Here is a 144179-nt window from a genome sequence, read left to right on the forward strand (position 1 = left end):
CCTTGTCTATTTGAGAAGAAAGTAAATTCTACAAACTTTTTTAATCGAGCAAGACAGTATAAAATGCACACAAATTCATAAATTTATACCTAGGCGAGCGAGTTTGGCCCCAGCTCAGTCCAGTAATGAGTGAGCTGTTAACGAACGAGCCAGCTACGAGTCACGATCGAGCCGCGAGCAACAAGCTTTTTTGCCAGTACTAAATTCAAACATATAGAAGAAAAGAAATGGGTTATTGCTAAGGTGAAGATTGGTTCTTCAATAATATTAGCAATGACAGTGTTTTGTGGGAACCACACTTATTGCCGGTTTGTTCGTCGACAATTCAAAGGAGCGCATTGACCTCAATAAGTGTTACCGAAGCAACCCGAGTCACACATCTTGTTTATAATTTAATTACTTTGCTTGGCACCCAACCCATTATTTTACATCAATTATTAATGGTGGTTATTTAATTTATCGAATCGTAAAAAAGATTCCTATATTAATCGAATCTAATGACGTGCATATCGATCATATACAGCCAAACGAGGATTTAGTTATGAAATTAACCGTTGACGTCGATGTTCAGACTGCTTCTTCTTTGAATTATTTTTTTTAATTATAATAATTTTTATATATAAGTGGTGTCCAGCAAAAATTATAAAAAAAAGCCATTCTTTCTGACGGCATTATTGCATATAATTTATAGTGCTACTCATAAAGAATTTCAACATGAGCTCCCTTGCTTTTGGACCAAACAGATGAGCCCTAAACTATTTTATATACTAGTAATTATTTTTTTATTACTATAGTTGATTCCATGTAATATGATACTAGTTTGTATAAATAATTAACTTCAATGCTTTGATGACAAATGTACAACTTCTTTCTTGATTCATATATAGGAATCTTGCAAGAAGGTGAAGGTTGCATGTCATGATTCATGAGGTACATTAAGTCTCAGGCAGATTTCTAAATCTTCTTTCATTTGTAATTCTTTTCATTTAAAATCATTGTTTGTGGTACTCTAAATCAAGGTTCCAAAAATCAGAATCGGAATCAGAATTGAGTAGTCCACCCTTGATTCAGAATCAGTCGGAATCGGTCAAGTCAACTCGGAAATCAGATTTTCACAAATGCACAAAAGTTTAATTTTATCTCGAGGCATGAGTGTAGACACTTTTAGAGCGGCATAATTTTTTAGGATATAATACATTTTTCTATATCTGATTCGTTTTATTCTTAATTTATTTTGACATTCTTGTTTTCAGGTATACCATTTATTGAATACCCATGGCTTACATGCTAAGTGATCTGCATGTTTGCTTTTTTTTACCATTGTGTACAAATTTGGTTGTAGAAGTAATAACAAAAGTTAGATATTGCTGGTGGCGTGATCACATATTAAAGTTCTCATATATATGTCCCTTTTATTATATGTCATGCAACTTAAATATTTCAATTATGAAGGTAACCGAGCAACTAATATATATAAGCTATAAAATAGTGGAACACTACTAAACCTTCCATGCCAATGTTCGTACACATCAATTCTGACGATGTCAAAAAGCAAGCGAAGGTTTCCACTTCAAGATTTGTTGAAGGTACTTTAACTTATAACATTAATTGCTTATGAAATCGGTAAACATGTGCATTTAAATACCTTGTTTCCAGATTTAGCAACCGGGTTTAATAAAAAATCGTTACTGATTAAGACCATGTTATAGGAAACCAATATTCATATTGCATGGAATTTTCATAGCAATCAAGAATGATGTTGAATGGTATCCTTTTTCAAGCTGAAGTACGTACGTCAGCTTTCTTTAGTACTATCGATCTGTTATTTTCATGCGAGTACAATCAGCAGGTACACCGTTTTTTCTTTCGAATAATATTACAGGTAGTGTCTCATTGTTTAATCAGGTACGAACAATGGATAAGGATGCAGTGGCTCGATTGAGGATAGGAAAAGCTAACATGCATGAGCTCAGACTTGGAATAACTAGAAACAATTAATAAACTTCTGTTCACTTCTTCTGGTATATATCTACTCACTTTTAGGTTTGTTTATTAAATTATTTTACAGCTTGCGTTTTATTTTGAATAGGTGTGGCAACGAGCTGGGTCCAACTCAAACTCGTCATGAGCTAGCTCGTCTGAGTCACAAGCGAATTGACTTTAGAGGTTTGAGCTGAAATTTCAGCTTGAAATTATCACGAGTTAGACTGAGCTAGCTTGTGAGATGGCGAGTCGACTCGCTGGGTCTGGTTGAACCTTGTTTTGAGAAGAAAGTAAATTCTACAAACTTTTTTAATCGAGCTGGACAGTATAAAATGCACACAAATTCATAAATTTATGCCTAGGCGAGCTAGCTCACAAACTAGCGAGCGAGTTTGTCCCCAGCTCAGTCCAGTAATGAGCAAGCTGTTAACGAACGAGCCAGCTACGAGTCACGATCGAGCCGCGAGCAACAAGCTTTTTTGACAGTACTAAATTCAAACATATAGAAGAAAAGATTGTTTTTATTTGAAGAAAAATGGGTTATTGTTAAGGTGAAGATTGGTTCTTCAAATAATATTAGCAATGACAGTGTTTTGTGGGAACCACATTTATTGCCGGTTTGTTCGTGGACAATTCAAAAGAGCGCATTGACCTCAATAAGTGTTACCGAAGCAACCCGAGTCGTACATATCTTGTTTATAATTTAATTACTTTGCTTAGCACCCAACCGTTAACATTTTTTAACGAGGTCAAATGTACGTTAATTGATTATTTTACATCAATTATTGGTGGTTATTTAATTTATCGAATCGTAAAAAAGATTCCTATTAATCGAATCTAATGACGTGCATATCGATCATATACAGCCAAACGAGGATTTAGTTATGGGGTGCATATCGATCGAATCTAATGACGTGCATATCGAATCTAATGACGTGCATATCGATCATACAACTTGAATAGAGTCCTTATCGAATCGTAAAAAAGATTCCTATTAATCGAATCTAATGACGTGCATATCGATCATATACAACCACACTTATTGCCTGTTTTTAGATATAATTGTTTTTGTAAGTGGGGTCTAACAAAAATTATAAAAAAAAATTTCTTTCTCACACAGAGAGAAAGTGGGAAATAATAATTCCAAAATATAAACTAAATTTCCTTGCAAATAATTCTATCGTACAGATGAAAAGTTCTGACGGCATTATTGTTTTTCATAAATTTATAAATTAATTTAATATAAAGTCAAACGCTCAAGAAAAAAAAAGCTCACAAATTAGTTTAAATACTCTCATTTTCTATCATTTTTTACCGCTTCACTTTATAATAAATTAATTCAATAATTCATTTTGAAATGTTAAGATTACAAAATCGAAGTTTCTGATGTCAGCCGAGCTTTGATTAATTTGCGTGCGAAGCACTCAAACAACTGCGCTAGAATCGTTGCTGTTTCAAAACAAAAATATCTTGGTTGCTTTTCGTTTAGGGATTTGTTCTGGGACATAATTATTCGAGGGTTGGAAAGTAATTACGTAAGCAACACAAGGACCAATTTGAAAATGGCACTCGGATCATAATAAATGCTCTTTGAAATTTGCAACTGTAAAAGAAATATGAGCATGTATTTCTTTTTTTTTTTTGTTTTTTTTTTTTGAAGGTCAGGTGGCAAGAAGCCTGCTGACAATATATTAAGATAAGAAAAGTATTTACACACCCCTTAGGGCTCTTTTTACACACTCACTCTTCTACCCCCCTAGAATTATATTAAATGGTAAACAAAATAGATAAAAACATCGCAAAGTGTCGGGCATGATCGCCCGTCTCCCTTGCCCCTCTATCTGATATCTTACTAACAATTGCCTCCCCATGTAATTGCTTGTATTTTGACTTCATTAATTAACATATACACTTGTTTACTCTCCTGTGAGAAGATCCGTCTGTTTCTCTCCTTCCACAGCTCCCAAACTCCTGAGGCCCATACCACATCCCATCTCTTCCTAGTCTCTCCATGTAATACCTTCCTGTGTTCCCACCATGCATCCCCGATGGATGTTGTGTTAGTTGGGACCGTTAGGTTAACTGATGCCAGCAGCCCCCTCCAAAACCTTTTAGCCAAATGGCATTGCCAAAAAAGGTGGTCTCTTGTTTCTAGAGTGTCTGTTGCACACATGACACATTCGATGTGAACCACACAGCCCCGCCTTGTAAGTATTTCTCTTGTTAACAGTTTGTCATTTAAAAGTAACCATACAAAGATTTTTACCTTCATTGGTATTTTTAATTTCCACAACTGTTTTTGGTATTGGCACCGCACTCCCTTCTGGTGTAGCATTTGGTATGTTGATGCCGTTGAGAAAGTTTCTTCCCTGGTCCATCTCCATTTCAGGCGATTCGTGTTCTGGTCCATTTCTGTTGCGCAATTAAAAATGGGTTTTAATTGTACCAGGGCCTTTAGAAAAAAGGAACCCTGCCCCTCTAGTTCTGCCGAGTTTGTGATGTTGTGTAGCTGTTGGAGCACCTGTGCCCACAGTCCTGCCGGGTCGTTGTGTATCTTCCATAACCATTTGGCCATGAGTGCTATGTTCTGATCCTCTATGTCTATTATTCCCAACCCGCCTTCTCTTTTTAGGGCGCATGTCCTTTCCCAGTTCGTGAGGCAGCTGATCGGTCTGCATACCGAATGCCCTTTCCACAAGAAACTCCTTCGTAGACGGTCAATGTATTTGATTACCCATTTGGGTAGTTTGAATGCTTGTGCGAAGTGTAGTGATAGTGCTGATAGTACCGATTTGACAATATGAGCATGTATTTCACAAATGACAGAAATTCATGGAGAAAATGTTTTGGGCTTTGCTGTAGTTTTATTGCTAAAATATTAGGATTAGAATTTACTGAAAATAATTAACTAGAATCATATTTGAAGGAGTATATATATGCAATTTGCCAACAACATCATTAACATATATAATTGCTCTTGTACTTTGTCAAAGCTGTTGATTAACTTATAATTAATAACTCAATTATTGATTCTATTATGTCTTAAAATATAAGTATCCAGTTATAATCGACCATACGGCGTATATGAGTTTAAATGCTTAATGTACAAATTTGATGAATTTTTGTTAATAAGCCCTATTTATAATCCGATTAGGTATACTTAGGTACTATCATAAAATTTACATATTTCCCCAAAGAAAATTATTTTTGCATTAAAGAATTAATTATCTTATCAACATGCATGTCATGATGCTTTCTTTATCAAAACATTCGTAAGATCGATATACAACTCATACCTAGGGGTGTACAACGAACGGGTCGATGATATTTTATTAAAATTTGAATCCAATCCGATTACACTAGGTTAAAAAAATTCTTTACTTGACCCATCCATAATCCAACCCAACCCATTTATTTTTTTATATAAGGGTTATTACGGGTTATGCGGGTTAGACGGGTTAAACGGATTATAATTTTGATCGAAAATCTATTATATATCTTTTTACTATTTTTATTAAAACTAGGTACAAATAAAAGTGACAAACATAAATAAAATAGAAATGTACTAGCACTAAACGGTTCATAATTTTTGGCCATGATATTCCTAATTTTTTATGCATAAAAATCTGAAATAAATGAGAAGGAATAAATGGCAGAACGGTTCTACTGTTTATGCCAGATAAATGTATTAGCACTAAACTATTTACAAAACCATGCCCAAAGATATAATTAGGGCTGTTATTTTCAATTGCAATTATCTGCTTTTCCAGGTAACCACCAAAACTGATCCCAGACCAATATCAGAAAAAAAAAAAATTTAGGTTTCCTATTTTACAATAATAACTGAGTCTGTGTAATAGAAACCCAAGTTTTTGGGGTCAACATTAGGAGAAATAATCAATATTTGTTAAACTAAGCAGGGTCAAAAATCTATGTAAAGACGGCTATTCACACAAGGATCAAGGTGCTTCTGAAATTTTGACAGATTCAAATAAGCTGGATCAGAGGGTTGAGAAAATCACAAGAATAGAAGGTGACAAAAACAGCGAACTTTACAATGCAACACCCGAGATAGCAGATAATTTGTCAATGAGAGACATTTACAACTGTACACCAACAAATAGGGGTTATGTAAAACATTAATTAATTGTTAGGATCAATGAGAGACATTTACAACTGTACACCAACAAATAGGGGTTATGTAAAACATTAATTAATTGTTAGGATCAATGAGAGACATTTAGAACTGTACACCAACAAATAGGGGTTCTGTAAAACATTAATTAATTGTTAGGATCAATGAGAGACATTTACAACTGTACACCAACAAATAGGCCGGGTCCGGGTATAAACGGGTTATTAAGAGCAAACTCATGACCCGACCCAGAGTAACGGGTTTGTCAAAATCCAACCCGTATCCGACCCAGTAAAATACGGGTCGGGTCGGACGGGTCAGATGGGTCGGGTGGGTCGACAGTATTTTTGTACACCCCGAGTCATACCTGGAACAGTAACTTTGATTCAAAGAAATTAATAGAATTAGAACTCAGATTAAAATAAAATTTGAAATTTAGCCTTAAATAATGCTGTTTCAACTTCAGTACATATAAATTAAAGCCAGAAAGTGGCATTTAATTCCTTTGTGACCATGGCAAAACTATGACACGTATATCATTTGAACCATCTGATTCGAATCATGCATTCCGTATCATTTGGTGATTTTTAAGGAAGTTTCGGAATTGTGCGATTTGGATCAAATGGCTTAGCAAAAAAATTGTTTGTTGTTGAGAAGAATTACTTTGAAGTGTACTTTTGTATCTTGATTTACAAGCTGATAAAATGTACAAAGGAATTCATATCCTCTCAGGTTACCTGACTGGGGACAATTGAAACGGATGGTCCCGGATCGTTCTTTTAACCTGGCACGAATCTCAAAGCACAAATAATACTATCCCGGATTGTTCTTTTTTCACATGTGATTAGGTTGGCCAAGCTCAAGCCCGTTTGCAAGTCCCGCTCTCAATGTTAAAAAGGACAGGGAGGTTGTTCATATCGAAACCAGAAGGTGGAAGTTAGCGGTACCTTCCATTTTCTGTTCTCTTGTTCTCTGTTATCTTGCTCTAGCTATACCCCTATTCTATCTTGAAATTTTGCTTATAAACCCAAAATTCTAAAAAAATAGATACATACTTATTTTAAAAAAAGAACTACTAGAACACAAATCATCAGTTTAGTATAAAATGCATAAAAAAGTTGTTCCTATATAGAAGTTTGGTGTAATGTTAATTTCCTGTGCTTGAAAAAAAATATTAATTTCCTGTGATTCGAAAATTCACAACTCTTGGGCTTGCTCATTCATAATTTGAAAATATTATTATTTTTATCAGAAAATAAGCTTCTGCTAAATTTGACAGCAATCCAAGTTCATATTGCAAATTAAATACTATTTCGATAGAAATAGTTAGTAGTTACTGTTATATTTCCTCTTTGTTGAACTAATATATTTATTCTGATATTATATCCGACAAATTCAATAGTGTTTGTGATTTGGATGCTAATATGAAATTTGCAGTTTTGCAAGGCTAACATGTGCCATGTAGAAGGATATATATAAAGGATAGCATTCAACAAATATTTCTAGTTTTAAAGGTTTTTTTTTTTTTTTCTAAAACTGATGTGGCTCCTTCAGTGGTGTTTGGCCGCTTAACAATTAATGTACAAAACATAGATAATTATTTGGTTAAAGAGGAGTAAAGAAAAGAGAGAAACTTGAGGCACTTTAATTTGTTCTTTTCTTTGACAGTAAAGCAGAGGCACCTATAGTTTTTTGCAGATGGTGATATGAACATGTTCAGTATAGAGGTCAAGAAAATACAAGGTATAAAAATCAATAATGTTTCATTGACATAGAATGTAAAGAATTTTCCCTAGTGGAAAGCAACAGTTTATCATTTTATTGATTAAATTGAAGGTTGCAATAAATAATCAATTTTAGATCAATAATTGAATTATAAATTTGGATGCATTGACCAAGCTAGTACTGGACAACCTAGCATTGACCAATCAATTTTAAATCAATAATTGAATTATAAATTTGGATGCATTGACCAAGCTAGTACTGTACAACCTTAACAATATTGATGTGTCTATAAATATCTAATTAAAACACACCAATTGGCATGTCGTCTCTGCAGTGAGAGCACCATTCTCTCATTTGTAAACTTATACTCCGAAAATGTCAACTGCAGTTGAGACAACGGAGTCGGTGCAAGTGTCAAGAAACCAATCAAGGAGAAGGCTACATCGACACGACTCATTTTTCCATGATGCGGAGAAAGTTACTTATGCAGAACGCCATGGTGCCAATGTATGTATGATATAGTTTTTTCTGCCATGATTTCTAGTTTCGATTGTGTACAAATGTTTAGAAAAAGACATAATTAATTCTTGGTTTTATGCTAAACCAGTGAGGATATATAGGTATTTTAATTGTTGTTATGTATATTGCAAAACAAATTAAAGGAAAAAAATTATAGTAATCAGAGCAAATGGCCGAACAACCCTCGTAGTCAAGTTTAATACAGGAATAGAGGACTTGTGAACCTTTTTTTTTCAAAGGAGAAAAAATGGAACTAGATTAACACATCAATTTCTGACAAGATTGGTAAAACGCCAAAGCAGTATTGAATCTTGCCAGTATGAAGGCGGCTGTATCAATCCATCTTTATTAATTTTTATTTTTTATTTTTGAGAAAGTGGGTGAAACTGAAACCTACTGATTTCATTAGAAACCAACATGTTCAAATGCTGAGAAGCTCCAAACAACTAGAGCTTTACAGCAGATACAAAAAGGCACTGATAAATACCAGTACATGTAAGACCAAAATAAAGAGTAGAGAGTAGCATGCCTATAACAGTTTAGGCAAAAATAGAACAGCAGTTACATGCTTGCAAAATATAAGAAGACCATCTAATTACAAACAAAGGATTGCAACGTCCTGTCCCAGTCGGGCGGTTACCCCTACCTCCCATCTTTATTGATTTCGTTCATTATTAGGTTGTTTATATTATTTTTTTCTAACTGCAAAATAGGATGATTGGGCAAGAACACTAAGTCTGGCATTCCAGTCTATCGGTATTGTGTATGGAGATATTGGCACATCACCTCTTTATGTGTATTCAAGTACTTTTACCAATGGAATCAAACATAAAGACGACATCTTAGGGGTTTTATCCCTAATTATCTACAGTCTTATTCTCCTTCCTTTGTTGAAGTATTGCTTCATAGTTTTACTGGCTAACGACAATGGTGACGGTAAGGCTTTCTTTTCCAACAATTAATTAATTAATTAATTAATAATTAATTAATTTGTTTTTCATTTCTATTGTATAATCAAATTATTTAATAAAAAGGGTAAAAAGAAAGATAGATATAATATAACCTTATGTTTTTCACAATCAAAGAAAGGTTATGTTATGTATCTTTTTCTTCATGCATAATTAAGAAGCATAAAAATAAAGAACTTTAATTTGTAGGTGGCACATTTGCATTGTACTCGCTGATATCAAGGTACACAAAGATCAGCCTGGTACCGAACCAACAGGCAGAAGATGCACTGGCATCGAATGGCCATTTGGAAGGGCTCACACCAGAGTTAAAGAGGGCACACTGGCTCAAGCAAAAGCTAGAGAATGGCATAGTTGCAAAGATCTTGCTTTTCACCTGTACAATATTCGCCACCTCCATGGTTATGGGTGATGGTGTACTAACCCCTCTTATCTCTGGTAATTAAACTGTTCTGGAATCATGATCTTGAAATTCTAGTTAATATTTGTTTTTGCTAATATTAAGTTAAATTATGTTATTCCGCTATCTTAATTGCATGATTCCATAGTTTCTTTTCAGTATTACGTCTTGTTCGAAATTCAAGCTGTGGAGTATAATTTACCTTGGAGTTCTTAGTTATTACACATGTTCAGTGTTTACTTTCATCGCACCCACAGCCGCATGGGAAATAAATTCCATACCTTATCAATTTATCTTCCTGAATATATGTGTGTTTGTTTAATTCACTTCTGTGCATCTTTAGAGTTTAAACAACACCGATGCATTCTCATTTAAGTTTTTTGATAGAGGCCAATATAAATAGATGATGAGTATTAGACAGTAGAACTAGAGATATTAACTGTTGTTTACCTCATTGCTTCAATTAATGAATATCTTTGGTTTTTGCAGTTATATCTGCTGTAGGAGGTGGGCTGACGGAGAAAGTTAATTTAACAACAAGTATGACAGAGGAGTTCATATATTTTAAAAATTTATTATATTGATATTGATTTCTATAATCATTGTAATGACTTCTCTTCCTTAAAAATTTGAACACAGATCAAATAGACTGGATTTCTGCAGCCATATTTGTAATCCTTTTTTCAGCCCAGAGATTTGGTACAGACAAAGTTGGTTACTCGTTTGCTCCTATAGTTTCCTTGTACTTTCTTTTTATTGGTGGCATCGGGTTATATAACCTTATACATTACGATATCGGAGTTTTACGGGCATTCAATCCGAAGTACATTGTAGACTACTTCAGCAGAAATGGGAAGCAAGGATGGATCTCACTTGGAGGTGTTCTCCTGTGCTATACAGGTAATAAAAACTAAATCATAAAGAGCAAGTTTATTAGCTTAATTTATTTAATATAAAAGGGTGTCTTTAAGCTAAGAGTGCATGTGTTGAGTGCAGGAACGGAGGCTATGTTTGCTGATTTAGGCCACTTTAGCGTCCGAGCTGTCCAGGTAATTAATATATTTATTCTCTGATGTTATCCCCAAAATCCACATTTTTTTTAAATTTCTTTTGTTCTTCTATTTCTGATTAGGAGTTAACAACCAAAATCTGTATCATTAGCACTATTGATATATTTTGAATTGAAATTCAGATTGGCTTCAGCTGTGCTTTGTTTCCGGCTGTATCATTGGCTTATATAGGCCAAGCTGCTTATCTCAGAAAACACCCAGAAGATGTCGCTGGTACTTACTACAAATCTATTCCAAGTAAGAGCAATATATATAAAATTAAATTAAATTTCAAAATTAAAATCCATAAACCTTAATTTGCTTTATTGATCATTTTTCATATGTATATATACCCAGGTCCACTGTACTGGCCAACCTTTATAGTATCAGTGGGAGCTGCAATTATTGCAAGTCAAGCCATGATTTCTGGAGCATTTGCCATCATATCACAGTCACAGACATTGGGGTGCTTCCCTCGGGTGAAAGTATTGCACACTTCGAAGAAATATGAAGGGCAAGTATACATCCCAGAAGTAAACTTTGCACTTGGACTACTTTGTGTCATATTAACCTTTGCATATAAAGACACAACCAAGATTGGCAATGCTTATGGTACGAAGAAAAATAATAATATATATTTTTATTCATACACATGCACTGAAAATGGAGTTGAAAAATAGAGTTATAGGTTTTCAGCTACGTCGAGGCCAGAAACATATGGTTGACTTAGTGGAGCATGTTATAGCTCGATATATTTTTGTGCTGTTCAATCTCAAATATTAAGCCATCAGTTTATTATATATAAATTAATTCACTTATATATGTTGCCATGAATTTTGGAAAAAACCAATCTAATACAGGTTATTTATTGAATTTCATCTATATATATAAAGAAGAATGGCATCTAATATAGTTTACAATTTATTTACTGAGAATTATTTAATGACATACAACATGTCAATTACTAGAGATCATATAGAGCTCAATATCTGACTCTGAGCTCAAGTAATTCTAATGTATTGAAAGTTCAAAGATCCTGTATTCTTGTTCTTTTCCAGGTTAACCAAAAAAGTTAACTGAAACATGCAATGTAACATGAGATATTTCTTATTCTTAATTATCTTATTTTTGCAGGAATTGCAGTTACTATGGTCATGTTCGTGACAACCATCTTTGTAGCATTAGTAATGCTTCTGATCTGGAAAATATCTATTTTCTGGATCATATTATTCTTCACAATATTCGGCGCAGCAGAACTCATCTTTCTCTCTTCTGCCTTATACAAATTCAAAGATGGAGGCTACTTTCCTATAGCTGTTGCAGCCGTCTTGATGGCACTCATGGGAATTTGGCATTACGTACATGTGAAGAGATACTGGTATGAGCTAACTCACATGGTTTCCAATGAAAAACTAGAAGAATTAACTACAAGGCGCATAAGAGGAAGAATACCTGGAATTGGGTTTCTTTACACCGAACTTGTACAAGGTGTACCACCTATATTCGCTCATCTCGTGGAAAAAGTACCTTACATTCATTCAGTTCTCGTTTTTGTCTCAGTAAAGACCTTGCCAATCCCTTACGTGAGTAGTGGAGAGAGGTTTATTTTTAGACAAGCTGAACCAAAAGAACAAAGGCTGTTCCGGTGTGTTGCGAGGTATGGATACAATGATCAAAAGGAAGATGCAAATGCATTTGCTGCTTCCCTGATAGAACAGCTAAAATCCTTCGTGCATGACGAAAGTATTTTCGTGCAAACAACCCAATCACAGCAGATCATCAATAATGAAAATATTAGATTGAGGCCAGGGGCAAAATCTGCAGTACACGTGGAAGAAAAACTTGATGAGCAGATCAGTGAACCTCAGCACATAATACAAGAAAACCAGATATATGAACAGGAGTTGACGAATGGAGTGGTGTACCTGCTGGGTGAGACCGAAGTGAGAGCGGAGCGTAACTCAGGTATCTTCAAGAAGATAATTGTGAATTATGTTTACAGTTTCATAAAGAAGAACTCTAGGCAAGGAGAGAAGGCATTCCTTATCCCGAGGGATCAAATTCTGAAAGTTGGCATGATATACGAAATCTGACAACTTGTGATTCTGACAGCAATACTGCATATATGTATATATGCATGCGTGTTACTGTTGAGCAATAATTAATGCTCTTAATTATATTCTGTTTTGTGTGTTATATTTTGTTGAACAATTAAGGTTGCAAAGTTTCTTCTTTACTATCTTTTGACTGGTTTGAACTATGGTACGTTTATATATGTAGTTTTGCAATTTAATTCATTTTTCATTGTGTGGACTTCAGCCTATTTGTGGGATGGGTATGCCTAGAATTTTGATTAAATAATGTAATCATTTTGTTTGTTAATGTAAATTAATATTATATAGAGACGGAAGTAAAGAAGTAAAGAGGGTGTTTTACTTTCCGCTCATATCTCTATTTTTAAATTTTAAACAGTTGATCCGAACTTTTTAATATAATTTTCATTGTAAGAGTGAGTCTATGGTACTATGCATATCACGGGTTGTTACCATGCTACGGCTCTATATTAGAGTTTTCAAATCCTAATGGTCGATCCGAACCGTTCATCTTGTTCTCCATATTAATATGTGTTTGGAGACCAAATTTTACATTTTTTGAAAATTTTTTACTATTTTTTTAGATATTTAGAAAATCACTTGATCTGAAAATTCTGGACCATCCAAAAACAGTGATTTTCAATAAATCTAAAAAAATAGTAAAAAAATTTCAAAAAATGTAAAATTTGGTCTCCAAACACATATTAATATGAAGAACAAGATGAACGGTTCGGATCGACCGTTAGGATTTGAAAACTCAAATATAGAGCCGTAGCACAGTAACAAATCATAATATGCATAGTACCATAGACTCACTCTCATTGTAATGTACTTGGAGACCAAATTTTATATTTTTTGAAAAAAATTTACTATTTTTTTATAATTTTTTAAAATTGCAATTTTTCATTAAATAAAAAATAATAATAAAAATTCAGAAAAGCACTGATTTTCAAAAATTATAAAAAAATAGTAAACCATTTCTAAAAAATGTAAAATTTGGTATCCAAGCACATTACAATATGAAAATCATGTTGAGACGTTTGGATCAAAATGGTAGTTCCTAAGCCGTGGTCATACCAATTTAGTTTTGTGATTTTCATAGTCCAAATAGTCGATCCAAACCTTTTAACATTATATCTATATTAAAATGTGCTTGGAGATCAAATTTTATATTTTTTGGAACTTTTTACTATTTATTAAGATGGTTTACAATGATTTTCAAATTATCTTAATAAATAGTAAAAAAAGTTTCAAAAAATATAAAATTTTATCTCCAAAATTCATTGTTTGAACTTTAAAAATTACAAAATCAATTGGCAACACTAAAGTTTAGGAACTACAATTTATATATATATACTTGTTTAAAGTCTAAGCTATTCTAATGAAGTTGATTATGTATATACATCTACTATTTATTGTTTCTACAATTTATTGTTTGTATGTAATCATTTATATAGATTAAGGGTTCCATTGGAATTTTGATGGCCTGCATGGGCATCCGGCAATGACCTAATTTTCCACAGTTAACATTAACTGTTGATCGGTCAAACAAAATTAATCATTAACTAGTACAAATCATGCATTTCAACCCAACTATTAGTTCTTTTATGATGGTAGATTATATATAATGGATTTACATGTAACATTCGTGAGAACGGGTAGGTCGATCCAATAGGCATGGGACCTACTTTTGAGTTTGATAGACTCCAAAACCGTCCAATCCGCTTTAAATTGTGGCTCCACTATATTAATTAATTTTATATAGAGAGAGAGTACAGCTAACGCGCTTCCACTAGTATATCACCAATATGCTTCCGGTCTCTAAAATATATCAAATCAACTTCAAATGAAAAATCCGAACCGTTCAAACCAATCTCCTTAACAAGAGCTTCATTTCCATATAAAAAATAATAATTTTTGAATTTACTTACTATCAAGTCAAGTGGTCAAAAAAATGACCAAAATAGTGCATTAAAATGCACACAAAATCCTTCATTTTTTGACCGCTTGACTTGATGGTAAATAAATTCGAAACTAAATTTTTTTTGTATGGAAATGAAGCTCTCGTTAAGGGCATTGGTTTGAACGGTTTAGATTTATCATTTGAAGCCGATTTGATATATTTTAGAGGCCGGAAGCATATTGTTGATATACGTACTAGTGAAAGCGCATTAGCCGTACTCTATATATATATATATATATATATATATATATATATATAGGAGGGAGAGAGAAAGAGAGAGATGGGCTATGGTACATTGCAATGCATAGGCATTTTTGTGCATTGGACCATAAATCACCGGATTCAAAGTCCAAATAACCGATCCAAACTGTTCATCTTGTTCTCCATATTAATATGTGCTTGGAGGCCAAATTTTACATTTTTTGGAATTTTTTAATATTTATTAAGCTACTTTGAAAATCGCTGATCCAATGGTGCCTTTCGATTTTACTGTTACCATTGGATCAGCGATTTTCAAAGTGGCTTAATAAATAGTAAAAAAAAATCCAAAAAATGTAAAATTTGGTCTCCAAGCACATATTAATATGGAGAACAAGATGAACAGTTTGGATCGGTCATTTGGAATTTGAATCCGGTGATTTATGGTCCAATGCACAAAAAAAGCCTATGCATTGCAATGTACCATAGCCCATCTCTATGAAAATGCTAATATGCTACGCGTAGCATAGAGTGCCTCCATGTAATGGCTCCATATTTGAGTTTTCAAAATTCTAACAGTCGATCCAAACCGTTCAACATGATCTCCATATGAATATGTACGTGCAAACCAAATTTTACATTTTTTTAGAATTTTCTTACAAGGAGGGTTCAAATGCCTCCATTTTTTGTGCCTCCATCATGCCACCATTTTTAAAAACTTAAACGTCAAAATAAAACAGTTATATGTGATCTATGTTATTTTCTCTATGTGCCCATAAAAAAATTATCACATTTTGATTTTATTTTTATGTGAATCAATAAGTTAAAAAATCAACGTCTAGAAATTATACACATTAATATACATTTTTACAAGCTCAAGATGACAACTAAAACAAAGTTGAAATGTCATAATTTTTTACACGTGCATAGATAAAATGATGTAGTTCATATATATCCAATGGTTTTATTTTGAATTTTAAGTTTTAAATTTTAAGTTATTAAAGTTTTTAAAAATGAAGACATGATGAAGATACAAAAAATTGAGGCATTTGAACCCTCCTATTTTCTTACTATTTTTTTAGATAGGTAGAAAATCACTTGATTTGAATATTCTGTACAATTCAGATCAAGTGATTTTTTACCTATCTAAAAAAATAGTAAAAAAATTCTAAAAAATGTAAAATTTGGTTTGCAAGTACATATTCATATGAAGATCATGCTGAACAGTTCGGATCGACTGTTAGAATTTTGAAAACTCAAATATTGAGCCGTTGCACAGAAGCTCTCTATGCTACATGTAGCATTGTAGCCAACTCATATATATAGATAGATAGAGAGAGAGAGAGAGAGAGAGAGAGAGAGAGAGAGAGGGGGATGCTAATGTCAAAACGTTTGTTTCTAGCTTTCGGAATAAATGATTCAGTTTTCCAATTTTCAAAGTCAATATAGTAGATCCAGACCATTAGATGTTCAATTTATATTAAAATTTGCTTGGAGACAAAATTTTACATTTTTTTTTAAAAAAAATTACTATTTATTAAAATGGTCCCTTGGGATATACATATGTATATATGTATATACTATGTAAAATACAAAATGTGATGTAATTTCGGTCCCTGATTAAAAAAACAATAGCATGGAATTCTAAAATATTAGTTTGGGCCACAACTGAATCCTTAACTCTTCTTCATTTTGTTGGTTTTTCTATAATTCTTTGAGAGACCATTTTGGAAATTCCTCTAAATTTACAAAAAAAAATCCAAAATTCACATATCCTATATTGGAAATTGCAATTTGGGTCATAATATTAAAACCAAAATATTAATCTTGTTATTTTTGTTATATGTACATAAAATCATAGCAAAAAAGAATTAATAAATAAAAACTAATATGACCTTAATTTAAAATTTCAATCATATAATGCTATTGAGCTTACTTTCTAGCAACCGTTCAAAAATAAATTTGCCTTTTAAATTTCCAGCTCATGGGGAGGGTTGAAAACTTAATTGCAATTTACTTAGATAAATTGGAGATTTAATTACATTTGAAAAATTAAAAATAAATTTGCTTGACCAAACAACTTTACATAACAATTTTAATTTATACCTCAGATTGTGACATTAAAAAAAATTACTAAAATTATAAAATTGGTTTGTAAATCTAATATAATAGATTGTGATATAATATGTAGAATATATTTAGTAGCTTGAATCAACCATATTTATATGCATTGCTACCTCAGATTGAAATTCACTTCTCAACTTTCAACTATACTTTTTTTTTTCCTAATGGAACGTTAAAATCATATTGTAGATCGATGTCGATTAATATTAATTTCTTTTGGCCGTTTTCAATAATTGGTCAATTTACATTGGGTAAAAATATTGACAGAGTAATTTTTGCTTCATGCAATATACAAGTCATATGCAACGCTATTTTAGCTCTACTATATGTGCGCTGCATGAATAAAAAACTGCTCTGTCAATATCTTAACCCGTTTACAAATTACAAACAAAATGTACATGTAATTCTCATTTCCATTTGTATCAAGTTCTTCAATTGGAAAAAAAAAAAAGTGCAATATCTCCCTTTAATGCATACCTTTCGAAGAAATTTAATCCGCCGTATTTTCCTCATCCAACGGTGAAGATCACCTTTAGCATCACTGAATATTAACCAAGTAGTTTTGACTTCATGCAGCACACTGAACGGTCTCTTGGGTTAGTCATTGCGCTGCATGAAGTCAAAACTACTCTGTTAAAATATTGACCCAATTTTATGTGTGTATCAGTCTATGACGCCATTGAAACCCGATCCAATAGATATCGGATTTGGTTTACATTGAAACCCGACCCAATTCGGTGCAGTTTCTACTTTTTTTCTCTTTACTTCGAATTTTACCCCATTCAATTGATCTCCATTTCAGAAATCTCTCTTCTTCTGATGCATGACTTGAGGTAATCAATTCATCACTGTTTTTTTTTCTTTACTCATGTGCATTGAGATAATCCTGTCATGTATTAGCGCGAATTTAGGGATCAAATATATTGGATTGGATTTAAAGTTGGGTGCTTTAATCTGATTTCATGTGTATTTCTATCCCCACAAAAATAAAATGTAAATTTCTATTTCATAGCTGTTGGATCTTAAGTACCCAACTCCTGTTATAGAATTGTGGTAATGTTGGAGAGCTGTGGTTGATTGTTTGAGCTTTATTTGAAGAATATTTCCCAATTCATCCCTTTTTGTTTTCATATAGTTAAAAAAAATGGAAAAAGGAGAAGCATACAGTTAGTATTGTAGATTAATTGGTAGTCTTATGAATCATTATAAAAGAGAGATCAGTACCAAACAATTTTGATACTGGTAGCTGAACAAATAAAAAAAAAAAATGAGACCTGGAGGTGCTAAAGGATTTTTTCTCAATGAATTTGTTACTAATACATGGGTCTTTTTGCGAATTTTGCAATAATGTGAATTCCATTTTACAAATTCTGTTTGGATAAGTTTCTTAGGTTCACATTTTATTTGTAACTGAGTGAATCTATTAGAGTAAAAAAGCAGTTCATCGGTTTCCAGTTTATCAAACTAACCAAATTAAAAAAGGTTCCTATACCAGAACTGGTATGGCCCAGTATTGATCCGCCATACTGTTGCTGTCCCTACCTCGTACTGCATCTGTCTTAGAAAGAATCTCTATAATATGAAATAGTAAAAATCAATCCTAGATACCTCCAGCATGTTAAAAAACTATATATTTTTTTATTTTTGAATAAAAGGTAATATGACTAATTTAAAAATTAAAATGAGTTTTAATAGAATAATCAATAAATTGGGTAAATTTCTGAGTTTTTGAAATTTAGAATAATAAATATGATATTATGAATTTTAGAGGGAGAAATACGTAATTTCAAAGTTTTTGAGAGGCATATATGAAATTCCCCCTAAAAATTGACCAAGCATTCATTTTCTTTTTCTTTTTATTTATTAGATGGAATTGGAGACAGCAAAAGAGATAGAGACTGATCAAATTCCTATTTCACAAAATATTACTTCTAACAAAGGAATCAGTGGCGAACCAAGTGCAGTACCTCGAACTCGAATAGGAGATGAATATCAAGCAAAAATACCCGATCCTTTAACAACTTACCAGACCCGAGTCAAAACATCACCAAACATCCCAATCATCTGGGCCCCACATGTCAGTGAGGAAAAGCATCACATCCCTCTGCCCGGCATCCACAAACCTTCTACTTGGAATGATTTTGAGAAAGAGACGTTTCTTCTCGGATTGTACATATTTGGAAAGAGGCTGAACCTAGTGCGTCGGTTTTTAGGAGGAGATAGCAAGACAATGGGGGCTGTACTGTTGTACTACTATGGGAATTTTTACAAATCGGATCGGTATAAAAAGTATAGGTTGAAACATTGTGTGCTTGGGCCCCGCATTTTTCAAGGATGGCGGCAGGACATGATTCTGTTACGCCTTACAGAGTCTATGTACAAGGAGTCTCATGATGCATTACAAGAGGTACTATTCTTCTTAGAGTGAGGCTATGGTGCTATGCATAGCACACATTGGCCTATACTATGGATCAATATCTTTGGTTTTTAAAGTTCAAATAGTCGATCTGAACCATTCTATATGATCTCCACATAAAAATGTTATCGCAGACTAAATTTTATATTTTTTTTAGAAATTTTTTACTATTTTTCTGAGATAGGTACAAAATCACTACTTTTGAATGGTCTAGAATCTTTAGATCAAGTGATTATCTACCTATCTAAAAATTAAAAAAAAATTAAAATATAAAATTCGATGTACAAGTACATTTTAATATGAAATCATGTTGAAAGGTTCAGATCGACTATTTAGAGTTTGAAACTAGAGATATTGATCCATATTAGGGACCGATATGCGCTATGCATAGTACTGTAGCCTCACTTGTCTTCTTATCGATTATCATTATTCTTATCAAGTTATCATCATCACTGCTAATGATGCTACTAATAGTGCTACAGGATACCCTATTGAAGTTGGTTTAATACAGCCTTTGTATGGCACTTTTGAAGTACTGTTACCTGACCTGAACTTGTACTGTTATCCATTGTTAAAACCAACATTCTGTTTCAATTTATGGGTTCTCAATTTTCTTTACTAATTGCATATTGGAGGCATCTTTTCGTTGAATTTTTGTTAGTAGCCCTGGTACTGGTACCAGTACTTTCTCTCTGCAAAACAGTAGATGATTTTTTAATGAAATCGGTTGGAAATTACCCCAATTTTATCAAATAAAACAAATGTTCTTAATCTTGTTCTTTATTAACTTGGGTTTTTTATTTTGTCTTCAGGTCTTTAAGTCATATAATGAGGGATCCTCTTTCGAAGATTTCATTTTTGCACTGAAGGGGCTTGCTGGGGCCCACACACTTGTCCAAGCTATCAGCATTGGTAAAGGAAAGCATGACCTGACAAAAGTAAGATCTGACCCAACTAGAAACCAAATCCAAACCCATTTGGAAATGCCGGTAGGGAAGGAATGGTCATCTCTTTCCTTGGAGGACGTCGTCAGGTTTCTGACGGGTGGTTTTAGGCTTGGAAAATCCAGGTAAATTTCAGCTCAAATTTTCAAAATGAACTCTCAACATTTACCTTTTTCGTTTTCATTTGTTTTCTATTTTCTATTTAGAGGCATGATGGAAAGATGTGTTGGTCATTGTTGATTTAAAGAAATCTGTGTGTCGGGTCTGGAATATATTTTGCATATATGCTAGAATATATGAAATTATTTTCTTGGTTATTTGGTATCTGACAAACCAAATTTTACATTTTTGTAAGTTTTTTTACTATTTTTTAGATTGGTAGAAAATCACTATTTTTGAATGGCATAGAATCTTTAGATCAAGTAATTTTCTACTTAAATCTAAAACATTTTCATATGGAGATCATGTTGAACGGTTCAGTTCAATTGTTTGGACTTTGAAAATGAAGATATTGATCCATAGTACGTACAAATATGCGCTATGCATAGTACCGTAGTCTCACTCTACTTAGTTTATATATCATGTTGTCATTCTTAAACAATTTTTTTTAATCAAATGCCAATCTTCATGTTTTTTTTTCTTATCTTTCAGGTCAAATGATTTGTTTCGGGAGGCAGTGTGGCCCCGTCTACTGGTAAAAGGCTGGATCTCAGTACAGCCAAAAGATAATACATCAATATTTCTCATTCCAGGCATTGACAGTTTCCCCAGAGAAGATCTGGTAAAGGGAATTCACTATTTTGACTCGGTTACTGATTTACTGTCCAAAGTTGCCTCTGATCCTAATTTGATCTCTGTCCCAAAAATTGGTGCAAATGATGATATAGATAACAAAGAAAATAGTAGTAGTTGCTTTCGTCCAAAGTTGCGAAACGGAGAATTGAATCTCATGAAATTTACTGTTATAGACACTAGTATAGTTGAAATGGAAGGAGTACCTTGCAAGATTAGAGCTTTAAGGAGTTTACCTCTCGACAAATCAGAAATTGGCACATCAGTGCCTAAGAGGTGGGACCCAGAAAAAGATGAGAAAAATGCTTTAAAGGATGCAAAATTGAAGTCTAAAAACCGGGTTTATGTAAATGATGCAACAAATCATTTGAGTAAAAGAAGAAGGGTAGGATTGTCTAAGTTCAAAACCAAAACATGTGAAAATGACCAAAGTACCCCTCCTTGTATTGATGACCAAAGTGATTACCTGCCTGATATAACATCAACTAGTGATGAAAATAATGAAAAAGAGGGGACTGGTTCGAATAATAGCCGTAGGAGGCATGGTACAAGAAATCGACCACCATCAACTAAAGCTTTGGAATCACTTGCTCTCGGTTTTCTTGGCACAACAAATGGACCAACAAGACAGACCCACAAGTCAGTTGAGACACTGATTAGTGAGGACCTGATAGATCAATTTTAATAATTAATTCCAATTTTTCTTTTTGTGTTGGTGTTTTGTTTTTTATCCTGGGGAGAAATTTAATTTATTTTAGTTTTTTGTAGTGTTAACAAATTAAAAGGTGCAAGTGCATTTGTATTATTTGTCAACATTCTGTGATATTATTTTAGTTGCAGAATTTAAAGTGGTACCTGTATATACATGATCAATTATTTCAATTATATTTGGTTGCTCTTTGAGTTTTTGAAAATCATATTAATTTGCATCTTATATTCAAGTAGTGTGTTTGGTTTTATGTATAATTTTATTTTGCTGGTCTATTTGAGAAATTGAGGTGGGCCCTTTGATATGATCCCATTAATTGCGCCAGGGTGCTAAATTTTTTAAATATCTTTTATTATCTAAACAAAAATTTTAAAAACTAACATTGTTAATGTAATGTCACGACAAATATCCCTTTTTCTTAGCATGTAAACAGTATCGAGGAATTAAAATGTCATGACAATATCCTTTTTTTTCTTTATATTAGAAAAGACTATCTAAAATTCTAAATGTTCATGGAAAAAAAAATGATCTTGTCTTAACGTACTCTGGATCATGAAATTAAATTGAAAGTGTCGACTCTTACTTAGCAACTCTCTCTTTATCCACCATCAACTACCACTTCTTATTTCTTGAATGTTTTTTTTTTTAAATTAATGGTTTTAAGTACCAATTAACAATTTCATTGATAAGAAAAATGAATTTATAGTGAGTCAAAAATGACTCTCCAATACAAAATCTAATCTTTTATTCTCATAAAATTCTACAAATTACTCTAAATACCTCTAATATTCTAATTTCATTTATATACACTCATAATTACTCTATGAGTAAGGCTACGGTGCTATGGGTTGCATATAAAGAGGGTCTCTATGTAGCGGCTCAATATTCGAGTTTTCAAGATCCTAACAGTCGATCCGAACCGTTCAACATGATCTCCATATGAATATGTACTTGCAAACCAAATTTTACATTTTTTAGAATTTTTTTTTACTATTTTTTAGATAGGTAGAAAATCAAATATCTGAATGGTGCAGAAATTTTTAGATCAAGTGATTTTCTAACTATCTAAAAAAATAGTAAAAAAATTATAAAAAATGTAAAATTTGGTTTGCAAGTACATATTCATATGGAGATCATGTTGAACGATTCGGATCGACTGTTAGAATTTTGAAAACTCGAATATTAAGCCGTTGCATAGAGGCCCTCTATGCAACCCATAACACTGTAGTCTTACTCTTACTCTATTACTTTAAACCCCATCACTCTCTATGATCGGATCCGCTCTTTTGACCACTGCCGTGCTCCAACTTTCGGATCTACTCATCCACACTCCGACCAAGATGATGTAGAGACTCAATATTCTGAGCTCTGACGATATATATTGCACTATCGGCTCCATTGGGTTCCGTTCAGCTCCGGTCCCTCACCTCTCTCTCATTCTTCTCTCTGCTCAAGAAAGTAGAGCTGAGAGAGAGGGGTGGAGCTATGTCAGAGATGAGATCTAATGGAGTGAGAGAAACGGACTAGAGCGGAAAGAAGAGGAGTAGGAGGAACGGCGGCTGCTACTAGGGTTTTGAAATCACCCGTTGGTTTTTTCTTCTTTTTTGAATGTTAGTGGCTTTAAATGACTACTAACAATTACATTAAAGAAAACATATTTACAATGAGTCAAATGACTCTAATTCCTAGATCTACTCTTATATTCTTACAAAATCCTAAAAAATACTTTGATCTTTTATTCCTACTTATACACTCTTAATCACTCTAATATATTAATCTCCATCTCTCTCCATGAACGGATCTGCTCTTCTTCGACTGCCGTTGTGCTTTGATAACCAAATATGTTCACCGTCGCATTCCGATCAAGATAGAGGTAGAACTCTCGGGTCCAATCTCTCCCCTTCCTCATTCTTCTGTCCATGCAAAAAAGTGGAGCCGAAAGAGAAAGGAATGAGACTTAGAAGGAGCGGGAGGGGCGGACTGGAGAGGACGTCGGAGGGCAACAGCGCTTGGGTTTGGATATAAGTGTTTTGAATTATATTTACAAGGTATAGCAGGGAAAGTGGTACAGCATACAAAAACTACAAAATAGGTTATCTACAAGCATTTGTATAATTATATTAAAAACAACCAAGTTTTTTACAAGAACAATTTTTGTTAAAAAATAAATATAACTTTCTTAATCGGAATCCAAAAATAATTTTTAATCATGCTAAATTTATTTTTAATTACACCAAACTAGCTAGGCTATAGCTGAATCAGCCTCTATTTGCCACGTCAAAGTTTTCTATTGGTGATTTGGATTCCGATCACAGAGTCGATTATTTTAGCATGCACCACGTTATGATTGATGGAATATTCATCAATGATCAATTATTTTATCTTGAATTTGTCTTCTACGTTATTTTGGGAAATGCGCGACAATTTATTTTAGCGTGCACCACGTTATGTATTGGACTATTGGTTCTATTAGTGCGCGACAATTGGATTTTATGAAGCCTAATGAACTATGTACCCAATAATTGAAAGTATAAAACCAGAAAGTGGAGATAATTTGGTTAAGTTACTTTTTGTCACAACATCTTTCAAGTTAACGGTAAGATAAATCATAAATTGAAGCTGATAGTTATATTTCAAGGCAGGTTCCCAAAGAAAGGCCAACTGAAGCAAAAACGGAAACTGAAAAATGCATAATAATTATATGAAATCAAATCTTAGAGAGATACATATAATATTGTGGCAAACTCAAACGCTACTTTACATCATATAATAAAATAAAAAGTCTGGATATATCAGACCCTAAAAGTCTTGATTGATACAGAATACAAACAGCTTAGAAATATCAAATCTTAGAGAAATACATATAATATTGTGGCAAACTCAAACGCTACATTACATCATATAATAAAATAAAAGGTCTGGATATATCAGACCCTAAAAGCCTTGATCGATACAAACAACTTACAAATATCTTAGCAGGTCTACTGGCATTTTTCTATCAATTTCCTTTCCCCTTTGCATAGTGAGTCAGGAAAGGCATTGGAGGGTTATGGTCAAAATGCGAAAACCGATCATTGTAACAAGTTACGTTTTGTCGACCCGGATGTGCTTCGCATGGCATGTATGACACCGATGGGCATAACTTGGGAAGAGTTGAGAACCGAGCACATTCATTGGATGGCCTTTGATTCGGCAATCCCGGTATGCAATTCCTACGTACATCAAGCACATTGTTGCGCAATAGATCCCGGCAATTGGTGTCAATTGCTGTGAAGTAGTTGTCGGAGAGCGATAAGTTGACCAGATTTCCTGTTTTGGCCAACTGGCATACTACCGCTGGTACAGTTCCATATAAATAATTTTGTGCAAGGTTTAGCTGCTGAACATTACTTAGGCAACCGAAAGATAATGGGATGGGGCCGGTTAACTTATTCGATCCGGCATCAAACACATCAATATCTCTCATGTATCCAATCTCATAAGGTAAACAACCTGACAGTTGATTATTTAAAAAGAGTACTTCAAGAAGTGTGCTTGATGTGTTGCATATTGACACCGGAATGGGGCCCGTGAAGCGGTTGTTGGCAAATGTGAGGTACTCAACCGGTGAACTACCGAGGTTTGATGGAATGCTCGAGTCGAAGAAGTTATTGTTGAGAAATAGCGCCTCATAACCAATTAGAAAAATGGGAGGAGGAACGGATCCTACAAAGAAGTTAAAACGAAGGTCGAGGAATGCAAGGCCACTTAACGGGACTACATTGATTGGAAATGTGCCGTGCAACTTATTGTTACTAAAATCAAGCTCATAAAGATACCGCAATCCTAAAAGGTTGGGGACTGTGCCGAAGAAGTTGTTTGAATTGGCATGGAAAAGCGCAAGGTCAGGGAATCTATTTATAAAACCATCGAGTGTCGGTGCACCGAGGTGAAAGCCGTTGAAGTCAATGGAAGCAACTGTGAGGTCATTGGTACCTGGCGGGGTGTCGCAAAAAAATCCTCTATACGTGTTGATGTCATCATTGTCGCAAATTTTAGTACCGACCCATGTGCCGGTGATGTTTAAGGGGTCGGATGTTATAGTGCGCTTGAAGGCCTGGATGACAAGGTATGCTTGGTACTGTTTGATGTTTGGGAAGTCGGTTGGCCTCGGTGGAGACGAACCATAGGATTGAGCTTTCAGTTTGGCAATGACAGTGAAAATGAAGAGAGTAATGGCAAGGAGCTTTGGTGACATCATTATTCTTTTTTATTTTATTTTGGTGCTGAAGATAAGGTGATAGTTCTGTCCTAATAAGGCAAATGAGTTTGGGGGTACATGTAGTGAGGAAGGGTGACCTTGAGCTTTATAATGGCAATGCATGCATGCACAGGAACAGCGAGGAATTCAAGTAGTGGATAATTAGTTAGACAGCCTTAATAAAAAAAGTTGCTGCTTTTAAAATATATATATAAGCTAAAGTATATATGTTGCTGCTTTTTGTTAAAGTATAGATATGCTAATTAAAGTATATATACATATTTGTTAAAGTATATATATGCTAATTAAAATGGTCGAAGCATGATGCTGCTTTTACTTTTTTATAATGTTGTAAATAATGTAGCACAGGAAGCACATGCTATATATATATATATATATACACAGGCTATATATATGTGGAGTAATAACATTGTGACTTAATAATGTTATTTTTTATTAGTTATAACAATAGATTGATATAAAGATTGTATAATATAATATATAATTAACAACATCAATAAATATGATGGCATTATTGATAATTAATTAATATTTTTTAATACTAATTAACTTTATATTAAATGAACTCGAAAATTTATAAATTTTGCATGTAAGCACATTACTCATGAAATCAGTTCCAAAGTGTTTTTTTTTTTTGTAAGCCCTTAGGCAATTTAATTAGATATATATTAGAGCAAATTGCAATCCTATTCTAGTGTAGATATTCTTATTACATAAAGATAGTTTTTTTCTTCTCCTTAATGAAGAAGAATTTGATAAAAAATTATGTGATTTTTCATTATTTTTTTCATTTTGATTGGAATGGATTTCGATTTTCTCAATTTTAGTATTAGTAATTCAATTGAGATTTTTTTACTGTCGAATTTGTTATTTCTCTGTTGTTAATTTATTGTTTTAACAGAGTCGTGAAATAAAATTGATTTTATTTTTTATTTCGATCATATATATCTGTCTTATTAATTTATCCGGGTATATACACTGAACTACTTGTAAAATCTCTCCTTACTAAAAATTAAAGAGAAGAAGTAAAGTAAAAATTAGTAGTTGCGAAATGTTCAGTTTGTGTCATATTAACAAGTCAATTGGTATGTTCATTCTCTTCTCTTGATATACAAACAATTATATTTGATTTTGTTGTTGAAATGATATATTTTGAAGATTGTTTCGAATCTCTAGTGGACCTGTTTTAACAATCATGTTGCACCAATACGTCGTCTTACAGAAAGATAAAGCAACCTAATTCCTCTTTACACTCCTTTCTTTTCTTTTTTTCCTTTGCTTTAACATATTTTGAGAGGAATACTTTGTAACGTACATATCTTTCATTAGTTTTAGAGTGAGTCTATGGTAGTATGCATATTACGATTTGGCACCGTGCTACGGCTCTATATTTGAGTTTTTAAATCTTAACAGTCGATCCGAACCGTTCATCTTGTTGTCCATATTAATATGTGTATGGAGACCAAATTTTACATTTTTTGAAATTTTTTTACTATTTTTTTAGATTTATTGAAAATCACTGTTTTTGGATGGTCCAGAATTTTCAGATCAAGTGATTTTCTAAATATCTAAAAAAATAGTAAACAAATTTCAAAAAATGTAAAATTTGGTCTCCAAACACATATTAATATGGAGAACAAGATGAACGGTTCGGATCGACTGTTAGGATTTGAAAACTCGAATATAGAGCCGTAGCACGGTAACGACCCGTGATATGCATAGTACCATAGACTCACTCTTAGTTTTATACAATCTGGACCGGCTTAAAAGTTATTCTAACATAATGTGGAAGCCCTTTTTTTTAAGTAAAGTGTAATGGTGCCGTCTTTGTATACTGAATACTGTCGGTGCTTATTTTTCTTATTTAGCTTTTCTAATTCAGATTTTCTTACTCCACACTTTGTTAAAATACATCGCTATATATTACATTTTTGCATTGTCTGAAATTCATACGTTGCTTTTCGGCTCCGAATTCCTCAATCCCAATGATTTTGTACAGTAATATTTCGAAGATCGAGCACCTTAAATAAGGGAGAATTTCACGTATACCCCACAAAAACTTCAAAATAACGTATTTTAATTCCCCTATAAATTTCAAAATTACGTCCTCTAAACTTTCAGAACTCATAAATTTATCCATTTTATTGTCTTTTATATAAAATTTTATTTTAAATTTATAAAATATTCATTTTACTCTTTATTAAAAGCATAAAAAATTTGTAGCTTGTTTATGAAATATGTTGATCTTATATTTGATCAGTTTTCAATAGCAAAATGGATATTTTATAAAGGGTAAAGAGTATAATGCATATCCGATTTTCGCTTATAAGAGCGACATTTTTAATTTTTTTAGGGGTATACGTGAAATTCCCCCATTTTCAGGATGTATTTATCATTTTCCAATAATTTTGTACACATCTTAATAAATACTAAAAAAATTCTAAAAAATATAAAATTTGGTCTCCAAGCACATTTTAATATGGAGATCATGTTAAATGGTTCGGATGATCTGCTTGAATTTTAAAATCGCAAAAATAATTTATAAAAATATGGTGTCAAGATGTGTCACCATAAAATGGTGTAATTGGATCCCTTCTCATATATATATATAGAGAGAGAGAGAGAGAGAGAGAGAGAGAGAGATGGGCTATGGGTGCATTGCAATGTATAGACTCTTTTGTACATTAGACTATAAATCACCAGATTCAAAGTTCAAATGACCGATCCAAACCGTTCATCTTGTTCTCCATATTAATATGTGTTTGGAGACCAAATTTTACATTTTTTTTAGATTTATTGAAAATCACTGTTTTCAGACAAATCTGGACCATAAAAAAACAGTGATTTTCAATAAATATAAAAAAATAGTAAAAAATTTCCAAAAAAATTTTACTTTTTAGATTTTGAAATTTTAAATTTGGATCAGTACCACTTCGGCCCATATGCTACCGAAAGCATATTAGTCACTCTCTCTCTCTCTAGAGAGAAAGATAGGCTAATGTACTTTCGGTAGCATATGGGCTGAAATACACACGGTCAAAATTTGAAATTTCAAAATCCAAAAAGTCAATCTAAACCATTCATCTTGTTCTCCATATTAATATATGCTTGGAGACCAAATTTTACATTTTTCTGAATTTTTTTACTATTTATTAAGCCACTTTGAAAATCGTTAATCCAACGGTTTTACTGTTTTGTTAAGCCACCGTTGGATTAGCAATTTTCAAAGTGACTTAATCCAACGGTTTTACTGTTTTACTATTTTTTTTCTCTCTCTCTCTCTCTCTCTCTCTATATATATATATATATATATATGAGGAGGGATCCAATTACACCATTTTATGGTGACACATCTTGACACCATATTTTTTTAAATCATTTTTGCGATTTTAAAATCCAAACAAATCATCTGAACCATTCAACATGATCTCCATATTAAAATGTGCTTGGAGACCAAATTTTACATTTTTTAGAATTTTTTTAGTATTTAGTAAGATGTGTACAAAATTATTGTTTTCAGGCAATTTTGGACCATTGAAAAACAGCAATTTTAAAAAATTCAAAATAAATAGTAATAAATTTCCAAAAAATGTCAAATTTGGTCTCCAAGTACATACTAATATGGACATAATGTTGAATCGAAAAAACTTATAAAAATATGGTGTCAAGATGTGTCACCATAAAATGGTGTAATTGGATCCCTCCTCTATGTGTGTGTGTGTGTGTGTGTGTAGAGATAGAGAGAGAGATTGCTAATATGCTTTCTGTAGTGCTACCGAGTCAAATTTCAAAAAACCGCATTTGAAATTTCAAACTAAGTAGTTCAGTAAATTAGTTATATATTGAACATGTAGAATACTAATTTTTACAATTTTTAGATTTTTTTACTATTTTTTAATATTTATGAAAGATGGCAAAAAATTGCCAATATTTTAGGCCATTTTTTGCCATTTTTCATAATCATAAAAATTAGTAAAAATTGGTATTCTACAAGTTCAATATATAACATATTTATTGAGCTACTTATTTCGAAGTTTCGAATGTGATTTTTTGAGATTTGGCTCAGTAGCACTTCGGCCGATGTGCTACCGAAAGCATATTAGTCAATCTCTCTCTCTCTCTCTCTCTCTCTCTATATATATATATATATATATATAGTGCTTGGCTACTCTACTTCCATAAGCATATGAGGGCATATGCTTATAAGTTATTTTTGTGTTTTGAACGTTCAAATGGTCGATCTGAACCATTAGATGTGATCTCTATATTGAAATGTGCTTGGAGACCAAATTTTACATTTTTCTGAATTTTTTTACTATTTATTAAGCCACTTTGAAAATCGCTGATCCAACGGTGGCTTAACAAAACAGTAAAATCAAAAGTCACCGTTGGATCAGCGATTTTCAAAGTGGCTTAATAAATAGTAAAAAAATTCAGAAAAATATAAAATTTGGTCTCCAAGCACATTTCAATATAGAGATCACATCTAACGGTTCAGATTTACTTTTTGAATTTTGAAAACGAAAAAATAACTTATAAGCATATACACTCATATGTTTATGGAAGTAGAGTAGCCAACCCCTCTCTCTATATTTATATATATATATATATATATAGAGTTAGGCTGGGGTGCTATGGATAGCATAGAGGCCTCTATGCTACGACTCAATATTTGAGTTTTCAAAATCCAAACGGTCGATCCGAACCGTTCATCTTATTCTCCATATTAATATCTGCTTGGAGACCAAATTTTACATTTTTCTGAATTTTTTTACTATTTATTAAGTATTTTACAAAATTGTTGATCCAACGGTGGCTGCACAAAACAGTAAAACCGTTGGATTAGCGATTTTCAAAGTGGCTTAATAAATAGTAAAAAAATTCAGAAAATTATAAAATTTGGTCTCCAAGCAGATATTAATATGGAGAATAAGATGAACGGTTCGGATCGACCGTTGGATTTTGAAAACTGGATTATTGAGCCGTAGCACGGGAGGCCACTATGCTATCCATAGCACCCCAGCCTAACTCTATATATATATATATATATATATATATGAGATGGGCTATGGTGCATTGCAATGCATGAACCCCCTTATGCATTGCACTATAATCATGGATTTAAAGTCCAAACGACCGATCCGAACCGTTAGATGCTTAATCCATATTGAAATGTGCTTGGAGACCAAATTTTACATTTTTTTGGAATTTTTTTACTATTTATTAGGTATTTTTGAAAATTGCTGTTTTGCTGTGAACAGTAAAAAAACAGTAAAATTTTCTGGACCATCAGATCAGCGACTTTCAAAATTGCTTAATAAATAGTAAAAAAATTCCAAAAAATGTAAAATTTGGTCCCCAAGCACATATTAATATGAAGAATAAGATGAACGGTCCAGATTGGTCGTTTGGACTTTAAATCCATGATTAATAGTGCAATGCATAAGAGGGTTCATGCATTGCAATGCACCATAGCCCATCCCGATTTTTTTAAAAATACCCATTTAATAAATAAATTAAATAAAAATGCCCAGATCTGAACAGAAATTTTAAAAATACCCAAACCGCGGAAAAAATTCGCGCCCCAAAAAAAAAAAAAAAAAAAAATTAATTTTTGAGCCCGAGCGCGGATATTATCCGCGGGCCGGATTTAAATTTTTTTTTTTTTTTTTTAGTTTGGAGAAAAAAAATTATTTTTTTGGTCCAACTTTACACCTCTGGTTAACATATCAAAACACCTTCAAAAATCATGAAAATTTACCGACATGCATTCTTGACTTCATAGAATAAGACTGTAAAGTTTCATACAAAATCTCAAAACAGATTGTGAGATATCGGCTGTCAAAAATTGCCCGAACTGCTGAAAGAGTGCTTCTGACCCCAACTTTGCACATCTGATTAACATACCAAAACAACTTCAAAAATCATGAAAATTTGCCGACATGCGTTCTTGACTTCATAAAATAAGACTGTGAAGTTTTATACAAAAACTCAAAACAGATCGTGAAATATCGGCTCTCAAAAATTGCCCGAACTGCTCTCAAAAAAAGTTTGGCTCAGAAGCACTCCTTCAGCAGTTCGGGCAATTTTTGAGTGCCAATATCTCACGATCTGTTTTGAGTTTTTGTATGAAACTTCACAGTCTTATTTTATGAAGTCAAGAATGCATGTCGGAAAATTTTCATGATTTTTGAAGTTGTTTTGGTATGTTAATCAGATGTGCAAAGTTGGGGTCAGAAGCACTCCTTCAGCAGTTCGGGCAATTTTTGAGAGCTGATATCTCACAATCTGTTTTGAGATTTTGTATGAAACTTTACAGTCTTATTCTATGAAGTTAAGAATGCATGTCGGTAAATTTTCATGATTTTTGAAGGTGTTTTGATATGTTAATTAGAGGTGTAAATTTGGACCAAAAAAATATTTTTTTTTCTCCAAACTAAAAAAAAAAAAAAAAAAAAAAAATTTTAAATCCGGCCCGCGGATAATATCCGCGCTCGGGCTCAAAAATTAATTTTTTTTTTTTTTTTTTTTTTTCGGGGCGCGAATTTTTTCCGCGGCCCGGAATAAAAATTCCGGAGCGCGGAAAAAATCCGCGGTTTGGGTATTTTTAAAATTTTTGTTCAGATCTGGACATTTTTATTTAATTTATTTATTAAATGGATATTTTTAAAAAAATCGGTAGCCCATCTCTCTCTATATATATATATATATATATATATATATATATATATTTCTTTTATTAATTTTCTTATTAATATCAAATGTTCTAATTATGGACCATTTTATACTTTGTAATATTAAATACTGGAAGTGAAAACTTTGCTAATCTCTGTTGCTCTTCTATGGAGGCGCTAATGTTGAGCAGGGAACATGTGGGTCCCCCCAGGCAGTGATTGCAAGATTGAATGGAGGGCACCAGTTAATTGAAAATGGAGAAATGGTGTAATTTTTAACATCAATAACTGGCGAAAAATACTGATGTTTTATTTTGTAAAATAAGAATAGAGAAAAATTAAAATATCTTTTTTTTTTATTTTGCTTCCATCATGTAGTTTTTATAAAAAAAAAATTAATAGTAAGAATATTAAAACCTCAATATACATTAATAAAAATTGTTAAATTTGGATACATATTATTTTTTAACATTACTAGTTGATTAAACATTTATTATATATTACTATTAAACTCCAATATATTAATAAAAAATTGTTAATTAAACTTGAAATATGTTATTTTTTAACCTTAGTATACTAGTTGATAAAATATATAACGTTGCGAACAATAATCTTAACTTTGTACTTCAGTGCGTATACTTCTAACCTTATATAAAAAAAAGTTTAAGCAAAGGTGATAATTAATTAAGTGTCAGAGATAACCCTTTTTTTTTTTCCGAATCTGTCCTTCAAATAATTTAGGAAAAAGTTGTCGCGATAATGCTCGTAAAAAGTATCACTTTAATCTCCCTTTTAAACAAATAAAATAGTGATATTGAATATATGAGGAGTTCAAATGTCTCATTGTACTTCATATTCTATATTTTCATTTTCAAAGTTTAAACTTTTCATATGAACCACTCAACATGATATCTATATTAAAACATACTTGAAGACCAAATTTTATATTTTTTGAAAGAGGTAGTCTACGGTGAGTTGCGAAGTAAAACGCGTTTCTACTTCACGCTGTATTTTTATTTTGAAAGTCCAAATTACCGATCCGAACCGTTAGATATTTAATCCATATTGAAATGTGCTTGGAGACCAAATTTTACATTTTTTGAAATTTTTTTACTATTTATTAAGCATTTTTAAAAATTGTTGTTTTGCTGTAAACAAAAAAAAACAGTAAAATTTTCTGGACCATCAGATCAGCGACTTTCAAAATTGCTTAATAAATAGTAAACAAATTCCAAAAAATGTAAAATTTGGTCTCCAAGCACATTTCAATATGAAGAACAAGATGAACGGTTCGGATCGAAAAATAGTCACTTTACTTCGCAAAATATAAGCGTGAAGTAAAATAGTCGCTTTACTTCGCAACTCACCGTAGCCTAGCTCTTTTTGAAATATGTTTACTAATTTTTAGGATAGATACAAAATCAGTGTTTTATGTATGGTACAAAACCACTGTTTGTTTACTAGTAAAAAATGTTGGGTTATATCTAAGAGTATGGAATATCGGTAGGCCTGCTAATGGGCTTGTCCGAACAAAAAGCCTTGTCCTATCCAAAATAATTATTAGTGTAATTGAGCCCTGTCCGAAGTAAATGGAATGAGGAGATGTCCAGGCCCGGACCAAACCAAATTCAGTTTAATTAGCCCGGACCTTGTCCGTTTCTTCACAGGCTTGTCCGAACAAAGAGCCCAGGCCCGGGCCCTATTCAATTATGTCCGAACAAAACAAAAATTTCTCTTCGGTTACACCAATGAAACGATGAGAATAACCACATATGTTACCCGCTCAAAATCAAGCGATAAACACTTTTTCTGAAGTGAATTCATCAAAGAAATTTAAAGCTAAAATAAACCACATAATAGATCCAGTATAGATATTTTATGACTCTCTCTTAAGCAACAAATCAAACAACAAAAGGTTGTTTATCCAACTGCTATTAGTCCAAATTATACCAACAAGCAAACAAACCAAATTAAACAACAAAGTTAGAATTACAATCTAAATTGCAACTAGCAATCTGACGAAGCTACTAAAAGATATAAAATAAAATAAATTCAAACATTCAATTTCTTTTCTTTTCCTAACAAGAAATAGTGAGGCTTCTCAACCTACTCGACCGCCGGACCGGTGTCATTTCTTCTCCTTCCCTATTTCCCTACAATAAAAGAAATTTATAAAAAAATATATATATAATTGAATAGTCAACCCAAGTTCAGTTATGATTCAGTTACCAAACAAAGATGGTACTGGTATTTCTTTTTATATTTTTAAATTAGGCCTGTTAGGAAGATAATCCTGGTACATCTTTTCTTTACCAAACAAAGAGGTAACTCAGTATGGATATAGGCGTTTGTCTGGTAACAAAAAAAAAAAAAAAGCAAACTCACCGCAACATTTGGCCAAACAAACATTATGACTTAATTAGTATATATTGAGTAATTATCATTCCTAGAGTACAACAGGTTTCAATTTAGAGATAGTAAAAGTATAAGAATGTAGTATTCACAATCTGGGATGGGATGTAAAATTATTATTTGCAAGATTGCACATCTGGTTTCTACCAATAGGAGGCCTTAAATGAGCATTTGGAACTAGTATCTATCTAGCGCAGTTAATTCATAGCAGTATCAGTATCACGCGGTGATGGTTTTTTTAGGGACCTGATGAGTGTATGGGGCATTAAATGTAAGAACAAATTTCAACTGGTTCAGTATGCTACTGGTGTGGCTATTGTGTATCCCGTTGAACATGACTGATACGGAACAAAACATGCTAAAATAAATAAAAAGAAAAAACAAATCCAATAATTCCTGACCCTTATATGCCAATAACAGAAAGTAATCACACCACATGCGAACGAGAAGCGTAAAATTTTCTTCTAGGTACTATTAACAGACCAGATCACATGAAAGCAACACTAGCTAACATAATACCACACAAGCTAAACATGCATAGGTTTGTACAGATATATTTAACATTTAACATAACTCCGGCGCATGCTGCCTTGCTAATTAATTAATTTGTGATATAATACCCCAGCGTTTCTGTGTAGTTATCTCTCTAATGTGCCTTAGTTGCATACTGGTAAGGAGTAAGAACATTTATCTCTCTAATGTGCCTTAGTTTATTATATGTACCAGTATATGTATGTTATTGATTAATAATTTAAAATCCCCAATTAACTTGTGACAAATCAAATCTGAACGAGTTTTAGTCAACAGACAGAGAACTAAAACTATACAGAAAATAGTAATATATTTTATAAGACTACTAATTGCACATATTGCCTTCTGACTCTCTGATAAGCATTATCTAAATGTATACATTTATACATGTACAATTAAAATACTAAATATAGGGATCATTAATATCACTAAACAAAAATTAATAATGTGAAGTAAATAAAATTCAGCATTCTTTCAAGTTTTGCATCACACTGATATAGTGCTTCCATATCCTTCCAAGGATTAGCCAACTAATTAGAAGCAAATTAATATCATCAAGTAAAAACTGAGAAGAAGCAAATTAAAAGCATCTCAGTACATACCAGTTTAGATTTGAACTTATAACCAACCTTTTAGAAGAAGCAGTCGAAGAGAAAACTGAGAGAGACTAAGTGAGTCTTGCAGGGAAACAACCAACTTGCAAGAAATCCTTCCTCAGTGACTCCAGTTTATTGGCCTGAAATTTCAATGGTAGTACTTGAGGGAAAAGAGAGAGACGAGAAGAGAAGAGAACAAATTGGAGGAAATTAAGTGTAACCAACCTGGTAGAAGAAGGGGCGGGATGGAGAAAAGGGGCGGCGCAGTGGAGAAGAGGGGCGGCGTCATGGAGAAGAGGGGCGGTGCCATGGAGTCTAAGAGGAGGCGCTGTGAGAACGTGAGAGAGAGAGAGGGCTGCTCGTTGTCTGCTCGATGGATTGCTAAAACGGGCTCAGAACCGGGCTCTCAACCAGGCTTTAGACTGGATTGCTCGAACTGAGAGAATCGGACAAAGGTTTGGTTATTTAACATGTCCTGTCCGTGACCGGTCCGAATTTTTTCTTTCAATTAAATCTGAATTGGATATTAAACCCGTTTAAATTATAGCCCGTCCAAACTTTAGCCCTGCTTTTGTCCAGCCCGGTTGTCCATGGACAAACCGGCCCAATTAGCAGCCCTAAATATTGGTACACCCCGTACCAACTCCAAAAACACGCAATAGACCTAATAAACCGTATACCAAGGATAACTGACAAATTAAAGACAAATACAACTTGCATACAACCAAACAACAATAATAAACTCTCCGGTAATCTACCCTTTTAGAAGCGAAGCCTAGCGCCAATTGAGTTACCTCGAGATAGATCTAGTCCAACAAGCATACAAGAGAAAGCAAACACAGAAATAAGATGGTTCGGTCGAGCCTACTCCACCGGAAGGCACATAACCAACAAACTTCACTATTAAAAAAAGATTACAAGAGTATTTCAATTATTAGTACAAACAATCAGTGTATCTCACTATCTCTACCTCTCTCTCTCTCATTTTTTGTTTTGCACAAAAAGAAGCAGCCACCACTACTAACAAAACAGTTATGTCACAAGAGATAAAGAATGAGTAAGAAGGGAGTTGGGTCTTAAGCCTATTTGGGCCTAAAGAAAAATCCCAAAAAAAAAATAACTTTCCTCTTTACATTAGAGAGAATGAATATTAATCCTCAAACCATTGCAAAGAAATTTATAAACAAGTAATAAATTTATCTTATAACATTATGTTGTCAAGACACAATTATGTTGTCAAGACACAAAGCTCAATTTTTTTCTCTTTCTTTTGTCATGTTTGGAACTGATTATATTTTGAAAATATAGGCGGAGTTAAAAACTTTAAAAACATTTTTTTATAAAAATATTATTGATACAACGTTAGAAATTTATACAAATACAAGATTATTTTATTTGGTACTTTTCCTAAACAGTTACCCTTTGTTTAATTTAGTTTGTTTCAATTTATTCAAATTTTAACTGAAAAGACTATATTTACAGAAAAATAAAGATTTCGACTCACAAAAGATCGCCACATATCTTCTAATTTATTTTTCAGGTTTTCCTTCTTTTTCCCGAGTTCGAAATAATAAAAGAAAATTCTGTAAGTTATACACATGAAGTGAGAAAAACAAGGGTGATATGTTCAAAGAAAATTTTCATTTAAGAAGGGAGTTGGGTCTTTCTTTAAATTTTCATTTTCTGAAGAACTGCCTGGTACTGTGGTACATTTGATTTTGGGGGAATTTCATGTATCCCCCTCAAAAACTTTAATATTACCTATTTCCCCCTCAAAAGTTTGAAATATCATATTTACCCTTCAAAATTATAAAAACTCACATATTTACTCAAAAGTAATAAAATAATAAAATTTAACACTTAAATTTACCATACAATATTAATTAATAAAAAAAGGACCATTATACCCCTAAGTTCTCTCCGTTCTCACTCCGTGCCTTTCCAATTGCCTGGTGCCAAATCACACTCCAATTCCCTGGCACCAAACAAAACTGCTCTGATTTATTACTTGAAGTTATTGCAATAAAATTTACTTTGTTTAAATTTGAGGGATGGAGATGGCATTAGAAGCATCATCAATTTCAAAACAATGGAAAAAGGGAGATGAGCTCCAGCAATTGATATCCTGAATTTGATTTTTTTATTTTTTTAAGATTTATACAACTGAATTTATAACTCAGTTAGGTTTTCTTCGTTACATTTATTTAACTGAATTTATGTGTATCTTTGCATATCTAGTGCTCACGGCAAAACTTCTCACGCATGAAGTGATGAGTAGAAGAGGATTTCATTGTGACTTGAAGTGTGTTACATGCGAGACATGGCTGATTGAAACAATGTCACACACATGTTCTTTTGTTGCTGCGGTGTGGGACAGTTACATTCATACTGGGCATGCGCATAATGTGGCCGCATAAGTCAGTACACAGAGTCTAGTTGGGTTCAGCTGCAAGAATTAAAAGATCGAAAATGATGAATTTTGACACTTGGGGCTCGCTCTTCTTATAGACGTGTTGGTTGGTTCGGAAGCAATGAAATGCGAGGGTCTTTTATGGAAGAAAGCTAACATCAAACGTTGCAGCGGATGCAGCAGTTTAGGAAGGTTTTACTTTGGATTAAGCACTGCTAGGTGCTGTACCAGTGTTGGTACCGGTAACTGGTACAGTGTAGTGGTTGGATTAAGCACTAAGATGCTGTACCAGTTTTGGTACCAATCACTTGTACAGGGTAGTATTTGGTTTGTTTTATTTATTGAAGGGGATGCTCTCATTGAGAGTTGTAAAATTGCCTTGAGGTAGTACAAATTGACAACCATTGTCAATCTTTTCAAAAAAAAAAAAAAATGTAAGTTCACGTCAGAACTGATACAACTTTATACATAGGTGTGCGATGACACGGCAAGAGATTATAAGTGTCATGCATAAAAATGGAGAATTCAGGATTGAACAAATCATAATATTAACTCATTCTCGACCAAAATTCCATAATTGATTTATCTCCTTAACAATACCACCATATTACAAATCAAGTCACTATATCAGTACCCTCCTAATACAAATCAAAAGCCCCAAAAAACACCATTACAGTGCCAACAAGTTTTTCACATACAAATTGCCAAGTATGGCCAATCATAATCACAACCAAAAATTAAATCACATCATAACTATTAGACAATGAAACAAAATCAACTCATGGCATCACACGGCTTCGACTTCTTACTCCCACATGCTTGTGAATTATTTCCTCGTACCCTGATAAAAAAAAGAAAAAGAATGTTAGTATTTATAAGCTATAAGGGATCCATCAATTTGGAGATTAATTTCTAAAAAATTAACCAAATGAGAACATAGACAAGTGATAACCTTTTACTAATTGATGGTTGCCAGATTCAAATACTTGAGATGTAGTCACAAGGGGGGCCGGGTTCTTGAGATGTAGTCACGAGAGGGCCGGGTTCTTACAGGTTCTAAACAAGTTCCCAAACAGATGTTCAAAACATACTACTGTAATTACTTCTAAACCATAAAACTTTTTACTGGTACAAAAAGGAATCGACACTGGGCAGAGCAGACAAAAAGGAGCGATTCAAGTCTGATGCACTATTGGAGAGGCGCAGAACATACAAAGATAGGGGCGAGGATGCCATATGCAAGAGGAGCAAGGCGCCAGGTTTTCTTTTGGAGCAATTTTTGTTTGGCGCCAGGAATTGGAAAGGCACAGGGGAGGATCTGAATTCCAGAGAGAGAAAAGGAGAGAACGAAGAGGGGTATGATGGTCTTTTTTTAATTAATTAATATTGTTTGGTAAATTTAAGTGTTAAGTTTTATTATTTTATTATTTTTGGGTAAATATGTGAGTTTCTATGATTTCAAAGGGTAAATATGATATTTTAAATTTTTGAGGGGGAAATACGTAATATTGAAGTTTTTGAAGGTGATACATGAAATTCCCCCTTTGATTTTTTTTTTATTAGGATATAGGACAACATTAATTTTAATGCCAAAATCACAAAATCTATCATATGCCTTTTGGTGGGGAGTATATCCTTGTTTGCTCCTTCCTTTTAAAATTTGCCAAAACTAATCATGCTTTCTAACTTAAATTTGAGTATATTTTTGCATGATATGTAATACGTGGTAGTTTTATACTGTATGCAACAAATTTTCCCTTAAACTTAGTTTGTACAATTTGTAAAGTGAATATCATATTTTTTTTTTCTTTACTGAGTAAAGGTTGGAGGTCAAGTTACTCAACTATCTAATACTTCTGTTTATTATAACAAAGGATTTCTCGCATCCGGATTTTGAACTTTCACATAGAGATCATGTGTCTTTGTCACTAGACTAAATGCTAGTTCTTAATGTCATCTTTTGTTTTCTTTTCATGATTTATTTCTTCTTCTTTTTTGTTTGATCTGTGCACGGTGATGGAGCTGAGCTAACATTTTTTGGATGAAAAAGAAGAAGAAGAAAAGGGTACAAACATTTATAATTTGTCAAGTAATACTGTTAGTGTGTTATTTTCATACGAGAGCGATGCATTGGTACTGAGACTTGCTGCATGAATGGTATTAAATCTTGTGCTATGGTTACTTTTTTATTGTAAAGGGTGGAATCAAATTTGCTTTTCTTTGATATTTCAGGTTGACACGACTTTCATTAATGACGAAGAAGAAAACTTAAGTTAGTCCATTATGTTGATTTCCGAATTTACTAGCTAGTTAGGGAACTAAAAAGATGTTTTAGTTGTTGATCACTTGGCATCCAGACAGTGGTGGAACAGGAAAATTGAGATAAGGGGCTGGATAGATAAGTGTTCTGCAATTTTACTTTATGAGGGAGGGGCAAATAGTATATTTTTTCATAAAAATATAACTTTTAAGGACAAAACTGAAAAATATCCAATTTAAAGGGGGTGATGTACTGATCATTGTCAAGAATGTGCAAACATTTTCTTGTAGTTGTTAACTGTACTGGTAGACGTTTTCATGCATTTGACCAAATGGAGTGTATATTATCTTAAAATTTAATATGCAATAGCTAATTGTGTTAATTCCTTTGAAAATGAATTTGGAAAAGATGAGGAAGGAGAAGGAATTATGCTAGGAGGCTCCTGATATCCTTGAGAGGGATCTGATCGGGACTATAATTATGACGAGGTACCTTTGCGGTTGTTTACTATATATAATCTCTATAATACCCTTTATTTTGAAATTAACTCTTGAAAGAGAATATTGTATTACCATCTTGTTACATGCAAAGTAGATCGAACTACATGAATTGATTTTATTCTTTATAACCAAAATAAAGTTGACATGCATGTGTGTTTGTTCTTTCTTTGTGACTTAAATTAAACAGCTCTTAGGTAGAGTTTTTAACAAACTGATAGAGAACAATCCAGATATGGCTGGAGACCGGCGTAGGACTCTCATGCTCTGGCCGAAGGTCTACAGAGAGGGTACCAAAAGGAGTGCTTTTGTGAATTTTATGGGCCATTGCAAGATGCAAGTCTCTTGTTCTCTCTTATGACTACAAATTTGTGTGTTATAATTTTTTTTTTTGCATTTCAAGAATAATTTTCAAAGTTATTTCTTTTGCACCTAGATAGGTGAAATATCTTTTCAATTAAGTTAATACCTCATTTCACTGATAATTAGGATTCCAACTTTTAATTTAGAATGTGTAGGAAATTTGTTTGTTGGTACTCTGTAAAATATGATAGTAAGGCTTTATATCTTTTGCATGTGAATGCAGGATGCGTAGACAACCCGAGCATCTGATGGCATTTTTACTTACTGAATTGGGAACAAGTGGTTCCCTTGATGGACGGCAGAGGCTTGTTGTCAAGGGTCGTTTCCCCTCAAAAAATTTCGGGAGTATCCTCCGCAAATACAGAAGTAAGTTTAACTTCACTATAAGTTCAATCTGCGGCTTAATATAATATTTAATGCAGTAACTTTCTGGTGTTGGCACAGTGATATACTAGTCAGTTATACCCCTTTGCATTAATGTAGAAATGATGGTCTCATGCATTTTCCATATCAACTGAATCAAATTGATTATTTGCTAATAATATTAGATTCATCATAATCATCTTTCTTGATTTTAGTTTGATTTTATGATAGGAAAAATGAACAAAAGTTTGTTAATTTCAGAGGCAGCATTCACAATATTTAGTGAAAGATACCAAATCACCTTTTCCTCCACCATAATGCAAAGGCTCTGCATTAGCTGCAAAATATCTCAAGTACTTGGTATTTGCAAATGCAAGAAGTTTGCAATGTTTATTGCTAGTTAAAATATGCAGTTTTGCTTAATAAAAAGAAATTAAATGTGAATTTATTAATTCTAGAGAAGACTGATGACTGTGGTAGTATGCATATTATGGATTGACCTGTGCTATGAATTCATATCTCTATTTTTTAAGTTTAAACAATCAATCCGAATCATTAAACATGATCTTCATATGAAAATGTATTTACGGACCAAATTTTACATATTTTTAGAAAAACTTTACTTTTTTTTGGTAGGTATAAAATCACTACTTTCAAATGATCCAGAACTTTTAGATCAAGTGATTTTTACCTATCTAAAAAAATTAGTAAAAGAATTATAAAAAGTGTAAAATTTGGTCTCCATGTATATTTTCATATGGAGATCATGTTTATTGGATCGGATTGGATATTTGAATTTTGAAAATAGAGATATGGATTCATAGCACAAGTGGATTGGATGTTTGAATTTTGTCTATATGGATGGAGGCCAGTGATGAGCAAGTAATGATAATAGTTCCAATTTCTGAGGAAGTAAATACTAAATACTGCATGTGTAGAAATGCTAGATTGCATTAGTGTTAGTTTGTCATTAGAACTACTGTGTAAATTTTCTATTATGTGATGTTTAATTTCATATCTTTGATGCATAGTCTATTTTTTCTATTGTTTGTAAAATGCATTGCTATATTTTGTGCTACGACTTTTGGATGTTGCAAGTTGCTCCATCCCCTCTTTTGCATTAATATCAAAATCTTAAATACAAACAAGATGGTTCATCGAAACTATTGTTCTCATGTTGTTCTCGCAAATCGCAAGGGATATGCTTATGTAATATTAACATATTTTGAGTTCATTTTGCACAAGTTTCCTTGTAATTGAATTTGAATGATTAATGCAAAGAAGATGAGGCAAACACACCCAAAAGTTTTATGAAACCTGAATCCTCCTGTGCTTATATAGTTCTCTCTCTTTATTATTTGATAACCTTTATTGTTTACCTTTTCAACCATTTACTTCTTCTTGTTGCTTGCTTGTTTATTTATTCATACAACTTTTGTTTCCTTTTGATATGTGCAGTGTGGTTCTTCTCGTACTGTCATGCCAATCGAGGCTGGATTTGTTGCACGTGTCGGGCCCCGCAAAAATTAGTAACAGTTATCCAACTATCCGAACTTGTAAAGTACCTGTGTTTTTCTAAGTGTCAAATCGGGGTTTTGTTTGGGATTGATTATAATTTTGTTACTTGTGTCGTTGCCATTGTGTTGAACTCTTTGTTAGGGAAAATCAATATATTGTAAATAGTATAATAAATTTAGTAAACTTGTATGTTGTATGTAATTCTATAGGTATAGTAATATAGTATTGTATATAGAAGCTTGTATAAGTGCTCATGTGAATGTTACCAGATAGGATACATGTTGGAAATTTCGGAAGGATACAATGAAACAAAGAGAAGAAATTTGCTGCTGAAATTAACTTCTATTGCTTGATTAAATTCGATTACAACATGCTGAATTTATAGCTCAACAAAAATACTAAATCTGGAACATCTAAATTTAGTACCCCACTACCTATCCTTCTATTACAAGCTGAACCTACTTGTCTAATTATAGAACCCACTAACTCCTACACGCTCCATGATTAATTATAGCACTCCAAATATAAAGAGATAAATTTAGACCAACTCTCAACATAATTCTAAATGTGGAAAGCTAATTTTGGATCAACTTTCAACACTCCCCCTTGATTCAAAATTGGTTTACTCCAAGCTTTAACATCATCTTCTTCTTCCTCATCATCATCGTCAAATTCTATGCCTTCTTCCATCTCTTCATCAGAATCCGATACAAGTTGGTCGTTGATACCTGCACTGGCTTCTTTAATTTCTTTCATTATCTCCTGAGCTTCTGTATTCTCCAGAATAGCCACACGAGCTGGTTGTGAGCCCAGGCCCTCTCCTTCATTCTCGTCCAGCTCATATCCTGTAAACACCTCACCATACTCATCTGCAACTTCTATCTCCTTTGGTTCCTCCGACTCATCTCCTCTGATTGGTATATTTTCATTTTCAGCCTCAACTTCAGTAGAATTCACAAATGCATCACCTTCTCTGGTCAGATTCTCAGAGTCTGATTTCTCCGTTTCTTTCCATTTTTCTCCCTCTGATTCAACTGGGACCGCAATTTTTGCATCTTCCTCCTCTGTGATTGTAGGCTCTTGCTCAGGATTGACTTCTACAATATGTAGTCTCATCAAGGAAAGTCTCTTTTCTTCTTTCTCTGCCTCCATCTGTACGGGCTGGTCAATACATGATTCTGCCATCCTCAGCACTTGTGTATCAGTAATGGTAACCAGATCCCCATCATAATCCTTGTACTTGATCAGCACAGATTTTAATGAAGGAAACATCTTCGTCACAATATCTCTCAACACCTTGAAACTACATTTTTCTGGCATCTGAGCCAGCCGTATATCTTGGTTGTACACCAGCTTCAACGGCCTCTGACGAATGAGCCCTTCATTCTCCACCTTGAGGGCTTTTTCATCAAACAAAATATTTCTACTCACCATGATTTTGCCACTTTCTGGACTGCTGCCACCATTATCTCTTGTGTGCACTGCTACTGTGCCCTTGTTGCTTTCATCAATCTTGCTCTTGGTGTATGCCATGAAGAGTGCCGGTTGGTCATTTTCTTTTACAGCATAACTTGCTTGATTCTCCTCCCTTCGCTTCTTGTAGCACTCGGATTGGTAGTGCCCAAACTTATTGCAGTAGTAGCATTGGATGTTCTTCTTGGCTTCATGGCACTCAGATTGATAGTGCCCAAACTTGTTGCAATAATAGCACTGGATATCCTTCTTTGTTGTTTGTTGTTGTTGACGGTTGTCTCCGCTGCTCGTGCTTCTTCCACAACCTCTACCGTTGCGACCTCTTTCTCTACTTGAGTTGCCTCTGGTGAGGAACGCCTTAGAATCATCCTTCTCTTCAGATCTGAGAAGTCGTACTTCATGGACTTGCAGCGAACCCATCAACTCGTCGAAAGAGTATGTGGACAGGTCCTTGGACTCTTCGATTGCTGCCACGACATGGTCGAATTTTGAGGTAAGGCTGCGGAGCACCTTCATAACCACGATCTTTTCAGCAAGATCTTCGCCACAACTCTTGATTTGGTTGACGGTGGATGTGACTCTTGTGAGAAATGCTTGAACAGATTCGCCTTGATTCATGTTCAGCGTCTCAAACTCTCTTCTCAAGCCTTGTAGTTTTATCTCGCAGACTTTCGAACTTCCCTGGAATGCAGTTTTCAGGGTTGTCCAGGCCTCCTTTGCCGATGCTGCTGCTGCTATTTTTGTGAACACCGTGTCTACAACGGCTTGTTGAATGAAGAACAACGCCTTCGCATCTCGCTTCGCTGTTTCTGCTGGTGTGGGATCTGCGGTCGGTGCTCCCGTCTCCACCAATTCCCATAGACCTTGTGACTTGAGCAAAGTTCGTATCTTGATGCTCCAGAACTCGTAGTTGTCTCCCTTGAACAGCGGAATGAACGGATTCGAAACGCTCATGTTTTCTGCCATGGTCGGATCTGCCCTGATCTCTAACCTTAGGCTCTGATACCAATTTGTTGGAAATTTCGGAAGGATACAATGAAACAAAGAGAAGAAATTTGCTGCTGAAATTAACTTCTATTGCTTGATTAAATTCGATTACAACATGCTGAATTTATAGCTCAACAAAAATACTAAATCTGGAACATCTAAATTTAGTACCCCACTACCTATCCTTCTATTACAAGCTGAACCTACTTGTCTAATTATAGAACCCACTAACTCCTACACGCTCCATGATTAATTATAGCACTCCAAATATAAAGAGATAAATTTAGACCAACTCTCAACATAATTCTAAATGTGGAAAGCTAATTTTGGATCAACTTTCAACAATACAGTATATGTTAATTAAGACATTATATCTTTCTGATTAATTTTGAGAATTGGCATAGTTTTCTCATGGTATCAGACAATGCCATGGAACCTTCTTTTTTTGCCCATGGAATCTTTTTGTTTATCTTTTTTTTTTCTTTTTTGTTTTTTTGTCTCTTAATTACTTTAGAATCCATCATTGGATCTAATACTACCAGTAAATCCCAGTAGAACTGTAGAAGGCATATTGTTCCAAAATAAAATTGTGATATAAAATAATGTCGATAATAAATAGTAAAACAACAAAATTTGTTAGAATTTCACTAGATATGATATATATATTATTTTACCTATGCACATGTAAAAAATTATGTTTAACTTTGTTTTCATTATTATGAAGAACTTGAAAAAATACATTAATGTGAATAGTTAGTGGACATTGATTCTTTTATAAACAAAAACAAAAGTAATATTTTTATGTGCATGAGAAAATAATGTATATTACATTTGGATTTAATATTAGCCCTCCAATGAAATAATTTGTCTTTTTTTGATTAAATGCATCTTTTTTTTTTACGTTTAGAAGTCTAAATTTTGTTAGAAATATATTCGCCACACATACTGGTACATAATATGTTACAATTAAAATTAAATAGAGAACAAAATTGGAGAGAAATCAATTTATTCATTTTCTTATTTCTCCTCTCTAGCTATCTCCCATACCTTAATTCCTTATTTAAGAATCATGATAAATGATGTTTATTTTTAAGAATATCAAATGCTGACATCTTTTAAAAAAAATTATTAGCATTTGATATCTTATCAAATTATTTGATATCTCCAAATTTAATACATTACTCAATTTAAGTTATAGTAAATCTTTTTACAATTTTACTTCTTCAATTTTGATAAGATAATTATTTTTTAATTAATTCAGATTCGTTCTTAGTTTTAGTTGTTAATTATATGAAGAACATATATTGAGGAGGAATTTTAGTAACATTAACTATAATTAGTGTCACAAAATGGAGCAACTAATTTATCAATACGATTTCATTTTCACTAAATATTTTTTGTCCTTTTGACTATTGCCTATAGGATGTAGATATTTCTACAAGCCATTTGTCTTTTCTTTCTTTTTTCAAATCAAATCTCTTTACTTGAATCGAAGAAGTTTGAAACTCAAATTGTAAATTAAACTCTTGATCTTCTGAATCACTTCAAGTGTTTCATGAATACTTCTTGTTAAGAGAGGTTTATCCCAAGTTCAATTCTCTCTTTTTGCTATATGTTTGTATTGTACAAGTCTAAGCTCAGTATCTTACAAACCAGCTTAGAGGACTGATGATATAGTTGATAATAGTCTTCTATTTTAAATCTTCACATTTGGTCCTGGTATTAGATTCTCTTGAACATAATTCAAAATCTGATTGCAACTTTGCTTCCTATATTTTTGAATTTTTTGGTTTACAATAATAATTATATATGAAGTTGTGGACCATGTAAAAAATGAAACTAGGAAAAAGATCAGTTATAGTGAATTGAGAAGAAAGTGAAATGATAAACTGAACAATTAATGATTATTAGAAAACAAATATGCACTGATTAATAATTCAATTACTAAAAATTGTGGCGTTTAAATTTCAAAACTTTAATTATACAGATGGTTATAGTTGTTGTTTTGGTTATTTTATTTGTTTTTGTTTAACCATTTGATGATGAAACTGAACAATTCATTGATAGTATATGATAGCACAAAGACGGCTCTATGTACCAGATTTTTATATAAAAAAAAAATTGAACAAATGCATTCTTATTTGAACATAATCATAGACAATATCATATAAATAATATCTTAACATTTTAAACATTTAACATATAAATAATATCTTAACATTTTAAACATTTAACACATTCAGTTATAATACCATATTTTTTCTATCAAGAAATAACCCTCTTTTACATATATTGAAATAGAGGAGGGATCCGATTACACCCTTTTTTGGTGACACCGAATTACACTCTCCATTTTCAAAGTTTTCAAAGTCCAAACAGTCGATCCAAACCGTTCAACTTGTTGGATATGTTAAAATGTGCTTGCAGATCAAATTTTATATTTTTTGGATTTTTTTTACTATTTATTAAGTATTTAACAAAATCGCTATATTCAGACTGTTGAATTTTTATACTCATCTTAATAAATAGTAAAAAAAATCAGAAAAAATTTAAAATTTGATTTGCAAGCACATTTTAACATATCTAACAAGTTGAATGGTTTGGATCGACTGTTTGGATTTTGTAAATATAGGGTGTAACTGGTGTCACCAAAAAAAGGGTGTAATCCGATCCCTCCTTATTGAAATATAACCACACAATTAATTTTACAAAATTATATAATTAACCACGGTCTAATTTATTACATGTCACATTTTGATTGAAACTCTAATTTCAGTTTTTTCCTTGAAAAATCGCTCAAACAGATTAGATATATTAGTACTAGACATATATATAAATTAAATTTACAAAATAAAATAGGGGTAAAAAACTATTTAAATGCATATAATATAAGAGAATGTTATAATATTATGCTCTACATTAATGCGATATGTTATATAAGTTCTTATTATTTGTTATTTATTACTAAAAATATTTAAGATGTCTAATTAGTTTCTCAAAATTGTTAGTTGAAATAGTAACATTGAGCTCAAATTCGGCAAAATGTGTAATATAAGATTTAACTAAATTTGTTTCAAAATTGTTATTTGGAATATCATATTTGATATCCACTAGTAACATGGAGCTCAAATTCGGTGAAATGTGTAGTATAAAATTTAACTTACATTGTTTTTATTTAAGTTGATTAAAATTATTAGTTCCCTCCAATATCTCACTTAGTTAATAGTTATGAATAAAGACAGGTACCCTTAATTTTAATAGCAAGTTATATGCAAGTTAATCTACTCGTAATAACATCGTCAATTCATTTGCATACTTTTGCTTTTGAAATAATTAAGGTGAAAATTTAAATGACAATCTCAGTTAACTCTAGTATTATTATTATACAATACTTTTAAAAAAAAAAACTCTTGTATACATCACCCAAATGCTCTTTATCATGTTTTTTTTTCCTTAATTATCTGAATGATATTTTCATGATATTTCATTTAATTACTATGCAGGCTTGAAATGTGATCTTTCACTTGGGCCAAACAAAATCAATATTTATTATGACAACTTATTCACTCCTACCCATGTCGAATTCGTATCGTCTGCATTAACTCAAATTTTGAGTTAAGATCTGAACACTCCAAACGAGATCCACACTAATATATTAAAGGATCACATACATTATAGACATGGGCCATATTAGTTTGAATTCTGATCATACAATTCAGAAATTAACTCAAACGGTACATTAATGTAGATGATACATCCCTTTTATTTGAATTAGGAACCACTAAAGTAACTCAAATTTTGAGTTTGGACCCAGATCATCCTATCTGTTTTGGCACAAATATTAAAAAAAATCTCGTACATTCCACCTCGGATCATTGTATTTTTCCTTCTATAATTCTCTCCGTACCATAAAAACTTTTCTATTGATATTTATGTATTTGTTATCTTACTTTACTAGGCATTTTATAAACAAACAACCAGTATATATCGAGGTACAGAGAAAATCACTGAGTTAATTGAAGTAACTCTACCCCATAAATTAAGATAATAATTTATTTTTCCAATCTTGTAATGTGTGCTTGTAGCTTAGTGATAAAAATTTTACTTTGTGATTGTAGAGACTTGATTAAAATTCTAATGACAACACATATACTATGTATTTTACACATGTTATGCAATTTACGATTCACCTCCAACCTAAAATTTCTAGTTCGAAAAATAAAAAGTTTTAATCAGAACAATTTCTTATAATTATTTAGCAAAATAATTTCACAAATATTTGTATACTAAACATAATTAATTACTTGTAAATTTAGATATAATAAACAAATCTATTAAGCATAAACACTTCTGAATTGCAGTCAAGAGGTCAGTACATGAGGTGCATGAATAATATTTCTATCCAAAAATAATAATAAGTTGGAAAAAGAAAGAAAGTATATCATTCATTAATTTATTTTTCTTTGCTATTTTAATTATATAATGTAAATAATATTACACAGTTTAAAATAATACAAAATTATACTATTTCAATGAGCATAATTTTCACAAGCTAATTCGAATGGTATCATTCCTTGCACTATTCCTTGAAATAATAAAAAAATTCCGTTATTTAAATAAAGTGAGAGATCACTCTGACAATTATTTAGCTTGACAATATATTTCAAGTCAATGCAAGTAAACTTGAAAATTGAAAAATAAACTTATAGATATATTATTGAACATATAAATTTGCTACTAATAATTTCATACAGTTTAAATGTTCTTTGATCATTAAATTCATACCGTTGAAAAACTAAATTACCCAATGAATGATAAAACAAACAACAAAACATCAATATATATATATATATAGAGGAGGGATCAAGTTACAATAATTTTTGAGTTACAACAAGTTACTACAACCATTTTTTACATTTTCAAAGTCTAAATCGTCCATCCAAACCGTTAGATGTGATCTCTACAAAATAATGTACTCGGAGACCAAATTTTACATTTCCTGGAATTTTTTTACTATTTATTAAGATGGATACAAATTTTAATGGTCTGAATTTGACTAGTTTTTGTACCCATCTTAATAAAGAGTAAAAAAAAATTTCCAAAAAATGTAAAATTTGGTCTCCAAGAACATTTTATCGTAGAGATCACATCTAATAGTTGGATCAACGATTTGGACTTTGAAAATGTAGAAAATAGTTGTGGTAACTTGTTATAACTCAAAAATTATTGTAAGTTGATCCCTCCTCTCTCTATATATATATATATATGAGGAGGGTTAAAATGAACCCTCTTTTTGTACTCCTAACGTACAACCTCCCCTCATATCTTACGTTTCAAAGTTCAAATAGTTGATTCGAACCTTTCAACATGTTCTTCATATTAAAATGTGCTTGCAGACCAAATTTTACATTTTTTTGGAAATATTTTGCTATTTTTTCAGAATTTTTGATTAAACTAAACAATAATAAAAAATTCAGCAAAGTGATGATTTTCAAAAATTCTGAAAAAATAGTAAAACAGCCCGTTTACTCATATATATATATATATATATATATATATATATATATAGATGAGCTACGGTGAGTTGTGAAGTAAAACATGTTTCTACTTCACGCCGTATTTTTATTTTGAAAGTCCAAACGACCGATCCGAACCGTTAGATGTTTAATCCATATTGAAATGTCCTTGGAGACCAAATTTTACATTTTTTTTAATTTTTTTACTATTTATTAAGCATTTTTGAAAATTGCTGTTTTGCTGTGAACAGTAAAAACAGTAAAATTTTCTGAACCATCAGATCAGCGACTTTCAAAATTGCTTAATAAATAGTAAAAACAATTCTAAAAAATGTAAAATTTGGTCTCCAAGCACATTTTAATATGGAGAATAAGATGAACGGTTCGGATCGACATTTTGAACTTTATATATATGTGTGTGTGTGTGTGTGTGTGTGTTTGTAAGTGTTTTATACAAATCAAAATAAAATAGATATGTTGAATGTACATAGAGAATGATTTACATTGTTTTTTTAATGGTTTTTCTATTGACATTTGTGTTTTAAATTATAAGTTTAAGTTAAAGTAAAGACATAATGAAAAATGAAAATAATAGAGGCATTGAACCCTTTCAAAAAATAATATTAAATTTCAAAATTTTCTCAAACAAATTAATTCAAAATTTTGATTTAATATAAATTAATGCTAACATTTTTTTAGAGGTTACGATTTATTTTTCCAATAGCAAACAGTACTTGTTTTAATTACATTATTTCTTTAATTATTTATTAAATCAAAGCAACAACCACTGTCATGAATATGCAAATAAAATAACCGAGATAATTTAATTGTTTTGTTACTCAAAATAATTCATTTATCAAAATTGCTAATTGAATTATCACATTTGATCTCCATTTGCTAGGAGTTCCGATCGACCAAAGATAAAGTGTAAAATTGAAATCACTTTTATTTCTCTAAGTTCATCAAAAAAATTAGTTCCCTCCGATCTCTTAGTTAGTTAATAGTTATGAATAAAAATGGATATCATTAATTTAAATAGCAAGTTATTTTCAGGAGCGGAACTGGGATTTGAATATAGGGGGGCTAAACATCAATTAAAAAAATATATAACGCAAAATCTTTCACTATTTGAATTCATAAAAAGATGCAATAAATAACTAGCATCAACAAAATACAAACCTCAATTAAAATTAAATTTGGCAGCTCTTCTTTAACTTTGTTTTTGTTTTCTGAATTTCTTCATATGCTATTGGATTTCGCTCGCCCGCCCTCTTCAAAAATTGATTAATTTGTGTTTTTTTTTTTTTTGTGCTGAGCTAGAAGAGTCAAAGAGATGCTCAATTGCTATGGGATTTCTTTCTTTTAAGCATTCAATGACATTTTCTTTTTTCATTTTCTCCATACGGTAAACTATCCAAATTCTAGCAAAAAAGTCAAAAAGTTGTCTATTTTTTAATATTAATGGTACGCAAATCTAGGAGTCAAGATTGCAAGTGGGAAATAAAAAAGACAGAATTTGCTCCTTAAATTTTATTTTTAGACCCTGTAAGTTTGTAATTATAGGGTGGGCTGCTATCTACAAAAAATAACATTTGCTTAAACTTCTATATACTTGATTAAAAAAAAAAAAATTTGAAAGGGTGGCTTAGCACCCCTGAAGAGTATTATGTTCCGCCCCTGGTTATTTTCTATATGCAAGTGAATCAACTTGTAAAAGTATCGTCAATTTATTTGCATACTTATACTTTGAGATAATTAAGGTGCAAAATTTTAGTGACAAAATCAGTTGATTTAGTGTTATACAATACTTTTTAGAAGCAAAAAATTTTATATATCACCCATAAGCTCTTTATCATGCTTTTGTCTCTTTATCTAAACGATATTTTCATGATATTTCATATGATTACTATGCAACGAATATCAGCTCAGGCTTGAAATTAAAAGTGATTTTTCATCTGAGTCCAAACAACATCAATATATTTATCATCACAAATTATCCAATGCGGTAACTCAAATTTTGAGTTAAGATCCGGACCGTCCAATTGAGATCTGCACTAATATTAAAGGGTCCAATGCATTATAGGCGTGGGCTGGATTGGTCCGAATTATAATCGTACAATTCAGAAATTAACTAAAACAATACCCATGCCGGCATATACTAATTAGGATCCACTAAAGTAACTAAAATTTTGAGTTTGGACTCGACAATCTGATATGTTTTGACACAAATTAATATAATTAAAAGAATCCCGTGCAATCCTCCTCAGGTTGCCTGATCCAACAGCAACTAATGATGAAAAAGAAGGGACTAATTTGAATAATAGTCAGAGTTGGTACAAGAAATCGACCACCATCAACTAATTAAAGCTTTTGAGTCATTTGCTCTCGGTTTTCTTGGCACAACAAATTGACATACAAGGCGGACCCACAATAGAGGAAAATATTAAGATATCTCTATAAAATAAAATAAAAATAATAATAACTGTAGCTGACTGCTCCGTCCAGGGGCGGTTTGGTCAAAAAAAAAATTGACCGCTTTAACACGGAGCAGTTTAGTAGAAAAACCTGGCCGCCCCACGTTTGAGCGGTCAGGGCAGATTTTAAAAAAAAATTGGAGTGCATATTTAATATTTTTTATTTTTTAGAGTATTAATACAAAAATCGGTCTCCTCTACATATTCATCCAAAACAACTGAAATGTTAATTGCCTGCCTTGAAGTATCCATTAAATAGTGCATTTTTGTTAATATGAACTCTTTAATCCTGCAATGTATTTTAATTTTTTTTGGGGCAAAAAATGTATAGATAAAATGAATTATTGTTGGGCCCACCTGCGAACTGCATTACTGATTTGTTGGTACTATTTCCATGTTTCCTTTTTCTTTTTCATTCTTGATAAAATAATAGGATGAGACATGTCGATAGTTCTGGACCCACCTCAACAATTATATAATTAATACATAAAAATAACATAACATATATCACGGAATATGCTAGAATGCCCGATTTTTTTATTTATATCCAAAAATTAAATTGAATTTTAAAAATTAACGGAACCGGCTGTCAAATTTTAAATCTACCCAAACCGTTTAACCGTTAACCGGACCAAATTTCCGGTTAACGGTTAACCGGACCGTTTGAAATATTCCGGTTAACCGTTAACCGGAAATTTGGTTTCGGTCCGGTTAACGGTTAACCGGTTTTAGTGGGTTCGGTTAGCCGTGAACCGGATTCCTTGGTTCGGTTAACTGTGTAGCGGAAAGAATGGTTCGGTGAACCGTTAACCGGACCGCCTTTTTTTTTTTTTTTTTTTTAAACGCGTGGGGGTCATGCGATGGGGTGTCGACATGTGGCATATGAGAACGGTTCGGTGAACCGTTAACCGGACCGCCTTTTTTTTTTTTTTTTTAACGCGTGGGGGTCATGCGATAGGGTGTCGACACGTGGCATATGCACTGTAGACCCGTGGCTTATGCTGCTGAAATTTCCGAATTTGTAGTTGAGTTTTGCCATTTGGTGCGGGAAAAAGAGAAGAGGAGGCCAGAGAGAAATCAGGTTTTTTTTTTTTTTTTTTTAATATTAAAATAGTTTATGATATTAATTAGAATAGTTTATGATATTGATTAGATTGTTTAGAATCATGGAATATTGTTTGGATTGTTTAGATTGTTTAGAATTATTTGGAATATTGTTTAGATTCTTGAGATTGTTTAGAATTATTTGGAATATTGTTTAGATTGTTTGAAATTATTTCGAATATTGTTTAAGATTATTTGGAATATTGTTTAAGATTGTTTGGAAAATTATTTGGAATATATTTCAAATATTTATTTGAAATATTATTTGAAAATAACAAAAATGCATGTCTCTGTACCGAAAAGTGAAATTGAAACTATTCTAATAATTATTTGGAATATTATTTGAAATTTATTTGGAATTTTTATTTTGAATATTATTTGGAATATTGTTTGGAATATTAACGGTTAACCGGTTTGGGTAAATTTAAAATTTGACAGCCGGTTCGGTGAATTTTTAAAATTCAATTTAATTTTTGGATATAAATAAAAATATCGGAATTAAATTTGTTGGTATTAAATTTAGAGGGTCTGTTTTGTAACAATTCGCAATTATATATTATTTATCTTTATATAAAGTACAAAATTCATTTTTAATATATATTTCATTCTTTTCCTAAAGATCTCTGAAGATCTGATTAGAGATACTATAATATTCTGTAATCTTATCACCTAGCTAGCTAGGTCATTGGTCTAAGAAATTTTTTTTATGAGATCTTGATCTTCTAAAGCACTATAATTGTGATTCATAAGAAATAATTTTTTAAAATTACAGTGTACAATCTACCAGGGACTGGTTTAATTAGGAAAATGCTCAATAAGCCTTATTCCATATAAATAGAAATTAATAATTTTGTCCTTTACAAAATAATTTTGTAAGTGCTAATATTTTAATTTTTTGGTTCTTTTCCTAAAAATTTCATGTATTACTTCATGGAGAAATAATTAGAAATTATCATCAGATGTTGCATATAACAGCACCTATCTAATTTAAATGGTCCACTAATTTGACATAACGCGTTCAATTAATTTAGCTTTATTCATTAGTCCAAATTAAATATACTATTGCTAATTAAAGGTCGAAGTGACAAAACGATACATTAATTTATTAATTAGTAGAACCAGTAATCATACAGCAATCAAAGATATTAATTTATATACAAAGTAATGAATTTCCCAGAGAATTTAAAAAAAAAAAACTATTACATCTCCTTCCGATTTTTTTATTTATATCCAAAAATTAAATTGAATAATTTAGAAAGTTCCAAAATAGTCGATAATAATTTAGAAAAGTTCAAAAACGGTCTAGAATAATTTAGAAAATTTTAAAATAGTGTAAAATAGTTTAGAAAATTTAGGTAATCTAAATTGGTTTAGAAATAACTAGAAACATCCAAAACGGTTTAGATTAGTTTAAAATTTTTGAAAATAATGAATTAACTTTGAATTAATTTTGTAGCATGGCAGACGAAATCAATGATGAAGTACCTATGGCGCAGGATACTTTTAGTGATCTGTTGTGGATACCGCATAGCAGTCACAGGGTGTGTCAGGCTTCTGAGGAGGTAAGCAATTACTTATTTCTTTTTTTCTGACTTGTTCAGAAATATCATCTTGTTTTAATTTCTAATTTTTATTTTCGGTAATGTAGAAAAAGGAGGTTATAAACGTGAAGCACTACCATTGCATGACCGCGTACCACGTTGCATACGCGCCATTCTTGATTCGATTGGGTTTATACCAGATCGCAGTCATGCCTCACAAAAAAATCGATGCGGCGCTGATACACGGACTTGTGGAGCGGTGGCGTCCTGAGACACACACCTTTCATCTTCCCTTCGGAGAGATGACAGGTATTAACTTCGAAACTATTTCAAATAAATTTGTTCTTTGTGATAATTTACTGACAATTCAAATGAAGAAATTTATATTTTTTATTTGATAAATTACAGTTACTTTGGAGGACGTGAGCTGTTTATGGGGTTTGTCCATTACGGGAGTCCCAGTGACGGGGAGTACAGACGGGAGGAATGCAAAAGGCAGGCTCTTCGAATTGTTAGGAATCAAAGAGCATGAGCAGAGTGATCTTTTGAAAAAACGGGGGTCTGAGAGAAATGAAAGAAGCATGGAGTTGACTTTCCTGAAATCTAAGTTTCGTGAACGATTTGAGAAGCTACCGGTAGAACGCGACGAGCAGACGCTGAAGTGGTAAGTATATATATATATATATATATATATATATCAATTTATTCGTTCTTTAGCCTATCAATAATGTACTCACCTTGTCTTGAATTTTGCTAGGTATGTCCGTGCATATATCTTGGACCTGATGTCGTCCAGTTTGTACCCAGACAGTGGCGGGGACGGGATACCGTTGTGGTATCTCGATCTAATTGTGGATTTGGACACGCCGGTACAGTACAATTGGGGTGGAGCAGTTCTTGCATATCTGTATCGGCATCTATGTGTCGCTACCGAGCCCGGGAGAGGATCTATGTATGATCCAGTGATGCTTCTGCAGCACTGGTCGTGGACCCGCTTTCCAGTTCTCCGGCCTGAGCCTCAAACTAAAAACTGGGAACCTACTTGGGGTGCTCCATCGCTTGATACATACGCATCTTTTGCGTACAAATGGTGTTGTCCGCACAAATACGTGTCATCCTCCCACTTCAAGACCCAGGGTGCACGTATCCCGCGGGGCCAGTTTCAGAGTTTGACGGAGGATCATGTGAATTGGGAGCCGTACGGGAGGGTCTACAACAAGCTTCCGACAGTGACCCAGCAGGGAAGGGTATGTTTCAATCTATTTATTTATTTAGTTATATGTTACCGTATTTATAAATTATAACTCACATTCTTGATAAATTTATCAGCCCTACTACTTGTATCTTGGTCCACTAATATTTTATTGGATCGTTGAGCATACCTATCCGGATCGCTGCATGCGCCAATTCGGATTGTTTCAAGAGATTCCGGTGCCAGAACCACTGAATAGGCACACGCATGTTGAGTTGCACAAGTAAGGTTTACTCACCGTCATTTTCCTTATTTATGTTACTTACCTTTGTTAAGTTCTTATAAAATTATCAACAGGTTGATGTTGGGCTCAAAGAAGAACGAGTCCTGGGCCACAAGACATGTGGAATATGTTCAGTTGGCTACTGCATACGAGGCGCAAGTAATCAGAGAAGGTCGCTCGTTTGACCAAAACGACCTTCCGCGTTATCGCAAGTGGTACCAGAAGAGATGTATGGCATCTGTCTATCTGTTTAGTCAGCACGTGGAAGGAATGGATCGTGTGAATTGGCTCCCCAGAGCAGAGCATGGGCCGAGTGGATACATTCCCAGCGGACCACTTGTCACTCGAACTGTAAATATTTTTATTTGTTATCCTCGTTGATTCAGTTATTTAAGACTCATAATTGCTAAAATTGAAACTGTTTGTGTACAGGCATTGACTGGGATTGGAGAGTTGGCGCACGGCGTCAAGATGTTCTTCACCAAGGGGTGGCGAAAGATTGGTAAAAAACTAATGAGGACAGGCTGGCGTCTCTGCTGTAATACAGGTTACGGCCCACGTGCGCGGCAAATGATGGATGAGGCAGGGGTACCGGAAAACTGGGAAGCGGTCCCATCGGACGAGCCTACTCCTATTGGGGCATATCCATATCCAGATCCGCCTAGATTCGAAGGCCCAGATCCTATTAAGGGTTGGCTATACGACGACACTGAATGGAGAAAGTACATCCTATCAGGAGCATTTGCACCGGTAAATCCACCACATCCAGTCACAGACCCCGGACAGGTAATTTGTAATTTTACTTAAAAAAATTGTTTGTAAACCACAACTTATCAAACTAAATTCTAATTATAGGTATCTCAGGATCCGGGGACGCAAGCTTGGAATCCGGACAGCCTTTTGCAGACGCATGGGCCGAGTTACAGCCTACATCGGAACGCTGATCTCGGACAGGTATGTTTTTCGTTTTGAACAAGTATTTTTTTATGAATTACAATTATTTTTTTAGGAATTAAAGTTGTGTATGAATTGCAGGTGAATCAGGATCAGAGTGGACGCAATCCGTCTTGGGAGGATTATCAGAGACAGGGAATAGGCACAGGCACCATGGAAGATTTGCTGGATTTGCAGGAGCAGGAGGAAATCGAGATTGCACAACGAGTATCTATGGAGAATTTGTGGCGTGAGCATCCGAGGACTAGTTGGTTATTTGAAGGGCCACCTTTCGATACTGGTGACGCAGGGGCATCCACATCTCATTCATGTCCATCTATCGATACTAGTGACGCAGGGGCATCCGCATCCCATTCACGTCCATCTGATGGTAGCGCAGGCGAGAGAAGCCCAGAAGAAGAACTAGGAAGGGGTCATAGGCGCCGCCGTGCGACACGGCGCTTCACGTATGCAGATTATCCCGGTCACATGCCCGGCCTTTGATCTATTTTCTTATCTTTTATCTATGTCTGTATAATTCATCTATTTTAGTTGTATCTATGTCTATTTTATCTATGTCGGTTTTAATTATTTTTATTTCCTTCTGTCTTTCAACAATTCCATCGAAACCGACTACATGCTTAAAAAATAACACTCGAAAAATAAATAGAATAACAATAATAAATGTATTAGAATTAAAAATGCATAAATTTAACAACATAATTATCAAATACAAACTAAACTAAAATAGTTCCCAACACATACAAAAAAAAATATTCTTAGCACATACAAATAAAATAGTTCTCAACACATACATAACAAAATAGTTCGCAACACATACAGAATAAAATAGTTCGCAACACATACAGAATAAAATAGTTCGCAACACATACAAATGACGTACTTAATAACGTACTTAATAACAATGCTAAACTTAATTTAACAACATACTTAATAACAATGCTAGCCAGACTTTTTTATCTCTCCCAGAGGACGTGCTAGCCAGGCTTTTTTATCTACGAAAAATCATCATCAGATATTTCAACTTGAAAATATTATTTTATGTGCACACATCTCAGACAGTCATTTTTATGTCTTCCAGTGAATTGGCATTTGTTTTTATTTTCCTCGGTCTTTTCTCGATTGTTGCTGTCCATCTTGATCGTCTACAATTTCATAATCAGCAACATTAAAAAATTACAGAATAAAATAGTTCTCAACACATAAAAATAAAATAACACACAAGTTAATTTCTACAACGCAGACTGAAATGTTGTCCGAGGGTGCGCCAAACAATTGTACTTCCTCTTGCCGGTTGCTCTGCCGCTGCTTGCGCCTGTCTTGCTACCTCCTCTACATGTAGTGTAGACCATGTATTAATTTGTGAATTTAGTTAAAACAAGTATTTATAATTGATTGATCAGTTATACCTGCAGCATTCCGATCAATTGTCTCACGATGAGGCTGGTGTCCGAGTCTCCGACCACGCATTTTGTCCATTTCCATCGGTATGCGGTCATGCCGTCTCCGTCCTTTCTTGATCAGATTCGAATCAGGTTTAATTTTTGGGCCATTATATGCAGGCCATTCACATTGGTTGCCTTTCTGTTCCCAATGTCCGCTCCATGTTTTTAACACTATTGACATACGGTACAAGGGGTTGACATATAAATTTTCATCATATCTCATTTCGCGGACAACCGCCATGAAATGAGAACATGGTATGCCGGTCAGTTGAGGCTTCTGACATTCACATTCAACCTTGTTGTTGTCCATAACACAAGCATTTTAATTATAAGAAGAAAACAAATTATTCGAATTTTTTTGGTATCTTTTATTTCCCACATGACTAGGAAATTAGGGAAGACTCAGAATAAAAAAAGATAAGGAAATTAATAATGTTTTTTTTGTTTATATGTTCGCTTTAATATGTTTTTCTATGATTAAGCAATAATTTAATGTTTTTGGAGAAAAAATGTAACACAAAAATGATAGCTCAAATGAAAATTTTCTTAAATTTGTAGATATAATTTTTAGTGGTCTTTATCTCTGTTTTGTATATATACTAAGAGCTCCTTTGCTGAGTGCTGAAATGAAATTCAAAGAAATTGTGAAAAAAAAAAATTCTGTAGTATCACTGTTTCTGTGTTTCCCACAAAAATTTGAAAAAAACAATGAGAACAATAATTTGTTACTTTTCTTCATTAACCTACATAATTTTCAGTTGTACAATTCATGTGGCGAATGGGTATTGTGTTTGTATCAGAACTGATGTTTTGCTGCTCTATTTTTAGTGGTCTCTGATCTGTGGATCATTTGTACTTACTTTGTTTGATGTTTCACATTTTGAGCTTGTCACGTGTAACATTTTAGGTGAGCTATCAGTAAACTGCATTATTGGTTGTCCTTTTCTTTTTCATCTTTTTGCCTTTTTCTTTTTCATTTTTATATTTTGATAACTATCTCCATATATAAACGCACTCCTTCAACACACCAAAGTTTTAACCAAAATAATGTAATATTTTTTTATATAATCATGAATAACACTGAATTTCAAAAATTTCAAAGAAATAGTAAACTGTCACACCCCGTAGCCATCCTGTACAAAATGCGACAGGGTCCCTGCCGTAAACATACGGTTTCCCGTATGCCTACAAGGTAATTACGATTCATTTATCCCATACCCCAAATTTACCCATTTCAAACATTCAATTCCACACATCTACACAACCTAGAATATTTAAATGCACACAAATAAACATATATCACATCACATACCTGAACATACTATATATATGAAAGTAATATCACAACCATAAGTATATATACATATATACATAAGTATCATATCATAACAACAACATATCACAAAACACACAAAATATATAAAGGTTCTCACAATCCCATCACCATACTCGACAAGTATCATACATATAATACAAGTCACTGGTAAAGAGAGACAAATACCGAGGGCCTAGGACTGACGAGTCTCACCGCTCCCGGCTGCACCAGAACCTGAAAAAGAATAACCCAACGGGCATGAGAATAAATTCTCAGTGCGATAATTTGCCACAACGGATCCCTGGACTTGGAATCAAGTTTTATTTTCAAAAAGAAATCACATTCAACACAGTGCATATATATATACAGTATATAAAGCTAAATGCATATACCTGACAGCAGTTAATCAAATGAAATCACAACAGAGGAATTATTAAATCGAATCTCAAGTTAAAGAACATATAGGGCTTAATTCTTTTAATTACGTCTGGTAGCAACTACAGATGTACCATCCAACTGGACCCTTCGTTCCCGTCGACACCTGTAGGGTTCCAGACACCTACAGATGGACCCCCAATTACCACCCTAATGTTGACACCCATCTGTAGTGCTTGGCTTAACCGTTTCCTAAGTTTCTGGTTACAAGTCATATTCAGAAAATTCAATCAATTCCTTTAGAACGTAATCTCAATAGATCATTCAAATGCATATCACGCCGGATAATGCTTTAGACGTTCACACTAGTCACCATATTCATACAATCCACAAATCATCACATTTGCCCCTGCCTCAACCGGTTGAGGGCTTACGGCAGCCTAGGTAAACTAAAGCTTTAGAGTCCTACCAAAACCTGCGCGCCAGGTTTTGCAAATTCGTCACTCTTTGGTGACCCATACCATTCTTTCCTTTTTCCAATTCCGGTGACTATCTATCTAAGATCAGATCATAATAGATCGACACAATTATAAACCATACCAGTATGCAAGTCATTCACGTTTCAGAATTCAGTTTCAATCAGATTGGGCTATGCTATGCGATGCACAATTCACATAATGCAATCAATAAATATTCAACATGTCAAACGAAACAATAATTTAATTCTGAAAATAAAATATCAGACAAGTCCAGAAACCCCGCACCTGAATATGCTGCTCGTATACCAACCTTATGTCTCAGACGTCTCGTGCGATCCCGTACTCGGTTGCCTTATAGATTCTATTTAGAATATGTACAATTAGGGTTTAATCAGCTATAATTACTATATAATTAACATTCGTATAATTACGGTTCGATGTTCCTTTGATTCGGCTTAGAATACACCATTTATAACACATCTACACTGTACTTGCGGCCCGTAGCCCAAGCCTTTGCGGCCCGCAGCAGTCACAGGTCAGATCAACAGAATTGGCTAAGTACAGGGTTGGTTGCGGCCCGTAAAGGTCCTGTTGCGGCCCGCAATGGTTTGACCTGCTTCAGGTCCAGTGACCATCTCGGGAATCACGCCTCTCTTGCGGCCCGCAACCCATTCTGTTACGGCCCGTAACACACACAGTTCAAAATCTGGTTATTTGGCTAAGTACCCTGACTTGCTTGCGGCCCGCAGGCCCCCTTATTGCGGCCCGAAATTCTTTTGCAGAATTCATTTTCTTTGGTTTTTAATCTGTTCGATCGAGGCCCGGTTTAGGTTCAGTTAATTCTCGCATTTTCCCGATCATGCATACTACTATACTTGGTAACTTATACCATGTTCATTACACTATTCATATAGGTTCATAACAATTCAACCTTTTTATCTATTTACGTCATAATTTGATCGATACAAGTTAGTAATTCGATTAAACAATCAATCGGGTTTCAATCTAAATATATCAACAAATCCCAACATTTCAGAATCTCAAAACCCCCAATTAAGTTCTCAAAACCAAAACCCTATTTCCAAAACCCTAAATCTCAATTCACAAATTTAAACTCAATGAGTCAAGTAAATGGACTTGAATATATCTAATAACAAGTCAAAATTCGAATTCAAACTTTAAACGAAATAAATCCAAATCAAATCGAAACTAGAGTTTTGAATAGAAATTGAGAGATAGAGATTTATACCAAATTGATTGCTTAATTGCGTAGAGGGTTTCGTCTAGATCTCGAATCTACAAACCGTTCGATCGATAGCGCGAATTTCACTCTCTCCCTTTCTCTCTTCCTCTCTTGCGCCTCACTCTCGCCTCTCTTTCTTTCTCACGGTACCAATGGTACCAACCGGTACAAGGAGATGATTATGACATGATTTTGGTACTTTTGCAATTTGGTCCTTCAATCTTTCATTTATTACATAAGGGTTTATCTTTTGCATATATAGCCTCGTATAAACTTTTAATGCATTCAAATCCTTTTAAATTCAATATATAACATATATATAACATTTATAATATATATATATATATATTTTAAATATATCAATTTATATATTTACATATGCATTTCATTCTTTCTAAATTCAATGTACATATATCTATATATGTCAAATTTATATTTACAATTTTATAATAACATATATATATACATATAAATTTATTGATTTAAATTCCTTTATATCTAAATTAAAAAAAACATGTTTTGCAAATAGACTCTCATATATATATATTTCTTATAATCAAGTTTAGAACGTTACAAAACAATTTCCAAATAATGTAAAATTTGATCTCCAAAATATTGATTTTCAATGTTAATTTTTGTAATTATGTATTAATGTTAAATCCCAAGAAGGGGGTCCCACGGGTCCCACTAGTTCATCATTTTCTATGATGAATAATTGCAATATTAAATTATGTTGTGTTTTCCATGAAACTTTATTATATCACTATTTTCTAGGTTTGACTATTTATATTTTTCATGTCATTTTAATTATGTTAGAGTTTCCAAAAGATAGTCATTATGTGTGGTTAGTTTCTAAGTTGAATTTTTAGTTTTTCTATATTATTTATTATATGATGGATCGATGTATTATAAGAAGATATGGTATGTCATCTTCTTCTTTAAGCCTTTTATAATATATGAATGTTTCTTATATTATCTCTTGTGATTTATCTCTTCTTGTCTTGATTTTCTTCCTAAATTGTTCAATATCTTGCTAAACCAAACAAAACCTGTACACGTGGAGTAGAGTTTTAGAATATGCTAGCGTCACCAAATTTTATATTTTTTTAAAATCAATTTACTAATTTTTAAAATAGATACAAAATCAGTGTTTATTTAATAGTTAAAAAAAAACTTTCCTCTTTACATTAGAGAGAATGAATATTAATTCTCAAACCATTGCATAGAAATTTATAAACAAGTAATCAATTTATCTTATAACATTATGTTGTCAAGACACAGCTTACAATAATAAGCTCAATTTTTTTCTCTTTCTTTTGTCATGTTTGGAACTGATTATATTTTGAAAATATAGGTGGAGTTAAAAACTTTATAAACATTTTTTTTATCAAAATATTATTGATACAACGTTAGAAATTTATACAAATACAAGATTATTTGGTACTTTTCCTAAACAGTTACCCTTTGTTTAATTTAGTTTGTTTCAATTTATTCAAATTTTAACTGAAAAACTATATTTACAGAAAAATAAACACTTCGACTCACAAAAGATCGCCACATATCATCTAATTTCTTTTTCAGGTTTACCTTCTTTTTCCCGAATTTGAAATAATAATAAAAATTCTGTAACATTATACATATGAAGTGAGAAAAACAAGGGTGATATGTTCAAAGAAAGAAAACGAGAGGTAACAATATCAAATTTTACAAGAAAATTTTATAATATCAGCGACACCACTGAAAATTTTATAAATCTTATTCTCATAGAAAAAGCAAAGGGAGATAATTGTTTTTTAAAAAAAAAAAGTTCTTTGGTTACTTTTCAAAAGGTCAAAGCAAAGGGAGAATAATACACAGTGCATTATTCTCTCCCAAAAATTCTGTGAGCTGGTAATCATGGAGAATAAAGAAGAAGAGGTTCATGAGGTGAGATTTCACAAATTTCTACCTCCATCTTTTGTTTGATTCAATCCGAATCAATAAATCATCCCATATTTCATTGACTTTTGGTTAATAATTTCGCCTTACAGTGAGACAGTGATACCACTGGTATGGTACCTAAGTTGTTTATCTTATTTTTGTATAAAGCTTGTACCTTTTGACCCAACAAAGAAGAAGAAAAAAAAAGTGGTGATCCAAGACACAACCGAAGAGGCCGAGAAACCTGCTGAGAAATCTGAAGAACTGCCTGGTACATATATATGATTTTATTTTATTTTAGATTTTTTTTATTAGGACAGGACAGCATTATTTTTTCATGCCAAAATCACAAAATGTCTCATATACCCTTTGCAATTTATGGAGTATATCCTTGTTTGCTCCTTCCTTTTGAAATTGCCAAAACTAATCATGCTTTCTAACTTAAATTTGAGTATCTTTTTGGATGATTATATGTAATATGTGGTATTTTTATACTGTATGCAAAAGTTTTCCCTTCAACTTAGTATGTACAATTTGTAAAGTGATGGTTTATTTCTTCTTCTTTTTGTTTGATCTGTGCAACAGCCGGAGATGGAGCTGAAGTAACCTTTTTTGGGATGAAAAAGAAGAAGAAGAAACAGGTAGAAACATTTATAATTTTTCAACTAATACTATTACTGGGTTATTTTCATACCAGAGCGATGCACTGGTACTGAGACTGTACTGCTGCATGTGCTTTCTTGCTTGGTATTAAATCTTGAGCTATGTTTACCTTTCTTTATTGTAAAGGGTAGAATCAAATTTGTTTTAATTTGATATTTCAGGTTGACACGACTTTCATTAATGACGAAGAAGAAAACTTAAGTTAGTCCGTTATGTTGATTTCCGAATTTACTAGCTAGTTAAGGAACTAAAAAGATGTTTCAGTTGTCGATCTCTTGGCATCCAGACAGGGGCGGAACAGGAAAATTGAGATAAGGGGATGGATAGATAAGTGTTCTGCAAATTTACTTTATGAGGGAGAGGCAAATAGTATAATTTTTTATACAAATAAAAATTTTAAGGACAAAACTGAAAAAAAATCCATTAAAGGGGGTGATGTACTGATCATTATTGTAAAGTATGTGCAAACATTTTATTGTAGTTGTTAACTGTACTGGTAGACGTTTTCATGCATTTGACCAAAATGGGAATGTATATTATCTTAAAATTTAATATGCAATAGTTAATTGTGTTAATTCCTTTGAAAATGAATTTGGAAAAGATGAGGAAGGAGAAGGAATTTTGCTAGGAGGCCCCTCCTATCCTTGGGAGGAATCTGATCGGGACTATACTTATGACGAGGTATGACGAGGTATTTATACCTTTTCGGTTGTTTACCATATATAAATCTCTATAATAACCTTTATTTTGAAATTAACTCTTGAAAGAGAATATTGTATTACCATCTTGTTACATGCAAAGTAGATCGAACTACATGAATTGATTTTATTCTTTATAACCAAAATAAAGTTGACATGCATGTGTGTTTGTTCTTTCTTTGTGACTTAAATTAAACAGCTCTTAGGTAGAGTTTTTAACAAACTGAGAGAGAACAATCCAGATATGGCTGGAGACCGGCATAGGACTTTCATGCTCTGGCCGAAGGTCCTCAGAGAGGGTACCAAAAGGAGTGCTTTTGTGAATTTTATGGACCATTGCATGATGCAAGTCCCTTGTTCTCTCTTATTAGTTACAACATTTTGTGTTATATTTTTTCTTTCTGCATATGAAGAATCATTTTCAAAGTTATTTCTTTTGCACCTAGATATATGTGAAATGTCTTTTCAAAGTTAATACCTCATTCCACTGATAATTAGGATTCCAACTTTTAATTTAGAATGGGTAGGAAATTTGTTTATTGGTACTCTGTAAGATATGATACTAAGGCTTTTTATCTTTTGCATGTGAATGCAGGATGCATAGACAACCAGAGCATGTCATGGCATTTTTACTTACTGAATTGGGAACAAGTGGTTCCCTTGATGGACAGCAGAGGCTTGTTGTCAAGGGTCGTTTCCCCTCAAAAAATTTCAGGAGTATCCTCCGCAAATACAGAAGTAAGTTTAACTTCACTAAGTTCAATCTGCAGCTTAATATAATATTTAATGCAGTAACTTTCTGGTGTTGGCACAGTGATATACCAGTCAGTTATACCCCTTTGCATTAATGTAATGATGGTCTCATGCATTTTTCATATCAACTGAATCAAATTGATTATTTACTAATAATATTGGATTCATCATAATCAGCTTTCTTGATTTTAGTTTGATTTTATGATAGGAAAAATGAACAAAAGTTTGTTAATTTCAGAGGCTGCTTTCACAATATTTAGTGAAAGATACCAAATCACCTTTTCCTCCGCCATAATGCAAAGGTTCAGCATTAGCTGCAAAATATCTCAAGTATATGTTATTTGCAAATGCAAGAAGCTTGCAATGTTTATTGCTAGTTAAAATTTGCAGTTTTGCTTAATAAAAGGAAATTATATGTGAATTTATTAATTCTAGAGAAGACTGGTGACTGTTGTGTACTCAAGCATTCGAAGGTGTAACATATACATCTTTTCCTTTTACTGTTGAAATTGTTGGGAGTTCAGCTTTTTTTTTTTTTTTTTTGAGAAAGGGAGTTCAGTTGATCGACTGCTCAATTGCATAAATTATAAATTGCAGAATTGTCTCCTCAATTCAGTAGGCAGCTGAGTTCAAAGTAATTTTGATTTTATTCCATTTTTCCTTCCTCATATTATAATTATTTGTCCTTCTAATTGTGGCAGCTGAATATGTAATATGCAATGGCTGCAAAAGCCTTGACACAATCCTTTCCAAGGAAAACCGATTGTTCTTCGTGCGCTGTGAGCAGGTAAAATTCCAGTTTCTTGAGTTAGAACCATATATATATGTTCTTTTCTTAAATATTTAATTTGAGTGAGACTATGGTAGTATGCTTATTATGGATTGACATGTGCTATGAATTCATATCTCTATTTTTAAAGTTTAAACAGTCAATCCGAACCATTAAACATAATCTTCATATGAAAATGTATTTACGGACCAAATTTTACATTTTTTAGAAAAAAATTACTTTTTTTTGTAGGTATAAAATCACTACTTTCAAATGATCCAGAACTTTTAGATCAAGTGATTTTTACCTATATAAAAAAATTAGTAAAAGAATTATAAAAAATGTAAAATTTGGTCTCCAAGTATATTTTCATATGGAGATCATGTTTATTGGATCGGATTGGATATTTGAATTTTGAAAATAGAGATATGGATTCATAGCACAAGTGGATTGGATGTTTGAATTTTGTCTATATGGATGGAGGCCAGTGATGAGCAAGTAATGATAATAGTTCCAATTTCTGAGGAAGTAAATACTAAATACTGCATGTGTAGAAATGCTAGATTGCATTAGTGTTAGTTTGTCATTAGAACTACTGTGTAAATTTTCTATTATGTGATGTTTAATTTCATATCTTGGATGCATAGTCTATTTTTTCTATTGTTTGTAAAATGCATTGCTATTTTTTGTGCTACGACTTTTGGATGTTGCAAGTTGCTCCATCCCCTCTTTTGCATTAATATCAAAATCTTAAATACAAACAAGATGGTTCATCGAAACTATTGTTCTCATGTTGTTCTCGCAAATCGCAAGGGATATGCTTATGTAATATTAACATATTTTGAGTTCATTTTGCACAAGTTTCGTTGTAATTGAATTTGAATGATTAATGCAAAGAAGATGAGGCAAACACACCCAAAAGTTTTATGAAACCTGAATCCTCCTGTGCTTATATAGTTTCTCTCTTTATTATTTGATAACCTTTATTGTTTACCTTTTCAACCATTTACTTCTTCTTGTTGCTTGCTTGTTTATTTATTCATACAACTTTTGTTTCCTTTTGATATGTGCAGTGTGGTTCTTCTCGTACTGTCATGCCAATCAAGGCTGGATTTGTTGCACGTGTCGGGCCCCGCAAAAATTAGTAACAGTTATCCAACTATCCGAACTTGTAAAGTACCTGTGTTTTTCTAAGTGTGAAATCGGGGTTTTGTTTGGGATTGATTATAATTTTGTTACTTGTGTCGTTGCCATTGTGTTGAACTCTTTGTTAGGGAAAATCAATATATTGTAAATAGTATAATAAATTTAGTAAACTTGTATGTTGTATGTAATTCTATAGGTATAGTAATATAGTATTGTATAGAAGCTTGTATAAGTGCTCATGTGAATGTTACCAGATAGGATACAGTATATGTTAATTAAGACATTATAACTTTCTGATTGATTTTGGGAATTGGCATAGTTTTCTCATGGTACTTTCTTTACCCACGGAACCTTTTTTGTTTATTTTTTTTATTTTTGGTTTGTTTTTCTTTCTTATTTGTTTTTTCGTCTCTTAATTACTTTAGAATCCATGATTGGATCTAATACTACCAGTAAATTCCAGTGGAAGACATATTGTTCCAAAAATAATGTTGTGATCACTAGTGGAAAAACATGAATCAGGATCGGCCTATCTGGATCGGTTATATGAAACAACCGATACTAATACCTATCTGGATCGGTTTTCTGAACAAAACCGATCCTAAAAACTAGTTAGATCGGGTTTTTTAGTCAACCGATCCTAATTTGTGAACTATCAGGATCCGTTGTTCTAAAAAACCGATCCTAATAGTTTAACTATTAGGATCGGTTGTTTAGAAAAACCGATCCTAATAGTATCAGGATCAGTTGTTCTAAACAACCGATCCTAATAGTTATACTATTAGCATCGGTTTTTTATAACAACTGATCCCGATACTATCAGGATCGGTTTTATAAAAAAACCGATCCTGATAGTATCTGGATCGGTTTGTAGCAATAAAACCGATCCAGATAGTTTTTTTCTTTTATTTGGAAAATCTTTTCATATGGTTATGTTTAAATAAATATAAAAAATTACATATTAGAAATATAAGTTAATTATTTAATAGAAATTTTATTTAATTTTCAAATTCTACTTAAATAATATTAAGATCCAACGTAAACTATTTACGGCCGTGCGATGTTTCTATATTGTTTTGCTTTGATGAACTAGTAAATGAATCCCGAATTGTATCAAATTTTATAATGGTGAAATTAATATGACATTCTTTCATTTTTAACGGTTCCGATCGATCAAATGCTAATGTTCGTATTCGTTCCTTCACAACCCCACACAACAAGGGTTCAAGTCCTATGTATATTATTATATAGCACAAGTCATTGATGCATCATGCATGATTGTATAAAATAATTCAATAGTCAAAATGACTTCAAAATGAAATATCAATGTCAAATAATTAATTATATTATCACATAAATTTTAATAATATAAATTACATTAATTTTCATCAAAATTACATTAATGAAATATCAATGTCAAATAGTACCTATCTGCTGTTTAATATTATTTAAGTAGAATTTGAAAATTAAATAATTAACTTATATTTCTAATATGTAATTTTTTATATTTATTTAAACATAACCATATGAAAAGATTTTCCAAATAAAAGAAAAAAACTATCTGGATCGGTTTTATTGCTAAAAACCGATCCAGATACTACCAGGATCGGTTTTTAGCAATAAAACCGATCCTGATACAATTTTTTTTTTCAAAATTGGTTCTGCAAAAAAAAAAAAATAAATAAAAATCAGGGTCGGTTTTTTATAAAAAACCGATCCTGATACTATTAGGATCGGTTTTTTATAAAAAACCGACCCTGATTTTTTTTTTTTTTTTTTTTTTGCAGAACCAATTTTGAAAAAAAAATTGTATCAGGATCGGTTTTTTATAATAAAAAACCGATCCTGATACTATTTTTTTTCAAAAAAATTAGTATCAGGATCGGTTTTTTTATAAAAACCGATCCTGATACTATTAGGATCGGTTCTTTATAAACAACCGATCCTAATGATAACTTCCTATATAACCAGCTTAGTTAGGGTTCTTCTTATTTTCATTTCGCGCCTCTCATTTTCAATTTAGCATCTCTGTCTCTGTCTCTGTCTCCGTATCTCCCTCCCAAATCCTCAGTACTCTGTCTCTCTCTCTCTGTCTCCGTCTCTCCCTCTCCTCCGTGTCTCTCTCTCTCTCTTTCTCTCCGTCTCTTCCTCTCAAATCCGAGCCTCTCGCACCTCCGGCTCAATTGTGCCAGTTTTTAATTTTTTTTATTGTTTCAAAAATTAATTAATGGTGTTTGTATATTATTTTACAGTTTTGAGGACATCTCTCTCAAGTTACTTAATCATCCGGCCGATCAACTATCATGGTATTAGCTTTATCTAATTTTCTCATTATTATACTTTTAAAACACATTTTTTTGTATTTTTTATTGGAAAATGTTTTTCCATCTAATTGTTACCTTTGTTTTTGTTTTTAGGGTCTTTTTTAATCTCAAGTGATGTGATTGCAAAAAAGGTAATTATTGATTTTTTTATTGTTGTGCTTTACATTAATTGCATAAATGTGTATATTGTATAAATGTGTGTTAATTGAAGAAATAGCCCAATTAGTCAATTGTATGTTTGTTAATTAATTTTTTTTTGGATTTAAATTTCTTGTTATAACATGTAATGCTTCACAAAACTTTTTATGAAGTACATGAATTTTTTGTAATAGTTTAAGATGTGTATGATAATTAATTTAGAATGTGTATATGATATTTAATTGATTATTGCTTCTTACTGTGCAACAAAAAAAAATTTAGGATGCTGGCCAGCAAAATATATATGGAAGCTGGTCAAATAAATAAAAATATTTTTTTTAGCTTCAATAAAACATCAGGATCGGTTATTTTAAACAACCGATCCAGATTACTACTATTAGGATCGGTTGTTTAAAATAACCGATCCTAATTCTAAAAAAAAAAAAAAAAACTTTTAGGATCGGTTTTTAAATAAAAACCGATCCTAAAAGTTTTTTTTTTTTTTTTGAAATTATGATCTGAAATACAATCAAGATCGGTTTTAATATAAAACCGATCTTGATAGTACGTATCAGGATCGGTTGTTATGTAATTTAAAAAAAAAATTCAAAAATACTATCAAGATCGGTTCTTATATAAAAACCGATCTTGATAGTACGTATCGGGATCGGTTCTTAGTCAAAAACCGATCTAGATAACAACTATTAAGATCGGTTTTATTAAAAAACCGATCCTAATAGTTTCTATTTGGATCGGTTCTTGAAAAATATAAAACCGATCCTGATAGTATCAGTATCGCCTTCATCAGGATCGGTTGGATTCCGATACTGATATGTGTATATAACCGATCCTGATTCCTGTTTTTCCACTAGTGGATATAAAATAATGTCGATAATAAATAGTAAAAAAACAATTTTGTTAGAATTTCATTAGCTATGATATATATTATTTTATTTATGTAAATGTAAAAATTATATTTAATTTTGTTTTGATTATTATTAAGAACTTCAAAAAAATACATTAATGTGAATAGTTAGTAGCCATTGATTCCTTTATAAACAAAAACAAAAAAGTAGTATTTTGTGTGCATGTAGAGAAAATAATGTAATCACATTTAAAGGTTTTATTTTGACATATAAATTTTATAATTTTATTATTACAAAATTATTAAATAAAGGAATAATGAAGTTATATTTTTAATCCTCTTTTTTACATATTATATAAAGAAATTAGGATGCATATTCTGAATCACTTCAAGTGTTTCATGAATACTTCTTGTTAAGAGAGGTTTATCCCAAGTTCAACTCCATTTTTTTGCTATATGTTTGTATTGTACAAGTCTAAGCTCAGTACCTTCCAAACCAGCTTAGAGGACTGATGTGATAATAGTCTCTCTTTTTTTTTCTTTTTTTACTTTAGTAGGCATTTTATAAACAACCAACCGGTGTATATCGAGGTACAGAGAAAATCACTAAGTTAATTGAAGTAACTCTACCTCATAAATTAAGATAATAATTTATTTTTTCAAGCTTGTAATGTGTGATTGTAGTTTAGTGGTTAAAATTTTACTTTGTAATTGTAGAGGCTTGATTAAAATTCTAATGACAACACATTATATATTTTACACATATTATGCAATTTATGATTCACCTCCATTCTAAAATTTCTAGTTCGAAAAATAAAAAGTTTTAATTTGAACAATTTCTTATAATTATTTAGAAAAATAATTTGACAAATATTTGTATACTAGACGTAATCACTTGTAAATTTAGATCTATTGGTATAAACACTTCTGAATTGTAGTTAAAAGTTCAGTACATGAGGTGCATGAATAATATTTCAATCAAAAAATAATAATAAGTTGGAAAAAGAAAGAAAGTATATAATTAATTAATTTATTTTTCTTTGCTATTTTAGTTATATAATATAAATAATATTACACAGTTTAAAATAATACAAAATTATACCAATTCAATGAGCATAATTTTTACATGCTAATTCAAATGGTATCATTCCTTGCACTATTCCTTGAAATAATTAAAAAAATTCCCTACCTTATTTAAATAAAGTGAGAGATTACTTTGACAATTATTTAGCTTGACAATATATTTTTCAAGTCAATGCAAGTAAACTTGAAAATTGAAAAATAAACTTATAGATATATAAATTTGCTACTAATAATTTCATACAATTTAAATGTTGTTTGATGATGCATTAAAGATCATTAAATTCATACCGTTGAAAAACTAAATCACCCAATGAATGATAAAACAAACAACAAGTCTCATCATTTATATAGGCCATGTTTATAATATCAAATTTTAAAATTGAATTTCATTTTTCTTCTCTCAAACTTTTTTAATCTAAATTTTTATTTTTTTTCCATACCTTTTAAGGGATTAAAAAAAATCTTCTCTTTGATGAATTTTTGGGAATTACATAAATATCTCTAAAAAATAAAAATAACAGCCTAGAACCGGGGATATATATTTTTCTCATTTCAACTATATTTATGTTTTGGCCTCCACATGAAAATTGTTGATTTAAAATTTCAAGGAGTAAATTTTGTCATCTACAATTTCTCTCAATTTTTTTGCAAAATTATCTCATATGATTCGTTGGTTCCAAAATCAACGGTTCAGATTTAAAGAAACATAGATAAATAATCTGCTGTTATTCTCAGTTAGGGGTGCAAACGGGTTGGATATTACCCGACCGTATCCGAAAATTTAATACGGATATCCAATATCCGAATATCCGTGCGGATACGGATACGGATATGGTTTTGAATTTTAATTATCCGTATCCGAATAGTAGATATATATTATATAATTTAATATGTATTTTGAAAAAAATTATGTCATTCACTATTATAAAAAGCGGATATCCGTATTCGTATCCGGTTAATATCCGGTCCGTATCCATATCCGTCTAATATCCGATCCATATCCGTATCCGAAAAATAAAAACAGATACGGATATAGTTTTACCACTATCCGATCCGTATCCGATCCGTTTGCACCCCTATTCTCAGTGAATAACATGAACCTGTTATTCCGATCTCAACCGTTAACATTTTTCCATGCACGAATCTCAATGAAAAACTTTTTCAAGAGCAAATCTCAACTAATATTAACGGTTGGATTGAAATAACAGGTTCCAGTCTTTTGGGTCAGTCTGTGCGCTGCATGAAGTCAAAACTGCTCTATTAGTATGATACGATTCAAACCCGATCCAATTAGGTATCGGATTTGGCTTACATTGACCCACCCGCATGGTTCTTTTATCAACCGTTGTCTTTCTTATTCTCTGTATCAGAAAAAAGAAGAAGTTCGGTGTCGGTTTTTACTTCATTTCTCTTTACTTCCCATTTTAACCATTCAATTGATCTCTATTTCAGGAATCTCTCTTCCTCTGATGCATGACTAGAGAGGTAACTATCAATTCATCACTGCTTTTTTTTTTTCTTTACTAATATGCATTGAGATAATCCTGTCATGTATTTAGCTCCAATTTTACCTTTCTCTATTGTAATCTGTGTGGTTTATTGGATATATGATCTTGTTTAATATTTGATAGGAGTATATTTAGTTGATCAAATTTAAGTATTGAATTGGATTTATAGTTGGAAGATTGATCTGATTACATGTGAATTTCTATTTTCATAGCTGTTGGATCTTAAGTTCTTCCTAACTTGCTTCTCCTATTATTGATTTTTTTAACATTCCTTGGAGAATATATCCAAATTGGTCCTTTCTTTGGCTTTATTCAGCCCTTTTTCTTCCCAATCACTAATTAATTATACAGTTAGTATTGTAGATTAATTAGTAGTCTTATGAATTATTATAAAAGAGAATCACACAGTATCAAATAATTAGTAGTCTTATGAATTATTATAAAAGAGAACCATACAGTATCAAATAATTAGTAGTCTTATGAATCATTATAAAGGTTTTTTCCCATTGAATTTGTTACTAATTTATGGGTCTTTTTGATAATTTTGCAATAATGTGAGGTCCGGTTAACAAATTCTGTTTGGATAAGTTTCTTGGGTTCACATTTTATATGTAACTGAGTGGATCTATTCGACTAAAAAATCAGTTCATCAGTTTCCAGCTTATCGAACCAACCAAATTTAAAAAGGTTCCTATACAACAACTGGTATGACCCAGTATTGACCCGCCATACTGTTGCTATCCCTACTTCGTACTGTACCTGTCTTAGGAAGAATCTCTATAATATGAAATAGTAAAAATCAATCCTAGATAGCTCCAGCATGTTAAAAGAACTACAGCATGTTTTCTTACACAAACTACATATTTTTTTAAATTTTTTAATAATAAAATAAAATTACTACTTTATAAATTTAAAATGAGTTTTAATAAAATAGTCAATAAATTGGGTAAATTTGTGAGTTTTTTAAATTTAAAAGGATAAATATGATATTTTGAATTTTGGAGGGGGGTAATACATAATTTCGAAGTTTTTGAATGTAATTGAAAATTCACCAAGGATTCATTTTATTTATTAGATGGGATTGGAGACAACAAAAGAGATACAGACTGATCAAATTCCTATTTCACAAAATATTACATCTAACAAAGGAATCAGTGGCGAACCGAGTGCAGTACCCCGTGTAGGAGATGAATATCAAGCAAAAATACCCGATCCAGCAACAACTTACCAGACCCGAGTCAAAAGATCACCAAACATCCCAATCATCTGGGCCCCACATGTCAGTGAGGAAAAGCAACACATCCCTCTGCCTGGCATGCACAACCCTTCAGTTTGGAGTGATTTTGAGAAAGAGACGTTTCTTCTCGGATTGTACATTTTTGGAAAGAGGCTGAACCTGGTGCGTCAGTTTTTTGAAGGAGATGGCAAGACAATGGGGGATGTACTGCTGTACTACTATGGAAATTTTTACAAATCGGATCGGTATGAAAAGTATAAGTTGAAACATTGTGTGCTCGGGCCCCGCATTTTTCAAGGATGGAGGCAAGACATGATTCTGTTACGCCTTACAGAGTCTATGCAGAAGGAGTCTCATGATGCATTACAAGAGGTACCATTCTGGTACTATGCACAGTGCACATTGATCTGTACTATGGATCAATATCTTTGATTTCAAAGTTCAAAAGGTTGATATGAACCGTTCAATATGATCTCCATATAAAAATGTACAAGCGTACTAAATTTTATATTTTTTTATAATTTTTTTATTATTTTTTTGAGATAGGTAGAAAATCACTACTTTTGAATGGTCTAGAATCTTTAGATCAAGTGATTTTCTACCTATTTAAAAAATAGTAAAAAAATGATAAATTCTATCTACAAGTACAACTTCATATGGAGATAATGTTGAATGGTTTAGATCGACGGTTTAGAGTTTGAAAATGGACATATTTGATCCATAGTATGGATTAAAGTGCGCTATGCATAGTACCATAGCCTCTAAGTTATATCATCATCACTGCTAATGGTGCTACTAATATCTTGCTGAACTAAATGTTTTTTTTCTTCATTTTACTTTAGAATCCATCATTGAATCTGATACTACCAGTAAATCCCAGTACAAGGCATACTGTATCAAACTGAGATTGTAAAATTTCGCATACTGTACCAATCTGGGATTGTAAAATTTCGGCAATGTTTCAGGATACCCTATTGACATTGGTCTAATAGAACCCTTATATGGCACTTTTGAAGTACTGTTTCATGTTACCTGACCTGAACTTGAAATGTTTTCAATTTTGTTGTTTATTATCTTGAAATGTTACAGGATACCCTATTTAAGGGTTCTCAATTTTGTTGTTCATTAACTATTTTTTTTTTTTTTTTTTTTTGGGTGCTGTGTCTTTAGGTCTTTAAGTCATATAATGAGGAGAGAACCTCGTTTGAAGATTTCATTTTTGCACTGAAGGGGGTTGCTGGGGCCCGCACCCTTGTCCAAGCTATCAGCATTGGTAAAGGAAAGCATGATCTGACAAAAATAAGATCCGACCCAACTAGAAACCAAACCCAAACCCATTTGGAGATGCCGGTAGGGAAGGAATGGTCATCTCTTTCCTTGGAGGAGGTCGTCAGGTTTCTAACGGGTGGTTTTAGGCTGGGAAAATCCAGGTAATTTTGAGTTCAAAATTTCAGTTTGGGAAGGGGGGGATTTGCAAAGCACACATCAATCCGTACTATGGATTCATATTTTTGTTTTAAAAGCTCAAACAATCGATCCGAACTGTTCAACATGATGTTTATATGGAAATGTACTTGGAGATCAAATTTTACATTTTTTAGAATTTTTTTACTTTTTTTTACAAAAAATAGAAAATTACCTAATTTAAGAACATCTGGACCATTCAAAAGTAGTTATTTTCAACCTATCTAGAAAATAGTAAAAAAAAATATAATTAAAGTAAAATCCGGCCTTCAACTACATTTTGTGTGGAGATCATGTTGAGCGGTTCAGATCGACTATTTGAACTTTAAAAATAGAGATATGAATCCATAGTACCATAGCCTCACTCTACTTGGTCATATATCATGTTGTCATTCTTAAACAAAATTTCTAATCAAATGCCAATCTTCATTTCTTTTCTTATCATTCAGGTCAAATGATTTGTTTTGGGAGGCAGTGTGGCCCTGTTTACTGGTAAAAGGCTGGATCTCAGTACAGCCAAAAGATAATACATCAATATTTCTCATTCCAGGCATTGACAGTTTCCCCAGAGAAGATCTGGTAAAGGGAATTCACTATTTTGATTCGGTTACTGATTTACTATCCAAAGTTGCCTCTGATTCTAATTTAATCTCAGTCCCAAACAATGATGCAAATGATGATATAAATGATAACGAAAATAGTAGAAGTTGCTTTCGTCCGAAGTTGCAAAACGGTTATATGAATCTGGTGAAATTTACTGTTATAGACACTAGTATAGTTGAAGGAGAAGGAACACCTTGCAAGTTCAGAGCTTTAAGGAGTTTACCTCTCAACAAATCTGAAGTTGACACATCAGTGCCTGAGAAGTGGGGCCCAGAAGAAGATGAGACAGTTGAGATAAATGCTATAAAGGATGCAAAATTGAAGTCTAAAAATCGGGTTTATGTAAATGATGCAACAAATCATTTGAGTAAAAGAAGAAGGGTAGGATTGTCTAAGTTCAAAACAAAAACATGTGAAAATGACCAAAGTAACCCTCCTTGTACTGATGACCAAAGTGATTACCTGCCTGATCTAACATCAACCAGTGATGGAAATAACGAAAAAGAGGGGACTGATTCGAATAATAGCCGTAGGAGGCATGGTACAAGAAATCGACCACCATCAACTAAAGCTTTGGAATCAGTTTCTCTCGGTTTCCTTGGTACAACAAATAGACCGACATTTGGACCCCGCAAGTCAGTTGAGACAGTGATTTGTGGGTCCCATGAAAATGTGCCAATTGCTGCTTGCAGTAAGGATCTGATAGATCAGTTTTAAATAATTAATTTCCAATTCTTTTGTGTTGGTGCTTTATTTTTATCCTGGGATGAAATTTGATTAATTCTTTCTTTTTGTAGTGTTAACAAAATAAAAGGTGTAAATACATTTGTATTATTTGTCAACCTTGTGTGATATTATAGATTTATAGTTGCACAATTTTAAAGTGGTACATATAAATCATCTCCAGTATGTTTGGTTGCTCTTTGAATTTTTGAAAATGAAGATATTTAATTAATTTCGTTTATTAATTATTTAAGAAGATGGGGACAAGATAAGTTTATTAATTTGCAATGTTCTAATGATGGACCATTTTATACTTTGTAATATTTAATAAGAATTGGGATAAGTAACTGTGTTAATTGATCAATGGAACAATGAAAAAACAGAGAACTAATTATTTTTATTTTGTGATTCTTTCTCTTCTCTGCTCTTTTTTCATTGTCTCTGTAAATTATCATTTGAATAGTCAATGACTCACCTTTCCAATGTCTTTATTTATTTTGTTAGCCTCTATCATGTATTTTTTTTTAAATTAATAATTAAATAACATATATTAATATATTTTTCTTTGCATAAACATAAAAAATGATCATTTTTCGGTTTTTCTTTTTTTGTATGAATCAATAAACTAGAAAATAAACATCCAAAAATTATCAACATCAATATATATATGAGGAGGGATCCAATTACACTTTTTTTTTTGTGATACCGAATTACACTCTATATTTTTGAAGTCCAAACGGTTGATCCAAACCGTTCAATATGATAGATATGTTAAAATGTGATTGTAGATCAAATTTTACATTTTTTTTTATTTTTTTTACTATTTATTAAGATGGGTACAAAAATTCAATGGTCTAAATATAACGATTTTGTTAAATACTTAATAAATAGTAAAAAAAAATTTCAAAAAATGTAAAATTTGATCTACAAGCACATTTTAATATATCTATTATGTTGAACGGTTTGGATCAACTATTTGAGCTTTTAAAACTTTGAAAATCAAGAGTGTAATTCGATGTCACCAAAAAAAGGTGTAATTGGATTCCTCCTCTCTCTATATATATATATTCGTAAGTTTTTAATACCAATCAAAATAATATATATGCCATAATATGTTGCATGTGTATAGAGAAAAATAATGTACATTGTATTTTTAATGGGTTTTTTATTGACATTTGTGTTTTAAATTATTAGTTTAAGTACAAATGAAGATATAATGAAAGTTTAAAAAAAAATAGAGGCATTGAACCTTTTTGAAAAAATAATATTGAAAATCTAAAATTTCCTGGAATAAGTTAATCCAATTATTTGATTTAATATAAAGTAATGGTAACATTTTTTGGGGGGTATTAAGGATACATCTTTCTAATAACAAAATCACCCTTTTTAATTACATTATTTTTTTAATTAAATATTAAATAAAAATAGGCAAATAAAGTAACCGAGATAATCTAACAATTAGGTTCTGAGAATAATTAATTCATCAAAATTCGGCCAAAAATGAAGTGTAAAATTGAACTAAATTTTGTTCTCTAAGTTCATCAAAAAATTTAGTTCCGTCCAATCTCTCAGTCAGTTAATAATTATGAATAAAAATGGATATCATTAATTTATATAACAAGTTGTTTTCAATATGCAAGTTAATCTACTTGAAAAAGTATCGTCAATTCATTTACATACTTATACTTTTGAGATAATTAAGATGAAACTTTTAGTGACAGTGTCAATTTTTTTTTTTTTTTTGAGTAAACATGTCAATTTATTTTAATGTTATACAATACGTTTTAGGAGCAAAAGACATTATATATCACCCAAAAGCTCTTTATCATGCTTTTGTCTCCTTATAAGAATGAAATTTTCATGATATTCCATTTAATTACTATGCAACTAATATCAACTCAGGCTTGAAAAGTGATCTTTCATTTGGGCCCAACACAATATCAATATTTATCATAATTCCGTACCTTATTTAAATAAAGTGAGAGATCATTTTGACAATTATTTAGCTTGACAATATATTTTTCACAAGTAAACTTGAAAATTGAAAAATAAACTTATAGATATATATTAGAGGAGGGATCAAGTTACAACACTTGAAAGTTACAACAAAGTTACAACATCATTTTTTTTCATTTTCAAAGTCCAAATCGTCGATCCAAACCGTTAGATATTCAATCTATATTAAAATGTGCTTGCAAACAAAATTTTACATTTTTTGAAATTTTTTTGCTATTTATTAAGATGGGTACAAAATCGCTGTTTTTATTAAAATTCTGCACCATTAAAAACAGCAATTTTGTACCCATCTTAATAAATAGCAAAAAAATTTCAAAAAATGTAAAATTTGGTTTGCAAGCACATTTTAATATAGATTGAATATCTAACTGTTTGAATCGACGATTTTGACTTTGAAAATGAAAAAAATGATGTTGTAACTTTGTTGTAACTTTCAAGTGTTGTAACTTGATCCCTCCTCTATATATTATTGGACATATAAGTTTGCTAGTAAGAATTTTTGCAATTTAAATATTGTTTGATGATGCATTAATTAAAAATCATTAATTTTATTGAAAAACTAAATCACCCAATGAATGAGAAAAACAAACAACAAATCTCATCATTTATATAGGCATGATAAATGGACTATATAGGTCATATAATTCGTTTCCTCAATGCCAAATGAATCCGGATCAATGTTGGCACAAATATTATTTTTTAAGTAAAGGTTGGAGCTCAAGCTATTCAATTATTTAATATCTTGTTATTACAATAAATAATTTTCTCTATTCGAATTTCAAACTCATGATTTCTCACATAAAAATCATATGCTTTTGTCACTAGACCAAAATCTGATTCTTTTGTTGGCACAAATATTAAAGAGACCCTATGTATTTTATCTTGGGACAAAATTGATCCGGATTCTGATTGAATGGTCGAGATGCTAAACTGAATATTTGAGTTAATGCAGAGGATACGGATCCATAGGCCATATTTATAATCTAAAATATTAAAACTAAATTTTATTTATTTTCTCTCTAATATTATTTTCCTACTGAAGTTATTTTTTTTTTCTAACTTTTAAGTGATCCTCCCTTTTAAAAAAAAATCTTCTTCTCTTAAGAAAATAACGTGAGATAAATTTGATAAATTTTTGGGAATACAAAGAATTTCCCTTAAAATAACAGCCTAGAACCGTATGAAATTTCACCATTTCTTTCTTGGCCTCAGAATGAAATTGTTGATTTATTTAAGGAGTATTTTTTTTTCATTTTTACAATCTCTTTTCTTTTTATTATCTAATATAATTCGTTGGTTCCAATATCAACGGTTCAGATTTAAAGAAAAATAAAATAAACCAGTACAGGTTTTGGATGAGTTTGAAACAGTGTTCTAAATAGCGGCACTACATCGTTTTTGGACCCTAAACGCTAAGTTATGACATTAAAACGCGCTATTTGAGCTATGGATGCTATAGCGGTAATAGTGGTCCGCTATAGTGCATAGCGTGCAGCGCAAATAGCGCACGCTATGCAACATGAGTTTTTTTTTTTCAATTTATATGAGCTTTAAATAAAGACTTAGATTGAATTTTAACGGTGATTGATGCGCGCAAAAGCGTATGCACAAAGTTTCAGTACAATGATGTACATTTTAAACCTTTAACACGCGTTTGAGTTAAATTGCAAGTGCACAATTCTATCAAAGTAGTATTTGAGGTGTCGAACCGCAAGGAGTACGATAAAAACTTAGTTTAAACTTTAGTAATAAATTTCAGAAAATAAAATAAAGTAAAGTGCAATAAAAGTAAATTGGGGGGGTTTTGTTCTAACAATTCCTAAGGTTGGGTTCAATACCCAAAAGAAAGGAGTTTGAAACAATAATTGTAAATAAAAGTAAAAGAAAAGAATTGATTTGCTTTCAAGATTTAGAGATCTAGGGGTCTTTGGTCTACAATCCCTTGCTAACTTTATCTATTCGGTATTTGTTTGAATTCATGTATGATTTGATGAGGTTTCTAACCTAAAGTGTTAAAAAGGGTCACGGTCGTAAATTAATAACGTGCCTAGATAATTTCAGACTTCACGGTCGTTCTTCACCCTAATTATCTAGACCCATTAAGCTCTTGTTAGCCTATATTGACTAATTACTTAATCAATATAGGTGTCCTAAGTAGGGGTTTGACTTCACGGTCGTTCTTCACCAAACCCTAACCCTTAATTTCTATAGTTCCGGTTATAGGTATCAAAGTACGGTCGCTTCTAACCTAAAACCTAAGATATTTGTGTTCATAATTTGGTACTCTCCTCTCATCCTTCTTTGGATCTTTTGCTTAACAAACCGATTCCAAAGCGGGACTACCGCGATTTCAAGTACTAAACTATGTAATCAACACAAATGATAAATCACAGAAATTAACAATCAAATCCCATAAAACAATCATAATAAAAACAAATAACCGAATAAAATAGAATCAATCAAGTTCATGCATTGACCTAGACCCCTAGAGAGAGAACTACTCCCTCATGGAGAGATCCATTACAAAAATTGGCAAAGTAAGAAGAAATGAAATAAAAGAAGTAATTACACCCTTTAACAAATAAAAAACCTCTATCTTGCCGACTTCTTGCTCAGGAAACCCTTCTTCTCTTTGCTTGAAAGCTTTCCTTTTCTCCAGAATTTATCGCTAAGTATTGTGTATATAGAGAGAGAATGAAAGAGTAGATGGGAAGAGATGATTATGGATGGAGAATGAACACCCTCTTTTATAGCCAAGGACCATGTCCAATTAAGAGCCTAGGAAGTGGAGTTAGTGAGTGTTATAATTGGATTGTTTCCCAGGATGCCTTGTCCATATTTGGCTGTAAAACGCGTCCATGAAGTGCCAAAAATAGAAACCGTGTTGAAACTGTGTAAATTTGGCTTTCTGCAGCTCCAGTGCGGATGGATGATCCGCACTACAGGTGGTCTCATCCGCATTGACTCTAAGTTTCCTTATTTAATTTCTGCGAATTAGTTAAATGCGGATGGCAGTGCGGATGGCTGACCCGCACTGCGGGTGGTTTCTGCTTTCTTGAAGGTTCTGAAATTGGCTAAGTATTGAGTGCGGCTGGGCTCATCCGCACTGCGGGTGGAAGTTCATCCGCACTAGGCTCAGACTTTTTCCTGCACAGCGCTTGAATGTTGGAAATGCGGCTAAGTGCTCAGTGCGACTGCAGTGATCCGCACTGCGGTTGGTATGATCCACACTGGAGAGTATTTTCGCTATTTTTCATCATTTCCTGCAATGAAAAGCCTAACAACCGCAGTAGCTTGATTCTAGGTGTATTTAAATCACTTTATATTAAAAATACAAGATATTTGAGGTCATTTTATGATAAAATCTAGATCAAATGTGTATATATTTTATGCTTATCAGTGATTTTTTTTTTGCAATTGACGTACTAAGCTTTATATTAAACTATTAATTATTAAATGAGAGATCTATCAAACAAAATCAAATAAGGAAGCTACAGCGCGCTATGCAACATGAGCTGTTTTTTATTTTCTTTTCAATTTGTATGGGCTTTAAATAAATGCTTAGATTGGATTTTAATCGTGATTTTTTTTTCAATTGACGTACTAAGCTTTATATTAAACTATTAATTATTAAATGAGAGATCCATCAAACGAAATCAAAATAAGGAAGCTATAGCGCGTTATGCAACATGAGCTATTTGTTTTTCTTTTCAATTTATATAGCTTTTAAATAAAGGCTCAGATTGAATATATTAAGATATTTCTTGAAATAACAAAATGAAACTTACTTTATGGTAGTTTGAATATTTTAAATAGATTAAGATAGTTAATTATGCCATGATGTCTAAGTTATTTTGAAATTTAAATAAAAAAAAAGATATATTATGTCATGATGCTGAATATATTTTGAATATAAAAAAAGGTCGATAATTTATGATATTAGTATTACTGATAAGCTGAAATTGTATCTATTGAAAACTAGGGTTTGTTATGTAAATTAAGCCAAGTTTTGATTAAATTAGGTTTAATTAGGTTAGAAATGTCCAAAAGTTCAAGTTACTGCCCTAGTTATGTTTGTTCTACAGGTAATCAAGTGTTTGGAGCTTAAAGAAGCAGAATGGGTGAGTTAGCACGAAGATTGGAGCTTCTGCCAACATTCATTGCGGCCCGAAATGGATCCATTGCGGCCCGCAACCAAGCAAGCCAGAACCAAGCAAGCCAGAGCATTTCTGCACATCCATTGCGGCCCGCAACCAAACTCATTGCGGCCTGCAATGACTTCTCCAGCACAGCATCTTCATTCCAGCACTTTCATTGCGGTCCGCAACCAAATCCATTGCGGTCCGCAATGACCTCCAGATTTTTTCTGCGCAGTATATTAACTGCTTCCACTCATTGCGGCCCACAATGAATGTATTGCGGCCCGCAATAAGGTGGTTCAGAGCCCGAATTTGCTATTTTTAGGGAGTTATTTTTAGGTTTTGCTAGGGGTATAAAAGGGGGACCTGTAGAACAGATTAAGTACGTTTTTTAGGCAGAATTTCTAGGGTTTCAACAAGGAAGAGCAAGGAAAAGCTAGAAGAGAGAAGAAGGAAGAAGAGATCATTGATCAATAGGTTTTATTATTTTCTTTCCTTTGGAACTTTTTTATTCTTTTGATTTGATTTGTATCTTAGCCATGGCTGGCAAAGGGCTTTTCTAGGGTTGATTAGGGTTGTACTTGAAACTTTTGTTATGATTTAGTTGGTTTTATTTTATATATTCTTGTTCTTTGTTATGATCTATTCTTTATTTTCATTGATTGTGAAGACTTAATCGAAATCACATGAAACCCTAGGATTTGGTATTTGCAATTGAGAAATTGAATATTAGGTCCAGACCATAAGGAATAGGGTATTCGATAGGCTAGGTACCGAGAGGTGACGCTTGTCTTATACGGGCTTTACCTAATAGTTTAGAAAATTGTGCCAAGTATCGAGAGGTGATCAATTGGGACAATAAGAACTTAATGACTTTAGATTAGAGTAGCCAAGTACCGAGAGGTGACGTTTATTCTAATTTAAAGATGGTATTAATATAGAGATATCTCTTTGTACCTACAACACCCAACTGTGCCTTCATAACTAAAAGAACAAATTTAATAAACCAATTAGTCATAACACTAGTGGATAGGAACCCTAAGAAACCCTAATTTCTCATTCTTGTTAAAAACCGAATTTTGCCTTAAGACTTTAGTTTAATTTAATTTAATCGCAATCAAACCAACCAATTGAACAAACAAAAACCTCTTTACTTTCTTTTACTTTCTTTTACTAAATTAAATTGTTAGGTTAGACTTAGATATTCCGACTTGTCCCTGTGGAGACGATCCCTAAGTACTACTTGACAAGGTTGTACACTTGCAACCGAATTGAGTGTAAATTAGGATTTATTACTTGTATTGTAATAATCTACATCAATTACTATGGATATTTTGAGTTGCAATTTGAACTTTGTATTGGTTCAATATGAATATTATAATTTTTTAATTAATTTGATGTTATTTATTGTTCTATGAGACTTAGATAATGTTGATATTTAGTACAAATATATGATATAATTTTTATAAAAAAAAAAAAAAAACGCTATGTGGTATAGCTTTTGCTATAGCGACGCTATTCGTTATATTTTTTTTTGTAGGTTTCCTACCGTGACGCGATAAACACTATTTAGAACCTTGGTTTGAAATGAAGGGTATAATTTAACAGAGTAGTTTTTGTGTAATGCAGCGCACGGACAATGTAGTCAAAACAGCACTGCATAGGACTAGAGCGCTGCATGAATTAAAAACTAATCTGTCAAAATCTACACATTCTCATATCTAAGCCGGGCCAAAGATCACGGGCTTAAGATCCGCAACTTCTCGTTTTACACCTCGGGCTGGGTCGGATAAGAACCTCTTTAACGATATTGGATCCGGATCCGGATCCGGATCCGCAGTCGTAATATTAAACCAAAATACACTGTATTGATATCGGATCCGGTACCTGACTTACCAAATTACAAGCAGACGACCCAGATTAATCCAAGCCGGGCCAAAGTCAATCCAGCGCTTACGGAAAACGCAGGGCGTCCGTTTTGAGATTCGTGCTAAGTTAAAATAACTAATCTGGATTGTCTGTTTGTAATTTGCTCGAGTCGGGTACCTGGGCTGATGGCGCAAGAGGCAGTATTATTTTTTCTTTGAGATTCGTGCTAAGTTTAAAGAAAGATCTGGACCGTCGGTTTCAATTGTACTAAGAATCGCAAAACTCTTTTACAAACCTAGCCGATTCGATTCATCATCCCCGAGCTTGTAATCATGGAGAATAAAGAAGAAGAGGTTCATGAGGTGAGATTTAACGAATTTCTACCACCTCCGTCTTTTGTTGGATTCATTTTGAATCAATCAATAATGGATACTTTATCGACTTTTGGTTAATAAATTTCGCCTGACAATGATACGGTGGTACCACTGGTATGGTATCTAAGGTGTACCAGTCTAGGGATGGTACATGAAATAGGTTAGGATCTTGAGTTTATGGCACAAATCAATGAGGTTAAAAATGGGTGGCTGGAAAATATGCAACAAAACCCTTTTTTTGTTGCTTTTGCTGCACTGATATACTGGTACATAGTAGCAACAAGCAGTGAAATAGAGTTTTTATTGACTTTTGGTTCGTAGTTTCACCTTACAAATGAGACGGTGGTACCACTGATATGGTACCTAAGATGTACCAGTCTAGGGATGGTACATGAAATAGGCTAGGATCTTGAGTTTATGGCACAGTTCAATGAGGTTAAAAATGGGTGGCTGGAAAATATGCCAAAATACCCTTTTTTTGTTGCTTTTGCTTCCAGCACTGATATACAAGCAGTGAAAATGAGTTTTTTTTGTTGTTTGATGAGGCCTTTTCTAGTGATTTAGGGATGCTTTTCTCTCTGTTGTTGATTATGTAATTACTGTTTCAATCAATGAAATGAGCACTTGTTGCCTTTTTTTTTATAAAAAAAAGCCAAGCCCTTAATTTTGGGTAATAGGAATCTTATACTATTTTGGTTATGGGTTTAGGGTTCCTAATACCCCTGTAGAGCAGGAAAATGATACTTAAAAACATGTTGTTTCAATTTGTTTTCCTTTTTGAATTATCTCCCTGCATCGTTGCTGTTTTTCAACATCAATAATACATGAGATGAAATTTTGTTGAATTTCAGGGGTGTTGATAATTTTTTTTTTGTATCGTATATCTAATCCTATTTGTTTTTTTATGTTTTTTTTTTTTATATTTTTGTATAAAGCTTGCACCTTTTGACCCATCAAAGAAGAAGAAGAAAAAGAAGGTGGTGATCCAAGACCCTACTGAAGAGGCTGAGAAGCCTGCTGAGAAATCTGAAGAACCGCCCGGTATATATGATTTTTTTTTTGTTAGGACAGCATTATCTATCACAAAATCTCTCAAAAACCCTTCGGAATTTAGGGAGTATAGCCCTGTATTCTCCTTTCTTTTGAAATTGCCAAAACTAATCATGCTTTCTCATTCGTTTAGAAATGAGGAAGAATCAAGAGGGAGAGTTATTTGGGTATCTTTTTGAATGATTATATATGTAGAGTGAGACTATGCTGCCATGCATAGCGCACAACGGTTGGTACTATGGATTTTATTTTGAAGTCCAAATAGTCAATCCAAACTGTTGAACATGATCTCCATATGAGAATATACTCGGAGACCAAAATTTACATTTTTTTTAGAATTATTTTACTATCTTTTTGGATCAGTAGAAAATCACAGCTTTCGGATGGTCCAAAATATTTATAATGTCAAGTGATTTTCCACCTGTCAATTCTATAAAATGAAAAGAAATTGTCATCCATGTACATTTTCATATGAAGATCATGTTGAGTGGTTCGGATCGACTATTTTGACTTTGAAGATTGAGATAGAGATCAATAGTACAAACCGATGTGCGCTATGCATAGTACCGTAGCCTCACTCTTATGTAATATGTGGTAGTTTTACACTGTATGCAACAAGTTTTCCCTTCAACTTAATATGTACAATTTGCAAAGTGAAATGTCCTTTTGTTATCCTATGATGGTTTATTTCTTTATTTTTTGTTTGTTTGATCTGTGCAGCAGCCGGTGATGGAGCTGAACTAACCTTTGTTGGGATGAAAAAGAAGAAGAAGAAACAGGTAGAAACATTTATAAGTGTGTTATTTTCATACCAGAGCGATGTATTGGTACTGAGTCAGTACTAGTGCTTTGTCTATATTGGAGATTTGTTCATAATTAACACCAAAAGAGAAGTTTGAGGAGAATATTGAATCTTGTGCTTACAGTTTACCTTTTTTTATTGTAAAGAGTGGAACTGAATTTGTTTTACTTTGATGTGTCAGGTTGACACGACTTTCATTAATGATGAAGAAGAAAACAAGGAGGCTGGTGAAACTGGAGAAGGCAATATTGGTATATTATCTCTTTCTTTTTATCAAAATATGGTTAATGAAAACTTAAAGTTAGTCTGATATGTTGATTTCCAAATTTACTAGCTAGTTCAGGAACTAAAAGATGTTTTAGTGGTCGGTTTCTTGGCATCCTAGAATATATCTTTTGGTTTCATGCATGTGTAAATATTGTGTTGTAGTAGTGGATTGTACTGGTAGAAATTTTTATGCATTTTACCAAATGAGAGAGTATATTCTCGTAAATGTAAATATGCGATACCAAATTGTGTTATTCTTTTGAAAAATGAATTTGCAAAAGATGATCAAGTTGGGGAAGATGAGGAAGGAGAAGGAATTGTGCTAGGAGGCGGCACCCACTACCCATGGGAAGGATCTGATCGTGACTATACTTATGATGAGGTATGTGTACCTTTCTGGTTGTTTATCATGTATAAATATTCATAATATCCCTTATTTTAAAATTTACTCTGGAAATAGGAACTACATGAGAAAAGTGTACTTTGGATCTTGTCAGATTATAAGTGTGTAAAGTAGGTAGTCTGAGTCTATTTGAAAATTTTGCAATAAAAGAAGTATTTTGCAGCATATTTAGAAACCCCCTAAAAAAATCTAATACAAATGTAATCATCACATGAAGAAGCACACTGATCATTAAATGTTAATTTTTCCTTTTCTTCACTGTTAGTCGGATACCAGCATGTGGAGTAAAGTGAGCCAGAGATTGTGTGCTAAATAAATTAATTGGAAAAATGAACTTGGTGCTATGCATAGCGCGCAGTGGTCCGTCCTATGAATCAATATCTCTGTTTTTGACATCGAAACAGTTGATCTGAACCATTCAACATGATCTCTGTATGAAAATATACTTGTAGATCAAAACTATTACTATTTATTTAGATAGGTAGAAAATCACTTGATCTAAAATTTCTAGACTATTCTAAAGTAGTGATTTTCTACCTATCCAAAAAAGTAAAAAATTCTAAAAAATGTAAAATTTAGATCGACTATTTGAACTTTGAAATTGAAGATATTGATTCATAGTGAGGACCAATCCGCACTATGTACCATAGCCTCACTCAATTGATTTTATTCTTTCTAAACCAAAATAAGGTTGACACGTGTGTTTGTTCTTTCTTTCTTTGTGATTTAAATTAATCAGCTACTAGGTAGAGTTTTCAACATACTGAGAGAGAACAATCCGGATCTTGCTGGAGACCGGCGTAGGACTGTCATGAGGCCACCTCAGGTTCTCAGAGAGGGTACCAAAAAGACTGTTTTTGTGAATTTCATGGACCTTTGCAAGACGTAAGTACCCTTGTTCTCTCTTATGAGTACAATTCTTTTGGTCATATATTTTTTTTGTTGCATATCCCGAGTCATTTTCAAAGTTGCTTTTTTGGGTCTAGATTTGTGAAAAGAGGAGGTTCAAATGCCTCATGTCTTTCATTCCTCAATTGTGCCTAACGTGGAGATCATGTTGAGCGGTTTGAATCGACTGTTTGAAACTTTGAAAATGGAAATAAGAATGTGAGGCACAATTGAGGCATTTGAACCCTACTCTTGTGAAAATATCTTCCAAGGCGTGATATGGAGAACTTAGTTGTGAAGAATTAGTATTACCACTTGGGGATGTGTATGAAAATTGTTTTCTGGTACTCTGTAAATAAGTGTGTCGACGGGTATGAGAATGGTGGGGTGGAAGCATTTTCATACCCGTACCCGTTATCAGAAAAAACTTTACCCTTATCCGTCTTATCAAATACAGTAAGGTTGGGTAAACGGATAAATAGGTGCATTGAATGGATATATATGGGCCATGAATAAAACTATATCATATCATGCATCATTCCTATATAAATATATACCCATATATGTAATTTTTTTTAAATAATTACCCTATAGGGTAACGAGTATTAGAAAGTCTTAACCCGTACCCTTACCCATTATGTTAACGAAATTAAACTTTACCCTTACCCATACTCGATAAGCTAATGAAAAATAAAATTTTACCCATATCCATCTTATTGAATATGGTATGGGTTGGGTAAACCCCTATCTGTAAAACATGACAGTATAAGGCTTTTTATCTCTTGTGCATGAATGCAGGATGCATAGGCAACCAGAGCATGTGATGACATTTTTACTTGCTGAAATGGGAACAAGCGGTTCCCTTGATGGGCAGCAGAGGCTTGTTGTCAAGGGTCGTTTTGCCCCAAAAAATTTTGAGGGTATCCTTCGTAGATATATCAGTAAGTTAAACTTCACTGAGTTCAATCTGACGCTAATATAATATTTTGCTAGTTAAATTAGTGGTTTTGCTTAGTAAAAAATAAAAAATAAATAAATGTGAATTTGTTATACTCTAGAGAAGATCAATGGCTGAAATCAATCTTGTGTGAAATTGAGCATTTGAAGGGTGCAATATAAACATCTTTTTTCTTTTTATGGTTGAAATGTTGGGAGTTCGGTGGATTGCTCAAATGCATAAATTTTAAATTGCAGAATTGTCAACCTTCAAAAAAAAAATTGCGGAATTGTCTTCTCAGTTCTGCCGACAACTCAGTTTAAAGAAATTTTGAATTTTATTCAATTTCTCCTTCCTCATATTATAATTATTTGCTCAAATTTTGACAGCTGAATACGTGATATGCAATGGCTGCAAGAGTCCTGACACTATCCTTTCTAAGGAAAACCGTTTGTTCTTCCTACGCTGTGAGCAGGTAAAATATGTTCTTTTCTTGAGTTTGATTTCTTTTAAATATTTTAATTTGAGTGAGGTTATGGTACTATACATAGCGCAGATTGATCTGTACTACGAATCAATCTTTTTGTTTTCAAAGTTCAAATAGTCAATATATATGAAAATGTACTTGCAGACTAAATTTTATATTTTTTGGAAATTGTTTACTATTTTTTTAGATAGGTAGAAACACTACTTTTGAATGGTGGCACTAAATCTTTAGATCAAGTAATTTTCTCCCTATCTAGATAATAGTAGAAAAGTTATAAAATTTGTAAAATTTGTAAAATTTTATCTACAAGTATATTTTCATATGGAGATCATGTTGAAAAGTTCAGATCGGTTGTTTGGACTTTGAAAATGAAGATATTGATCCACAGTACAGACCAATAAGTGCTATGCATATAGTACCAAAGACTCACTCTTTTTAATTTTGTTTAAATGGTAGGAGGCATGTGATGAGTTTGATAAAAGAAATAAGTTGCCTACATTGGTTGATTAACTAATGATAATAGTTCCAAATTTTCTGAGGCCATAAATACTGCACATGTTAGTTTGTCATTATAACTACTGTGTTTTCTATCATGTGATGTTTAATTCCATATGTTGCATGCATACTCTCTTTTCTATTGTTTATAAAATGCATTCCTATTTCTGCGATTTATCTAAATTTTAAGTAATTGCACATGCATAAATTTTCACATATTTTATTTTGAACCTCCCTCTAATATCATTCTGTGTTTCAAGTAAGGTTTTGGTGTTAAAATATTTCGAGTTCATTTTGCATAAAGTCAATAGACTGAGAGATGAATGCACTGAAACTTATTTGTCATAGTTAATTTGATATCTGAAATGAACCCAAAATAATTATAAAATGTGACATGAACACTTCCCTTGCAATTGAATTTGAATGAATGAATAATGCAAAGAAGATGTGGCAACCACAAATGTTTTATCACCTCTCTCTTTTCTAATTTACCTGTGCTACAATTTACTTCTTTCTTGTTTATTTATTTATTTATTCAAACATATATTTTTTTTTCTTATATATGCAGTGTGGTTCTTCACGTACTGTTGTGCCAATCAAGGCTGGATTTGTTGCACGTGTCGGGCGCCGCAAAGCTTAGTTATAGTTATCCAACTATCCGAAGTTCTAAAGTACCTTTTTTGTTGGTGATTGATTCCAATTTTGTTACTTGTATAGTTGCATTGTGTTGAACTCCTCAAGAGTCTCATTATCAGATTTAATTTTAGAATATGGTTTTGATATACCTTTCTTTTCATGTGGTGAAGATTTATTTACCATGTTGAATTTCTTCTAAAATGGATTTCTACCGTAGAGTAGTATGCTTTAAAAATTTAAAGAGCAAAATCCCTATCTCGTAGAAATTCAAAGCCCATTATCGCATTTTCGGCCCAGAAATTTTTGTTGGGCCGGATCCAATAAAGGCTCCTGTCCATCTACCGAAATTTTTAAATATACCATACTTTCAAAAAAAATAAACCAAATAACCACAACTTCTGAAAATTTCCATTTTTGACATGACTGCATCCCCTAGGTGCGGCCACCTCTTTTTGGGCCGCATCTAGGAGATGCGGCCACCCCGTTTTTTTTTTCCATTCAAATTGAACTGCACAAAGATGAGAAAAAAGCAAAAAAAAGAAAAAAAAAAAAAAAAAAAAGGTGGCCGCATCCCCTAGATGCGGTCCGCAGAAAAGTGGCCGCATTTTGGAAATGTGGCCATGTCAAAATTCGAAATTTTGAGAGAAAGTGGTGGTTTGGTTTATTTTTTTTTGTATAATGATATATTTAAAAATTTCGGGTCCATCTACGCAAACCATTTTTAATCTCTCTAGAAAACACTGCGGTTACTAATTGAATAATTGACTTAATCATGGTTTAACCCTAATGTACAATTAATCAAGGCAGGAGAATCCAACTTAATAAATAAATAAAAAATGTCATTTTTTTCCCGTATTTTATTGCTGATATTGGTTGCTTAAAAAAAGGGGGAAAAATGAATGTAGATATTCAAGTTATTCCCAATTGGTAACACTTTATACAGAACTGCTGGTTTTTATATCAGAATAAAATGTACACTAATTATACATAAAAGGTATTTTAGAGCACAGCCTTTTCATTTCAGGCCTTTTTCATCGTTTATATAATTCTTAAATAAATAGCTAAACTATTATTAGACTTAATACTGTGAACATTTAATTACATGAATATTATAGTTATTTCTCAAGTCATCACCTCACACATTTTCATCACATGTTTTTGGTCAAATTTAAAAAAAAAGTCAACTATGCATTAATTACCTAATAGTTAAGTATGTATTTTAATGGTGGTTCAGGTAATGAATATGTCAGTTCAAATAGTATGTATTTTAATGGTGATTCAGGTAATGAATATCTCAGTTCAAAATGACAGCTATGGATTCTAAATTGCAAAATGTGGATCTGGCTATGGCACTATGCATAGCACGGAATGATCCGTACTATGGATCAATATCTTAATTTTCAAAGTTTAAATAGTCAGTTTGAACTGTTCAACATGATCTCCACATGAAAATATACATGCTAACTAAATTTTACATTTTCTAGAATTGTTTTGTTATTATTTAGATAGATAGAAAATCACTACTTTTGAATGGTCTAGAATTTTTAGATCATGTGATTGTATCAATATAGTAAAAAAAAAATTCAAAAAATGTAAAATTTGATCCACTAAGTACTTTTCATATGGCATGGAGATCATGTTGAACAGTTCAAATCGACTTTTTAGACTCTAATAATGAAAATATTGATCTATAGCATAGATTAATCTGCACTATGCATAGTACCATAGCCTTACACATATGTGAGTGTATATTCTAAGATCCTTTTTCTTCCTTCCAATTAAATAATTTGGAGCAAATAAATAGAAATCGGGCAGATCCGGTCACCCCTTCTTTCCGCTTTCCTCCTCTCTCTCCTGCCCAATTTTTATATCTGGAGGCTGGAGCTTTCTCTAAGAATATTTGTGGTTTAAATTCATAGTTATCTGGCTCCCTTATTTTATAATGCTAACTCCAATTAGAATCTTACACACTATATATAAATCACAAAAATATTCTTGACCTATTTATATATTCCAGACATCAAGAAAAAAAAATGGTCCCACTGTTTCTTCTTTCTCACTACTCACTAATTTTATATATGATAACTACATAATAAAAAAAATTGGTCAACTATACAGGTACAAAGTTGCATTTGAAAATAAGAGGTGGAAATTAAAAAAAAATAAAAATAAGAGAAGAATGTGGTGGAAAAGAGCAGTTTAAAAAACATTGGTTCTCAGGTTGTTTATAAGATTTTGTAGATCTTATATTTTATTTTTTGGTATGAATGTGTGCATGTGGTGTGCAATAAAAATTTGGACAGCACTGAAGAAATAATAATATTTTATTTTATTTTATTATCGTTTTTCTTCATTTTGTTGTTGTGTGCTGAGTGTGTGAAGTTATATGAGTCATGACAATTTTTTTTCTTATTAAAGATGTGTTGTATTATGCCAATTTAATTTTGTTTTAATAAATAGAGTTATATGACAATTCAAGCAAAAAGGGGGCAAAGCAAAGAGTGGGATAGTATCCGCGAGAGTATACCGACATAAAGGTGTGCTTTCTATTAGTGACGGTAGTATCTATGACGGTATACCGACAATATTCCTCGTGGATACTGTTCCATTTTTATAGTTAATTATAATTGGTCAAGGAAGTACAAATTTGGATTTCTTTGCTTTCCATTTCCCCCCTTTTTTTGCTTGAATTGTCATATGACTCTATTTATTAAAAAAAATAGAACTTAAATTTTATGAAACTGAAAAGCAATGTAGCATTACCAAGGTCTTTTTTCAATGGCCTAAAATATATATTTTTTTATCCATATGCTAAAAAAACTTGTTTAAATTAGCAATAAAAAGACTGTCTCAATTCTTCTAAAAAAAAAAAAAATGTTTGAAAAGCAAGCGCTCATTGTGGTTCATTCATTGCGGTTATGTTATTTTTGAAACAAATGATGCTACTAACTTAATTTATTATTTTTAGTGTTATGGAAATTTTTTATATGTAGAAATTAACAAAAGAGAAATAGAAAGACTACGTCATATTTTATATTGGTAGAAAGATCGGTAGTAATTCTATCGATCCAAACATAGTTTTTTTTTAATCTGATGTATAGATGGAGAGAATTCTTATATTAGATATCTAATAAAATATGAAAAGTTTTTCAAAAACTAGATGAATGTTTTCGTTATATATAAATTTTAAGATACTTTATCTATTTTTCTAAACATTTTTATATTTTATTAGAAAAAAAATTAAAAGGGAAAAAGATAAACTGGTTTGGATGGTAGAATTCCTATCGATACAAACTTTTTGAATTTTAGAATCAATAAAAATCCTACCTATCTTTCTACAAATAAAAAAAAATATGATACTCTTCCTCTTTCTGTTTCTCTCTCTTTCTTTTCTTTAATTTCTAGGGATAAAAAATTTCCATTGCTTCTAATTGATTAATAAAAAAAATAAAAGCTATTGAATTGGAGGAGAAGAATCTTCTTCTGCTATATTCCTATTGGTCAAACTAGAATCTCTGTCTATAATTAAAAATAAGGCAACCAAATTTTTTTTTTTTTTTTTTTTTGAAAAGAGAACCAGTTCAAATGGCCAGCCAGCATAATTGATTGCTAGCTCCGCAATTGTCGGCTACTTTGTCCGGTCAAAGTGAGATTTTGCCTATAAACCCTTGTAAACTTTCATATTCATTCCTTTTTTAATTATTATAGTACTGTATTTCTTTAGGATTGGTCAGTAAAACATGAGAGAATAGAGGAAAAGTGAGAAAAAAATGAAATTTGAAATAGGTTTTAATTTCTTATTATTTTAATCGTGTTCGGTTAAAGATAAAATGATAAAATAGTGGATTAGTAAAAGAATACTGATAAATATGTCAATTCGATCCATTTATTAGAAAACCCAATTCCTCTATTTCACCATTTTTATGAAATAAAAAATTGACTCTATTTAATTTCACTTTTTTATTTAATTTCATATTTTCACATTTTTAATTTCACTTTTTTATTTTCATATTTAATTTCATATTTAATTTCCCGTTTCGACAATTCCATTCAATTTATTTCCCGTTTCGACTGAAAGTCTGAAATAATGTCTCTATTTCATTTTATTTCACTATTCCTATGTAACCAAACATGTCCTAAGTAAGATGTTGATTAATACATATATATTTACAATTAGTTTATTTTGATAGCCGTAATTTAATTACAAACATTTAAATTCAATCAAATCCAAATTTAAAATTTATAGTTATGTTATTTATCATTTAAGTTGGTTGTGCATGACGTATGTTGTAATTATAAAGTGTGATCGCTGATAAAAATAAATAAATAAATACAAAACCAACAAATTGAATCGTGGAAATCGGTTAACTTGAAAATTTCCACGATTCAAGAGCAAAGTTAATTAGCTTGCAATTAATTAGTATTAAATCAAGTGTAATTTAGTATAAAGTTAAGCGGTAAGAAAAAAAAATGAAAAATAAATATATAAAAGAACTTATAAAAAGTACATTCTTTAACCGTTTAACTTTGTACTAATTGAATTTGAAACTTTAAAATTTTGTATGTATATGCATTAATTACTCGTGAAGTTGAAATCTTTTAAAAATTACATTTTTTAACAGTTTAACTTTGTACTAATTGAATTTGAAACTTTAAAATTTTGTATGTATATGCATTAATTACTCGTGAAGTTTAAATTTTGCATAGGGACTAAAAAATAACCCATCTACTTGTCAATTAATTATTTAGTTCATGCTGTCTTCCTAAGAAGTTTATTAAAATAAATAATATTTCCATGAAGTAGTAGTGAGGCAATATCTAATTATTTATTATTTATTTTGTTTGCTTCTCTTTTTTCCATGAAGTAGTAGTGAGGAACAAAGAATATTCCCAATTAAGGAACGAATGTATTCTTAATTTCCTTTCCCACATGACAAATATTTTATTAAACTGGGGAACATGTATGAATTAGAAAATGTTCATGTGAGATGTTATTTGAATTTGTTACAAAATATTTAAGTTGACCACTCTATTGCGTGCATTTTTTATGAGAAATATTTAATGCACAAACTGTTCAAACTAATATTCTGTTTAATTAATTTTTTCCTCTTTACGTGGATTTTGAATTATGACACATTAATAATGCAGTTTTGTGCCATGCATGTTGTGACATACAAAATGTTTTTATTGATTCCTCCTATTTAACACAATAAATAGATATATATATATATATATAGAGAGAGAGAGAGAGAGAGAGATGGGCTATGGTGCATTGCAATGTATGGAGGGGTTTGTGCATTGGATCATAAATCTAAAGTTCAAAATTCAAATTGCCGATCCAAACCGTTTATCTTGTTCTTCATATTAATATGTGCTTGGAGACCAAATTTTACATTTTTCTGAATTTTTTTACTATTTATTAAGTATTTTACAAAATTGTTGATCCAATGGTGGCTTAACAAAACAGTAAAATCAGCAGCCACCGTTGGATCAACAATTTTGTAAAATACTTAATAAATAGTAACAAAATTCAGAAAAATGTAAAATTTGGTCTCCAAGCACATATTAATATGGAGAACAAGATGAACGGTTTGGATCGGCAATTTGGATTTTGAATTTTAGATTTATGATCTAATGCACAAACCCCTCCATGCATTGCAATGCACCATAGCCATATATATATATATATATATAGTTATTTGATGTTAGAATTGCGACAATGAAAAGCTCTGATATCAATTAATAGAGTAGCGGAAATCTCTGATATTAACTATTAGGACAGCATAAGACACAATTATGCATGGCAAACACAACAAACAAGTACAAAAAACAAGACACAGTTTCTGATGCAAAACCCTTAAATGAGAGAAAAAAAAATCATCATTCAACAAACACTCTTTTCATTATAATCAAGGAGATATATTGTATCCACCACTTAACTCACCCAACTCAGACACATTATGTTGCTATCAACTACAAGATATATATGAGATACTTGAGCTATTAGGTTAGTATTAACCTACTCCTTAAGGTCCCCACTAAATATCCTAAACTAACATAGAAAGTGAAATCCTATCTTGCCTAAAATAACTACATCAAAATAGCTATAGATCCTAAAAATAGGGAAAAAATTTATTAAATTCAGACATACGAAAGTAGAAAGAGTTCATTATTTCCAACAAATATAGATAATCCGATTCATTGAGTCCAATCCACTTCTGACCTGATGAAATGTGGCATCTTTATCATAATTTTCAACCCCTTTAGAAAAAAAAAACAATGGATCTGAACCATTAGTCTAATCTAAAAATAAGATATACTTTCTATTTCTATATGTCTGAATTTAATATTTTTCTAAAAATAGTTACAATCATTTTCAGAGAAAATAAGATAAAAACAACACTAAAAAAATAAGGAAGCAACTAAAAATAGATACAGTGCGTCCATGCCCGGTTTCTACAAAACTAACATGTTTTTGTTTACCAAACACACAACCTTCACAAAAATTCATCTCCACCAACTTTGCTTTTGGCAACAAGCCTTTGTTTGCTAGAATTTTGAATTCCTTTTGACTCATGTGTCCTAATCGACTATGCCAAATAACCGGATCAACCGTATCAACCGATACCGTTAATAATTCCATATTATTATCTGTAAAAAATAGGGTTCCTATTTTGGTACCTCTTCCAACAACCATAGATCCTTTAATAATTTTCCATGCTTTGTTGCTGAAAACGATTTTATATCCTTCAGTATTTAATTGTCCTATAGATATCAAATTCTTATTCAATCCAGGAACATATTGAACTCCTCTTATCATCCACCTAAAACCATTACTAGATTTAATTTGAATATCACTTAAACCAGTAATCTTAAGAGGTTTACTATCTATGAGATGCACATAAGTACCGAAATCACCCGATTTTTTGAAATTTAAGAATTTGTCTTTGTTGGATGATGCATGGAATGAAGCACCCGAATCTAACACCCAAGACTCGATAGGGTTCTCTTCTTTCGTGGTGATATTTACTATGTTCGTGTTGTCTTTCTTCTCCTTCTTTGAAGATGGACAAAAACACGTAGGGCCCATTGTGGCACAATGCCAACACTTCAACTCGCTTTCTATGTTGCAACTTGCTTCTATCTCTTGATTTGGCTCGCCCTCTGCCCTTTTAGTGTGGACGTCTTTGAAGATTGAAGCGTTCAAGTCATCCATGACTTGTCGTTGTAGAATTGTCTCCTTCGTGTACACCAATCGACGTCCTTCGGATCGATCTGATACCAGTTGTTGAACAGTGAGCAAGCAGAGACACACAATTAATAAAACACAACAACAACAAAAATTTGTTACCAGATCCTTTTAAAGCACAAGGATCCCCAAAATTAGCCGGTCACTAATTAGTACCTATCCATCCTAAAATAAGTGCCTCAAAATTGTTATTAATCTTCTGAAATCGGTACGACATGTTATGAATGAAGATGTGCTATTATTAGTGGATTTAAAGGAGTTAAGTTCAATTTAAACGGAGGCAAACTATTTCTGGATGGAATTTATTTATTTAAGAGATATAATATTTGCATTTAATTAATAAATTTTCTTCTAGAAAAATATTAAACTTTTTTAGATTTTAAGAAGGTCGGAATAAAATAGGGACAGGACAATACAAATCCGGATCTAGAAAAGTCAGAGCATTTAAAATGATCATTTTTTTTTTAAATAAAAGACCATCAAGGATTGGAATTTTTTTTGAGAGAAATTCAAGGATTGGAATTTGAAATCTTGCCCTTCCAAAATTAGGAATTTGAAAATAATTCTTTCCTTTAAAAAAATTGAAAAAAAAAAGATCTAGACATTTAACCGACAACTTTTGTGAAAAAAAAAATCTCATTTTGTATCCGAAAAAAATAATTAGGACGAAAATTTCTTATTCCTGACTCTCATAAATTCATCTTTTAGAATTTTACATTTCTTAAACAATAAAATTTGGATATATGGTATACTAATGAATTTTTTTTTTTATTTATTGAATGTGATTTCTTTTTATCTTTTATTCCAAATCAATGCACTTTACCAGAGTCAGGAATCTTAAAAAAAAATGCTAGTTTAAACAAGTCACAAGACCTTTAGATATATTGTCTCAAAATTAAATCAATGTTGAGATTTTTGATTGGCCATGTTGTCATTTTCATGAACATGGTGCACCTGCCACTTGTTTCCACTTCATGAGGCCATTAATGAAAGGCATTTAACAGTGGGTAAGTTATTAGGTAGACCAAGCTCATCATTTTTTTCTTCCTCTGCTAGCTGCCTAGCTTGCTAGTATAATAAATATATGGTCCCAATGGAAAAATTGTAAGTACTACATGCATGCATGTTTTTAAATAAATATAAAGTGATTGTGTAAATCTTATATATATATTCACTTCTTAACATATTCAGTTCAAGTTTCTTTTACTTACAGATATGTTGTAATTTTAAATACGTACTTAAGTAATTAATTAGTTTTAACACAACATGTTTTTAACATATAATTATAAAAACTTGACCTTGTGATTGGAGTATAGGGGTGAAAACAGTGTGAATAATATCCAATCCATATTAGAAAATTAGATATGGATATCTAATATCCGAATATCTGTGTAGATATAGAATTATGGATACATATATGGTTTCACATTTCAGTTATTCGTATCCGAATAGAAGATATATACCATATAATTTAATATATATTATGAACAAATTATGTTATTCATCATTATTATTAGATAAGATAAATATATATTATGAAATTTAATATTTTTAATAAATATCTGATCTGATTTATATTTATATCTGTCTAATATCCGATCTATATCCTGTATCTAAAAAATTAAAAAAATATAGATATGATTTTAGCACTGTCCGCTCCATATCGGCTTCGTTTCAACTCTGCTGGTACTCATGAAAGTGACAACATGGCCAAAGTTTTTAGCATACCAATTTAAAGATGTACTATATATCTCAGCGTAAATAATGAGTACTTATAGCACTTAACTTGAGTAAAGTTATTTAGCTCCAAGCTTTTGTCCAAAATTTTCTTTTGAGATTTATAAAAAATAATTAATGATTTTTTTTTCTATTTCAACAATGGAGTACTTATATATAAAATTTGAAATTAACATAATTTTTTTTTTCCTTCCAGTATTATACCTTATTTTGTAAGTACAAAAGTTATGGTTGGTGACAAAAATAAGTACTTACACAGCTCAAAAGGTTTGCTACACAGTCATATTTCTGCCACAGTATTATACCCCTAGTCATATTCTTTTTTTTTTTTTTTCCTTCCACAGTATTATACCTTATTAACATAATTTTGAAACGATTGAAAATTAAAGGTGACAAAATTTAATTTCAATTGAAGAATATGAATCAGGGGTGGCAAAAAAGCTTGTAGCTTGTGGCTCAATCGTGACTCGCTCGTTATTAGATCAAGCTGTTAACAAGCCAATTTGCCACTAGCTCGGTCCAAAATTAACTAGTTCAAGCTGGGGCCTAGCTTGCTCGCCAGCTCACGAACTAGCTCGGCTGGCATCAATTTGTGAATTTGTATGAATTTGTGTGCATTTTATACTGTCTATCTCGTTCTAGCTCGGTTTAGCTCGATCCAAAAAGTTTCTAGAATTCATTTTCTTCTTAAAACAAGATCTAATTAGATCCAGCGAGCCAGCTCGTCAGCTCGCGAGCTAGCTCGAGCTGGCTTGTCACGATTTGAAGCTAAGATTTAGCTCGAATGCCCTAAGTCCAGCTCACTCGGCTGTAACTTGGTTCAGAATTAACAAGCTGAGCTAGGACATAGCTTGGACCGAGCTAGCTCGTTGCTAACCTTAAATATGACTTTATAATTTGAAAGCCAAACTAACAAAATCCAATATGTGAGGATAAAAGTATTTTCTATTGTTAGTATCATCGCAGATAATTATGTTAGTAATAACAATACTCTTGAAAATAATAATTTCTATCGGCTTACTCTTGATAATAATTATTTTTTATCCTTACATATAGTGACATATTATTGTAATTAACTACAAATAAAATAAAATTACTTGAAACCTCAGAAAAACCCCAAATAATGTAACCAAAACCTAACTCGATTCGATTTGAGACAATCCGAAATCCAACCGCAATTCAAAATCAATCCGATCCGACTTGTACATAAATATTCATCATAGCAAGCATCTTGATTAATTTCCAAGAAAAAGGGTCTTTTTGGGGAACATAATGGGCGCATGGAATCATTAACCAATTCAATTTTTTGAATTTCGAGGTGACACCTCAAGGATTGGACCGCACGCGCGTTCGACACATGGTGCAATTTCTCAGAGAAAGCACTAACTTGATTGAATTCTGATTGGTTAGCATTTCTTTTTGTTTTCTGATACATGGTTAACAGTTAGCACTCAGTGATCGAGGCATTGGAAACCGTTCGTTGCTAACAGGCTCTTATTACTTTTATTCATTCACTTTTTTTTTTTTTTTTTTTTAAGTGTGCTCAAGGTATATTATGGAGATTTTAGAAGAAAAATGTACGGTTTTCAAGGTATATTTTTTAAACTTGTGTTTAATTTAGGTTTAGATGTTTACACCACTGATTTTTCCCACTTAAGTATATAAGTATATATATATATATATATAGAGAGAGAAAGAGAGAGAGATTGGCTAATACCAAAACGTTTGTTACATAGCTATGATGAAACCAATTAATTTTCTAATTTTTAAAGCCGAAATGGTCGATCTAAACCATTAGATGTGATATTTATATTAAAATGTGCTTGGAGACCAAATTTTATATTTTTTGAAACTTTTTTTATTATTTATTAAGTCAATTTTAAAATAGCTAATTTTAAAAATAGTGAAAGATTTCTGGATCATTGAAAACAACAATTTTAAAATTGACTTAATAAATAGTAAAAATTTCAAAAAAATGTATAATTTGGTCCTCAGGCACATTTTAATATAGATTGAATATTGAACGGTTTAGATCAACTGTTTGGACTTAATTTAAAATGTAAAATGTGAAATATTTTTTTCATATTAGCCAACCTCTCTCTATATATGTATTTTGAAAAAAATGGATCAAAACCACCGATTTCCATTAGACTAGAAACCATACACAGCATTATAAGCTTTTATAAACTTGTTTGAGTAGTGATATAATTTAGGTTTCACACTGATAATTAATTAATTACGCTAATCATTAAATATATATTCTAAGCGTTTTCCAAATCAGTTTACAATCCATCTTAAAGTAGAGTAGGTTAGCAATACAATATTGATTTTGTGTTCTAAATATGTTCCACGTCCTTATCTTCGTTTTTAAAGTTCAAAAGATTTGAACCGCTCAATATGACCACTCTATCAAAATTGTGCTTGGAGACCAACTTTTATATTTTTGAATTTTTTTTATTATCTTTTTAGATAGATACAAAATAATTGTTTTGAATGATTTTGAATGTAACAATATATTTATAACAGTGATTTTAGGGCATGTAGAAAATCACTACTTTCAGATGGTTCAAAAATTTTAGATCAAGTATTTTTTTTTTACTTATAAAAAAATAGTAAAATGATTTTTCAAAAATATAAAATTTGGTCTCCAATTACATTTTTATATGGAGATCAGGTTGAGTAATTCAGATTAAAACCTAACACATCCTAATATTAAACTGAGATCATTTTTATTTGAATTTTGAAAACAAAATATAAACCATATAACACATCCTAATCTGTGCTTTGCAAAGTCTCGTAACCTCGCTTGTAATTCTTAAAAAGGATAAAAATGGAAGGGGATAGGAGGCCAAATAAGGGAAAAAAAAGATTGGGTCAAATCTTGTAAAAAAAATGGATCTAGAAAACTGAGGATAAAGTAAAAAAGACAAAAAGAAAATCCAACAAAGAAAAGTTGAGTACGGTATTAATTATTCTGATGAATTTAATATCTTCCAAGAGGAGTCTGACATTATAATCATCAGGCGCAAAAACAACAAAATTATATTCGTGAATTCCATGCAATATGATCATTCAGATGTGGACTAATTGATAAAGCTAAGGTGGAGACCACACCTATATATATATATATATATGAGGTTAAAAAGAAGTCAAAATAGTTACCATACTTTGCCATTTGGTGAATTTGTTCTTAGGGTTTGAAAATATTATATATATAAATTAAGATGTGAACAAAAAAATATATATATATACATTTAGATGTGAACGAAAATGAGGTAAAAAAGAAGTCAAAATAGTTACCACACGTTGCCATTTGGTGAGTTTGTTCTTAGGGTTTGGAAATATTATATATATATAAATTAAGATGGAGACCACACAGATATGAGGTGCAAAAAAAAAAAAATCAAAATGTTAATTACCACACGTACATTTGCCATTTGGTGAGTTTGTTCTTAGGGTTTGGAAAAACTTATACATATATAAATTAAGATGTTGAAAATGATGGAGAGAATTAACTAATTTTCTTTAGTTTGTGCCTAGAATTATTGCTAATAAATGTTAGAAATTAAGGTCCAGTTAATTAATTGCAGGCCATGTTGTGTAATTAAATGCTAATTAATGTTGAAAACACGTGGAGAAATTAATTAATGGTTATCTTGGTAGCCACTACCAAGTTTTCAAAAAAAAAAATAATTAATGGTTAATTAACATTACACTCTAAAACACCCAATGGTGTAATATAAGTCAACTAAGAGTATAATATTATTTGATGTTTAAACTACTCTTTTGGAATAATTAATTTCATTGAGGTTATGGACTATTCAATCTAGGTCACCTTAGGTATATATATATAGAGAGAGAGAGTATGGCTTGGGTGCTATGGATAGCATCGGGGACTACGGTGCTACGGCTCAATATTCGAGTTTTTAAAATCCTAACGGACGATTCGAACCGTTCATCTTGTTCTCCATATTAATATGTGTTTGGAGACCAAATTTTACATTTTTTGAAAATTTTTTACTATTTTTTTAGATAGGTAGAAAATCAAATATCTTAATGGTGCAAAATTTTTTAGATCAAGTGATTTTCTACCTAGCTAAAAAAATAGTAAAAAATTTTCAAAAAATGTAAAATTTGGTCTCCAAACACATATTAATATGGAGAACAAGATGAACGGTTCGGATCGACTGTTAGGATTTTGAAAACTCGAATATTGAGCCGTAGCATGGTAACCCTCTATGCTATCCATAGCACCCAAGCCTTACTCTATATATATATATATATATATATATATAGATGGGCTATGGTGCATTGCAATGCATGGAGGGGTTTGTGCATTGGACCATGAATCTAAAATTCAAAATTCAAATGGCCGATCCAAACCGTTCATCTTGTTCTCCATATTAATATGTGCTTGGAGACCAAATTTTACATTTTTCTGAATTATTTTTACTATTTATTAAGTATTTTACAAAATTGTTGATCCAACGGTGGCTGCTGATTTTACTGTTTTGTTAAGCCACATTTTTACTTCACGCAATATCTTCATTTTCAAAGTTCAAATAGCCGATCCAAACCGTTAGATGTTTAATCTATATTAAAATATGCTTGGAAACTAAATTTTATATTTTTTGAAATTTTTTACTATTTATTAAGCCACTTTGAAAATCTGAAAATCCGGGTGAACATTAAATATTTCTGGACCGCTGGATCGGCGATTTTCAAAGTGGCTTAATAAATAGTAAAAAATTTCCAAAAAATGTAAAATTTGGTCTCCAAGCACATTTCAATATGGAGATCATGTTGAGCGGTTCGGATCGACATTTTGAACTTTAAAATCGCAAAATATGAACGTGAAGTAAAATTGTCGCTTTACTTCGCAACTCACCGTAGCCCAACTCCTAATATTATTATCTAAGTCTTAAATATATAATTCATAATTAAAAAATTTCAAACCGGAGACAAATACTGCTATATATAATATTTCTCCATATAATAGACAATGCAAAAATAATTAAAACTAGTGTTGTAAATAACGGTATGCATTCATCAAACAGACATAATACTGAGTACTGACAAACGATTAATCGAGAATAGTAAAAAGTAATCGGTCATAAATGAAAACAACAGTTACACCACTGCAAATAACTAAACGGCCTAAATGGGCAGTTTTTACGGTACTGCTTAAAACTTGTTATTTTGCTTGCGTTACAGTGCACATATACCGTCTGCCGACACGTAACGGATGAGGGTTGTTGTTGACTTGTTGTGACATCTTTGTTTGTATTATGTGCACTATAGTGCAAATCAAATAAAATACCTTTTACAGAGACCAATCAATTTTCCTTTTTGAATCTAGCTCCTGGTCCACCATGAGGCTAAATTTAGTAACAAAACCAGGCTTAGCTTGTCAAATCAGTTCCGTTTCGGTTGGAATTTCGGTCTCCTTTCAAATTTGGTAATGGCTGAAATATGGTACCGTTTCGGATGACTGAGTAATAATGTGTTTTTATATTGGGTGACAGATCAATTCAGTCCTTGTTCTGTCATGTCCTGCACAGATTCTGTACAACTGTTTTCTTTTCCTTTTATTTGGGTGGGGAGGGCCCGGGAAAGACATCCGGAAAAAAATATCTTCTTTGAGCATTGAATTAAGGTATGATATTTTGTTAGAGTCGTTCAATCTACGTTAAGAATTCTGTGTGGAAATAAATCTGCTACGATTCAAAGGAATTGCAAGTTCCTGTTATTTCAAATTCAACTTTCAATTTGTTTTGAGATTTGTATATAAAAAAAACCTTCTATTGAAATTCGTGTATTTCAATAAATAAAATGTTAGATTAGAACAACGAGAAATTTTAAAAAGTATCTTTCTTTTTTAAAACATAGAATAAAATATTCTTCTTTCAAAATTCTTAACATAATGTTTTTGTGGATCCCACACGTCCCCTCTCTTTCCCTCCTTATTCCTTCTCCCTATTTACTTTTATCTATTATTTGTTTATGTAAATATATAATTGTGATTTTATTTAAGTTTTGAATAACCTTTATTTTTTATGTGTATAAATGATTTAGAATAAAAAATAAAGTGTGAAATTTTATTTGTTAAAATCAGAAAGTATATTATTAGTGTATATGTAGATTTTTTTTTTTTCGTTTGAAGAATATATATATGGGTCTTTTTAAAAATTATAAGACATGGTATTAACTTATTTTATAAAATCTAACATACAAATATTTTTAACGTACGACATTTTATCTAGTTTATTCGGTATAAAATTTCATATTCCTGATTTTCACAATTATAAGAATTTTATCAATCACATGTTAAAAATAATTTAGTGAGATACTTATGCTTCAATCAAAATATACTTATTATGTATATGACATAATCTTAAGAAATTAAGAATATAAATAACCAATCCAATAAATAATGCCAGTAGCTTTGAATCAGATAAAATGAAAGTAATATGACTCGCCAGTAAATACATTATGGTAAAAAAAATTAAAAAATGAACTTTGTTGAATCTGATAATTAATCGGACCATATATACACTTCGAAGGTGTAAAAAATGTATCTCAAACTGTCTACACCACTCATTGTTATAGTATTCGAACTCAATATTTTTTGCATTGGTTATTTATTCCTTAAATTCTTTAGATTATGTCATATACATAATTAGTATATTTTTATTGAAGAATAAGTATCTGACTAAATTATTCTTAACATGTGATTGATAAAATTCTTATAATTGTGAAAACTAGGAATATGAAATTTTATACCGAATAAACTAGATAAAATGTCATATGTTAAAAATATTTATATGTTAGATTTTATAAAATAAGTCAATACCATGTCTTATGATATTTTTTTAAAAGACTCATATGTTGGAAATATTCTACATATACATGCACCAATATTATACTTTCTGATTTTAGCAAATAAAATTTCACACTTAATTTTTTATTCTAAATCATTTATACACATAAAAAATAAAAGTTATTCAAAACTTAAATAAAATCACAATTGTATATTTTACATAAGCAAATAATAGATGAGAGTAAATAGGGAGAAAGAAGAGGGAGGGAAAGAGAAGGAACAAGTGCACAAGTCCTTATAAAGATATTAACATAGCAGTTTTTACTTCATGCATGACACAAGTTATATGCAATGTTGTTTTGACTTTATTATCTGTAAACTGCATGAAAAAATTACTGCTATGTCAATTTCAACTATATATTCCCAAGATAATTTGAAATATATGTATCTTGTATACATATTTGAAGATGAGAATAAAAATGTTATCATTTTTCATGCTTTTATATGCCTCCAGAGTACTGATATGATCCTGTAGTGTGTAGTAACAAGTGTCCACATTAACATTTATGAAATTGAGAAGAAAGTTGTTTGTATTTCTCCTTAATTAAAATTTGAGAATAAGAATAATTCAGATTGGTTGATGATAAAAGAATAAAAAACTTCCATTGCAAAATGCACACAATAGCATCATCATATAATCAAGAAGCACCATATATATATAGAGTAAGGCTTGGGTGCTATGGATAGCATAGAAGGCTACGGTGCTACAGCTCAATATTCGAGTTTTCAAAATCCTAACGGTCGATCTGAACCGTTCATCTTGTTCTCCATATTAATATGTGTTTGGAGACCAAATTTTATATTTTTTTGGAATTTTTTTACTATTTGTTTAGCTAGGTAGAAAATCACTTGATCTAAAAAATTCTGCACCATTCAGATATTTGATTTTCTACCTATCTAAAAAAATAGTAAAAAATTTTCAAAAAATGTAAAATTTGGTCTCCAAATACATATTAATATGGAGAACGAGATGAACGGTTCGGATCGACAGTTAGGATTTTGAAAACTCGAATATTGAGCCGTAGCACCATAGCCCTCTATGCTATCCATAGCACCCAAGCCTTATTCTCTCTCTCTATATATAGCTATATAAGATCCATGCAATGAAAAAGGTACGGAGTTTAAGCATTCAACTTTAATTTCGGTACCAGTCTATCATGCAATGATGGTACTGCTAGTTGTACGTTGAACAAACATACATGATGCATTTACCAAAAGAATCTAATTCTTAGGACAATTAATTGACTATAGTCCAGCTGTACGTATATTGTGGATTTTTTTTTAAAAATAGAATTCCTTTAAATTATTTCAACGGAACAAGCCTTCGTTAGACGGATTTTCGAAAATTAGCCTCCACCGATCCCTAGGATCGGTGGAGCCAATATTTACTCCGCCACAGATATGCTGCACCAAAGATCACACCAAAATCTCCACCGATCCACAGGATCGGTGTAGCTTCAAAAAACATCTCCACCGGTCCTGTGGACCGGTGTAGGGTTAGAGCATCTCCAACGGCGGGTCAATTTGCTAATAAAACAAATGCTTTCTTTTGACACGCTGGTAGAATAGAACAAAATGTTTGGCTGTCAAAAAAAACAACTCCTTTCTTTTCCCTACCTCTTCTCCAAACTTCCGTACCCAAGACAAGAAAAAAAAAAACAAAACAACTTTTTCATTCATTTTTCTCAAAATATGTTCGTTTCTGATCGTTTCTCACTATTATCAAAGTCTTGGTTGATTTTGCCTTTTTATTCTGTGCATTGTAAGATCCCAACAATTTCTTTTGATCTCCGATGAGAGTTTCTCCGAGCAACAATGGCGATGGTTGAAATCTCATTTGAACCCTTTCTTGTTGGGGTTTTCTTCTATCTTCGTCCCTGCTACCTGTTAGGAGTAATTGTTTGAGATTTTCTAGTGCCTGAACATGTATAATTGGAGGAATTGTTTGATTTGTTTCCAAGTTTGCAAAAGAGAGAATAGAAGGTAGAAAGGGGGCTTCTTTAAATGTTTTTGAGTTAAAGATAAGTTTGGCAATATCTCAAAATGGAATGTTAGAAGACTTTATCACAGGAGAAAAAAAGGGAGTAACGGAGAAGGTGGAAGAAATAGAAGGACTATCCTTTGATACTGCCATTGACGTGAAGAAGAACAATACAATGAAAGAAAGGAATTTGCTGCTGACGTGGCACTCAAAACAAATTAAAACGAATTTTAAAATCAAAGCTGTGGGGTGAAATTCGGAATCAAGGCTCCACCGATCCTAGGGATCGGTGGAGGTATAGATGAGAGATTTTATGTGGCGAGGGTATCGGCCGGTGCAAAACAGGCTCCACCGGTCCCTAGGACCGGTGTAGGTTGGGCTTTTTTTGCTCCACCGATTCTAGGGATCGGTGGAGGCTAGTTTTTGAAAATCCGTTCAACGAAGGCTTGTTCCGTTGAAATAATTTAAAGGAATTCTATTTTAAAAAAAAAATCTATATTGTGCCCATACATACAATTATTGCGTCATTTGTTGGAAGCCAGGAATGCGTCATGTGACCATTGTTATGAGTCTAGTACTGCCTCATATGGAAACTAATCCCTTTAAAATATAAAATTCAAAGGAGTAGCTAGCTAGCTAGCTAGCTAGAGCCTAGAAGTTCAAATAAGGTAACATTATTCTATCCAAATATATATATATCACTATCCGTGAAGGTAAAACGTGATCATTGTTAAAGGTACGATGATAGAAATTACTATTTTCGAATGTATCGATGTTATTAACAGGAATATTTGTTAAAATATCATTGGCAAAAAGTACTTTTATCCACAGATTTTTGTAGGTACGCAGTGGCGAAGTCACACTGTCTGAGGGGTAGGCAGTTGTCTACTCCTGGATTTTTGTCTACTCCTGGGTTTGATTCTGTCTATCTCTGGATTCAATTCGGAGTAGCGATCGATTATCAGTTCAGACTTTAGAGATGATTTGTGAGTCGTTTAATTTTATTAGGAAAGAAATGTATTTTTAAATCTTGGATATTGCCTTTTATCAAAAAAAAAAAAAATCTTGGTTCAATTCAGAGTAGCGATTCCCTTCCTCTCAATTAATACCAATTGTTTTAGAAATTACAAGTAATTATTTTAGTAGTTTTGGTATCAATTAGCAATTTGGTAGGCGGACGGAGGTGGGAAGAGAATTATCGAGGTGATTTGAATCCGAACCCGATTTTTGCTCACCCCCGACTCAAATTCTGGCTACGCCGCTGTAGGTATGTGCCATGATCAAGCTAGATCCCGACCGTTTAATTTGAGTTTGGATGAAGTTTAAAGCGAACCTCTTATATTTAAAATATTTGTGCTAGTAGTGAAATAAGTAACGAAGTAGTATTAAATAAAATGGTCAAAATTAAGTTGAAAAATTCAATGATTTAACTTTATTGCACTTATAGAGATGTTTTAACTTAAACTTTATCTTAAAGTACTTAAAATTAGCACTGTTTACCTGCCAAACACATAATGTGGGGCCATCATATGTAATTATTAGGTACTATTTAAATCACAAAATTTGAGATACTATTCAAGCAATAGTGCATTAAATGTGTAGGGGAGATTTTTTTTGTCTTCCTTGGCTTAAATCATATAAATATTTGAGCTTATCACATTTTTTTTAAACATTTTTTTAATAGTTGCGATTATTAATTAAATAAGACGAATGATTTAATTAAGACGAATGATAACTGTAGCATTTTGCATTCATTTTACTTTTTTTTTTCTCATTGTATCTTCTACTTGTGCACACTTTATTTGATTCATGATGAAAATATATACTACAAGAATGAGAGAGTATCCGCGAGAGTATACCGACAGTCGCGGATACTCTCCCATTCTTGTATATTGCCATGCATGCACTTGTCTCTCAACTCTTTCAATCAAGAATTCAACTATATTCTTAATTAGCAAAATATGAAGCAAAACTCATTTCAAAAGAAAATGGATGAAAATGAAAATTAGCTATATATGCACATCCTTCAAATTTGAAACAGCTCCAAATGTTTTTTTTTTAGTTCAATACTTAAAAAAGATAAAAATAATTAAAAAGTTATTAGATAAATGAGAAGAAACTACAATTTTTTTTCTTGGTATTATATATGTATTCATCTTTGGTTGCCTATACATTTAGTATTATTCCATATGGCACTATTTTGTCACTCTATTTTACATTCTCTTTCAACTACCATTTGGTAAAGTTTAAAGTTAAAATTTTTAATCAATAAAAGAGAGAAAAATAAACATAGAGACTTGGCGAGATTTTTAAAAATATCCAAAAAAAATATTATTTTATTAAAAATAACCATGTTCCAGCCAGATTTTTATAAATACCCAGGTCTCGGAAAAAATCCGTGCCCCGAATTTTTTAAGAGTTTGTATATATATAGAGAGATGGACTTGGGTGAGACGCGGAGCACCACGCGTTTGTACTTCACGCCATATTTTCATTTTGAAAGTCCAAACAACCGATCCGAACCGTTAGATGTGATCTCCATATTGAAATGTGCTTGGAGACCAAATTTTACATTTTTTGGATTTTTTTTACTATTTATTAAGCCACTTTGAAAATCTAAAAATCCGGGTGAACAGTAAAAATTTCTGGACCACCGGATCGATCAGCGATTTTCAAAGTGGCTTAATAAATAGTAAAAAAATTTCAAAAAATGTAAAATTTGGTCTCCAAGCACATTTCAATATGGAGATCGTGTTGAGCGGTTCGGATCGGTTGTTTGGATTTTCAAAATGGCTAAAATGTACCATGGAGCACTAAACGCGTATACTCCGCGTCTCACCCAAGTCCATCTCTCTCTCTCTATATATATATATATATGAGTAGAACTAGGGTGCTCTTAAGCTCACCAAAGTTTTAGTGAGCTTAACTCTAAAACTCATCAAATCGATTCCAAATTACGAATCCGAACTGTTGAAACCCGCCTACCTTACGTGTGATGCATCTACATGTGAAATTTTTAAACATTCGAATTAATTTAGTATAAAGTCAAGCGGTCAAAATTAGAAGGTTAATAAATTAATTTTAGTGCATTCATTTTTTGAACATTTTTTGACCGCTTGACTTTATACTAAATTAATTCGAATGTTTAAAAATTTCACATGTAGATGCATCACACGTAAGGTAGGCGGATTTCAACGGTTCGGATTCGTCATTTGAAATCGATTTGATGAGTTTTAACTTTGGTGAGCTTAATTAAGAGCACCCTAGTTCTACTCTATATATATATAGAGAGAGAGAGAGAGAGAGAGAGATGGGCTATTGTGCATTGCAATGCATGGAGGGGTTTGTGCATTGGACCATAAATATTTGTGCATTGGACCATAAATATAAAATTCAAATGACCGATCCAAACCGTTCATCTTGTTCTCCATATTAATATGTGCTTGGAGACCAAATTTTACATTTTTCTGAATTTTTTTACTATTTATTAAGTATTTTACAAAATTGTTGATCCAACGATGACTGCTGATTTTACTGTTTTGTTAAGCCACCGTTGGATCAACAATTTTATAAAATACTTAATAGCAATGCACCATAGCCCATCTCTCTCTCTCTCTCTCTCTCTATATATATATATATATATATATATATATATATATATATATATATATATATATATAGAGTGTGACTAATATGCATTCGGTAGCACTTCGCCCGAAGTGCTACCAATTCATTTTTCGATTTTTAAAGTCCAAATGATCGATCCAAACCGTTAGATGTTATCTCCATATTAAAATGTGCTTGGAGACCAAATTTTATATTTTTTTGGAATTTTTTTACTATTTATTAAGCCACTTTGAAAATCACTGATCCAACGGTAGCTTCTGATTTTTACTTTTGGTAAGCCACCGTTGGATCAGCGATTTTCAAAGTGGCCTAATAAATAGTAAAAAAATTCCAAAAAATGTAAAATTTGGTCTCCAAGCACATTTTAATATGGAGATGACATCTAACGGTTTGGATCGATCATTTGGACTTTAAAAATCGGAAAATGAATTGGTAGCACTTCGGCCGAAGTGCTAACGAATGCATATTAGTCACACTCTATATATATATATATTTGTGTGTGTGTATAATATAATATATGTATAATATATGTATATCAAAAAAAATTCCGGGGCGCGGATTTTTTCCGCTGCCTGGGTATTTTAAAAATTTGGCTGGAACTTGGTTATTTTTAATAAAATAAATTTTCTTTTTGGTATTTTTAAAAATCTCGGAGAGACTTGAGAATTATATTTAATATAGCACACACAGAGACTTGAGAATTACATATAATATTTTTATCTCGAAGAGACTTGAGATATTACATTTAGTATTATTCAATGTAGCACTACTTTATCACAGTTTTGTTTTCATACTATTTCAACTACCACTTTAATTTTTTTTTAAGTTTTAAGTTTAAATTTCTACCAATAAAATAGAGAAGAAATAAAATAAAATAAAATAAAGTAAAAAGACAGAGACTTGAGAATAATATTTAATATATAGCACACACACAAGTGCCAAGTGGTACTATGTACTCATCTTTTTGGTTGCCAAATTAAACATTTAATATATATCTTTCCACTACCACTAATTTTTTTTTATGTTTAAAGTTTAAACTCTATATCAATAAAAAAAAGTAAAATAAAGTAAAAGACAGAGACATCAGACATGAGAATATATAGTTAATATAACGCAAACAATGAAACAAGTGCCAAGTGGTGAGTTCATGAAGTGAAGGAAGCAAAAGAGAAGCTGTGAAGAGAAACAGAGAGCGGTTGGGATCCACACCTCACATGCACACGTGACTTGAATAAGAGAAAAGCTCCAGTACAATCATCGATGCATGCCTCGGTTTAATTAGCATTTATTTTTACTTAAATTCAAACCATCCACCCAAAAAAAGTTAATTGTGCAGGGACCTCCACCAGCCTCTTATTCCCCCTCCGCCAAATTTCTACGATTTTTTACAAAATTCACCAAAACTTTCAACTTTGGAATATTGGGTTCAATATTTTTTTTTTCATAATATATTAAATATTTTGTAGACAAGGAGGTAGATGAAACCTTTTTTTTTTGTATCCTTAAGAATGATACATTTTTAAAAGATTGCAAGTCTCTAAAGAGATATAAGCACGATTTGAGTGTTTTTTTTTGGGGAGGGGGAAGTTCCAAACAGTATTTTCATTGTAAAAGAATTGAGTACATGAACAAAACACACATTTTATGTCCATTTTGTTGGATTGAACATAATTTTTTCCTTTCTAAATTTGACTTGTCCAAATTGTAAATAATACTTACTTTTATTTCACTGCGCATGCTAAAAAATCTAAGCATCCAAATAGAAAGAAAACTATTAGTCTGTAATTTTAATTATCAAAGTTTATGTCAAGCTCCTCTAGGGAGGACTAATACATATAAATAAAGAAAATCAATAAGATTTCCATGTATTTGGTAACAAAATTTTAAAATCTTGAAAGTGGTCAGTATGAACTAAGATTCATCTCCGCGTCTACAAATTTGGTCACATAAAAACTAGAATTTAAAGAAAACAAAACAATGTTTCAATTCTTTAAGCATCAATGCAATAGAAGACCTCTATCAATGCATAATTTCTTTAAATTTCAAATTTTCTGAGATCAAATGATTCGATTCCTTTCGGATAAAATATTTATTATATTTCTAAAAAATAACGAAAATCTGCTCATGGTTGGGTAAGTATTACATACAGTTCATTAATTTGCTGCGTAAAATATTTGCGTAGAAGTGGAGAGCAAATAAAATTTGGGAGGTAAGGTCACATGACTATAAATTTTATACTTTAGTGCACGGCCATTGGTGGAGACTTCACTGTTTGTTTTTTGATTGGAAGCCCTTAGGCATGAGACCTCACTGTGGAATTCAGAATCTGCATGTTGTAACCTGCTATTGATTTTGCTTTCTATCTGGCGTTGAATAGTCTTTGCCTTGTCAACCCCATTATCAACCAACTGAATGCACGAATCTCAAGGTTCTTGTTGGTCGGCTAGTGATGCTTCAATTGTAGACATGACATGTGGAGGCATGCTGGTTGGTCAAGCCGTTACTATCCAATAGCAGCCTCACGGATATGTTATTTTATTAGGCATATTGTATACTTAAAAATGTGCATGATTTTCTGGGACCATACTTTTAGAGACCTTTTATAAGTGAAGTGAAAATATATGTTATAATATGTAGTATTTATCTCATGTGTATATATATATATATATAGAGTCGAATATTGAGTCGTAGCACGGGAGGCCTCTTAGCTACCCATAGCATATTAGCCAAATCCTATATATATATATATATATGAGTAGAACTAGGGTGCTCTTAAGCTCACCAAAGTTTTGGTGAGCTTAACTCTAAAACTTATCAAATCGATTTCAAATGACGAATCCGAACCGTTGAAACCCGCCTACCTTACGTGTGATGCATCTACATGTGAAATTTTTAAACATTCGAATTAATTTAGTATAAAGTCAAGCGGTCAAAAAACGTTCAAAAATGAATGCACTAAAATTAATTTATTAACCTTCTAATTTTGACCGCTTGACTTTATACTAAATTAATTCGAATGTTTAAAAATTTCACATGTAGATGCATCATACGTAAGGTAGGTGGGTTTCAACGGTTCGGATTCGTCATTTGAAATTGATTTTATGAGTTTTAGAGTTAAGCTCACCAAAACTTTGGTGAGCTTAAGAGCACCCTAGTTCTACTCATATATATATATATATATAGGATTTGGCTAATATGCTATGGGTAGCTAAGAGGCCTCCCGTGCTACGACTCAATATTCGACTTTTCAAAATCCTAACGGTCGATCCGAACCGTTCATCTTGTTCTCCATATTAATATGTGTTTGGAGACCAAATTTTACATTTTTTGGAAATTTTTTACTATTTTTTTAGATTTATTGAAAATCACTGTTTTTTATGGTCCAGATTTGTCTGAAAAACAGCGATTTTCAATAAATCTAAAAAAATAGTAAAAAATTTCCAAAAAATGTAAAATTTGGTCTCCAAGCACATATTAATATGGAGAACAAGATGAATGGTTCGGATCGACCGTTAGGATTTTGAAAAGTCGAATATTGAGTCGTAGCACGGGAGGCCTCTTAGCTACCCATAGCATATTAGCCAAATCCTATATATATATATATATATATATATATAAGTTACAACAACCATTTTCTACATTTTCAAAGTCCAAATTGTCGATCCAAATCCTTAGATGTGATCTCCACAATAAAATGTGCTTGGAGACCAAATTTTATATTTTTTGGAATTTTTTTACTATTTATTAAGATGGGTACAAAATTCAATGATCCGAATTTGACTAGTTTTTGTACCCATCTTAATAAATAGTAAAAAAATTTCAAAAAATATAAAATTTGGTCTCCAAGCACATTTTATTGTAGAGATTACATCTAACGGTTTGGATCGAAGATTTGGACTTTGAAAATGTAGAAAATGGTTGTTGTAACTCAAAAATTGTTGTGACTTGATCCCTCCTCTATATATATATATATATATATATAGAGAGAGAGAGAGAGGTTGGCTACTCTACTTCCATAAGCATATAAGGGCATATGCTTATAAGTTGTTTTTGCGTTTTTAATATCCAACTGGTAGATCTGAAGCGCTCAGCATGTTCTCCATACTATAATGTGTTTGGAGACCAAATTTTATATTTTTTTGGAATTTTGTTACTATTTTTTCAAAATTTTTCAAAACAATAATAAAAAATAATAAATATGAAAAAATCTGTTTTGAAAAATTCTGAAAAAATAGTAAAAAAAAATCCATTTTGAGCCTCTTGAGTCTCCAAATTCTTATTTTTTTAATGTCTATGCATCACTTGTTCTAACAAGTTGTCGGCAAAGAATATTTATAATAATTGTCTTGAAAAAAGTTGTTTGTTTTTATAAGTTTTAGAATATTAATTTGAAAGAGAGTGTGGGAAACTTTATAACACAAAAAATTATGGCACACTGCTTAATTTTTCAGATCCAACTTGTTGCTTTATTTTTCAGTACAAATCTTTTAAAATATCTTCTCATATGAACTATTTAGATCACAAATGGATTCTTGGATTTGATGATATGAATTGCAAAAATGCTTGAAGTATTATTTCATGCTATTAGTGGTGGCAAAGTAGCATACGTTATCTTCCTAAGAAAGCATTTAATAAACTCAACCTAATATATTATCACTTAATATGAAAATTAAGTTTTAACCACAGAATAATTTTAGAGTATATATATACACATATTTATCATTACATCTATTTTTGTTCATAAAATAAACCTCCCATTTACAAAGACATCTAATTCAGTAAACCACCTCCGCTGCACAAGGAACCACACAAAAAATCTAAACATTCTTTCCATCTATGCCCCCAAGACCTTCCCAAATATTTCCTATAAAAATAATCCATCATGACTTACGGCTGTGGAGGCTTGAAATATATACCTATAAATATATAGATAGATATACCTAGATCCAACAAACATTTAATACACCAAGAGATAGAAGCATATTTGTGGAATGTTGTTTTTAACCTAGTAGGTTTAAGGGAATTAGTATAGCCACCACTTGTGTGTTCATGTCAGATAGTCCAGATTCCGAGGGCCTCTTCAAGGGGTTCGGGGGAGCCGGTCCCTCCGGAGCTTCTGTCTCTGATGACTCGGCAATAAAGGAACAAGAGCGTCTCCTGCCGATAGCAAACGTCGGTCGAATCATGAAGCAAATCCTCCCACCTAATGCTAAGATCTCAAAGGAGGCCAAGGAGACGATGCAAGAGTGTGTTTCTGAGTTCATAAGCTTTGTTACTGGGGAGGCATCGGATAAGTGCCGAAAGGAGAAGAGGAAGACGGTGAACGGAGACGACATTTGTTGGGCTCTCAACACACTTGGATTCGATGATTATGTCGAGCCGATGAGGCGATATTTGCAAAAATATCGTGAGACAGAAGGCGATCGGGCAGCAGCCTCAGGTGGAAATATCAGAGATGATAATATCAGAGGTGAGCAAGGTCATTTCATGTTCAATGCCATGGATAGGCATAATAATAATAGTTCATCATCCTCTAGGAGGCAATTCTAGGAACCAATTAGGGAAATTTACTAGCTATTAATTAATGGGGCTACTTATTTATAGTTATTGTTGTTTGTTTCTGTAAGAAATCAAACTACCCTTTGTTGGGCATATTGGTTTAGATTTCTTTTGTATGTTTTTGAGGTAGGATATCTTCAAATTAGCTACTTATTTCTTTCCTTATTTATCTGTGTCTTCTCAAAATTTGAGTAGTAAGATGGAGGCATAAGTTTTGATTCAATGATCAATTCAAATTGCTTTTGAATATATATTTGTTGTCTTTTCATCAGAACTTCATAAGAAAATTATAAGAGAATTGAGTTTAAATTAAATATTCCTGTTAAATTTCTTTGCCAAGAATATTTGACTCCTCTTTTCTGGTAAAATTCCTTTATTATTAATGGACGATTTATGCTTCTTTTGGTTTATTCTTTTTGAGTCACTTTATCAAAACTTTAGTTAATTAATGTTCTTGGTTCAAATCATTGGATTGTCAACTTTTACAAGTTAAAAATATCTTTTGTCATGCTAAATTTATGTATTTAATCTGTGTATAATTGTTTTCATTTCTAAATACTAACAATCCCTCCGCCCCCACCAACCAATATTCTAATATAATGGTTTTTAAATTTGAAGTATGAAACTATGCCACTTCATTGAAGGCAATACAGCAAGTTATTTATTTTTTCCATAGAGGTGGTTGAACAAAAGCAAAGACATCAATTATTTACGCAACTATATCTTAATTTAAACATATTTAATTCTAGTTAATGACAATCTGTACGTAAGCTGTCCTTTATTAATTATTTACTTTTAATTATTCTGATGCTTTAAGTTGACGTTACATCTGTTAGTGGGAAATGAACTAGGGTCCATATATATAGGAGCTCTTTATTATTTTTTAACCCTGCTTATGGCAGGCTACAAGCATATATAGATTTATGAATAAGTTTAGCGTACATCTAATTTTAATGGTACCTTCAATATTTATAGGATATATATAGATTTGAAAAATAATATCTATAGTATATAGATTAGAGTAAATTTATAATTTGATTGGCCATTTATTATGATGCCATTAGATCAAATTGGTTAAACAATAGGTACATTAATTAAAAGTTTTCAAATGCTAAAAGTTTCCTGTATGGAGCTGTTATATATTGTAGTACATTAACCAGAGTATATATATATATCCCAAAAGACCTACAATTTTTGTTTTACCTATGTTTGGAAAAAAAAAAGTGACGAACTGATTATTATTTGGATTTTGACATGATCCACCCCATATTTTGCTCATTTAAATAAGGTGCTTTTATCTTTTTAAGCTTCATCTTTATTAAGGTATGTGTATATATATCCTTTAAAGGATGTCATGCATGATGCATATAGATAAAATTGCATCAGGATAAATTATAAATGTCTCCATATATAGCTGATGTTTGCAGATAATTTCCTTGACGTTTTATTTGGTAGAATTTTTGTTGGTTGACACTTAATTGATGTTTTAGTTATTATTTGGTAGAAGTATTGTTGGGTGAAAATTAATTGAATGTTTTATTTGGTAGAACTATTGTTGGGTGAGAGTGTACAGGTCTTGTAATATATCAAAAGTCAAACATTTTGTCCATTACTTTTATATATGTCATGGTTTAAAAGACATAACATATATATGAAAAATATACTGTTCATACAACTAGTTGAGTGCTCAGATATAGAAAGCATTTTAATTTGATGAAAGATATATTTTTTGTCATTCCAATATCTTCAACCAACGCAGCTGAAAGACAGCTTTATGAGTTAAAAAACTTTTCTGGACTTTCTTTCATTATATACTTTAATTTGCAATAGTTGATAAGCAAATGGATAATTTAACTTGACCTATTAATCTTTATGAGTTTCATCATCTATAACATCCTACTCCAATTTGATGGAAATGATAAGATATATGTTCAAAAAATGATGTGTAAAGTTGATGGAATAAGAAAATAATGATATATCTCATGCACATTATTAATCTCCCAAGTCCCAACCATTCTTGAAAATTCATGTGTATCATTCCCCATTTAAAATAAGTAAAAGAACCCTCAAACTATTCATGTATATCATTCCTTTTCACCTATTTTCTACTTTAGTCTCCTCCTCCTCCTCCTCCTCCCTCTTGCCACTTCTGCCCGTGGAGTACGGCAGGATCGCAGGATACGTACTGTTGTCTCGTGGAGTATGGCAGAGTCGCAGGATCTGTTGTGAGGACTGGATTATTAGTAATTAAGAGAATTTACTTGACATTATTGAAAATTGTTTTCATTAATCTAAATAAATATTTCAGTCTAAATTCTATCTGTTTTTTTTTTGCAACTATGAAGGATTGTATATTTTGATACATAAAAATTTTAATTAAAAAATATTTTATCTGATTTTAGAAAATAACATGGTAAAACCAAAGGCTTGCTTCAATTTGTATTAAAATTTGCTTTAATATATTTAAATGTGAATTACATTCACGTTGTAGTCCAAAAATATTCTAGAACGTGATATCCAAATTGACTGGAAAATTTAGGTTGAAGTACTGTATATTATCATGTGCTCTCATGGAAAAAAGAACAAAAGTTTTGGATAGAATACTTTAACTTGTTGATTGTACAAACAATATTATATTCAGTTTTTAATGTTTGGAAACTTCTAGAACATTTACCTGCTAGGGAAGGTACGTATTTGTAGATTTTAGCAGATAACTGTTATTTGATGAAATTTTTTCCGACAAATTAAAGAAACATTTTCTTTTCTCATATAATATAAATATTAAAAAAAATATTTCAATAATAACTTGATTATTATTATAATCCAAATTATGAGATTTGTTAGAAAATTGTGTAATTAACCGACTTTTGTTTTAGTTTTATGACATTATCACTAATTCATAGAATCGTCAGAAACAAAATCAAAATTATTTTCACCAAATTAATGTCAAAAAGACATATCTCTAAGTACACCAATAATTGATTAATTAAACAAGGCACAAGTGCACATTTTCATATACCTATGGAACATACATTTTATGTTTCCAAAAATCTAGCATAGGCTGTACTTACCTTATTTGACCAAAGTTAAAATTAATACTTTGCATTGGTCATTGTAAACATTTTCACTTGAATTGTGCAACTTGCCATATATGGTTAACAACATTTGTTTCTTCTATTATTTCGTACATGTCTTGGTTTGTGTTTATAACTAAGTTTGTTCCTTCCAATAAGAGAAATTCAAGACCTAAGAAGCAACAAACACATAAAAAGATGAAATATGCCCACTTTGGTATGCTAGTCTATAGTATATAGCCTTTCTACTAGGTCTTTGAGTCTCTTTACAATATAATACATGGAAAAAACAAGAGAAAAATATTATTTTTTTTACAATGATTTGAGATCAATTGCAATGTCACGTGCTTTGTTATTGGAATTGTAACTGAATCTAAAGCATGCTTAGATTGTGTGATTTGTTGGCATGTGTCGATATCCTATTGATCATCTTCATTAAACAAAACCCTAGTGAAATTTTAAAATTATGTCCCTTGAAAAATAACTAATTGCAACATCATCAATGTATTAATTTGTCAAGCCCACATTCTGTTCTGCTTAAAGCTTCAACTGTATTAACTTTATGCTAATTTGCTAATTTAATATGACACAAATGGACAATCAAGAAGCACTTGTGTGCCGTATCCAAGGATATCTTTTTCTTTTTTTTGTTAATTTTGGCAGGGGCCATCCAAGGTTATCTTATCAGTCTTTTATTAGGGACACGGCAACAAATAAAAAATTAAAAAAACAAAGGGAAAAAAAAGATCTTCTCAACTTAGCAAAGAATATTGTTTGGTGTTTATGTGGATCATTTATTTAACTAAGAGGATATGATTATGCTCTCTATATATTATGATCTATGAAATTCCAGCCGCACTTAATATTTTGATTCCATGCAGATATATGTGCTTGCTATTGATCTAGAGGGCTACATAATAAATCTATTGGCCATATAATTGCTCCTAACCATTCTCATTATATTCTCTATGTTTTGACCGTCCTGAAATGAAAATTAATCAATTAGAAATTAAAAATAGGTTAAGAATCTATTTAGATCTTTAAAATAGTAAATAATTAATTATATATATCTTAGTGATAACTATATAACAGAAAATGTGCTTTACTATATATAGTTCACAAAATTAACTACACGCTTTGTATAACAGCAATTAATTAATGTATACACTAAATATAATTGTTTAGCATGGAAATCAATGTCTAATATATAGTTTTACCAATTTTTTTTTTGTTGATTTTCAGGCGCAAGCTCTTCTCAATATTAGCATTGGATAGATAGCACATTTGTATATAACTTTCTTCATTACACGCGTTTCGACTTTGTCGGTATTGATCGAATACCGAGGTATACTTGTCAAGCCCAAAATTGGACAACATGATTAATAGTTTATAGCATCAAAGATTTTATTATTTAATCAATTAAACAAAAATAGTTATTCCTTACAAGTGGTTATTAATTGTAGAAGCAACGATCATTATCCTTGTATGGGACCGAACCCGATGCTTATAAGAACAAGCAAAATAACGGAGTTCATCAATGGAAGGCACAAATTATCGTGCACTTCCAAGAGAGATACAGATGGTAACTACAAAAATACATGAAGATAACCTGCTCCCTATAGCCAATGTAGGAAGGATAATGAAGCAGGTGATACCACCAGATAACAAGGTATCTAAAATGGCAAAGGAGACAATGCAAGAGTGCGCATCTGAGTTCATAGGATTTGTGATAGGAGAAGCTGCTGATAGATGTAAAAAAGAAAAGTGCAAGACGATAAATGGAGATGACATTTGCTATGCTTTTGAGGCACTTGGCCTTGATCATTATGCAGAAGCCATGAAGAGGTATATGGAAAGATATAGAGAATACCAAAATCATATAATATCCATGAGGAAGGTGAATCCAAGTGCTCAATTGGATTTGCCGAGGGCTGAATTATCTCTCTTTGGAGATCGTTTGTGTCAAGGCAATCAAATATGCTCAAATGTTGCAACCCCAACAAAGTTCCTGTAGTTCCCATTTTTGTTTTTGTTTAGTGTATGACTGTGTGTGTGTTTGTGTTTGTGAGTGTGTGTGTGAGAGAGAGAGGGGGCAATGTACTTATTGTTTTATGAGAACATTTTCAATTAATTTACACTGTACCTTATGTATTTCATCTTTCAATATTTTCCACGAACAAATTGCCTTCATTTTTAGCAAGTTAGGTCGTGTAAAATACAACATGCACTTATCAATTATGTATATCTAGTTATATATTCTGATCATCTTTTCAAAATTTATTGAACTTAACTTTAAGTATGACAATTATACATGTTTTTATAGAAATTTCTTCAAAACTACTAATTACTTTTGTGCAGGTTTCACATAAAAACCTGAAAGAACCTGTATACTTTGCATTGAACGGAATCATATGATTAAGATTAAATGTATTATGTACGCACAACAATTAAGTATAAGAAGCCTCTTGGCATCAGCAAACAAAAGTAAAGAACAGCAACAAGTTGAAAGTTTAATTAATTAGTACTAAAGAACTCTGATTTGAGCGATGTTGTTAAGGTGCTTTCTCAGTTACCAATAATTCCGTCTATCAATGTATTATTGCTACCAATCACAAATGTGGAATGTTTGCTTGAACAACTAAAAAGATAGTTTTGCTAATTAGGGTTTTATCCTTTCCAGAAATAAAGTTTGAGGGGACCATTAATTATTTCTTGAGTATTTATATTTGGAGCTTTTGTCAGCGGGGTACAACATAAAGATCGATCGTTCCAGAGATGTTCAACATTATTGGTTGTGCTCTGATATGACATAAATAAACAAATTTATTTGCTCGAATATATAAAGTTATTTACATGTAAATTAAACAAGTGCCAAGTTGCGAAGTGAGATCAGAGGTTGGACGCAACGGCACGGAACAGCGTAGGATTGCACATCGATGAATTGAATACATTAAGATGGCAGCAAAATGATGAAAAGATACGCATGCGAAGCGCCCTTTTTTATTTTTCTATATAATTTTGGAATCGCTTTGCAGGAAAAATATCATTCTTTGAATCACCGTGCTGATAAAGGTAAAGTTACTGAGAGCGATTACAACAGACACTAAATATAGACGCAGTAATCAAAATAAATAAAATTAAAAACTGATTTGTACAGTCGAATAAGCTGAATTCTTTTTGTACATCTTCAGATTAGAGTTAATGTGAGATAATAACATAACTGGTAAAACTAATTAAAACTATAGCTGAAAATGTTTTCTAGAGAAGGATGGCATACCTGTAAGGTCACTACTGTTCCTGTTACTAACAACTTTTATACATATCACATAAATATGCATAGAAAATACATGAATATACAAAGCATATAAATTTTCAAATAATTTAGAATGTTTTAAATTACTTTTGAATCTTCACAGGAAAGTGTTTGCAAACTGAAAAATGTAAAGATTAAACATGTACTATGAACATGGTTTTTGCTCTAATGAGCAGCTTGCCACAAATTTAAAATTTTGTTTGAAACGCTGATACTGTCCAAGATGATTCTGGTATTGCATCATTGATATGTCAAGAAAAAAAAGAAGGATTTTCTGGACTGTATATCGTTAACCTTTCAAATTTATTTATTGGGCTGCGTAAAAAATGACATCAGGATTTTATTGGGCTTTCATTTATAGTTTTATTTGGGCCGGAGAGATCGGTTAAAACAAGAGGCTCACTATAAAGTTGCTTCCATTGTATGAAAGAAAATTCTTGCTAGGTATTTTCCATTTCTAGATATATCCTAGACGGATTTAAAAAAGAAAAAAAAAGATAATGGAGATCAATGTCTTTTCATTTTTTCCCTTAAATTTATATATGTATATATTTTATTTATTGTGATATATGTGTATCTTTTTCACGCAAAAACATATATTTGAAGTTCATCAAATTGTGAGAATTAATTATTCATAAACTCTGGATTGGTAAAAATTATACCCAAAAACGGAGGTACTCTTGCTCTCTTCCTATATTATTTAATAACATTTTCTGTGAATAAAAAATTATGATCCCTCTGTATTCCTTGAAACAAAGTTACAGAAGAAGAAGGGAACAAAAAAGTTTTATAAATAACTAAACATAAAAGTGCAGTAAAGTATTACAATTTTGCATAGTGACATATCTGCCTAACAACCTTTGGTCCATTACAAAAAAAAGGCTTTATGGACTAGTATATCATTAGCCTTTCAAATTTATTTATTGGGCTTTCTAAGAAACGATACCAGGATTTTATTTGGGCTTTTATTTGGGCCAGAGAGATCAGTTAAAACTAAAGACCCACTCTAAAATTCTTTCTTGTGTGTGAATTCTTCTCCATTTTGTTAGTTGACACCATCTGGGATAGTTGAGATTATATTAGTGGCTTTTATAAAATTGATTATTTGAGTATTATTTTATATTTTTAAAGCTCATTATATATATAATCTTATTTCAGTTGTATAATGATTGGTAAAATATATATCATTTTGTTCATTTGTATGATGTATGCGCCACATTAATTGATAATTGTTATATTGAAAAATAAATCTACAATTTATTTAGATATGAGACTTACTTGATCTACTGTTTCTTTATTTTGTAAGAAAAAAAAAATTATCTAACAAGCTTCTAAAATTAATAATTAAATTAGATCGACACTTTCATCAAACAAATTTAAAATTACATTAAATCCGACGCACAATTTTATTTATATTAAATTAAAAGTTTATTACGTTTTTCTCAACACAAAAATTATAATATGTCAAATTATAGGCATGTTCTCTATTTTTCAATATTTAACGGTCATATTCATCAATGAAATTGGAGGACCGCACAACAAGTTTCTCTTAATCCTCATGTAAAATATTTTTTTTTCTTTTAAATATTGCAGGGATATGTCTTATTTGTAATTGTAGGATATGGTGGGTTTTTTTTTGTTGAGTTACTTTGGAAGGCAAATAACCTTGGGTGAGGCAATGGTACTATGCACAGCGTGCATTAGATTGTAATACATATTAATATTTTTGTTTTCAAAATTTTCATAGTGGATCTGATCCGTTCAACATGTAAACTAAATTTTAAATTCTTTATATTTTTTTTACTATTATGTTAGATGGGTAGAACATCACTGTTTTTGGATGGTTCAGAATTTTCTGATCAAGTGATCTTCTACCCAACTAAAAAAATAGTAAAAAGATTAAAAAAAATATATAAAATTTAGTTTTAAGTACATATTCATATGGAGACCATGTTGAACGGTTCGAATCGACCGTTAGGACTTTTAAACCGAAAATTTAAGTTCATAGCACATGTCAAAATATGCTATACGGAGTACCATAGCCTCACTCAGTAACCTTTTTTTGTTATTGTTAAAATTCTAGATCTATTTTTAAATGATACTGAAATATAACTTTTAGAAAACTTGATAGAAAAAACAGAGGCTTTCATTTCTCTGTTAAATTTACTACGCTTTTGTGGAGTGCTTGTAATTGAATTTCTCTGTTATTCCAGTATGAATTTTTTGTTTATGCCAGCTCCAATTGTTTACATAAACTCGCAATTGTTACGAGTTGAAAAAAATTAAGAAACCTAATTGATCTGTTAATTTTTTAACGAACAGATGCGTACAATACATAGCACTGGCAGCACTTTTGGTGGAATTGTTAAACAATTTCTAAAAAATTATCACCACAGAAATTATTCTTACAAGAAACTTATTTATTGTTATATAAAACTGACAACTTCACATCGAATTTGATATATTCCTTCCATAATAAAGTTTCATATGGCTTGTGATGCGCTCCGAATGGTGTCACCATCTGCATCATCATCATCTATATCACCATCTGCATTATCATCATCACTACCACCACCACCATCATCTGCATCATCATCTGTATCATCATCTGTAGCATTAACAGTAACACAATGTAGATTACGAAGGTCGTTGAGATTCCCGCATTGATCAACATGAAGTCTCGAAGTCGTGACATAGCCATGAGTTCCACCTCCCAAACCTCCAAGTTCTTCAATTTTGAAAGTTTTAAGAACTGCAACTGTGGAAACCCATTTGCAGAACAAACCATTTGCATGGGGGGTTCCTTATGTAAGCTCCATCTTGTAAACTCATAAATTTTAGGGCTTGTAGTCATTCTAGTGTTGGCATGGGGTCTTCCTTCAAACCAGATTTGGTTAGGGTGAGTTTTGTAAGATTTGGTGTAAATTTAACATTATTTTTATCAATGGAAAGTTTCCTAAAATTTCATTCTCCTTTCAATTTAATTAATTTCAATGTCTCAAGGTTCTGACAGGCCCTCATATCGACGAACTCAGACGGTATAATGTTACCCATAATTGCCATCGATATGAGTTTATCCATGTCACTCAATAAGTTAGAAATAGATTTCCATTCTAGATTGTCCCAATTTGAAAGTGCTAACTTTATAAGATGGATCAGGAATTTGGGAATGTTATCTTGCCATGAGTCATGAGCAGCAACTATTTTTAGGATCTGTAGGTCAGGTATATTTGCTGCAGAGGGTGGGCCTTTTATTTGAGGGCTAGGTTCTACATAAATATTACAAAGTGTTGAGATGTTCCATAGAGATTCAGGTAGCATTTGCTTGTTTCCTTAACATCCAAAGTTTGAAGATTTTTCATGTCTCCTATGCAATTAGGAAGCTCACATATGTTACTACCCCTCAACCCCAGATATCGTAGAAAAATCATGTTTGCTAAAGTTAATGGGATTAAGAATTTCCTCAGTTCCAATACTCTAACGAGCACAGCACTTCCGAGAACACCCTTATGAAAATTAAAAGCTAAAAAGGAATGTAAATGATTGGTTTTCAACTCCGTGTAATGATTCTTATTGTCATGGATTGCTAAATGTAGCAGGGATTTAATTGTTTCCTGATCTGGATTGGAAACCAAAGACCCATCCATTTGGGATTGTTTGATGGCAAATTTATGAATAATATTATGTACCCGACAAACTTTTATTATGCCTGAGAATGATCTCTTTAAAATAGAAACCAACGACCTGCACAAAACAGAAAAATAAAAAAACATCAAACATAGGTATAGTTTCTCGGTTTGCTTACAAAATAAAAGAATGTGGTTGGTGGATGATCAAGTAGACAAGATAAAACAATATACTCTTATTGTAATTAAACAAAATTCATTTTATTTTATGACCACTTTTTAGGTGACCATTACCTAATAGTTGAAATAGCAACCATCCTATTACTAATTACGAATTTACAATGTCATTTATGCCACAACAGGAAAAACCATAGATCTAATTATTACCAATTATAAATTATAAGGCTGAATGCCAATTTAAAATAATATCAAGAATACCTTTAATGTAATAAATCCTTCAGCAATCCATTTCTCAGTTAAAGAGGTTACAGGAATCTCATAACCAATGGGATAACATGCAAATAAAGAAAGCACGGCTTAAGAAAGTATGGTAAATCATCATAGCAATATGTTAAAATGTGCTCCATATGATTGCCCATAACACGATTATTAGCCTCTTTGATCTTGACCAGATCATTTTTGACACTGTTCCAAGTGTCATTGGCCATTGGTTTGAGTGAAAGAAGACTCCATATAAGGACAACAGCCAGAGGAGGCTATTCATCACATGCCTTGCAAATCTCGTGAAGGATATGTGCCAGTTCATCAAATATGTTTGCAGTGAAGTGGAACCTTTGAGAGAAATCTTTCATCTCACCAAGAGCAGGAAATGCTTTAATTGGTCATGAGAAGAAAGAAATACTTTGTTTTACAGGTTGAACTATCCACTGTCTCAAGAAGCATGTTTTCAATTCTCATTATGTTGTCGATAAATCTTTTAACTGAATCTAATTCGACATACAACATTCTCTTGACATTATATGTTTTTCTAAACCAATAGCAGGTACGCAAGAAACTTTTGATTAAATCACGCACTTCGTTAAAATCTTTCACCAAATCATGGTTCGCTGAGCTGGAGGACTGCTTTGTGGAAGCAAATCCGACATGCTTACTCATGAAATTTCCCAATTTATAGAATATTATTGGTAGACCTTCAATTAGAACCTTCTTCTTATCCCAAGGGAGCAAATTGAATTGTTCCATCTTCATGAATCATTGAGCATTGGTTAGGTCACTGATAGGGGTCAAATTTGTTATGATTTGTCATATCACTTAGCCTATATTATTGTCATTTATCGAGTTACAATTGTTTATTTTTTAGAGAATCAGATTTCTTTTTGTTATTTCACTTGATTTTAGAGAATTGTAGACTTTCAATGATTTTGAAGCAAAAACAGGCATAAAACACGCAATTCTGACACCTCAACCTTAGGCGCACGGATGCCGTCATCCTCATGCTATCCAGAAGCGCTATCGCAAAGATCTCAGCCAAACCGCGTGCTATTCAGAAGTGCTACCGCAGACAGTTATGCCGCCCGTACAGATCTCAGCCAAACCGCATGCTATTCAGGCATCCGCACGCAAAAACTGCCATAACAGCAGTTACAAATCTAACTTCCCAATCAAGGCCTATTTAAGCAAATGGACGCCTGGGAAAGAGAGGACTCTCACTCTGGACATACCATAAAAGATAATACACATCTGAGAGCACTTAGAACTAGGGTTTCACTCTAGTGGAGGCTATGTCAAACGAAAATCATTAAGGAATAGCAAAGTCTCAACTAGAAGAGAAGGAAGGAACAAGACGTGAAGACGACGTGCATAAGATAAGGGACAGCATAGGTGTTCTCCCTCCATTTCTCTTTATTGCTCTCCCTCTTTATGTACTTTGTTTCTTTTGTTGTTGAACTCGCTATGAGCGGCTAAGCAACCCTATTCTAGGGTGAAGACATGTAATCTTGAATTCTCATGAGTTAATCTAATTATTCATTTATATTATCTTTGCACTATGATCTGAATTCTTGCTGAGACCTTATGCCTTATGATCTTGTTTATTGTGTGCTTAAAATGACCTCGTATGTGTCTAGTACGTAATCCACTCATACCTAATTGGGGTTAACCAATATCCGAATAACATAAGTTATCCTAGGTACACGTAGAAAATACTGACCAGTTGACAGCTTGTATCTGAACCATAGTCAAGGGACCTATTGGGAAGTGGTTTAGCAGACGAATGTCACATTTCATCACCGATAGTGGGGTAATCTTCATTATTGACATTGTGAGATATTAGTAATTAGGACTTATCATTAATCTTAATGCAACTGAGCCTTACAAAGTATCCGAAAGGTACTTGCTCAGTTAGGGTGTTGTGAGTCCGACCCAGAGATCAACACTAGAATATGATTAGCAACTCTCAGATTGAATAGATACCAGTATAGGGCGTGTACGATTTTTGCCAGACCATGTGTGATTCCGACTGGAGTTGATACCAAAACTTGTACAGTTTATCCAAACGTGTGCGGATGGTGACAGAGCCGCAACCTATTGGGTAACTTTGCAACTGACAGGTATTAGCAATAACATGCAGATTGTGACAGAACCGTGCGTCATTGTTATGACAACCAGAACCTAGATTAAACAAGTTTGAATGATAGAATGTCTGATTCCCTAGAAGCCCATCTTCTAAACACTTAAACTACTACCACTTCTTTGTTGTAATTCAATATTACAATTGAGAAATCAACAATCAATCAACCAAACACAATCAACCAAACACAATCAACCAAACACAATCAACCAACCTAAAGGAACCGATAACCTAGACCTTAGTTTACATTTTAGATCTCTTAATACACCATCCATGCGGATTGACACCCCAATATATACTACATGATAGATTCATGCGCTTGTGAATCGACAATAAGTAGAAATTATGGTTATAAATATTATTCACATTGATTTCCACCCTATCAGTCAGGCACTGTGATGTTCATTTGTTAAATGATGTCACTTACCACGAAGCTAGAGAGAGGGACATCTGATAAGAAATCGCTGAGGACCCTTTCGGATAGCATTTCAATTATGAAAGGAAAAACATCCATATCCGTTTCAAATTTCTCAAAATCACACCAAAAATCCTTCCCTCCCTTCCTCTAGCTATCATTGTTTGATTAATCAAAACAGTTTGATCGTGTAGAAGATACTATTCAATTGCAAGCTCCACCAAGTAATAACTGCAATGCAGAAGAAACATTTTTATTAAAAAAAAAGCTGATCAATGTTGAGTGAAACTTCATCACTCTTGACCTTAGAGAGCTACCATAATATCTGTCATAAGTCATCGAAAGATCAAGCCCCAAAAGCGAGAACTCAAATAATGGAATTCAGTGATGAGTATTTTTGATATACATCATTGTGTTTGGATTATACTATTTATGCATTTAAATTTATTACCTTTAATACTCAAAGAAAGGTTTGTTGCAAGCGCACAACCAATCAATGTAGTACTTAGGGTGTCAAACCACGGAGTATGGTTAAAAACTAGATTTTGACTTTATTAATTAATTTCAGAAAATAAAAGAAATTAAAGTAAAATTGGAGGGGTTTGTTCTAACAATCCTAAATTTGGGTTCAATACCCGGAAGAGATGATTTTTAAACAATAAATGTAAATAAAATAAAGAAAAGAAAGATTGGTTTGCTTTCAAGATGGAGGAGATCTAGGGGCATTCAGTCTACAATCCATTGATAATTCTATTTACTCGGTTTGTTTAAATTCATGTATAATTTGATGAGGTTTATTACCTAATATGTTAAAAGGGTCACTTTCGTGAATTAATAACATGCCTAGGTAATACGGACTTCGTAGTTGGGTCCTTCACCCTGGCTACCTAGACCATAAGCTCTTGTTAGTCTCTCCTATCCTCGAATATCGGTACTTCACGATTAAGTCCTTCATACCAATATCTGATTCAATTTGAGATGTCCTAATTAGGGGTTGACTTCATGGTTAGGTCCTTCACCAAGTCCCTAACCTTAATTTATGCAGTTCCATCTTAGATTACAAATTGGTTAGATCCTAATCCAAACCTAGGGTATTTGCATTCATAATTTGGTACTCTGCTATATCCATCCTAGCAATATTGGTTCTTTCGAATCCAACACGGGACTTGACCAATTCAAGTACTAAACTATGTAATCAACACAAATGATAAATCACAGAAATTAACAATCAAATCCTAAAAAACAATCATAATAAAACTAATATAACCGCATAAGATAGAATTAAACAAGTTCATGCATTGACCTAAACCCCTAGAGAGAGAACTACTATCTCTTGAAGAGATCCATTACAAAGAAATAGTTACACCCTTTAGATCAAAAACATCAATCTTGCCGAATTCTTACTCGAATCTTCTTCTTCTCCTTCCTTGAAAAGCTTCTGGGGCTTTGAGAATTTCTGTAGATTTTTCACTGTATTTTATGAAAATAGACATGCACCAAGAGATGACGAGAGAGATGCTTGAATGGGAAAGAACCTCTTCTTTTATAGCTGAACATCATGCCCAATTTAGAGGCTAGAATGTGGGGTTAGTGGGTGCTATCTTTACATTGTTTCTCAGACTGTCATGTCTAAATTTAGCCCTTGTAACGCGTCCTAGATGAGTCAAAAATAGAAAACCTGTTGAAAATGCATTTTTCTAGCTATCTGCGAGTCCAGTGCGTCCGCACTGAGTGGTCAGTGCGGGTGCTCTGGCTGCACTGACTCCAAGTTTCCTTATTTGGATTTCTGAATTTCTGCATATTTCTTTAAGTGCGTCCACACTGGATCCTAATGCGTCCACACTAGCCTCGGACTTTTCTCTTTCTCTGAAGAATCTGAAACTTAAAAAAATCGGCTAAGTAGTGAGTGTGGATGACTTGACTCGCATTGGCTAGTGAATGCGGATGCATTAGACTCGGACTTTTTCTGCGAAGTGCTGAGATGCTGGAAATTCGTCTAAGTACTGAGTGCGTCCACACTGGTGATTCTAGGTATATTATATTCACTTTATGTTCAAAATACAAGATATTTTTTGTTATATAATAATAAAAACTAGATTACATGTATATATAATTTATGCTTATCATTGAGTGAGAGAGATACAAGTGAAACCTAGATATAAATGACAAGAGTAAGGAGAGATTAATTGGGTAGTGAGGCAGATTACTTAGGAAGTGAACTTTTACCATTTCTAGTCTACAATAGCGAGAACTTCTAGTGGACATGTAAACTTTTAAAATAATCTATTTTTTCATAAAAAAAACTATAATATTCAATATGTCCATAAAAATTTAAAAGGAAGGCATACATTGTACTATAAATCACCGGATTCAAACTCCAAATGACCGATCAAAATCGTTCATCTTGTTCTCCATATTAATGTGTTTGGAGACCAGATTTTATATTTTTTGGAAAATTTTTACTATTTTTTTAGATTTATTGAAAATCATTGTTTTTTCAGAAAAACAATGATTTTCAATAAATCTAAAAAAATAGTAAAAAATTTCCAAAAAATATAAAATCTGGTCTCCAAACACATATAATATGGAGAACAAGAGGAATGGTTTGAATTGGTTATTTGGACTTTGAATCCGGTTATCTATAGTCCAATGTACAAAAATCATTGTTGTAAATCCGGTGATTTATGTACCAATTATCTTGCCATATAAAGACACTACTAGAGTGCTACAAACACCTTCAATTGGAGTGCTGTATTAGAGTTGTAAATGTCATACTATCTTGCCAAATGGAGACACTACTAGAGTGCTCCAAACACCTTCAATTGGAGTGTTGTATTAGATTTGTCAATGCTCTATTATCTTGCCATTTTGTGGCAGTACTAGAGTGCAGCAAACACCTTCAATTGGAATCTTGTATTAGGGTTGTAAATGCCCTTTTATCTTGCAATCTGGACACACTACTAGAGTGCTCCAAGCACCTTCAATTAGAGTGTTGTATTAGGGTTGTAAATGTCATATTATTTTGCTATAAAGAGTCACTAGTAGAGTGCTCCAAACACCTTCAATTGGAGTATTGTATTAGGGCTGTAAATTCCCAATTATCATGCCATACAGTACTACTAGAGTGCTGAAGACACCTTCTATTTGAAGTGTTGTATTAGGGTTGTAAATGCCCTAATATCAAGCCATTTGGAGACACTACTAGAATGCCCCAAACACCGGTAATTGGAGTATTGTATTATGGTTATAAATGCCCTATTGTCTTGTCATATAGAGATAGTACTAGAGTGCTGAAAACACCTTCTATTGAAGTGTTGTATTAGGGATGTAAATGCCCTAATATCTAGCCATCTGGAGACACTACTAGAATGCCCCAAACACGGTCAATTGAAGTATTTTATTTATGGTTATAAATGCCCTATTGTCTTGCCATAGAAAGACACTCCTAGAGTGCTCCAAACCTTCAATTGGAGTGTTGTATTAGGGTTGTAAATGTCATATTATCTTGCCAACTGGAGACACTACTAGAGTGCTCGAAACACCTTCAATTAGAGTGTTGTGTTGGGGTTGTAAATGCCCTATTATCATGCCATATGGAGACACTACTAGAGTGCAGCAAACACCTTCAATTGGAGTGTTGTGTGAGAGTTGTAAATGCCCAATCATCTTGCCATGTAGAGACACTACTAGAGTCCTCCAAACACCTTCAATTAGAGTGTTGTGTTGGGGTTGTAAATGCCCTATTATCATGCCATATGGAGACACTACTAGAGTGCAGCAAACACCTTCAATTGGAGTGTTGTGTGAGAGTTGTAAATGCCCTATCATCTTGCCATGTAGAGACACTACTAGAGTCCTCCAAACACCTTCAATTGGAGTATTGTATTTGGCTGTAAATTCCCAATTATCATGTCATATAGAGATACTACTAGAGTGCTGAAGACACCTTCTATTGAAGTGTTGTATTAGGGTTGTAAATGCCCTAATATCTAGCCATCTAGAGACACTACTAGAATGCCCTAAACACTGTCAATTAAAGTATTGTATTATGGTTATAAATGACCAATTGTCTTGCCATCTAGAGATAGTACTAGAGTGCTGAAAACACCTTCTATTGAAGTGTTGTGTTAGGGATGCAAATGCCCCAATATCAAGCTATCTGGAGCCACTACTAGAATGCCCCAAACACCGTCAATTGGAGTATTTTATTTATGGTTATAAATGCCCTAGTGTCTTGCCATAGAAAGACACTACGAGAATGCTCCAAACCTTCAATTGGAGTGTTCTATTTGGGTTGTAAATGCCATATTATCTACCCAACTGAAGACACGACTAGAGTGCTCGAAACACCTTCAATTAGAGTATTGTGTTGGGGGGGTAAATGACCTATTATCATGCCATCTGGAGACACTACAAGAGTGCAGCAAACACCTTCAATTGGAGTGTTGTATGTGAGTTGTAAATGCCCTATCATCTTGCCATGTATTGACACTACTAGAGTGCTCCAAACACCTTCAATTGGAGTGTTGTATTTGGGTTGTAAATGACCTATTATTATGCTATCTGGAGACACTATTAGAATGCTGCAAACACCTTCAATTGGAGTGTTGTATTTGGGTTGCAAAATGCCCTATTATATATAGCTATCTGGAGACACTACTAGAATGCCCCAAACACCATTAATTAGAATGTTGTATCTCCATTCTATTATTATGCACGTTGGGTGTCCGATCCGCCAACGGCTACGATTGAAAGATAAAACTTCGAATTTGATCTCAGCCCTCCAATTACATAATTTGTCTTATTTTGATTAAATGCATCTGTTTTATGTATAGAAGTCTAAATTTAGTTAAAAACATACTCACTGCATGTGCTGCCACACGATACGTTACAATTAAAATTGAACAAATTTTGAAATTTAGCGATATATTTATCTGTTTCCTTATTTCTTTGTTTCCATATATCTCTTCTTCAATTGAGAAGACTCCACCTTCCATTTTCTTATTTCTTCTTCGTTTATATACAGATCACAATGGAAATCAATTTTTTATTTATTTCCTTATTTCTCTTTCTTTGTTTCTATACATATTGGTGTGGGCAATTTAGAATATATTTTCAATATATAATATATCAATGCGTGTGTGTGTGTATTCTAAATTGGAAACAAAGAAGAAGAATAATATAAATTGGAAACAAAGAAGAATATAAATTGGAACGTGTGTGTGAATATATATTTCTCTTATAATATAATATGTGTGTGTGTATATATATCATATACATACACACGATAACACTTTTTATTTATGTTTTTTGATATCATATTATATGTCGATATTGAATTGTTTGTATGATATTTGATATTAGATTCGAGTTGAGCTATTATTTGATATCATTAGTACTTAAAAATAAAGAGTCACCACATCATCAAATTGTTATCATATATCACGATTAAAGATAATTAAAAATACAGAATCATATAAATTTTTTTATTAACATGTGTCTTGATTTTTAGTAATTATTATTTTTTATTGATATATTTGTTTCTTATAATATGTCACCGTTGCAACGCACGGGTATAATACTAGTTATGGTTTAAATACCCTATTTTCTTACCACAGAGAGACACTACTAGAATACTCCAAACACCTTCAATTGGAGTGTCGTATTAAGGTTGTAAATGCCCTATTATGTTGCGATATAGACACACCACTAGAGTGCACCAAACACCATCTATTGGAGTGTTGTATTAGGGTTGTAAATGTCATATTATCAAGCCATATAGACATACTACTAGAGTGCTCAAAACACCTTCAATTAAAGTGTTGTATTGGGGTTGTAAATGCCATAATATCTAGCCATACAGAGTGCTGCAAACACCATCAAATGAAGTGTTGTATTGGGGTAGTAAATGCCCATTTATCTTGCCATATAGAGACACTAGTAGATTGCTACAAACACCTTCAATTGGAATGCTGTATTAGGGTTGTCAATCCACTATTATCTTGCAATCTGGAGACACTACTAGAGTGCTCCAAGCACCTTCAATTAGAGTGTTGTATTAGGGTTGTAAATGCCCTATTATTTTGCTATAAAGAGTCACTAGTAGAGTGCTCCAAACACCTTCAATTGGAGTATTGTATTAGGGTTGTAAATACCCAATTATCATGCCATATAGAGATATTACTAGAGTGCTGAAGACATCTTCTATTGAAGTGTTGTATTAGGGTTGTAAATGCCCTAATATCTAGCCATCTAGAGACACTACTAGAATGCCCTAAACACTGTCAATTGGAGTATTGTATTATGGTTATAAATGCCCAATTGTCTTGCCATCTAGAGATAGTACTGGAGTGCTGAAAACACCTTCTATTGAAGTGTTGTATTAGGGATGCAAATGCCCCAATATCTAGCTATCTGGAGCCACTACTAGAATGCCCCAAACACCGTCAATTGGAGTATTTTATTTATGGTTATAAATGCCCTATTGTCTTGCCATAGAAAGACACTACGAGAATGCTCCAAACCTTCAATTGGAGTGTTCTATTTGGGTTGTAAATGCCATATTATCTACCCAACTGGAGACACGACTAGAGTGCTCGAAATACCTTCAATTAGAGTATTGTGTTGGGGGGGTAAATGTCCTATTATCATGCCATCTGGAGACACTACTAGAGTGCAGCAAACACCTTCAATTGGAGTGTTGTATGTGAGTTGTAAATGCCCTATCATCTTGCCATGTAGAGACACTACTAGAGTGCTCCAAACACCTTCAATTGGAGTGTTGTATTTGGGTGGTAAATGACCTATTATCATGCTATCTTGAGACACTACTAGAGTGCTGCAAACACCATCAATTGGAGTGTTGTATTTGGGTTGCAAAATGCCCTATTATATATAGCTATCTGGAGACACTACTAAAATGCCCCAAACACCATTAATTAGAATGTTGTATTATGGTTTAAATACCCTATTTTCTTACCACAGAGAGACACTACTAGAATGCTCCAAACACCTTCAATTGGAGTGTCGTATTAAGGTTGTAAATGCCCTATTATGTTGTGATATAGACACACCACTAGAGTGCACCAAACACCATCTAGTGGAGTGTTGTATTAGGGTTGTAAATGTCATTTATCATTCCATATAGACATACTACTGGAGTGCTCAAAACACCTTCAATTGAAGTGTTGTATTGGGGATGTAAATGCCATAATATCTAGCCATACAGAGACACTACTAGAGTGTTGCAAACACCATCAAATGAAGTGTTGTATTGGGGTAGTAAATGCCCATTTATCTTGCCATATAGAGACACTAGTAGATTGCTACAAACACCTTCAATTGGAATGCTATATTAGGGTTGTCAATCCACTATTACCTTGCCAGATAGACACACTACTAGAGTGCTCCAAACACCTTCAATTAGAGTGTTGTATTAGATTTGTCAATGCTCTATTATCTTGCCATTTTGTGGCAGTACTAGAATGATCCAAACACCTTCAATTGGAATGTTGTATTAGGGTTCTAAATGCCCTATTATCTTGCAATCTGGAGACACTACTAGAGTGCTCCAAGCACCTTCAATTAGAGTGTTGTATTAGGGTTGTAAATGCCCTATTATTTTGCTATAAAGAGTCACTAGTAGAGTGCTCAAAACACCTTCAATTGGAGTATTGTATTAGGGTTGTAAATACCCAATTATCATACCATATAGAGATACTACTAGAGTGCTGAAGACACCTTCTATTGAAGTGTTGTATTAGGGTTGTAAATGCCCTAATATCTAGCCATCTAGAGACACTACTAGAATGCCCTAAACACTGTCAATTGGAGTATTGTATTATGGTTATAAATGCCCAATTGTCTTGCCATCTAGAGATAGTACTAGAGTGCTGAAAACACCTTCTATTGAAGTGTTGTATTAGGGATGCAAATGCCCCAATATCTAGCTATCTGGTGCCACTACTAGAATGCCCCAAACACCGTCAACTGGGGTATTTTATTTATGGTTATAAATGCCCTATTGTCTTGCCATAGAAAGACACTACGAGAATGCTCCAAACCTTCAATTGGATTGTTCTATTTGGGTTGTAAATGCCATATTATCTACCCAACTGGGGACACGACTAGAGTGCTCGAAACACCTTCAATTAGATTATTGTGTTAGGGGTGTAAATGTCCTATTATCATGCCATCTGGAGACACTACTAGAGTGCAGCAAACACCTTCAATTGGAGTGTTGTATGAGAGTTGTAAATGCCCTATCATCTTGCCATGTCTCACACTACTAGAGTGCTCGAAACACCTTCAATTGGAGTGTTGTATTTGGGTTGTAAATAACCTATTATCATGCTATCTGGAGACACTATTAGAGTGCTGCAAACACCTTCAATTGGAGTATTGTATTTGGGTTGCAAAATGCCCTATTATATATAGCTATCTGGAGACACTACTAGAATGCCCCAAACACCATCAATGAGTGTTGTATTATGGTTGTAAATGCCCTATTTTCTTACCATAGAAAGACACTGCTAGAGTGCTCCAAACACCTTCAATTGGAGTGCTGTATTAAGGTTGTAAATGCCCTATTATCTTGCCATATATAGACACTACTATTGTTCTCCGAACACCATCAATTGGAGTGTTGTATTTGGTTAGTAAATGCCCTATTATCTTGTCATATAGAGACACTACTAGAGTACTCCAAACACCTTCAATTGGAGTGTTGTATGAGAGTTGTAAATGCCCTATCATCTTGCCATGTAGAGACACTACTAGAGTGCTCCAAACACCTTCAATTGGAGTGTTGTATTTGGGTTGTAAGTTGTAACTATTATCATGCTATATGGAGACACTATTAGAATGCTGCAAACACATTTAATTGGAGTGTTGTATTTGGGTTGCAAAATGCCCTATTATATAGCTATCTGGAAACACTACTAGAATGCCCCACACACCATCAATGAGTGTTGTATTATGGCTGTAAATGCCCTATTTTCTTACCATAGAAAGACACTACTAGAGTGCTCCAAACACCTTCAATTGGAGTGCTGTATTAAAGTTGTAAATGCCCTATTATCTTCCCATATAGAGACACTACTATTGTGCTCCGAACACCATTAATTGGAGTGTTGTATTTGGTTGGTAAATGTCTTATTATCTTGTCATATAGAGACACTACTAGAGTGCTCGAAACACTTTCAATTGGAGTGTTGTATTAGGGCTGTAAATGCCATATTATCAAGCCAACTGGAGACACTACTAGAGTGCTCGAAACACCTTCAATTAGAGTATTGTGTTGGGGTTGTAAATGCCCTATTATCATGCCATCTGGAGACACTACTAGAGTGCAGCAAACACCTTCAATTGGAGTGTTGTATGAGAGTTGTAAATGCCCTATCATCTTGCCATGTAGAGACACTACTAGAGTGCTCCAAACACCTTCAATTGGAGTGTTGTATTTGGGTTGTAAATGACCTATTATCATGCTATCTTGAGACACTACTAGAGTGCTGCAAACACCATCAATTGGAGTGTTGTATTTGGGTTGCAAAATGCCCTATTATATATAGCTATCTGGAGACACT

General features: G+C 32.3%; 5 protein-coding genes, 1 long non-coding RNA gene, 1 other non-coding gene and 3 pseudogenes across 14 annotated transcripts; 9 read left to right on the top strand and 1 right to left on the bottom strand.

Annotated features, from left to right (window-relative positions):
- The first annotated feature begins 8218 nt into the window (after positions 1-8218).
- Positions 8219-13088, top strand: LOC144553816 (potassium transporter 5-like). The gene is made up of 9 exons (XM_078302008.1): positions 8219-8350; positions 9076-9298; positions 9520-9768; positions 10220-10270; positions 10370-10630; positions 10727-10779; positions 10923-11037; positions 11137-11391; positions 11914-13088. Exons 1-9 carry the CDS (start codon positions 8219-8221, stop codon positions 12870-12872), a joined length of 2298 nt encoding a protein of 765 aa, XP_078158134.1. The 3' UTR covers positions 12873-13088.
- Positions 13089-17906: 4818 nt separating this feature from the next.
- Positions 17907-80216, top strand: LOC144554161 (uncharacterized). 3 transcript variants are annotated; one of them, XM_078302428.1, is made up of 4 exons: positions 17907-17990; positions 19025-19564; positions 20386-20642; positions 21169-22193. In XM_078302428.1, exons 2-4 carry the CDS (start codon positions 19025-19027, stop codon positions 21992-21994), a joined length of 1623 nt encoding a protein of 540 aa, XP_078158554.1. In that variant the 5' UTR covers positions 17907-17990; the 3' UTR covers positions 21995-22193. The 3 variants fall into 3 exon arrangements, with proteins under 3 accessions (XP_078158554.1, XP_078158555.1, XP_078158553.1); XM_078302429.1 differs by having other exon boundaries at positions 17917-17990; positions 19187-19564; XM_078302427.1 differs by lacking the exons at positions 19025-19564; positions 20386-20642; positions 21169-22193 and adding exons at positions 77227-77760; positions 78559-78818; positions 79302-80216 and having other exon boundaries at positions 17961-17990.
- Positions 24699-26335, bottom strand: LOC144554162 (uncharacterized protein At4g06744 pseudogene; annotated as a pseudogene). Its single transcript, XR_013511549.1, has one exon. The product of XR_013511549.1 is annotated as an uncharacterized protein At4g06744 pseudogene (transcript).
- Positions 40952-42093, top strand: LOC144554166 (uncharacterized). Its single transcript, XR_013511550.1, has 4 exons — positions 40952-40967; positions 41135-41174; positions 41571-41650; positions 41850-42093. It is a non-coding gene; the product is annotated as an uncharacterized LOC144554166 (long non-coding RNA).
- LOC144553817 (eukaryotic translation initiation factor 2 subunit beta-like) lies at positions 42247-43915 on the top strand. Its single transcript, XM_078302009.1, has 3 exons — positions 42247-42388; positions 42617-42738; positions 43844-43915. The coding sequence occupies exons 1-3, from the start codon at positions 42247-42249 to the stop codon at positions 43913-43915; spliced, it is 336 nt and encodes a 111-aa protein (XP_078158135.1).
- Positions 66070-70525, top strand: LOC144554165 (eukaryotic translation initiation factor 2 subunit beta-like). The gene is made up of 9 exons (XM_078302434.1): positions 66070-66210; positions 66373-66475; positions 66790-66845; positions 67029-67068; positions 67469-67548; positions 67765-67910; positions 68161-68303; positions 69020-69105; positions 70161-70525. The coding sequence occupies exons 1-9, from the start codon at positions 66181-66183 to the stop codon at positions 70230-70232; spliced, it is 756 nt and encodes a 251-aa protein (XP_078158560.1). The 5' UTR covers positions 66070-66180; the 3' UTR covers positions 70233-70525.
- LOC144554163 (eukaryotic translation initiation factor 2 subunit beta-like) lies at positions 66121-94683 on the top strand. 4 transcript variants are annotated; one of them, XM_078302431.1, is made up of 9 exons: positions 66121-66210; positions 89512-89617; positions 90347-90405; positions 90610-90679; positions 90977-91077; positions 91838-91983; positions 92785-92927; positions 93313-93398; positions 94474-94683. In XM_078302431.1, exons 1-9 carry the CDS (start codon positions 66181-66183, stop codon positions 94543-94545), a joined length of 813 nt encoding a protein of 270 aa, XP_078158557.1. In that variant the 5' UTR covers positions 66121-66180; the 3' UTR covers positions 94546-94683. The 4 variants fall into 4 exon arrangements, with proteins under 4 accessions (XP_078158557.1, XP_078158559.1, XP_078158556.1 ...); XM_078302433.1 differs by having other exon boundaries at positions 90350-90405; XM_078302430.1 differs by lacking the exon at positions 66121-66210 and adding an exon at positions 88463-88564.
- On the top strand, positions 93866-93955 carry LOC144554871 (small nucleolar RNA SNORD34). The gene has a single exon (XR_013511796.1). It is a non-coding gene; the product is annotated as a small nucleolar RNA SNORD34 (small nucleolar RNA).
- A 26230-nt stretch (positions 94684-120913) lies between the features above and the next one.
- LOC144554297 (nuclear transcription factor Y subunit B-1 pseudogene) lies at positions 120914-121794 on the top strand (annotated as a pseudogene). The gene has a single exon (XR_013511595.1). The product of XR_013511595.1 is annotated as a nuclear transcription factor Y subunit B-1 pseudogene (transcript).
- Positions 121795-126185: 4391 nt separating this feature from the next.
- Positions 126186-126662, top strand: LOC144553818 (transcriptional activator hap3 pseudogene; annotated as a pseudogene).
- Positions 126663-144179: the final 17517 nt, after the last annotated feature.

The sequence above is a fragment of the Carex rostrata genome, chromosome 5 (assembly GCF_964058835.1).
Source record: "Carex rostrata chromosome 5, lpCarRost1.2, whole genome shotgun sequence".
NCBI lineage: Eukaryota > Viridiplantae > Streptophyta > Magnoliopsida > Poales > Cyperaceae > Carex > Carex rostrata.

Coding starts and splice junctions, on each gene's coding strand:
- LOC144553816 (XM_078302008.1), top strand. CDS start 8,219: ATGTCAACTGCAGTTGAGACAACGGAGTCGGTGCAAGTGTCAAGAAAC. Junction 10,631..10,726: donor TGTTCTCCTGTGCTATACAG/GTAATAAAAACT, acceptor TGTTGAGTGCAG/GAACGGAGGCTATGTTTGCT. Junction 11,038..11,136: donor TTACTACAAATCTATTCCAA/GTAAGAGCAATA, acceptor ATATATACCCAG/GTCCACTGTACTGGCCAACC.
- LOC144553817 (XM_078302009.1), top strand. CDS start 42,247: ATGCGTAGACAACCCGAGCATCTGATGGCATTTTTACTTACTGAATTG. Junction 42,389..42,616: donor TATCCTCCGCAAATACAGAA/GTAAGTTTAACT, acceptor ATTTTATGATAG/GAAAAATGAACAAAAGTTTG. Junction 42,739..43,843: donor TTAGCTGCAAAATATCTCAA/GTACTTGGTATT, acceptor TGATATGTGCAG/TGTGGTTCTTCTCGTACTGT.
- LOC144554163 (XM_078302431.1), top strand. CDS start 66,181: ATGGAGAATAAAGAAGAAGAGGTTCATGAG. Junction 90,406..90,609: donor AAAAGAAGAAGAAGAAACAG/GTAGAAACATTT, acceptor TTGATGTGTCAG/GTTGACACGACTTTCATTAA. Junction 90,680..90,976: donor AACTGGAGAAGGCAATATTG/GTATATTATCTC, acceptor AATTTGCAAAAG/ATGATCAAGTTGGGGAAGAT.
- LOC144554165 (XM_078302434.1), top strand. CDS start 66,181: ATGGAGAATAAAGAAGAAGAGGTTCATGAG. Junction 67,549..67,764: donor GGGACTATACTTATGACGAG/GTATGACGAGGT, acceptor TAAATTAAACAG/CTCTTAGGTAGAGTTTTTAA. Junction 69,106..70,160: donor TCTTCGTGCGCTGTGAGCAG/GTAAAATTCCAG, acceptor TGATATGTGCAG/TGTGGTTCTTCTCGTACTGT.
- LOC144554161 (XM_078302427.1), top strand. CDS start 77,227: ATGGGATTGGAGACAACAAAAGAGATACAGACTGATCAAATTCCTATT. Junction 77,761..78,558: donor CTCATGATGCATTACAAGAG/GTACCATTCTGG, acceptor CTGTGTCTTTAG/GTCTTTAAGTCATATAATGA. Junction 78,819..79,301: donor TTTAGGCTGGGAAAATCCAG/GTAATTTTGAGT, acceptor CTTATCATTCAG/GTCAAATGATTTGTTTTGGG.